This window comes from Ovis aries, chromosome 21 (genome assembly GCF_016772045.2).
Source record: "Ovis aries strain OAR_USU_Benz2616 breed Rambouillet chromosome 21, ARS-UI_Ramb_v3.0, whole genome shotgun sequence".
Taxonomy (NCBI): domain Eukaryota; kingdom Metazoa; phylum Chordata; class Mammalia; order Artiodactyla; family Bovidae; genus Ovis; species Ovis aries.
The window spans coordinates 36,336,694-36,441,975 of record NC_056074.1 but is presented as its reverse complement, the minus strand read 5'-3'; the positions used below and the strand labels follow the sequence as shown (position 1 = coordinate 36,441,975).

General features: G+C 50.2%; 5 protein-coding genes and 1 long non-coding RNA gene across 32 annotated transcripts; 3 read left to right on the top strand and 3 right to left on the bottom strand.

Annotated features, from left to right (window-relative positions):
• Positions 1-9,961: 9,961 nt before the first annotated feature.
• Positions 9,962-15,919, bottom strand: TMEM138 (transmembrane protein 138). Of its 5 annotated transcripts, none has more exons than XM_012101975.4 (5): positions 15,888-15,919; positions 13,895-14,148; positions 12,490-12,661; positions 10,841-10,916; positions 9,962-10,568 (listed from the first exon to the last, which is right to left on the bottom strand). In XM_012101975.4, the coding sequence occupies exons 2-5, from the start codon at positions 14,020-14,022 to the stop codon at positions 10,456-10,458; spliced, it is 489 nt and encodes a 162-aa protein (XP_011957365.1). In that variant the 5' UTR covers positions 14,023-14,148; positions 15,888-15,919; the 3' UTR covers positions 9,962-10,455. The 5 variants fall into 5 exon arrangements, with proteins under 5 accessions (XP_011957365.1, XP_042094130.1, XP_014958616.1 ...); XM_042238196.1 differs by having other exon boundaries at positions 15,330-15,911; XM_015103130.4 differs by having other exon boundaries at positions 9,962-10,916.
• A 28-nt stretch (positions 15,920-15,947) lies between these two features.
• On the top strand, positions 15,948-25,800 carry LOC101106637 (lysosomal membrane ascorbate-dependent ferrireductase CYB561A3). 13 transcript variants are annotated; one of them, XM_060404017.1, is made up of 8 exons: positions 16,451-16,609; positions 16,756-17,099; positions 17,825-17,955; positions 18,872-18,977; positions 19,981-20,179; positions 21,938-22,146; positions 22,753-22,907; positions 23,626-25,800. In XM_060404017.1, the coding sequence occupies exons 5-8, from the start codon at positions 19,996-19,998 to the stop codon at positions 23,882-23,884; spliced, it is 807 nt and encodes a 268-aa protein (XP_060260000.1). In that variant the 5' UTR covers positions 16,451-16,609; positions 16,756-17,099; positions 17,825-17,955; positions 18,872-18,977; positions 19,981-19,995; the 3' UTR covers positions 23,885-25,800. The 13 variants fall into 13 exon arrangements, with proteins under 13 accessions (XP_060260005.1, XP_060260006.1, XP_060259997.1 ...); XM_060404020.1 differs by having other exon boundaries at positions 16,756-17,955; positions 18,305-18,977; positions 23,626-23,782; positions 24,842-25,800; XM_060404021.1 differs by having other exon boundaries at positions 16,756-17,955; positions 18,305-18,977; positions 23,626-23,782; positions 24,387-25,800.
• Positions 25,801-27,231: 1,431 nt separating this feature from the next.
• On the bottom strand, positions 27,232-38,937 carry TKFC (triokinase and FMN cyclase). Of its 3 annotated transcripts, none has more exons than XM_027959919.3 (18): positions 38,634-38,937; positions 37,370-37,485; positions 35,272-35,461; positions 34,209-34,319; positions 33,953-34,134; positions 32,590-32,668; positions 32,220-32,309; positions 31,576-31,610; positions 31,415-31,499; positions 31,239-31,328; positions 30,486-30,602; positions 30,044-30,163; positions 29,745-29,882; positions 28,698-28,804; positions 28,491-28,594; positions 28,341-28,374; positions 28,145-28,234; positions 27,232-27,776 (listed from the first exon to the last, which is right to left on the bottom strand). In XM_027959919.3, exons 2-18 carry the CDS (start codon positions 37,370-37,372, stop codon positions 27,615-27,617), a joined length of 1,737 nt encoding a protein of 578 aa, XP_027815720.1. In that variant the 5' UTR covers positions 37,373-37,485; positions 38,634-38,937; the 3' UTR covers positions 27,232-27,614. The 3 variants fall into 3 exon arrangements, with proteins under 3 accessions (XP_027815720.1, XP_027815719.1, XP_042094127.1); XM_027959918.3 differs by having other exon boundaries at positions 38,846-38,937; XM_042238193.2 differs by lacking the exon at positions 35,272-35,461.
• A 138-nt stretch (positions 38,938-39,075) lies between these two features.
• On the top strand, positions 39,076-65,688 carry DDB1 (damage specific DNA binding protein 1). Of its 2 annotated transcripts, XM_004019581.6 has the most exons (27): positions 39,076-39,264; positions 40,466-40,614; positions 41,669-41,785; positions 42,130-42,351; positions 44,414-44,528; positions 45,439-45,536; positions 46,233-46,391; positions 46,994-47,077; positions 47,647-47,763; positions 48,364-48,466; positions 51,023-51,098; positions 51,187-51,295; positions 53,969-54,147; positions 54,244-54,407; positions 54,513-54,620; positions 54,777-54,984; positions 55,760-55,855; positions 55,961-56,072; positions 57,032-57,155; positions 57,471-57,635; positions 58,342-58,436; positions 61,724-61,894; positions 62,194-62,303; positions 62,560-62,729; positions 62,896-62,998; positions 64,182-64,305; positions 64,899-65,688. In XM_004019581.6, exons 1-27 carry the CDS (start codon positions 39,204-39,206, stop codon positions 64,980-64,982), a joined length of 3,423 nt encoding a protein of 1,140 aa, XP_004019630.1. In that variant the 5' UTR covers positions 39,076-39,203; the 3' UTR covers positions 64,983-65,688. The 2 variants fall into 2 exon arrangements, with proteins under 2 accessions (XP_004019630.1, XP_060259994.1); XM_060404011.1 differs by having other exon boundaries at positions 64,182-65,688.
• Positions 63,472-69,426, bottom strand: LOC132658347 (uncharacterized). The gene is made up of 2 exons (XR_009597831.1): positions 69,310-69,426; positions 63,472-67,119 (listed from the first exon to the last, which is right to left on the bottom strand). It is a non-coding gene; the product is annotated as an uncharacterized LOC132658347 (long non-coding RNA).
• On the top strand, positions 65,437-100,232 carry VWCE (von Willebrand factor C and EGF domains). Of its 8 annotated transcripts, XM_042238189.2 has the most exons (21): positions 65,437-65,831; positions 68,439-68,545; positions 72,638-72,732; positions 72,855-72,944; positions 73,290-73,418; positions 75,691-75,807; positions 77,757-77,873; positions 78,748-78,876; positions 80,093-80,535; positions 80,618-80,735; positions 82,141-82,223; positions 83,687-83,774; positions 85,524-85,609; positions 86,799-86,916; positions 87,791-87,876; positions 89,610-89,706; positions 91,168-91,250; positions 92,614-92,746; positions 92,830-92,912; positions 93,290-93,380; positions 99,210-100,232. In XM_042238189.2, the coding sequence occupies exons 3-21, from the start codon at positions 72,708-72,710 to the stop codon at positions 99,827-99,829; spliced, it is 2,736 nt and encodes a 911-aa protein (XP_042094123.1). In that variant the 5' UTR covers positions 65,437-65,831; positions 68,439-68,545; positions 72,638-72,707; the 3' UTR covers positions 99,830-100,232. The 8 variants fall into 8 exon arrangements, with proteins under 8 accessions (XP_042094123.1, XP_060259995.1, XP_027815391.2 ...); XM_060404012.1 differs by lacking the exons at positions 65,437-65,831; positions 68,439-68,545 and adding an exon at positions 69,580-69,920 and having other exon boundaries at positions 80,618-80,711; positions 87,791-87,856; positions 89,614-89,706; positions 92,656-92,746; XM_027959590.2 differs by lacking the exons at positions 65,437-65,831; positions 68,439-68,545 and adding an exon at positions 69,580-69,920 and having other exon boundaries at positions 80,618-80,711; positions 92,656-92,746.
• The last annotated feature ends 5,050 nt before the right edge of the window (positions 100,233-105,282 follow it).

The following is a 105,282-nucleotide window of genomic DNA, read 5'->3' as shown; positions in this document are numbered from 1 at the left end:
TCTATGGCATGTAGGATCTTAGCTCCCCAACTGGGGATCAAACCTGCATTGCAACGTGGATTCTTAACCACTGAACCACTAAGGAAGTTCCCATGATATGGATTTTAAATCTTGTGTTTTCATTATGATGTAGTTTAAAGTACTCTTAATTTCTCTTATGGTTTTTTCTTTGTGCTGTGCTATATGTATTTATACATGTCCAACCCTTTGTAACCCCATGGGCTGTAGCCCGCCAGGCTCCTCTGTCCATGGAGATTCTCCAGGCCAGAATACTGAAGTGGATTGCCATGATCCTCCGGGGGATCTTCCCAACCCAGGGATCGTACCCAGGTCTCCCTCATTGCAGGCAGATTCTCTACCGTCCAAGCCACCAGGGAAGCCCGGTTTCTTCTCTGATCCATGATGATTTACAAGTATAATGTTTAACTTGTAAATATTTAGTGGTTTCCCAGTGTGGCAGTTATCAACATATTGGTCCTCAGCTTCAGACAAATACTTCAGTACCTGTTCTGCAGTCATGGACTAGACTGAAAGCATGTCTCCCTGTCAGTGAGCACCATCTTAGGCTCTGTCAGTAGAGGGCACTGGATGGACACTGCAGGAAGAAAGGGGCTTTGCTTCCTGGTTCCAGCCTGCGATGTTTTGGTTTTTCTTGCTCCTGCTGCACAGTCAGAGGTGCATATGCACGAGGACATCCAGCTGTGCTCTGCCCCAGCTGTGTGCCTGCAGGGGGTTGGGAGCTCACTGGTCTCTTAGCCCCGGCCCAGGCCTGGTGATTTTCACCTTGCCTCTGCCTCACACCTGCAGCAGCATCCTGATCCCCTGTGTCCCCCTGCCCACCAGCCTTGACTTCCTGCACCCCAGAGGGTTGTTTCCTAGGGCTCTTCCCATGTGGACCCCACACCCTCCAGACTGCCCCTGCAGGAGTGCCTCAATTCTTCTGCACACCCACTCACCAGCCTTGGCTCATTTCATAAAAGTGAAGGTTCCTCGGGTCCTCCCAACAGAGACATGATGTGCCCCTCATGGCATCCTACACAACATTGCATCTGATCAAGAAACTCATTTCACAGCAAAGGAAGTGTGGCAATGGGCTTATGCCTCTGGAAATAACTGGTCTTAACCACACATACTTCGTCGCCTGGAAGAAGGTGGTGTAATTGAAAAGTAGAATGGTTCACGGTAGACTCAGTTATAGTATCAGTAGGGAGACAATATACTGAAAGGATGGGGGTTCTAATTCACAGAATGGAGTATGTCTTTGAATCGGAGACCATTATACGGTACTGTTGTTCCCCTAGCCAGCACACATGGGTCCAGAATTCAATGGGTAGGAATGGGAATGACTTCTCCCACTATTACACCTAATAAACCACCCCCAGAGATTTTTGCCTTTTACACTGAAAAATTTGAGCCTGCTGATTTGGAGATCTTAGTTCTCAAGTGAGTTGTGTTCCACAAGGAGACAGAACAATGTATTACTGAACTGGAAAATGATATTGCCCCCTGGTCAATCTGGGCTCCTTATGCCACTAAATCAAAGAACAAAAAGAAGGGGGGGCATCCAACCTACTGGCTAGAATGATTGATCCTGAGTCTCAAGGGAAAATTGGGTTGCAGCTACACAAGGGAGATAAGAAAGACTATGTCTGGAACCCAGAGGATGCTCTGGGGCACCTATTAATACACCCATGCCCCCCCCCAAAGTAGAACTCAGATCCTTTAGGAATGAGGATTTGGGTTACTCTAACAGTAAAGAGTTCCAGAAAAACATCTATTTCTGCTTTATTGACTATGCCAAAGCCTTTGACTGTGTGGATCACAATCAACTGTGGAAAATTCTGAGAGATGGGAATACCAGACCACCTGACCTGCCTCTTGAGAAATCTGTATGCAGGTCAGGAAGCAACAGTTAGAACTGGACACGGAACAACAGATTGGTTCCAAATTGGAAAAGGAATATGTCAAGGCTGTATATTGTCACCCTGCTTATTTAACTTCTATGCAGAGTACATCATGAGAAACGCTGGACTGGAAGAAGCACAAGCTGGAATCAAGATTGCCAGGAGGAATATCAATAACCTCAGATATGCAGATGACACCACCCTTATGGCAGAAAGTGAAGAGGAACTAAAAAGCCTCTTGATGAAAGTGAAAAAGAGGAGAGTGAAAAAGTTGGCTTAAAGCTCAACATTCAGAAAACGAAGATCATGGCATCTGGTCCCATCACTTCATGGGAAATAGACGGGGAAACAGTGGAATCAGTGTCAGACTTTATTTTTGGGGGCTCCAAAATCACTGCAGATGGTGACTGCAGCCATAAAATTAAAAGACGCTTACTCCTTGGAAGGAAAGTTATGACCAACCTAGATAGCATATTGAAAAGCAGAGACATTACTTTGCCAACAAAGGTCCATCTAGTCAAGGCTATGGTTTTTCTAGTGGTCATGTATGGATGTGAGATTTGGACTGTGAAGAAAGCTGAGTGCCAAAGAATTGATGCTTTTGAACTGCGGTGTTGGAGAAGGCTCTTGAGAGTCCCTTGGACTGCAAGGAGATCCAACCAGTCCATCCTAAAGGAGATCAGTCCTGGGTGTTCATTGGAAGGACTGATGCTGAAGCTGACTGATGCTGAAGCTGAAGCTCCAATACTTTGGCCACCTCATGTGAAGAGTTGACTCATTGGAAAAGACCCTGATGCTGGGAGGGATTGAGGGCAGGAGGAGAAGGGGATGACAGAGGATGAGATGGCTGGATGGCATCACCGACTCGATGGACATGAATCTGGGTGAACTCCGGGAGTTGGTGATGGACAGGGAGGCCTGGCATGCTGTGATTCATGGGGTCGCAGAGTCGGACACGACTGAGCGACTGAACTGAACTGAACAGTAAAGAAGGCTTCCCTGGTGGCTCAGTGGTAGAGAATCTACCTGCAATGCAGGAGACATGGGTTCAACCCCTGGTCCAGGAAGATCTCCTGGAGAAGGGAATGACAACCCACTCCAGTATTCTTGCCTGAGAAATCCCATGGACAGAGGAGCCTGGTGGGCTATGATCCATGGGTCACAAAAGAGTCGGACACAACTTAGTGACTGAACAACAACAGGTAAAGAACCCAGAGCAGCAGCAGCAGCTCGAGCTGAGGGAAAGGGAATTATCAACATAGGAACTGAAGAAGGAAACCATGGTTATCAACTACAACTTTGTGACGAGTTATAAAAGTGACCAATTACAAAAACGAGAGCTCTGGTAGTTTTTTGTGTTTCTTTGCTCCTTGCATGCCTGTGTTTTGGGGGCTTCCCTGGTGGCTCAGTGGCAAAGAATCCACCTGCAGTGCAGGAGCTGCAGGAGACACAGGTTCAATCCCTGGGTTGGGAAGATTCCTGGAGGAGGGCATGGCAACCCACTCAGGTATTCTTGCCTGGAGAATCCCATGGACAGAGAAGCCTGGTAGGCTACAGTCCATAGGGTCAAAAAGAATCGCACACGACTGCAGCGACTTGACACGCATGCATGTGTTTATTTGTATATACTGACCATTTTCTCTTTACCTATCTATTGACTATTTGTTGGAGGTCAACTTCATAATTTAATCTTTATGTAATAGAATATTTAGTGAGGGCATGACAAATTTGTGGAGTAATTAATATAGTTAGCTATGGATACAGTGACTGTTGGGACTGTATGTCTTCTCATTTTAGGGGAAGAGTGAGAACATCACTTAAAAAAAATACTTTTATCTATTTGACTGCATTGGGTCTTGGTTGTGACATGCAGGTTAGATGAGGCTGCAAAATCTTATTTGTGGGGTAACCCTAATCCTCACCCTAGTTCCCTGACCAGAAATCAAACCCAGGCCTCTTGCATTGGGTTCAGTGTACTACGAGGGATGTCCCAAGAATGTCGCTTTTAAGAATAGATATATGTTGTCAGTAGGAATGCAACATGGAAGTTCAAATAAGTGTAGAATGGTGCATGAAAGCTGAGTAGCTGAAAAGACGGACATGAGCTCTGCATTCACCTTCAGAACCTGTCCTGTGGTTCCAGACTGGACTCGGCATTTCTCCCTTTCAGTGAGCACAATGGTAAGCCCTGTCTGTAGAGGGTGCTGGAGGGATATTGAAGGAAGGAAAGGGCTTGTCTTCCTAGCTCCCATAAGCTCTGGTTTGTTTTTCCTGCTCCTGCACTGTGGTCTCAGCGGTGCACGTGTGTGAGGACAGCTAGGATATCAGATGGTCCTCTCCAACCACATACCAAGAGCGGGCATTCCCTCAGCAACCTCACGAACCTGGTCCATGCCTGGTGACCACTTTGCTGTGGCCCTCCTGTCGAGGATACCGCATGCTCCAGGCCTTGGCACACATGGCAGTTCCCTAACTCTGTGCACTTGCCCCCTCAGCCTTGTTTATCTCTGCCCTGGATCACCTTGCCCCAAGCCCTCAGGCACAGACAGTGTGTATCCACAGCGGCACCCAACTCCACATGTCTGCTCATGAACCTTGGCTCTTCTCCCCAGAGGGTGATTCCTGTGCCCCTCCATGCCCGGCATGGACATCATGCACTGCAGGCCTTGCGCACCTGGGGCATTCTGTGTGCACCTGCCCAACAGCCTTGGCTCATCTGTACCCTAGAGGGTTGTTTCTTGCCTGGCTACTGTGAACCAGCTCTGCCTTGACCAACCAGTGAACTTGTTCACCACCCAGTGGGCTGCCGTGAGGTCTAAACCCCAGATTTGGGGGTGGGGGACCCTACAAAGTTTGTCCTCAGCCCTCAGGTACCCTTTTAGAAATCTCTTTACATTTTTATAGGGCTTTCCAGGTGGGTCAGTGGTAAAAAAAAAATCTGCCCGCCAGCGCAGGAGACACAGGAGATGCAGGTTCGATCCCTGGATCGGGGAGATCCGCTAGAGGAGGAAATGGCTACCCAGGTCTCCCACATGGCTCAGATGGTAACGCATTTGCCTACAACACAGAAGACCCAGGTTGGATCCCTGGGTTGGGAAGATCCCTGGAGAAGGAAATGGCAGCCCACTCCAGTACTATTCCTTGGAAAATCCCACGGACGGAGGAGCCTGGCAGGCTACAGTCCATGGGGTCACAAAGAGCTGGACACGACTGAGCGACTCCACTTTCTTTCCACTGTCTCCTATAATTTAAGGATTATATTAAACCTGCCATGTTTAAATTACTAGGTGGTTTCTGTCTTCTGATTGGACTTAGATTGGACCACCTAGTTATCTAATTGTTACTGATTTCTAACTCAATTCCATCATTGTCAAAAAAACATGCTCTTTCTCCTTATAAATGTACTGATTATTGTTTTATGGTTCAGCATGTGGCTTGCACTGGTCATTACTCTGCGTACATGGAAAATACTACATTTTTTATTCATATGTATTATAAATAATAAGAAAAACATTTTAAAATAGTCTTTATATTTACTCAGATACTATTTCTGATGTACTCCATCCCTTTCAGAGGATCTGAATTTCCATCTGTTATCATTCCCCTTCAAGCCAAATAACTCCTTTAGCATTTCTTTATAGTGCAGGATTGCTGGCAACAAATTCTCTCAGTTTTATATCTGAAGTATAGTTTTGGTAAATTTAGATTTCTGAGTTGACCTCTTTTTCTTGCAGCACTTTAGAGATGGTGTTACACACTCTGCTGGCCTCTGATTTCTGGTGAGTAGCCAGTTGCTAATTGTTGTTCTTCTGTATGTGGTTTGTTTTTCTCTTGCTGCTTTCAAGATTTACTCTTCATCTTTAGCTTTTGACTATGATGTTCCTAGATGTGGCCTTTCTGTGTTAATTAAGGTGGCTTTGTGGAGTATCTAAAATCTGTACATTTTATCAAATCTGGGAAAATTTTGGCTATTTTTTTTTTCTGCTTTCTTCCTTCTCTTTTCCTTCTAAGATTCTAATCATACATTTGTCAGGCTGTTTGACATTATCTAACTGGCCTGGGAGACTTTTAAAAAACCTCTTTTTGTTTCTGTTCTGCAGCATGGGGAGTTTCTATCGGTTTACCTTCTATTTCATTGACCAGTTCTGTAATCTTTTTTGCTGTTAAATCTATTCATTTGATTAAAAATGTTTCAGTTGTTGTAATTTTTATTTCCAGAGTTTCTATTTTTCAAAAGTCATTTGTTTCTTTGCTGAGGTTGCCTTTTTATTCACTGAGAACATAATTTCACTGCTGCTTTATTATCCTTGTCTGTTAACTCCAGTATCTGGGTCACCTCAGTATTGGTGTCAGTTTTGAACGTTAAATTGTGGAGGCTCTGGTTTGTATTATTTGTCTCCAAAGAGTGATGGTTCTTTTATCAGGCAGTTAGCGTGGGTGAATTGTTGTTGTTGTTGTTTAGTTCTTAAGTCCTTTCTGGCTCTTTTTTGACCCCAAGGCTTGTAGCCCTCCAGGCTCTTCTATCTGTGGGATTTCCCAGGCAAGAATACTAGAGTGGGTTGCCATTTCCTTCTCCAAGGGATCTTCCTGACCCAGGGACTGAACCTGGGTCTCCTGCATTGGCAGGCAGATTCTTTACCACTGAGTCACCTGGGAAGTCCATTTTGGGTGGATACACAGTGCAGATCACACTATGGGGCCATAGCTCCAATCTCAGCTTAGATTTTCTGTCTTTAGCTGAGTCGCTTGAATCTGAACAACACATTTGTGGTCCAGAGCTGGGGCAGAAATGTGGGCAGACAGAACTTGGTGATTGCTGCCTCTTCCCTTCTGAGGCTCCATCTTTTCCTCCAGTGGCTTCAGTTGCCCCGGCTCAGTACTGTGATTGTCCACCAGCATAACATACCTACTGCTTTGTCAGCTGCCAAGTTACAAGCAGCAAAAATAGGAAACTTTCTGTGCACAATTTCCTCCTGAGTGTGAACTCCCCATCAAACTGTCTCCCTTCATTCCCTAGTAGTCTTTAAGTAGCTGTTTTTCATATCATGTTCAGGTTTTACAGTTATTTGTTGGAGGGGTCATTCTCAAGCATAGTACTCAGTCATTGTTAGACATCTTTGGGTGTAGTCTAAATATTTAATCCATTTCTTCCATATTTTCCTCTATTTCTTGAACGTATCAGTTTAAACTTTTCAATCTTCTAAACAATATTTGGCTCACCTGTTTCTATTTTCTACTTTTGCTCTGGTTTTAAATAATATGGTCTTATCTCTTGACTTGCTAGTAATTCTTACTGGATTTAGAAATTGTATATAAAAAAAAATTATAGCACCTCTAGATGTTTTTTCTTCCAGTCTTTTCTGTGTTACACCAAGAAAATGGGGGCTTATCACCTTAATCCACTCAGAGACCACATGGTTTGAGGTTGCGCTGGGATTTTGATAAGCCTCAGTCTGCCTGTTTCACCTTGTTCCCATAAGGAGCCCTCCTGAGCTTTGAACTGAAAGACCTATGTGTTCACCATCCCTGCCCCATCGTGGGTCCTGAATTCTAATCATCAGCACCATTAGCCTGCCAAAAATTTGATTATGCTTTTCAGAAGTTTGAGGTTTAGCTTTTTATAGCTTCTGGCCCTATACGGCTTCAGTGTTTGGTAAGTATCTTAGAGAAGAAATGTGTTACGTCTTTAAGGCTCTTTCAGTCCCCGGTTTTGTTCTTCCAGTGTTATGAGAGCACTAAGCTCCTCTGGCTTCTCTGGTCCCCTCTGCCTGGGCAATGCTTGGATTTTCAGCCTCTTGCTCAAACCCAGAGTCAGCAAATGCTCCCAGGGGCAAGTCTGCTGCAAACTGTCAGCTCTCGTCCCTGATTCTACTTCAGAATTTTAGGCCCTTTCATCATCTTTCCTTCAGCAATTCTCTAAGATCTTTTTAGATAACTTTCATATTTTGTCTGGTCTTTCTAGTTCTCTAATAGAGCACTGGTCAGCTAGAAGCAACTCCATCCTATTAAAAGTCAGCACTTTTAAAAGTGTTTATTTTCTTCCTTTGATCTTTGAAAACTAACTGCCCCAAGCAATCAATTTACATCACATCTTAAAAATATATTCCTACTGCTAAGTCAAAAAGAAAAACCAAACTATCTTATGGCATAGTCCCCATAATCACAACTGTATATAAAACATAAATACACAGCATCAAAGGTATGATATTATTTCTGGGGTAGGATGTAGCCATTTTTTTTTCTTTTGTAAAAATGTTTCTGAAATATTACACTGTCTGTAAGAAATTATGCAAGTAAATGTAGATTGTCAAGGAGGGGAGGGAGAAGGAACTCAGTGACTGAGATACAGAAGTGGGAAGACTAATTGCACAAATATAACTTCAATTTTGTATCACATGAATGCATTAACTATCAAGATAAAAGAAACAAAGGAAGAAAGAGGGAGGGAGGGAGGGAGGGAGGGAGGGAGGTGGGAAGGAAGGGAGGAAGAAAGGAAGGCACACACACACACACACACACACACACACACACACACACACACACACATATACACACACCCAAGAGACTCCTGGGACTACAAAGTGCCATTTATATTGGGAGTGAGGACAACAAACATTTGATTGTACTTACTAGCTGCAGAGATTGCAGAGAACAATCCAGCCCTGATTCATTTGGGGACACAAAAAATCTCCTATCTATCAGGGACTGTGATGAGCAAAGGGGATAATAGTCTTGTAAGAGCTTTTATGAAAAGATTCAAAATTGTGCTATTTTCATTTTTTGTACAGACGAAGGTACAGTACACATAGATGGTGGTTTTGTTAGGACTTTTTCGATCACGTCTCCCAATTATAGGGGATGAGATCTTAGGTATTTTCTTAGAACTCTGTAACATTCTTTTAAAACATCTGATAAATCTTGACAGCACAGCTGATTAACTACAGCCTGTCTTTCCCGAGGACTTCATTGTAGGCTTCTAAACTAGGGGTCAGACTATACCATGGCCTGAGAGCACATCTAGCCCATTTTGTATGACCCTCAAGTTAAGATTAGATTTACATTTTCATGTGGTTGAAACAAAATCTAAATATTTCTGACATGGGTCATTCATCTGAGTTTCATCTCTGGCTGCTTTTGTGCTTTGATGTCAAAGTTGAGTAATTGCAACAGAGGCCACATGGCCCTCAAGATCTAAAATATTTACTATCTGACCTTTAACAGGAAAAGTTTGCCAACTCCCGGGCCAAAGTACTTCTGAATAATGAGTTTCATGGGGCAGCTTTCTGGTGGGGAGGACTGACCGCACCCATGTCTTTTGCCAAGAAACCTCCTAGCGCTTTCCCATTCCGACACTGGGCTCAGTCACATGATTTGCTTTGACCAATGGGAATTGAAGAGACACAGTAGAGGCTTAAACTGGGGTTGCCCCCTATAGCTTGATTTCCTGCTTCTCTGCCACTGTCTAGTCAACCGACCCAGGCAAGCCTGCTGGACAATAAGTCATGTGAAGCAGAGTCATTCTAGCAGGGGTCAGCCTAGGTTAGCCAGAAGTCAGTGATCTCAAGATAATGACAGCTGGATGGCTGACCCACAGCTGACCACAAACACGTGTGTGAGCCCAGCAGAAACCACCCAAACCCAGTCAGATGAGCTGAGCCCCAACACTCAAGAGCCATGCCACCCAAGTGTAGTGGTGGGGCTGTTACACGCAACTATTCCAGCAATAGAAAACTGATACTACGGGCACACGAATGTTTAAAATTTCTTTTGCCAAAAGAGGCTAGGCAACATTTCACTCTCCTGAGGACGGTTCTGGGCTCTGACAGGCGGAAAGACTGAATAAAACATGGCAGTCTGAAACTCCAGAGATGGGGGTGGGGCATCAGATCACATCTTTTCTGCAAAAATATCTTGTACTCACAATGCGATTCAAGGAATACCCATATCTGCTCTGTGGCTCAATTTGCCCACTGGACCAAGCAGACGCTAAGGCTAGGCTAGGCTAGGACTTGGCATTCCTCTTAACCACAGAGGTACTGAGCAAGGCAGAGACGTCATCATTTATGGAAAAGAATTTATTTCCTATTTATACAATGTAAAAAAAAAGTACCTTGGGTATAAAATCTAAATGTCTGAGGTGTGCTCAGTCAGGAGCCCAGAAGCGTCACTCTTTGCGTCCTTCAATCATCAGTGTGCAGTGCAAAAAGAGCCGGGGCTGGGAGCTCCTCCTGTACTAGGGTCGGTGGAAAGTTCCCTTGGGAAAAAGCCACGAAGCCCTTGGTGAAGAAGTGGGGCAGAGAGCGGGAAGGAAAGGGGGCAGGGCTGCAGCAGGAGGCTGGGAAGGGATGATGTTCAGGAGTCTGCACTGGGGACACTTTAATGTGCTAGAGGGAGGCTCCGCCTCTTCACCTGCTGCACACTGACTGGCTGGGGCCTGTCCTCAGAATGTCAAGCTACTTCCTAGCACACAGGGCCGACCGCCGCCTCTGCAGAGCCCCCAGTGTGACTTCTGTCAAGAAGGAAAGGCGTTCATCGATGTGACAGAAAACGGTCACCTTTGAACTTGCATGAACTTCTTGCGCAGCCATAAAGAGTCCTGGTAGAAGCGAGGGTCGCCTAGCCTCACAGCTGTCCGTTTGTAAAAGTAACAGTACAACACTGCCGCTGTGGAGAATAAACAGGAAAGAAGAGTCAGGGATGCACCCGAGTGTTTGTTTCAGGGGAAGAACATGACCAGATGAGGCTGAGGGGCCCTGTCTCACGATTTCCCAGTGACTCCCAGAAAGGGCAGAGGGCAGTGGTCTCTCCTGGTCTTGGCATGGCTGTTCCACTCATCTCACGCCGGCTGTGATGGGCTGGGAAGTCAGGATCAAGGCCCTCGCTGCCAGAGCCACAGGTGGGGCCAAAGTGAGGCCTGAGGTTGCTGTGGTTCTTACCTAGCCTCTGGAATACAAACAATGTTTGAAGTCCATCTGTCCAGACAAAGCGGTTGGAGTTTTTCCAGCGTAAGTTCTGAAGGAGACAAGAGTAGACAGAGAAAAGTGAATGGCCAGATGAGGCCCTGACATCTCCAGCCTGGTGAGCTGCAGAGATGCTGCTTGATTTAGTATCAGGCTAATCTCACCCCCTTCTTTCTTTCCACAAGCCAAAGGAGTGTTTCTCAAACAAGCTTCAGCAAGTCCCCTTGTGTTTTGCTGTAGAGGAAGTAATTCTTTTAACCCTGAGGGAGTAAGTTTGAACTAAGCCATTTATTTCCTTTCATCCCATTGCCTTAGCCAATGAGAAATGATACACATTATCTCAGGAGTTCAGCATGGTCACTGTCTTGCCTTGGAAATCTGAGGCTTGGTTCCTGTCAGATAAAGGCTTGGTGCTCTCAGAGTTTAATCAGATTAGCAGCTTCACAGTACAAAGCCAGGACTATTTTGGCTCTAGGAACCTGAGCAGAGACAATCCTCTCTGGGAAGCACCTTGAGACTTTGGCACTGTGCTGCTTCTCCCCTGTGAGTTCTTGTTCTCTCTGTGGAATCACAGGGGCAATCTAACGGGAGGTTTAGTCTGAGAAGGTGCCTTTAGTAAAGAAATGCCTAGAGAACCCTGAGGTTTTAACGTGTTCCATTAAATGAGTACCAAGAAACACATGAGATACCCACAGAGAAGAATTTGTGGAGAAGAAATCTGAAGGAATTCCCTGGTGGCCCAGTGGTTAGGACTCCGCACGTCCAATGCAGGGAGAACGGGTTTGATCACTGGTCGGGGAACTAAGAGCCCATAAGTCGCTGTTGCTGTTATGTCGCTTCAGTCATGTCCGACTCTGCGACCCCATAGATGGCTGCCCACCAGGCTCCCCCGTCTCTGGGATTCTCCAGGCAAGAACACTGGAGTGGGTTGCCATTTCCTTCTCCAATGCATGAAAGTGAAAAGTGAAAGTGAAGTTGCTCAGTCATGTCCGACTCTTTGCGACCCCATGGATGGCTGCCTACCAGGCTCCTCCACCGTGGGATTTTCCAGGCAAGAGTGCTGGAGTGGGTTGCCACTGCCTTCTCCTATTAAGTCACTAGGTACAGCAAAAAAAAAAAAAAAAGAAAAAAAGAAAAAAAAAAAGAAATCTGAAACCACGAAAACTGGATCTGCTTCAAGGCCTATGTTAGAACCAGAGGGAGGCATCTCGGAGGCTCGTTCTCCTAATGTAAGTGATAGGGACACAGCAGAAGGCTCGTGGCACTCCCGCCTGGCTCTTTCCCATGGGACACTGATGCCTAAGAATACCCTGTATCAACACGCACCTGCCCAAACAGCTAATGATGGAACAGATTCAATTTCCTGTTTTAACCTGCAGGTCTTCTGGGGCAAAAAGAATCAAACGTTCCACAAGTGCCCCTCAACTCCTGGATAAGGGTGTTCTTCAACACATAAGGTTGAGAAAAAGTACCTTATGAAATTCTCATGTGTCGAGCTCCAGGCTGGACCACATTCATTTCACCTGTTCCTTATAAAGGATTCTGTGAGATAAACATCCAGAGCTGCTGGGTTCCCACAGATAAGACATTTCAAGTCTTTTAAGGACTCAGAGCCTCCCTCTTACCATGACCCAGACATGAAAAGAGATGCTCAGGGCGAAGTACACAGCTGTCAGGATGATGGTCCCTTTGAACTTATGGAAGAGGAGGTTGACCAGGCCAGCCTGGAAGACGAAGGTGTTGAAGAACATGAGGAAAATGATGATGATGTTGAAGAGGACTGCGATATCCTGGATGCTGCAAACATGGAAAACAAAAGGACAGCCAAATGGAGGCCTGTGGAGCATCCACGAGTCGGCCCTGAATCCTAAGGGACACCATGAGGTCTTTCCTTGCCTCTGAACCCCGCCCCGCAGAGGTAGTGTGGGTTTTGGACCCCAAATGACATGAAATTAAAACTACCTGCTACCTGTTGGTCCCATCAGTTGAGTGGCAGTCTATGGACAAGACTTTCCTGCTGACACTCCCAACTCAACAAGCCTCTGAGGCACCTGTGAGAAGCAGCTAGTTTCCTCCTTGTATCCATAAAATGCCAGCCCTGTCAAATAACCTGGTGCCTAGTGCCATTCAAGTGTTGGTTCAAATGTCCCCTCTTCAGAAACTTTTCTTTCACGCCACTACTTTCTTCTCCCCATTCCACATACTTTATATCTACTGTATAACATTTATTACTATTTGAAGTTATTAAAATATTTGTCTCTCTCCACTAGAATGGAAATTCCATCAAACAGAACCTGTCAGGTCCACCACTGCAAATATGGCACTGTCTGGTAGGCTGATGAACATTTGCTGAGTGAAGACAGGGTCTAAAATTGTGGTTTTCTGTTTAGAACTTGACTCATGGAGACTAAAAATCACTGTGGACGAAAAATGACAACAGCCTCCATCCTCTGGGGTGCATATATGTTATCAATATGATTATTCTGGAAACTTCCTGGTGGTTCAGTGGTTATGACTCTGCCTTCCAATGCAGGGGATGCAGGTTTAATCCTGGTCAGGGAACTAAGATCCCACATGCCACAGGGCAACTAGAGAGCCTGTGCTGCAACGAAAACCCAGAACAGCTCCCCCGCCAAAAAAGATTATTTTTACTCAGGGCCAGGGCAGTGAAGGCGCCAAGTCCTAACCCCTGGACCGCCAGGAAGTCCCTGATAACCCCTTTATCTGACATTTTGCAACCCTGTTTCATGGCACTGTAAGACACTTTCTACTCACAGATGCAGATAATGACAGTGTCAACAATCTGACCCTCTTTTTCTATGTGCACTGCTTCCCGTGTCCCAAACCCTTGTTAGAAGTATATCAAAGCGGAAGTATCAAAATAGTGTATCCTGTGACATGTCTATGGACCATGGAGTACCCAAGACAAACTGCAATTTTATTTTCCCTGATATTTCTCTATTAATAACTTTAAAATGCTAAATCATGCTTTTCTGAAATGACTGGGTTGAGCTGCGCAGTCCCACTCACATGAAGAGCACCAGCTGTATGACTGGAGCTGCTCGGAGAAGCTCAGAGAAGGAATTGACAAAGAGGTCATAGGACAGCAGCAGGAACTGCAGGGAGAGCACCAGGCTATAGTTACTGGTCTGAAGCATCTTCCTTCTGCTCTCTTGCGTCCCCAAGGGCACATTCCACAGTTCCTCAGAAAACAACTACTGGTCCTCCCCCAGGCACTGAGTTCTTCAGAATGGCAGCTGCTTCCCTTGCTCTAAGACAAGGGTCTGTTGAAGCCAAAAAGAAGAAAAGAGAGGTTAGAAATTCAACAGTACAATAAATATTTACGTAGGACCTACTATGTGCCAGGCACCATTCTAGGTGCTTGTGATACATCGATGACAAAACCAACAACAAAAAATGCCAACTAGTCATTCCTTCCAGGGACCCTCACCCTCAAACCTGTCTCCATACCCGAAACCCTCTAAATGTAGAGCTCTTTCTAACCAGTTCTGAGTCCAAAGGAATCTAGGAAAAATACACAAATACACTATATGTCTGGTCATATAGTGATAATAATTCTAATTGCAGAAGCAAATCTTTGTATATCACTTATAGTTCTAGGCAGAACATTATTTAAATCTCTCCATTACCCTTGAGGTGGAAGACACACTATTACTCTCTCCATTTTATAGAGGGGACAATTAAAGCTCAGGGAGGTAAAATAATTTGTCCAACGTTATATTGCTAGTAATTGGCAGGGCTAGCATTCAGATCTAGGCAGTCTGGGTCTGGAGTCTGAGCACTTAACTACTGCTCAAAGCTGCCTCCTACAAAACTGACAGGTTTACATGCAACTAGGCAGGAAAGGGCTTCCCAGGTGGTTCAGTGGTAAAGAATCCACCTGCCAATGCAGGAGACATGGGTTTGATCCCTGGGTTGGGAAGATCCCCTGGAGGAGGAAATGGCAACCCACTCCAGTATTCTTGCCTGGAAAATTCAGTGGACAGAAAAGCCTCGTGGCTGCAGATCATGGGGTCACAAAGAGTCAGACACAACTAAGCATGCACACAGGCAGGAAAAACATTGGCAGAGAAGTGGTTAATGGTGTAGGAAGAAAAAGCTGAGAGGAAATAGTGCTCTTCTAACGTTAAAGATTATGGTAGCGACACAATGGCACCAGGTAAGAGGGGCTGGGCCTTTATTTTCATTTATTCCAAGACAAAGAAGCTGCTCTGGGGTTGTCCTATGACCCTCTCCAGCTGGATCAAATCCATAAGCAAATTTCAAAATGTTTTGAAGTGTTACAGAATGATTAAATCAACATCTGTAAAATGTTACTTTACAAACTCTGCATATTTACTTCCTTATTTAATCCTATATCCATTTTAAGAACTAGCTGTTGTTATGCTTATAGCCCCACTTTACACAGAGCCTCTGAGAAGTCGCAGAACCTCGTCCACCTCACCTAATGAAGTCCCACTGAGGATGTACACTGTGGTTTTCTCTGAGCCGAGTTTCTTTATTCATCAAATAACATTGATAGTATCACCTATGTACCCGCACTTGTCAACCAGGATAAATTCCTTTAGTCCTCGAGAAACTACTCTGCAAGATGGGAAAGAATTATCCGCATTCTGCAGGCAAGGACAGTGTCAGAGTTCAAGCCGTTCCTCCAGGATTCACAACTAGGTGTGATACGAAAGCCCATGCTCTTAACCGCTACTTCACAGGCCGCCACAGAAGGCTGTTGTGAGGCTCCGTTAAACAGAACCGCTCACCGCCATCTCTAAGGGAAGGATGACCATCACCTCGGGTTAGCGTAGCGGTGATTTCTCAAGGTAACGAAGCAATTCGGTCTTCTCACCGCTATCTGCCGCGTTCCCTCGGTAGAGCAGAGCAATTTTCCCCACCCGTCCCAACCCACTTTTAAATGGGACTGCCTTAGCGAAAAACCAAAACCAAAGCAATTAACAACGAAATTCCGACTTCTGGCCTCTTCACACACTCCTCAACAAGGACTCACCTCAGAGGTCCAACGTCGGTTGTCATGGGGATACCACTCTGGCTTCCGGAAACCGGCTTTAAGTTCCGGAAGTAGATGGCGGACGCGGGCTCAGCTTGCGCCGTGCTACACGCTTGTCCTAGGCTTTCTCACCCCGCTGTATGGCCGACTCGGCCGCCATGTTTGGGCCCCCGCTTTTCTGGGCTCGCGTCTCTCCGGGCCTTCCCAGCGTCGCCGCGGCCTGTTCCAGGGTTCCTAAATCCGGCCAAGGCCTCCCGTTCACCCCGCGCGCCGCCTTGCGGAGGGCCAGCCTCTGGCCAGAGGCTTCGCCTTGGCCCGAACATTTCCGCTTCAACGGAATCGTGGGGCTGAGGGCGAGGACAGGGCCGACCCGTGACGGCGTTCCTGGTCCCCGGTACCTCGGGGTGAGGGAAGAAACGCCCGCCGAAGAACTGGAGTTGGGGGTCAGCGCCTTGGAGCCCGAGAGCTGGGGACCCCGAGATCCGGGACTTCATTTCCCAGGTGGCCACGCGCGCGACCGGAAGTATGCGAGCCTATAAGAGGACAATACCCCCCCCCCCCCCAGCTTTTCGGCTCAAGTGCAGCGGTGCGTGGTGGTCGAGATTGTTGCTGAGAGTCTCTCTGCATCTTTCAGGAGCCAAGGGAGCAGCGGCTCTGGCGCGGGTTGGCAAGAGACGGGTCTCGGAGACCCCAGTCCCCTTGCGTCTCACTGTGGTTCGGGGGTGAGAAAGAGCCCGGGCTGGGAGTTCAGGGATCTGGGTTCGAGTGCTAGCTTCGCTACTATCTCGTTTCGCGCCGTCACGACCCCTGTCTCTAAGTTTTCTCTCCTAGGAAATGGACACCATTCTCCGTGCCCTTCCTTCCACAGGTGGTGGTTGTAAAGCACGAAAACTTTTCGGAAGTCGCAGTCAGCAGGCGGAGCCTACCTTTTCACCCAAGGTTCAGTTGAGTTCAGTCGCTCAGTCGTGTCCGACTCTGCGACCCCATGAACCGCAGCACGCCAAGCCTCCCTGTCCATCACCAGCTCCCGGAGTTTACTCAGACTTCATTGAGTCGGTGATGCCAAGGTTAGCTGGGACCAAGGTGGTCCCGGCGGCTGGCGAGTCAAGGATCAGTCTCTGGACACTTCGGTCAGACCAGAGCACCGTGCAAAGGGCGTTCCTGTAATCCCTCTGGCGCTCAGGAGGACCTTGTTTACCTATCTCCTGCCTGGTATTTAAGGCCTCTCACTCCTAAGTCCCTGACTTTAAGGAAGCTCCGTTTGGAAGTGAGGCGTCCTTGGAGCTGAGGGGGAGTCAACCTGGAGTCTTTTTACCAGCTCTGCCACTCACCTTGGCCGAGTCATTTTCATAGTTTGGGCCCCAGTATTTTTAATCTGTAAGGTAAAAGTTTAGGATTTGAGCTCTAACGCTGGGTCTCAAGATTCCTAAAGCCCTCCACCATTCATCTGAAAAGTGGGAGCAGCCAACAGCCTTGCTGTGCCTTGATCTATTTGCACTTCTAAGTGCATGTGAAAAAGTTTGGAATCGAGGGTTTCCCTAAGACTAGGGCTGAGTAGGATATACCCATTTCTGCCCCAGGGCTTGATCTGTTTTAGTGCAGCTTGGGAGAATCCTTTTTGCTTAGGGATTGAGAGTGTATTAGGTTGGGAGAGTACAACTCCTTAGATCAGGGTCAACAAACATGACCCACAGGCCAAATCTGGCTGGCCTGAATGGGTTTTACATTTTTCAGTGATTGAAAAGAAAAGGATATTTTGTGACGAAATGATACAAAAACTGAAATTTCAGTGTCCATAGTTTTTTGAACACAGCCCATACGTTTGTGAAAGTATTGTTTATGACTACTTTTGCAGTATATCAAGAGTTGATAGCACAGTTATGACAAACCATATGGCCCGCAAAGTCTAAGATATTTACTATTCTCACACTTTATAGGACTTTGTGGACTTTTGTCTTCGAATGTGGCTCTACAAGTGTGGGCAGACTAGGAGCCTGCACACATCCTGAAATCTTAGCACATACTACTCTCTTGGAATAAATGAGAGGATATTCTTAGCATTTGGATGGTAATTTTCACTGCGTTCTTTTTCTCTCCTTTTGCTCTCCATTTCAAGCAGAGGGAGGGCTCGTCTGTGTACTCTGAGCAGTAAAACATTGCAGCCGGTCTGTCAGGAAAGTGTCCCCACTGTCTATTCCAAGTCTGTCCCAGAGCAGTAATCCAGAATCTCTTCTAGGGGGGTGGGTATGGTCCCTTTTGGACATTTTCTTTTTTCCTCTTACAAAGGGAAACAAATTTAAAAGTAGATACTAGCCAGTGGATGGAGCCTGCTGATGGGGAGCCTCTTTGTGCTGACACCTCCCTGGAGAGGAGGTGATTGAACATCTGGTGACCTGAAACTTCCACTGCTCTTACAGGAACGAAGGGGACACCTCAGGCTGGCGAGCAAATTGCTGAGTTCAGCAGCTGAGTCCAAAAGCTTCCGGGAAGCAAGTGGAATGATTTTCTCCCTCTAACCTCCTGAAAGCTTATATTCCCCCCCCCCCCCCGCCCCAGCACTCAAATCTTGCTTTCTCAGAGACTTCTGCCACCTTGGATCCCTTTGTGAGAGCTCCACACCTGTTTCTGATTAGGTGGATACTTGGCATCGAGAGAGCTGGCACGACATGGAATCGGGACCACCGAGAGGCTTGGGCAGCCATAGGGGCCATGGGCTTCAGGGTTTCGTTGGTAGTTAGGATGAAATGCTGTAATACTACTAAGAAAATTTTAATAATTTACAATGTCCTTACATATTTTCTCACTTGATCCTCTGGCAACCTGTGATCAAGTGAAAAACATGGGGTTTTGGAATGGAAATAATCCCTCACAGGATTGTCAAGAGGAGAACATGGGATCAATCATGTGTCTTAAGGTTCTGGTGTGATGTCTGTTCATAGCTGCCTTTCAGTAAGTTACATCCTGTTGCCATGGTTTTCTTTCAGATGAGAAGACAGTCCTTCAGATGTTAAGTGATTTGCTCAAGGAGCCTCAGAGCCTAAGAATTGGAGTCCAGGCCACTACTCTGTCAGCTTGTCACTGGGTATAAAGGTGAGGGTCAAATGTTTTATTTCGTTGGGAGTTCTTGGCGATTTTAGGGGCCTCTTCTCGTGTTAGCTGGTTCCAGTTGAGGAACCTCAAGTTCCAGAAGTCATGTGTCACCTACTTGGCCTGACTCGTTGGGGACGGTGTGCCTGCCTTGAGAGCTGTTTTCATGCTGAAAGCAGGGGCATCCTGTGGCTTTGCAGACTGCCTGCCAACCCTCACGCCCACTTGCCTGGCTTTTAAGAGCAGCTGCTTAGGGGGCTAGGCATTCACCATGCCTGGAACCAGAGTTGGTTTCTGAGTTATCAGGTATACGTGGAAACCTCAAAATAAACTCTTTGCTTTCTAGATCATGAGTTCTTGCTTCCTCTTTTCTCCTCTGGACTTTCCCTAGAGAAGAGAAAGCAGAAGTTGCAGGTCTGGGACCAGCTGCAGGCTTTTAAGATGTGGAGTATGGGGACTGGAGCAAAGACCCTATCTTATCTTCCCATGGGTAGAGGTCACTGTCTGGGGAAGAACTCTGAAGTGGGATCCTATAACACTTTTCTCCCAGGTGGCCTGATTAATAGTGTGGAGACTGTGAATTTTGCCTCCTTATGTTAGAACGGAAGGCTTGGGGTTATCTAGCCTGGATTTTGATTTCTGCCCTTTCTTTTTGTGAGGAGTGGAAGTATAATTCTTTATCTCTGGTCCTGTGAGGGGAGGACCCATCCTAGGGCTCTGGACTTAGCATCTGGCCACCGCAGAGGAGGCCTCTCTCCAGGGCCAGCCCTGGGGCTGAGCTGGCTGCACTGTACACCACCAAATGGTGGGGCGGCGCCTCACTCTCACTCATTGTTCATAACCAGAGATGGGGTCCAGCCTGCCGTCAAGGCTTCATGGGACAGTGCCCAGGCTGATGGCAGGGGAACCACCCTTCCGGCCAAGAGCAAGGTCAATGTTACCTCCTCTAGCTGGCGCGTGGGGTGCCCCCGAGCCAGCAGGGGTGTGTGATTCCCCCTTCCTCTAGGGCTGCCTGGTCAGAATGGCTGTGGGATGGTTTTACCTGTCTGTCCTGGCACTGTGCTCCCTGGGCTCGATATGCATCCTCTCCACCATCTACTGGATGCGGTACTGGCACGGTGGCTTTGCCTGGGATGGCAGCATCCTCATGTTCAACTGGCACCCGGTGCTCATGGTGACAAGCATGGTGGTGCTCTACAGTGCTGGTGAGTACGGGTAGGCAGTGGACACGTGGTGTGGCCCAGGCCCGTGCGGGGCAGCGTCACAGTGATCATTTTGAAATGTACAGAAGTATCAAATCACTGTGTAATGTAACAGGAAGTAACATAGTGCTGTGTAGGTCAATTATATTTCAAAAACAAACAAGCTCATAGTAAGAGTAAAAAAGATCAGATTTGTGGAGTGAGGGGTCCAGAGAAGGCGATGACACCCCACTCCAGTACCCTTGCCTGGAAAATCCCATGGATGGAGGATCCTGGTAGGAGGAGGCTGGTAGGCTGCGGTCCATGGGGTCTCGAAGAGTTGGACACGACTGAGCAACTTCACTTTCACTTTTCATTTCATGCATTGGAGAAGGAAATGGCAACTCACTCCAGTGTTCTTGCTTGGAGAATCCCAGGGACGGGGGAGCCTGGTGGGCAGCCGTTTATGGGGTGGCACAGAGTCGGACACAGCTGAAGCGACTTAGTAGCAGCAGCAGCAGAGGTGAGGGGTGGAGGGGAAGGGGAATTGAACAAAGGTTGTCAAAAGGCACAGACTTCCAGTTTTAAGATAAATAAGTATTAGGGATATAATGTACATGATCAATATGGTTTTTAATACTGCTGTGTGTTAAATATGAAAGTTCAGATAGTAAATCCACAGAGTTGTCATCACAAGAAAAAATTTTTTTCTATTTAATTCTGAATCTGTATGAGAAGATGGGGGTTCACTAAACTTACTGTGGTCATCATTTCATGATGTGTGTGAGCAAACCGTGAGGTGGGCTCCATTGTCTCCATTTTACAGATGAGGAAACTGAGATTTAGAAAGAAGATGCCAGATAGCTGAGAGGTGGAGCTGGGATTTGGACCTTGGTTATCTAACCTTAAAACTTGCGTCCTTGACAGCTCACTTCAGTTGTGAGAGTTCTTCCAGTTAGATGAAATAATGAATGTGACACTGCTTTCAACCTGTATATAAAAATGCATACACGTGGCATATACCACCAATTCAGTTCAGTCGCTCAGTCGTGTCCGACTCTTTGTGACCCCAGGGACTGCAGCATGCCAGGCTTCCCTGTCCAGACCACCAGGGAATTTCCTAAATTGAAGTATTGTTGTTGTTTAGCCACTAACTTATGGACTGTAGCCTGCCCTTCTCTTCTGTCCATGAGATTTCCCAGGCAAGAGTACTGGAGCGGGTTGCCATTTCCTTCTCCATGGGATCATCCTGACCCAGGGATCAGACCACGTCTCCTGCATTGGTGGGAGGATTCTTTACCGCTAAGCCACCTGGGAAGTCCAAAAAATTGAAGTATAGGTGATTTACAATGTTGGGTTAGTTTCCAATATACACTGATTCAGTTTTATATTCAGTGTATATATATATATTATACACACACACATATATTCTTTTCCATGGTAGTTTATTACAAGACAGTGAATATAGTTCCCTGTGTTACACACTAGGATCTTACTATTTATCTGTTTTATATGTAGTAATTTGTATCTGCTAATCCCAAACTCCTGGTTTATCCCTGCCCCCGCTCCTCCCCTTTATCATGGTCCCTTCTCCCCCTTCATGGCTGATGGCTGCACTAGAAGTGATGCCAGGATGGAAGATGCTGCAGAGTTGATACTGGTGTCCTAAAACTTCCTCCTCCCTGTTGGGAAGCTGTTTGGGATCACGGCAGGCTGATTCCCCTGATGCTTGGGTGAGCACGAGGGGAAGAGGCCGAGCCCTGAGACTGCTCTCTCCGACAGCATCGCTGGTCTACCGCCTGCCCCAGTCATGGGTAGGGCCCAGGCTGCCCTGGAAATCTGGCCACGCAGCCATGCACCTGCTGGCCTTCCTCCTGACTGTGCTGGGGCTGCACGCAGTCTTTGAATTTCACAACCATGCAAAGATCCCCCATCTCTACTCCCTACACAGCTGGCTGGGCATCACCACCATCTTCCTCTTCGCCTGCCAGGTGGGTACTCTCTGTCCTCCTTGGGTTCCCACTGGCTGCCCACTCCGGCTGGGGCTTCCCTGGCATCAGCACCAAGTCTTCCTTCTGCTCAGTGCCTGGAGATGGTGTGCCAGGGCGCATGCTGTAGCATCGGCAGTGGGAGGGGCTCTGGGAGGCTGGTGGTTCTCCCATTCACCCTGTTCCACTCTCACCCCTCACACCACCCACTGTGGTCCTGGAGCGCTCTGAGCTAACTCGATCCCAGGACGTACCAGGCTGAATCTAAGTCACCTTTTCCACTCCCCTTTTCTGTGAACCGAAAGCAATTCGAGCAGTAGTATCCACATCCTGATTGTAGCCGTGTACGAGTTGGAGTTTTGTGAGCCAGGATAGGAAGGAAGCAGAGACAAACAAGGAGGGCTGGGTTTGCGGGAGGGGGAGGCTTTTCATGTAGGTGACATTCCTGTTTGTGTCAGACCACAGGGAGGAGGCTGCAGTGCCTGGCAGGAGGGTTGAGCTGCGAGAGGTGGGCCAGAGTTCATTGACGAGCAGGGGTGCTAATGGGTGGTGTGACCCGGTGTGCCTTTGGTGACACGCAGTACAGTCAGGTATTTCCTGTGTCCACAGTGGTTCCTGGGCTTCTCGGTCTTCCTGCTGCCCTGGGCATCCATGTGGCTGCGCAGCCTCCTGAAACCCATCCACGTCTTCTTTGGAGCCTCCATTCTCTCTCTCGCCATTGCGTCTGTTGTTTCTGGCATTAACGAGAAGCTTTTCTTCAGTCTGTGAGTGTGGGGGGTGCGTGGGACCCCCAACTGTAAGGTGAGGGGCAGGAACAGGGTCTTCAAAAGATGGGTCATAGGACCCGTCTGAGGGAGGGAAGCCTTTGGGGTTGAGCTCGTTCCTGATCTGAAAGGTAATGGACTCATCTTTCCTTAGGCGGAGATTGGTAAACTGGTCACCAAATACTTACCCACTATCAAAGTGATTCAGAATCTACTCTGTGGCAGAAACTATTCTAAACGTCTCAAATTTAATCCTCCAAGTGCCCTACAGCGTTGGTAATGTCACTGCCACGTATAAATTAGGGAACAGAGGCACAGAGAGGTTTAGCAATGTGCCAGTAAGTGGCAGAGCTGAGTTAGAGGACTAGAGTTCGTACACCTAACCACTACTGTTCTCCATTTGGGGAGGCAGTGGGGCTGCAGTGAGGAGCAGACAAGATTTGAGGTCAGACCTGGGTATAGATTTTGGCTGTGCCATTTCCTAGTTGTGTAACTCGGGACGAGTTCATGTCATGTCTGGGAGCTTCAGCTTCCTCAAGGGTAGATAGCATTCTGCAGACACTAGTCACGGCAGAGACTTAGAAAGTATGTTAATATTCCAGGTTGCAGCGGGCCCTGGGAAGTCTTTCTCATCCTCTGTTAGTGGCATTGGGTCCTGCATTGGGCAAAAACAGGTAGAAAAGTTCCTCAAGGGCCTGCATTGTTTTGTCATCCTCAGGAAAAATGGCACCAAGTCATACTCCAACTTGCCCAGTGAGGCTGTCTTTGCCAACTGCGCTGGGATGCTGGTGGTGGTCTTTGGGCTGCTGGTGCTCTATATCCTACTGGCTTCATCTTGGAAACGCCCAGAGCCAGGGATGCAGGCCGAGAGAGAGGTATGGGGTCTTGGTCTCCTGTTTCAGGTTGGGGTAGGGCCGGGTCTAGGGAGGGGTCACCCAGTAAAGGCTTGGGCTTTGCCAGGAAGACCAGCCCAGTAACATGGTGAGAAACCAAGTCGCTTGAAGGCGGGGTTCTGCTGGCTGGCGGGGAGCACCAGAGTGAACCCAGCACTTCCTGTCGTGGCAAGTGCAGCTGCTCCTAGAGGCCTGTCTGCTGGGGGAGCAGGGGGTTCCTCCCCTCCCCAGATGGCTGTGGTCTCACGGGCAAGTGTGGCCTTACCTTCCCCAAGGAAGGGCTGTAGTGTGAGGAGGAGGTGTGCTGATTCCTGCTTCTCCAGCTTCAGAGCTCATCTAGTGGGATGGGAGCTTTCCTCGTGGGGGTGTGGTGACCGGTTGGGGCTTGGGGCATTTTTTGCCTGTTTTCGGCCATGTAGGCACCTGAGGGATGGGGTGTGTCGGTTGAGGGACTCTGGGGCTTCCTTGAACAGTGTGGTGGGTGGACTTGGGGCTCACCCTGCAGGTTGGGGTCTGTCTGAGCAGCTCAGGCCTGGCGGGACTCCTATAGGCCACGGGCCATTTTGACACCTGCTTGTCTTTCCAGGCTCTGTTGCGTGGCGGGGAGTGAAGCAGGAAGGGGCTCCCAGGAGCAGTCGGTGTGCAGTCTAAACTCCTCCCTGAAGCTCTGCTCTCGCTGGTTGCGGGCCCCAGGCTCCCCTTGCCTCTGGGTGGGCCTGCTCCCCCACAGCCTGCCCATGTGCTTTCCTTGAGGGCTTTGGCTTCTCTGCCCCTTCTTGGCATTGACTTCTCAGGTCATCCGTTTACCCCTGGCCTTCTTGCCCTGGCTGCTCATTCTGTTGCTGCTTGTATGAAGTCAAGTTCGCTTCCCCTCATACCCCTAAGGATGTGGTAGGGAATCCTGAGGACTCAGATAAGCTGGGAATTGAGTGCCATCCACATTGTGAAGAGTGGGGGAGCCAGGGCTTCCGTTGGCTTTCCCCCGAAGTTTAGGCTGCCGCCCCGGCCAGGCTGCATCTGTTCTTGTAACCTCCCATCCAGCCCACCAGGACACGAGGCTGGGTGGGAACGCCAGAGGTGATGCTGGAAGGAGCGCGGGGACTGGCAGAGCCGCTTCTGCAGAAGAGAAGCTGAGGGCCGGCTGCTTGCTACTCGTTTCCTGTCGCTGCCTTCTGTGTCTACGTGTTCTACGTGCCCTGCTAGCTGCTGCTGCGACTGGGGCCTGGATCCTGGCTCTTCCCTGTGACTGACATGCCCGTCACTGCTGCACAGCCCTGCGTAACCTGCTCTTCTGAGAAGAGCCTGTCCAGCTGTCCCTCGGAGTAGCAGACCTCTTCCCTTTCCCTTACTGGGTCCAAGCTCGCCTGCCTGTCCCCAGGTGGGATCAACCTTGTGCTCACCAGGGCCCTTGCCCAGCCATCTTCATTCTGCTGCTCACCGTCAAACGTGCCAACGTTGCAGTGCACTGAACCCAGCAGACGCGGCGGTGCGCTGTACCCAGCAGAGCCCTGGGAGCCATGGCCACCCCCGGGGCAGCCCTTGCTGAGCCTCCAGGTGCCTCAGTTGCCCCCCCACCCCTCCCCCGTGGCTGCTTGCCTAGCAGACAAGTCTCTGGTGTGACGCAAGTGTGAGGTGTTGCTTTTCTCCCAGTGAGAGACTGGGGTGGCAGGGCTTGCTCCTAAGTTTTGGCACTGCCCTCTGCACACAGGCCCTGCCAGGTCCCAGGCTCCATGCTGCTGTGCTTAGGTGACAAGCGGCAGGACACCTGGTGTCTTGACTTCTGGCAGGAGGCAACAAGGCTGACTGTCTGCCCCACCCCACGTGGCCAGATGCTGGCAAGAGGGCTGTGACTGAACTTCCCAAGCGCCTGAGACCCTCCAAAGGCACTGGGATGCCCGCCTGGCACTCTGGTCACAAGACCAGTTCCCCCTTTTCTCCACGTGGGTAGGCATTTGACTTAAGAGGCTTGACTTTCATTAAATGTGTTTTTAAGAATCAAAGGCTTCTGTGCTGAAATGACACTGTGACGTGAGCTTGGGCCATTTGCAGAAGCCATGGGCTAGTTCTGACCCTCAGACTTGGGGAGGGACAAACCCAAAGGCACCAAAGGTCCACATGACTCTTTTCCTGCAATTGCACGTGATTCTGGGATCCTGAACTTGTCCTTAAAAGTAAACAGCCTTTGAGGATTTGGTTATCTTACCAGGAAGGAGCTGTTTCCTCTTTCATTTTCTGGAACACAAGACTCAGAGAGGCTTAAATGATTTGCCTGAGGTCACCCAGCGAGGCAGTGGCAGAGTTGGGATCCACAGGCCAGGTGTCTGAGGCCAGAGTTTCCTTCCCAGCTGCTGGGCATGTGTACCTGTGCCCACCGATCACTGTGCCTATGACCGGCGACCCGTGGTGTGTCTGATGGGTGGGGGACCCTGGGCAGAGAAGGGGAAGCCAAGGTGTTGAAGCCTGCAAGTCGTTTGGGCAAAATAAGTGGTCCCAGTGTGACGAGCTGGGACCACCTAGTGGTGGAGCAGAGGACTTGGAAGGAGCTGGATGCAGACATGGGATGCTAGCAACCCCCAGTGAGCATCTGGATGGTCTCTGGCCCTTTATCTTCGCTGGTTCCTTTGAATCCTCTGTGTGCCTATGGGGCTTCCTGGTGGTTCAGCAGAAAGAATCCGCCTGCAGTTCAGGAGACGCAGGTTCGATCACTGGGTTGGGGAGATACTCCTGGAGGAGAGCATGGCAACCCACTCCAGTATTGCTGACTGGAAAATCCCATGGACAGAGGAGCCTGGTGGGCTATAGTCCGTGGGGTTGCAAGAGGTTGGACACGAAGTGACTCAGCACACGTGCCTATGAGGTGGGTACCAGTCTTGGTTTTAGATTCTAAGAGGCTAAATAGGCCTGAGTTTATGTGTAGCTAGTTTGAAACAGGACCAGGATTCAAGGTCATGTCAGTGTCTAAAGTAAGTCACACCAATGGCTTTAACTGTGCCCCCGTGCCAAGCAGGGGTCAGGGGTGCGCTGTGTGTCTCCACCAGGCACCATGCTGATCCCACAGGCCCTCCTGCTGCCCCCCCTGGGGCTGTCTGTGATGGCTCTGGAGACATGGGGCCAACCTAACCATGGTTTCTATTCTGCTGATCCTTAAAAGAGTCTGGTGATTTGTTTTCCTTTTGGTGACACACCTGCCCATTTGATTTCTGAAGAATCTGTGAGTTCTTTTAGTCTAGAGCTGAGAAAAGCACACCCGTCTGGGGTGGTGTGTGCACCGGAAGGACAGACTGCGGGTCCCAGTGGAGCTGGCCCACCTGCACAGAACCTGCCTTCGGGCCTCAGGTGGGAGGAGATGGGGGCTGAGCTCTGAGCCTCAGGGCATCAGTGGGCCCACTTGTTCACACACTTGGATGAAGGTCCTTCAGAGGAAGCACAGCTTTTCTGCTTCAGTGTGGTTTATTGGCTGGCTTTTCCACACTGGCTCAGTTCGTGTGCAGAAGACCTTTCACGGGGAGTCTCAAAACCAAATTAGCATCACCAGTTAAAGGCTGTGTTGCCACCCAGGGAAAAGCCTTATTAAAGCTCAGAACTGACTGGAGGCAGAGCCCGGTGACCCTAGGACTGAAGAGGGAGAATGCATTGACACCCACTCTGGGCCTGCAGGTGCTGCAGTGGAAGATCTGTAGGCTGGCTGAGGAGATCCTGTTGAATGCAGAAGACAGGTCTTGAGAGCCAGAGGGAGGGGAGGACGGCAGAAGGCAGAAGTGACAGTGGCTGCTGGGGAAAGCAGTGAGAGAGGCCCTGAGGTCCATGGAGGCCTTCACACACCCTGACTCTGCAAGACCTCCAAGATGGCACGCAGAATGGCCGCGGCTGCCACCGCCCCGGGGTCTGGCTGATCCAGGCGCGCGGAGCTGATGTAACTGGCTCTTCCAGCTCCAGCTTCCATGTTCTTGGTGGCCTCGGCTGCGGCTTCTGCACTCTGAGGGATGGGGGTGTGGGAGCAGGTTCAAAGAGGAGCCATCAGGCTTCCTTCCTGCCATGGACCCTGGGGTCCCAGCTTTGCTAGGACCCTCTGCACAGTCACCAGGGTGGAGAGGTCACTGCCCACCCACCACTAGCAGGGACAAGGGGACACCATTTGCTGAGGGCCTGCTATGTACCAGACATATTGCTGGGACCCTATGTATCTCTCTAGTCCCCAGCCACCCTCTGAGATAGGTATTCTCCATTTTCAGAGGAGGAAAGCGAAGTACAGAAAGGATATGAACTTGTTCAAGGTTGCACGGAGATGGGAGCCTGGTGGTTCTGAGTCTGTCTCCCTGGGTGGTTGGGCCCAGTCTCACTCACCTTGACAGCCTTGGTCAGAATCTGGAGCAGATTGGCCCCTGGGCTCCTCCAGGCTTGGAGCTCCTGTCCTGCTGCCCACAGAGAATCCAGCTGGACAGGGGGAGGGAAGAGAGGGGCTGAGGCTAGGCCCTGACACTATGACTGGCATTCAGGGCTTCTACGCTCAAAAGGGGGAAGGCCTGGGCCAGATACACACCATAGTCCTATCACCTGGGGCAGCCTTTCCGTACCTGGCAGGGAAGAGAACTAGTGAGGCTCACCACAGGCTATCGCCACTCTGGGGGTGGGTGACATCAACCACCACCCCCAGCCCACTCCCGGTCTGGGGCGCTGGGCCCTGGCTCACTTCTGCATGGCTGCCAGGCCAGCATCCATGGCAGCAGACCAGGCTGGGAGGTCAGTCTTGGCCTTGAGTGGCTGGGCCGCTGCAGTCAGGAACAGGCCGTAGAGCTGGGGAGGACCAGGATGCTGAGCACGGTGTTGGCCTGGCGCCTTGGCCAACACAGAACCCCTCTGTGTCAGCCTTCCGCCCCTGGGGGCTGTTGGCACTCACCGCCCCTGAGGAGCCTCCCATCTTCTCCAGTAGCAGGAAGGACAATTTGGACAGTAGCTGGGCAGGGCTGGCTGGGGGTGGGCCCTCCTTTAGCCACCCCTGAATAGCTGTAGGCAGATAGAGATGGCAAGGAATTCAGAGACCTTCCCTCCTGTCTGCCTGGACCTCAACCAAGTACCCAGGGCTCACTGCCAGGCAGGAGGAATGGGCGCTAGGAGAGGCTGAGGGAAGCAACATGAAGAGACTCCCCGGGCCCCTCTCTGTCCTGCTGCATCTGGAGAGGGGCGGGGACAGGTCACCGATGGCGACCTTGGTGGTCACTAAGCAGGCGATGATGCTTCCTCGCTTTCCTCTTTTTTTGTCTTTTACTGATTTACCTTGTTAATGGTCTTTCTTTCCTACCAGAACATAAGCCACAAGGGCAGTGATTTTAATGTTTTTCCAGCTATTGTATCCATAGAGTTGAGGGCAGCACCTGACCCATGGTGAGCACTAAGTATATTTTTCTTGATTGAACAAGATAATCGCTGGATAATTCAGAACTTTTGCCTCGTCTGGGTAAGCTGAGAAAGAGTAAGGGCATGAGTTTCCCTTTAGGATAATCTAAAGTTATTATTTGGGCTTCCCTTGTGGTTGGCTCAGCTAGTAAAGAATCCACCTGCAGTGTTGGAGACCTCAGTTCAATCTCTGGGAAAGGGAAAGCCTACCCACTGCAGTATTCTGGACTGGAGAATTCCATGGACTATATAGTCCATAGGGTCGCAAAGAGTCAGACATGACTGAGTGACTTTCAAAGTTATTATTTACTGTGAAGATTTTATTCTGTGACAACTTTCCTACATTTGCAGTGCTAGAAGTATCTCTTTATGAAAACAGGTGAAAAGCACGCTAAGTTTGTGACGACCTCTTTTGGCAAAATAATAGTTGCCAGCCCCATGTGAGTACTCCAAATGCTTTTGAAATCATTCTGACTCATGAAATGCTGCCATCTCCACATGAGTGTGCCGTACCACCCGTCTCCTGCCCCAGGGGGGTCCTGGCACCAACCTCTGGCTGCACGGCTGTGGGTGGAGCCACAGTCCCCATCACCGGCAGCGCGGTCCAGGGCGTTCAGATGCTCCTCCAGGCCCAGGAGGGTAGTGCACACCTGCTCCAGCACAAGTACCGTCTGCTTCGAGGCTGCACCTGCAAAGGGAGGACAGCAGGAGAGAGGCTCTTCTCACAGCTGAATGTGACCAGAGTGCAGGTGCAGGCGCCAGGGCTCCTGCACGCCCCACTGCACACACTGCAGCCGTTAGGCCTCAGGCCGAATGCCTGGGCCACCTCCCCAAGAACATGGCCCCTACCTGCTGCAGCAGCGGAGTCAGGGGCTGCCAGGGGCTCCGTGGGGGCGGCCCGGCTCCGCTTCCGCCCAGTCACCCAGACCTTGGCCACGTTGGGCCAGGCCGAGGCAGTGGTTTCAGCATCTGGGGACAGCAGGATGACTCTTCTTAGAGACGGGTCGGCTGGCCGGGGATCAAGTAGGGCCTGGACTCCCCACCTGGTGGCCTGGTTCCCTCCACCGCAGTAAGTGGTAATGAGTGCTGACTGTGTACATGGGAAATGAGGGCCCCTGGGGGAGGAGCCTAATTCCAACTCCTCCAGAGTCAAGTGAGAGTTGGGGAAGGCTGGGGAAGCCAGAAAGGGCCTCTCCACAGGGTCCTAACTGTCATGGTCAGCCCTGATGGAGTTGGCTCCTTCCAGCTCCAGGGAGCCCTGGTTTGACTGACCCCAGCTTTCAGGTCTCACCTATCAGTTTCAGGAGGGGCTCATCCACCAGCAGGAGGGTGAGAGAAATGCCAGGCATCTCCAGAGCTGACATGAAGGTGCCCACTAGGGCACGGGCGATCTTCACCCCACGGCCCTCTGCAGTACCAGAGCATGAGAGTGTGAGGAAGGGAAGTGCTTCTGGGCAGTTTCCCCCAGAGCATCAGAGAAAGAAACAGAGTAAGAGAAAAACAAGGACTTTGGGAGCTGGGGCCCTGAGGTCAGCAGGGAGCCGGTCAGATTTCCTCAAGGCTTCCTTTAAAGATACCCTGAATGATCATATACCCTGGAGGCGTCCCTTCTATGCGGGCAGATGAGTAACGACAGGTCTCAGTTACTGGGTTCTTCTTACCAGGTTCCATGTCCTTGCTAAGTGTGTTAAATCTCATATGGCTACCCACTCCAGTATTCTTGCCTGGGAAACCCCATGGACAGAGGAGGCCATGAGGTTGCAAAAATGTCGGACAAACTGAGCGACTAAACAACAATCCTCATGACAACCCTTTAAGGCAGCTACTATTACCACCCTCTTTTTACAGACCAGGCAACAGGCTCAAGACTCCTGGCAAGTAGGTGGCAGACGGCCATCTAAGTCGGGCTCTTCTGATTGCACAGCCTGTGCTCTGGACCATCACTGCAAGGCTCCATCTCAGGTGCCTTTCTTACATCCAGCTTCAAAGGGCGGGCAGGAGGAAGCTCGGGGGTCAGGAGGTCCGATTCCAGTGTGGGGCTCACCCAGAGAGCGGACGGCGGCGTCAGCTATGATGCCCAGTTCCAGAAATGACAGGCCACCCAGGTTGTTGACCATCAGCACTACTGAGGAGCCTGTGGGTGGACACGACACCCAGGTGACTCTGGGCCCCATTTCCAGGGGGGAGGCAAGGTAGGCAGACAGTGTGACAGTCCCTCACCGGGCTGCACAGGCACGTGGGACGCGTTGGAGGAGCTCGTCATGTGGTCCAGCATGAGCGCCACGATCTCGTCGGCAGGCGCCATCTGTCACGGGGAGCCGGGAGTGAGCTGTGTCGGGGGCCCTGGTCTCGGGCTAGCCTGTGCTGGGGAGGCCACCTACCTTTATCCGGCGCACGCCAGCCTCCCCATGGATCCCTGTGGACAGACACAAGCACTGCTGACCCGCTTGGAGCCTGGGGATTTGCGCAGCTTATTCTGCTCCAGCATTTTCTAAGTGGTCCACACTAGGCTAGGCATGTGTATCTGGGGAGTGTGGGGTTGGGGGACATAAAATAGTGAAACGTACACAGTCTCTGCTCTCTGCGAGCTACGGCTTGGTGGTGCAGAGAGCCAGAGTTTTACTTAACTTCCAACTAGGGAAGTAGCCTAACTAGAGGCAGTCAGAGTCCACATGAGGCCTCTGCCCGTAACTCTGGAAGCACAGGGGAGGAAGAGGGGAAGTTCTGTAGCTGCGGTGGCCCCAGAACTGCCCTTGAAAGAAGGGCTGCATCTTGGCAGGGTCGTGGGTACCAGAGAATGGTGGGAACACGGGCAAGGAGGTGCACGGGACACGAAGCCCTGGGTGCGGAGGGCAATGGCTGGTAGAAATCAGGCAGGTTGGGCCAGAGCGGCCTCATGGGCCCAATTAAAAAACCTCAGAGCCCCTAGGCAACGGCTCCATGTGAGCACACAGGACCCAGTAGATGGCTCCCAGGGTAGAAAATGCTGGAAAAACCCAGGGAGCCCAAGGGGTCACAAGCTTACCCAGGCCCAGCTCCACCTCATCAGCTGAGAGCTCAAAAGTGGGTTTGGAACCAGGCACGCTGCAGGAGGACAAGCTCACTCCCAGGGTTCCTACGAGAAATGAGCTATGAAGGGGATGACTGCTCTGCTCCTTGCGTCAGGCGTCAGCTGGGCAACAGCAAGCTCGGAAGTCTCTTCACTGATACAGGCTGCCGGTCTCTTCATCTCAGTGATGGAAGAGAAGCCCTGCTCACGCATCCAAAGCTGCTGTTCCCAGGAAACCCTCCCATAGCCCCTGGGAGGCCTCCTGTGCTGCTTCGGGGAACCTGCTCCTGGTCCAAGGTGGGCCTCGACCTCCCCTGCCCTTCCCGAGCCCTGAGCTGGCACTCACCCATGGCCTTGGCGACCACGCTCACCCGATCTGTGATCTCCTCCAGTCCCACACCTGCCTCGGCCAGAGCACCCGCCACCTGTGCCCGCAGAGACAGGCCCCCAGTGGGGAAGGGGTCACTGTACCACTTGCAGGCAGAAGACAGGCTGGGGCTGAGCTTCTAGCTGGAAACAGGGAACCTCTTCATCTTGCCGCATCAACCTGGCCCGCCGTATTCAGGGCAACTGCCAGGACTCTTAAGAATCCCAGAGCCAGAGGAACTTTACAAATGGAGAAATGGACCCAGAGAGGGGAGGTGGCTTGTCCAATGTCACACAGCCAGTTGGTGGCCAGTTTCCCAACTCTTGGTCCAGAGTCCTTTCTCCATGACATATGTATTGTGGCTCACTTTGGCCACCCACCCACTTCTTGCCAAGCATCTAGTATGTGCTGAAAAGGGGAAAAGGTGTCTAAATCATAGTCCCTACCTTGGAGGAACTTGGTCTGGGGAGGGGTTGGAGAAACAGACAGCACAGACTGAACGTTTCATGTGAGGTGATGAATCTGATGATGGAGTTCACGGTAGTGGTTATGGGAACGCTGAAGGCAGGGGGTCCTAGCCTGCTTGGCGTGGTGAGAGGGCAAGCCTTCCAGAAGGATAGACAGCAGGTGCGGGTCTCTACAGAATAGCAGGAGTTAGCCAGGCTAAAGGGGGGTTGGACAGTGGAAGGATTTTCAAGGCCAAAGATTCAGCATCAGCAAAGCCCCAAAGGTGAGCCACAGCCCAGTAGTACAGGGCACCGGTGTTCATGGAGGATGAGGAGACCATAGGAACAATGGGAGAGGAGCTTGAAAGCCAGGTAGGAGGGGCAAGAGCGTGGTGGGCACCTGACCGGAAAGCCTGTGCTGACCCTAGGAACCCTGGGTATGCTTTCTGTAGCTGAACAGCCTGGTCAGAGACACACTGTTAAGAGACACCTCTGGGGTGGTATGGGGAAGAGATTGGGGCAGGGGCGGGAAGGAAGCAGGCAGGGGAGCCAGGTGAGAAGGCAGCGGCAGCCACCTGGGTGCAAGCAGGCAAGACCAAAGCAAGGCTAAGACAGGAAGGGCAGGGCTTGGAGGAGGAGGTATGTTTGGAGGCCCTGGGGAGTAGGGCCACAGGATGAGATGATGGAAGGTCGGGTAGGGGGAGGGCAAGGAAGGGGCTGGGAGGATGAAAGCCTGTACCTGGGCTGAGCTAGTTATGGGGATGGGGGTGCCTTCCTGGATCAGGGAGCACGGGGGAAGCAGTGGCTTCCTGGGGGGCGGGACAGATGACTGGAAAGGTCTGGCGCTGGGTGCAGCCTGGAAACCAAGGGCTAGGGTCCCAGGAGGGGACCCTCACCTTGTGTATGAGCACTGTGCCACAGAGCCCACGCCGGCCTGCCTTCTTCAGGACGGTGAAGGCACTGTCGTCCCCGACGACCACCATCTCCACAGGGATGCCCTCCGCCTGGGCCTGCTCCCGGGCCAGGCCAAAGTTGAGCCGGTCCCCGGTGTAGTTCTTCACGATAAGGAGGGTCCCCACTGCGGGAACAGCCAGCAGGGCCCCATCAGAGCCTGCCCTCCCCACAGCAGCCCCTCCTACAGGCCAGGCTTACCTGTGCCCGCCTGGGCCACGGCCCTGATAGCCGCCAGGATGCTGCCCACTGCCGGGGAGGTGAACACAGCTCCTGCAATGACCCCCGTCAGCATCCCCTTCCCTATGAAACCTGTGATGGAGAGAGGTGGGGAGAGGATGCTGGGTGGGGACCTGTGCCTGCAGGCCCTGGGGCTCAGGGCTTCATGCCCTGGTGAGCCCTACTGTGTGCCTCCTGCAGAAGAGCACCTGGGTCACGCTCCACAGATCTTTCATCTCCTTGGAGAGGTCTTCCCCAGCCTCCCAACTGAACAGTCACTCACTCCATCCCTAGCTATTCACTGCTCCTTTATCCTGCTCTCCTGCCCTCCCTACCTCACTTACAAGCTCTGAAATGATCTCTTTCATTTGTGTGTTTACCTGGTTTCTGTCTCCCCAGAGGAGAACAGAAGCTCCATGAGGGCAGGTACCTCGTTTGTCTGGGTCACTTTTGCGCCCCTGGTGGCCAGGCAGTGCCAAGCACAGGTGCTCAGGAATGTTTGAATGGATGGATGAATTCGCCAGAGAGGCAGGAAAGATACAGAGGATACAAAAGCCTGGTCCCTATTCCTCCTCATCCCCCACCCCCATCCCTGAGCTCTCAGTGAAAGTCCACATGCCTGGCACTAAACAGGAAACAATCCAGGACAGTCCACTTTGAATGTGAAAATTCAGGCTGGGAATTCAGAAGAGGGATACTGCTCTAGGCTGGAAGAGTCAGGAAGGCTTCGTGGAGGAGGAGACGGCAGGTCAGCTGGGCCTGGCAGGCAGGGAGGATTTGTGAAATCACTGACACTCAGAGCTGGAAAGGCCTGAGAGATCATTTGGCCCAACCTTGTGCTTTTACAGACGTAGAGACTGAGGCACAGCGAGGCCAGGCCCGGCTCCAGATCACAGCTCACGGGAGCGGGGAGCCAGAGCCAACACCAGGCTTCCAACTCTCAGCCAGGCTCCATCCTGAACCTCCTAATGGCACCAAAGATCTCCCAGCAGCCCCCGTCCACTCTGCCCAGTGCCCACCCCCTATCTCTGCTCAGGGTGCTCACCAGCATGGGCAGGCTCATGGCCAGAGCCCCCACCCGACAGTAGGGCCACGCGGCCCTTGAGACTGTCCAGATCAGAACGGAGAGCCACGCGGTGGCCCTGCAGGAGCTGTAGGCTGGGGTTGCAGGCCACCAGGCCGGCAAGAGCGTCGTCGGCACAGCCTGCCACTGAGTTCACTAGCTTCTTGGAGGTCTGTGGGAGAGAAGCAGGAGGAGGTTCTGGGTGTAGCTGGCAGGGACAACCCCCTGTCCTGCCCAGCCACACTGCTGTGACTAACACCCCTAGCCCATACCTGCCCAGGAACTCCAGGGAACAGTGGTTCCTTGAATTAGGCATCATTTTATGTGGTGGATGTTTCTATGACTTCATAATTTGTGACATTTTCTTCAGTGCCTAACCTGTGGCTTGAATTTATCCTGAAGAACGGCTTTGATACAGAGAAAATGGGGGGACTGGAGTCCTCAGTACACAAAAATAACTGGGGCTCAACAGCCTTTTGTCAAAGGAGGAGAAGCCCCAGGTTGGGGCTCCTGTCCCGGGGTGGGGGCCAGACAGGTCCCACACCCATCTGCTTCCTCAGCAAAACAGGGATTTAATGAACTACAGGGTATGCCCCCTATACAGTAAAAACTGAATAAAAGGGAGCTAGTCCCTTCTACTGCCAGCTCTGAAAAGCTGGAGCTGGCTGAAAGAGCTCCATGTGGCTCATGCCTTTGTCCCAAACAGTGAAACTGGTGCCCAATTAGGATCAGAGAGGGCCGGGCTGCCAGCGCCCCCTGGTGGCCTGAGGGCAGCCTGCAGCTGAGCCTTCTCCAAGTCCTGCGGAACTTGGTTCTTTCACGCAAACTCTGGCCTTTTCTGGGTCGGGGGTGGGCCAGGGCAGTGAGCCAGACCTCATTCTAGATCTGATTCTAAGCGTTTTCAAGCACATCTCATTCAACCTTCCAACAACCCTATGGAGTAAAATTAGCCCAGTGAGGAAACAGGCAGAATTATATGACTTTGCCCAAGGTCACAAAGCCAGCAAGTGTCCAGGTCAGCCTGGCTTCAAAGCTAGTTCCATTTTGGCTTTATCATGCTGCTTTCCCCAGGGGCTGAAGGGAGGCTGAGAGTGGCAGACGTTCTGCCCGAGTGAAGGCATGGGCTTGTGGCTCCCAGAGCCTGCCAGGGACTAGAATATGTGCAATGAAGTTGAGAGTGGGTCTGAATTCCAAGCCCAACCTCCAACGCCACCACCCTCTGAGAATGGATCCCCTTGCCATCCCTGACAGTCCGCCCTGCCTGGGATTTGCAACCATTCCCAAACCAGAGCCAGTGGAGAGGTCAGGGGCCAGTGCCATCTGTGGCTCCCAGTGGCCTGAGGGGATGGAAGAAGAAAGGAAAGTTGCCTCCCACAGGCAAATGTGGGACCCCTGGATCCTGGTCTGTTTAACACCCCATCGACTAATCTGCAGATGAAGAAAAAGGCTCAGAGAGGTCGTGTTTCGGTAAAATGTCACACAGCTGGTTAGTAGTAGGCTGAAACTTGAACCCAGGTCTGCCCAGGCATGAGTTTGAGCACAATCCGTGACACAGTGAAGGGCAGGGAAGCCTGGTGTGTTGCAGTTTGTGGGGTCACAAAGAGTTGGACACAACTAAGAGATTTCACAACAACTGCCCAGGGCTGTTCTGCTTCAGATCAGTCCTAGAATGAGGTTGGGGCATGCCGAGGGGCATATTGAGCCTCCTGCACTGTAGATCCCACAAGCCCACACACGCCCAAGGCTCAGGAAGACACAACAGGTCCTTCCTTTGGACTCCTGTGTCTGGTAGTGTCTGTTACAGAGTAGGTAGCTGTTAATGTTCTAAACGCATGACCCAGACCAGGGCCATGTGGGCCTTGGAGGGACTCAGAGGCTGCAGCCACAGACGGGGCTGGGCCTAGCTGGGAAATGAAGGGAAGTCAGGCCTTGAGACAGAGGATAACTCTCTCTGTTAAGCTCAGGAGGCAGCAACATCTCTTGGTCAGGGAGTGAGGAACTGCAACATGCCCAGGGCTGACACACCTACTGCCCCAAGCCCACAATGCCCTTCCTCTGCCCTGGCCCTCATGGGACTCACCATGATGGGGAGGCTCTGAAGGAAGTTTGCCTCACACGGTCTCACTGAGCTTCTGGCAGATGGGCAATCCCGTGGGTGCAATCAGGTCTGAGCACAGTGAAGATGGCAAGCAGAATCTGCAAGAGGTGGGTACAACATGAACTGCTGAAGACACTTGCAGCCTACTGGCACAGTCATGCTTCCAGCACCCTGGTAATTAGGGAGCTTCCCTAGACTTTGATCTAAGTCCAAACTCTAGAATGTGAGCTGGGGATGGAGAAGAGTTTGGGGCTGACCAAGGTTCACATTCTGCACCTGGCTGCCAGAACGCTGATAGATCCATGCTGGACACACGTCTGCCTTATGCTCAGGAGTGGTGCCCACCTTATCACCAAGGGGCAAAGTTACCCACAGAGTAACTTCATCTATTACATAGGCACACAGGCAGTGAATATGTTCCTAAAGATCTTCACAGACTTGCTCTTGTCAGTGCTGGCACCTCACCAGGAAGGAGATGGCTGAGTCTGTGGCTCTATCTTCCTCCTGGGAAACCGACCCAGCAAGCTCTGTGATGTGTCCAAGGCCATTCCAACAACAGCCAGGATTCAAACCTATGTTTAGCTTCTCTACAAATCCTGTGTTCTTTCCACTGATAAATTCAGTGCCTCCAAAGTCAAGGCTGAAAGTCCTGGGTGTGGGAAATCACATATGTAAATCACAAAGACCTTTTAGCTCCTTTTGGTTCAGCCAGGTTCAGAGGTGTCTTGAGCTCAAGGCACCTTTCTGCAATGGAAAGAATCCCCACCCGCCTCAGCACCTAGCTCTGCCTCTGATTTCCTAGGGGATTCTGGGTAAACCAATTTGCCTGAGCCTTAGCTTCCTCATTTGTAAAATGGGGGCAGCTTCCTCTACAGCCTTCTGGCAGGTGCTCCAAGCCACGTGGTTCTCCTTCTACTCCTTGCAGAGCCTGTCTGATGTGGAGTGGCTTGCAAGCTGCAGGGCCAACTGACTGCTTTCCTGGGTCACTAAGGTTCTCACCAGGGAAATTCTGGTTTCGTGTTTGAGGTCTGAGTTTGCACAGACCATGGGGGCACTAACTCTGCTGGAGAAGTGGTCTGCTGGGACCTTGAAACACAAAGTTTCAAACACAAACAAGTTCAAAGGAGAGAAGGGACAGTCTAAGTGCCTCCCCCAGACGCCCGCCAGGTGAGATGGAGTGACTGGTCATTCTAGGATCAGGCAGGGCTGGGTTTAGAGATACTGGGAAGGCTAGGGAGGTACGAACCTCGGTTCTAGTCTGGGAGGTGCACAAATTGATGTCACCTTCCTCCCCTCTCTGGGCCTCTGCAGTATCTTCTGGTTCCAAAATAGGGAACAGCCCCGAGGGCTTCTGGAGCTAAGAAGGGGATGTGGACCGGGTCTGGGGAAGGGCGAGGGGAGCGGACTACGGATGAGGTCTGCGGGTCAGCTCCGGGGAAGAAAGAGGAGTCGGCGAACCTCTGCGACCCGCTCTCGTCCGGGTCAGCCTTTCCAGTAACCGCCACCGGTACCGAAAGACTCGCGACGGGGCGCCCTCATCCGGGTACTCCAAGCTCCGGCGGTAGAGAATGGGCGGGGCCTCAGGGGGCGGGGCCTTCCTTGGTTGGCCGCCTCTGGCGCCTTGAGTCCTCCAAGAGGCCAGGTGAGGCCGTCCCGTGATGCCCCGCGCCCCGGTCGCTCTGGCCTGCAACGTGTCTCTGGGGCGGAGACAGCGGCAGTGGAGTTCGCCGCGCGGGTGGGGGATCCCAGTCTTCTCGCTCGTGTCTATCTCTCTATCGTTGCGCTTGAGTCCCAGTGGGCTGCCCCAGGCCTCGACATGTCGTACAACTACGTGGTAACGGCACAGAAGCCCACCGCCGTGAACGGCTGCGTGACCGGTGAGGCTGCCAGGGCAGGAGACCCCTGCGAGGGAGGGAGCTGGGGGCAACCGAGGCCTAGGGAAGCCCGCGGCCCCCGGGTGGCCACCAAGCCCGCGGCCAGGACCGGGCCCGGGGAATGAAAGGCGCTGGCTGCGGAAGGACCTCCCGCAGTCCCCGACTTCAAAGAAGCTGTCTAAACACACTCCTTTTAGGGGAGTAAGCGCCTTTAGGGGAGCAAAGCTGCTTTTGAGGGTCCACTTTCGTTCTCGGAGGTCACTTGGCCTCGAGGACAGGGACGGGCCCAGTGGGACAGAGAGTGGGGTATGAGTTGATTGTGCGGTGTTGCTTGAGCCGCGAGATTGGCCTCGCGAAAGGGCGGTGGTGATGGCGATTTGGGGGCACGAATTTTCAAGTGGGAGAGCCTGGGAGGTGCAGGGATGTGAAGAGTGTCCGCACTTAGGCGAAAGAGAGGAGTCCGCTTTGCCTGAGGCTGTTGTTTACAAGAAGAAGCTTCTGGGGAAGAGGGTTTAGAATGGCCCAGCCCAGTGCTGGGCTTGCCTTGTTTGTTTGTGCAAGAATTGTTAAGGACACAGATGTCCAGAACCCCGGAATAATCATCTCGAACCAAATTTTCAGCAATAGGAAGCTCTCAAGCTTGTATTTTTATATAAATTCTAGTCATGATTCCAAAAGAAAACTACTGTTTGGAGAGTTGGAGACGGTGAAGGAGTGTGGAGGGGGTTGTGGTAGATTGCAGGGAGGGCAGGCGGGACAAACAAAGCAATATTTTAAGGTGAAGCTCTGAGAATTCTCTTTGTTTGATCTGGTCTGTTTGGTAAAGGTTTTGCGAAAATCCAACTAAGGAACTGACAAGAGAGGAACACTTTCCCCAGCATCTCTTGTTAATTAGAGGATGAGTCGGCCACTGCAATGGGAAAAGTGAAATTCGAGGGCACAGAGCCATCTGAAGGGTTTTCACAGTCATTGTCAGTTGAAGGACATGCTGCTCTTAGGCCCAGGCTAGTTTTTTTTAGTCTGATGAAGAAAGTAGCTTTCTTGAACGTATGGAGTGAGACTCTTTGAGGATTTGTTGAGAAGGGAAAGAATGGAGGGAGCCAGAGAAATATGTGAAGTAAATGAGAATTCAGGAGGTTTTAGGTAGAAGTGATAGGATTACTTAGTGCTTTGGCTTCAAAAATTAGAGGATCTGTTCTTGCAGGACACTTTACTTCAGCGGAAGACTTGAACCTGTTGATTGCCAAAAATACGAGATTAGAGATCTATGTGGTCACTGCTGAGGGGCTTCGGCCCGTCAAAGAGGTGGGCATGTATGGGAAGATTGCTGTCATGGAGCTTTTCAGGCCCAAGGTAAGTGCTCTGGGTTGGTTGGGCCCAGCAACAAGGGGAGAACTATTGGTTGTAGTTGAGTTTATGTTGTTTTATATCATTGCTCGTTTAGGATGGGTGCAATAAGGCCTAGGAGAGAAACTTTTCTCTTTTTGAATGGCAGATTTCAGTTTATATTCTTATTTAATAAGTTTCAAGAGATAAAAGGAGAAATTCACTGCGGAAAAAATTTATTTTATCAAGTTGACTTCTTTAGGAGAGGATATGAAAGCAGTTTGAAATGTGGGTCACCATCCTGTGGGCCATCATAGTGATTCAGGGAGTAGGCTCTGGAGTTAGGGCAGTTCACTTTATTCCTTATTAAATCTAACTTTGGGTGTCACCTAACCTGTCAGAGCCTTATTTCTGCATCTGCAAGATGGGGATAACAGTATCCAGTCTTCTGGGTTATTGTGAAGATGAATAGCACTTAGCACATAATGAGCATTCACTGTCGCCAGTTACCATCGAATTATTATCATTATTATAACCCAGCTGCTTTCTTCAAAATAGCCACCATGTTGCTTCATTATGTGTTTATTGAATCTGATAAGAAAGCAGTGGGTTCAAAATTTAAATTCTAACCCTTTGAACAAAAACTCACTTTGTGGGGTCTGTATTAATAAGTAAGAAAGACTTGGTAGATGCATTTGAGTTTCCCTTGTTCACAGTTTTTTTCTTTTTTCCAAGTACTTGGGAGGGATTAGAGGAGGCGTTACAGTCATCTTTCAGAATTTGAATGGAATAACTGAGATTAGCTGACATGGAACTAGATGAATACATTGTTTGTAGAGCAGAGATACAGAATCTTGAAAGTGGACTAAATGTTGACCAGCTTCAGTTTTGACCTTTTGTACACACCCTTAGGGTGTGTAAACTCATGTTGTTTATTAACATACATGCTCACCGTGGAGGTTTTTCAGGGAGAAAAGAAAATTCTTGAAGAATTTCATATGCTTAGGGAATGATGAAAGTCTAGATAGGTATTCCTGTTTTCAAAAGAAATCTATTTTGATAGTATGATGTTGGTTTCCAGGGGGAGAGCAAGGACCTACTGTTTATCCTGACAGCTAAGTACAATGCCTGCATCTTGGAGTATAAGCAGAGTGGCGAGAGCATTGACATCATAACTCGAGCTCATGGCAATGTGCAGGTGAGGTGGCTGCTGCAGGCTGATGAGAGTTTTCCAGGTAGGGTTGTCATGATTTGGTGAAGGAAATTGAAGTGCTGGGGCAGCTCTCTCTGTGTGGTTAGAGAAACAAGGAGAAAACACTTTTATTACTCAGAATCCAAGGGATAAGGTAGGTAATAATACTTCATTGAGATTCGGTGTATTGCAAAAAAGCCCACACTGACATTTGGGCTGCTTGGCATGTCAAAAAGATGGCACTCGTTTTGCTACCAATCCTGCTAAAGTCGTCCTGGGAAGGTGGTACCCCGTGTTCTCCGTTATCCTAGGTGTTGAGGTTCTTCCCTAACCCCAGTTTTATTTCTCAGGACCGAATTGGCCGCCCCTCAGAGACGGGCATTATTGGCATCATTGACCCCGAGTGCCGAATGATTGGCCTGCGACTCTATGATGGCCTGTTCAAGGTTATTCCACTAGACCGGGACAATAAAGAGCTCAAGGCCTTTAACATCCGCCTGGAGGAGTTGCACGTTATCGACGTCAAGTTCTTATATGGTTGCCAAGCACCTACCATCTGCTTTGTCTACCAGGTACTGGAGCAGGAGGAGAGGGAGCAGCAGTGTGGTTTGGCACAGTGGCAGGTTCATTTTTGTTCATCAGAATGTCTGGATTTCATGGTAGAATGGGCAGAAGTGTTTAATGTATTTGTCCTGAAATGTTTTGAATGATGCAATTAGTATGTGTTAGGTTTTGGTTGCACCTTGAGAACAGTAGTACTTATTGTGGAGGCAGGAAACAGTCAGGGGCTTGTAGCAGGCTTTAATCCTGAGATTACACTCTGGTTGTGCGCCTCGGAGATTGTGTAGGGTGACCCAGTTTATACTTTGTCACTTACTGGCATGCTAGGGGATTATTAAAATTTAGCTGTAGAGAAATGATCTGGAAATCGCCCTTACATGCAGTGAGAAAATGTCTTGGGGATGCTTTATGTGTCTTCCAAGAAGAAGTACACTTTGATCAGCATGCAACTTTCTGGTGACTGCTGGATCTTGACTTCTATTTTAGTCCGTGCCTAAAACTTTTGTAGAGCTGATCCTGGGCAGCTGTTCTCTGGGCCAGATCTCTTGAGGGGGTGGGGGTGGGGGCAGGGTGGCGGAGCACCAGACTAACATGCTTGTATCTTGGTAAAATCTCAGCCTTTTAACAAAGGGCCATACAGCATGAGGTTATTTCAGTAGGCATGTGCTTGAATAAATGTTGGAAGGAAGCTTAGTCCCAGTCTTAAGAACTGTGTGTGGGCATGTAAACACTTTGAAAGCTGTGTTAAGTATTGGAAATACTGATGTATTTTTGTATATTTCTTAATGTCACCTGAGCACTACAGCTTTGATCCTGGTTGGTATATAGTTCATTTGAATAGGTTGAAACCAGCTTTGGAGATTTTGTCTAATCTTGTTTATAACACATTAAATATCAGAGCTGAAATAAAAACTTAGGATTTCTCTCCCTTCTTCAGTTTTGTAAATATCCAGTCATTAAGACATTGATGTTGGTTATTCAGGACTGACTCTGGGCAGGCTCAGGGCTGCCAGTTGTGAATGAGCTTCATTTCCATATGTGGGAAATGGAGACCCAAATCCAAACCCCATCTTGAACATATGGTGGCGTTGAGTCTTACTCCTTTTCATTGCTGGGAAAATCCTCATCAGCTATAAATTATTTTTTTCTCCTGTTTTGTGCTCAAAAGTTAGCTTGAAAACTGCCACTTGAGGGAGTTCCCTGGTGGTCCAGTGGTTAGGGTTTAGCACTTTGACTGTCGTGGCCTGGGTTCAGTCCCTTGTCTGGGAACTGAGATCCTTCAAGCCCCGCGGCGTGGCCAAAATAAAAAGATAACAGAAAAAGGAAAATACCATGTGAAAGGTAGTCATGCACAGTGCGGTCAGGAGCTATAGCCGTGATTGAGATGTGGTCCCTGCCTTGAAACACACTGTCGGATTCCTCCCATAACTTCCCAGAGCCTGCGCCGGCCTTTGATGCGGCCGCTCTCCCCTGGCCCCAGGCCAGCTCCTTTAGTCTCTGAAAGGTGACTTCGATGGTTCCAGGTCTGAAGTGAGTCACGGCTCAGAAAAAGGAGGGGACGGTGGTGTTGGTGACGTAGGGTCGGAAGCTGCGACCAGCGTTAGAGGGGCTGCTTGCTCTGTTTTCTGCTGCCGCCCTGTCAGTCTGCGTCTGAGAGTGTGTCAAACAAAGTTTTAAAATTTGTAAATGCATTTCACTTCTCAATGTGTTTGTTTTTCCTCTTTAGCTATTTTGTAAGTTCCTTGAAGGTAAGGAATAGAGGAGATACACACACACAAATACACACACATGTACGTATATGCACATTATATTTCTCTAGTGGTTAGTACAGTGTGACATGTTCATTTTTCTACTTTTTAAATCTCTTTGTTGGTTTCATTGTTAGAAACAGTTGGCCTCAGTTGCAGTCTCCCCAGACTGTCCCAAGCCCAGCTGGTGGCTGTCAGCATGCTCATGGATAAGGATGGGGAGGCCGGTGTGACAGGAGCGTCCAGTGCTGTCCCTTTCAGGACCCTTGTCCAGCCCAGGGTTCACCCTTCCAAGGGACTAATGATTCTACCTTTCCCCACCTAGGACCCTCAGGGGCGGCATGTAAAAACCTATGAGGTGTCTCTCCGAGAGAAGGAGTTCAATAAGGGCCCTTGGAAACAGGAAAACGTAGAAGCTGAAGCTTCCATGGTGATTGCAGGTTTGTTGGGGGATGTAGGAAATAGGCCCTGCCCCAGTTCTCTGTTGTTCCTTCCCCACCTTCTCTGCCCCTTTATTTCCGTGCTCCAGTGCTGTTGAGCACACGCATTGTTCACCCCTCCCTTATGTCTCCTCTCTGTAAATGTGCTTCTCTTTGCTTTTTGCATTTCCATCTTCAAGATTGTCTTGTTTTTCACTCTTTCCCCTCAAAGTATAGTTTTCCTTTCTTTGCAGTGGTGGGTTTAACTAAAACAATGAGATTGATTTGCCAAGTGGCACATGGAAAATAGTCTCATTTTATTGTTGGCAAACATTTTTAAAATCCAGAAGAGGCAGTAATGCTTATCTTATCTGGTTCCTTTTTTTCCCAGATGAGGAAACAGGGCCGAGGGACTTGCCTGTGCCTGTACCTCACTGGCAAAGCCTGGGCTGAAGTCCAGGTCTCTTTACTGTTTATCCTATATCCTTCCTCAACATTGTTGTGTGTTTTACCCGGTAGAGAAATTTTAAAAGTCTTAAGTGCAGATTGGTTCTTCTGTATGGTAACCCTGATAATGGGGCAAGTTCAGCTAACGAACAAGGGGAAAAGTAAAAACTTTTGGATCAGACGTTTAGAAGAGAAAGGGGCAGAATGCATATGGAAGAACACTGGGAAGACTCCCCACCCTTCAGGCCATGTGAACTTCAAAAGAGTGGCAGTAGAAATATTTATCAGGAGTACAGAGTGGGCAGCTTACAATTTCTAAGACAGGAATCTCAGAAAAAGGTTATCGTGTTCCCTGGACTTTGATGTCTAAAATAATGATTATCTTCCAGTTCGCCTCAGAGATAACTGGCTCAGTGCCTAAGTTGCCTCAGGGTTTGGCAGATTCTGGGTGCTCAGCGTTCTAATGCTGCCCTCTCTCCTGCAGTCCCTGAGCCCTTCGGAGGTGCCATCATCATTGGACAGGAGTCCATCACGTATCACAATGGTGACAAATACCTGGCAATTGCCCCTCCCATCATTAAGGTGAGCAGCATTCCTTTCCTTTTTTTCCTTCTGTTTGTCTCTCCCTCCTTCCCCCCTCATTGGTCAGAAGGGGATTCATAACTGTCACGTCATTCACTGTGTATATGAGACTGTGTCGGTCACTGGGAGTACAGAGAGATTGGCTTGGTTTTGCTAACAAAGAGCTTGCTTGCTAACTAAGGGAGAGAGAATAAAGTTCAGATTATCCTTTCTATTCACTGGTGTAATCTGAAGAAAGGAGAAATTCGGGTAATTTTACTGAATGTTAAAGTCTTCAGAGCACAAAGCATGTAAAATAATAAAGTGAAAAATACATATAGACTTAAAACATTAGTCATAAAAATATTCACCTTAAAATATTGAATCATAAAAATGAAGCCTTACATGCTTTTTTATCTTTTGAGGCTAAATAACAAAATCTGTGATAGCGTAGTCCAGGGAATACTTACAGCTGTTTCCTCTTCTATATATTTGTTTTCCAGTAGAATAATATGTGAGTAAACAGTTAAGTATATTGAGCTCCTTAGAACATTGTCCTCAAAAATCAAACGTCCCCATTTTTGGTCACCTATGTGACTTGAGTGGATTCCTTGCTCATGAAGTGACTGGATTTGGTAAATGGAATGGTCTGCTAGAGTTTACTGTCTGGTGTGGAAGATGCTTTATATCTAATGACTGTGTCTTCCCTCTTGGCAGCAAAGCACAATTGTGTGTCACAATCGAGTGGACCCCAATGGCTCTCGCTATCTGCTGGGAGACATGGAAGGACGGCTCTTCATGCTGCTTTTGGAGAAGGAGGAACAGATGGATGGCACCGTCACCCTCAAGGATCTCCGTGTGGAACTCCTTGGGGAGGTGGGCCTTGTCCCGACTCTTTTACATTCTGCTAGGTGCCTGGTGACCCCAGATATGTGGTCCCAAACTGCAGCTGGGAATTACATGAGTTGACACCGAATAACAAATGCTCAGTCCTGCTGTGGGAGTTAGTTTTGGAATGAGTAGATTCTAGAGAATCTCACAAGCAGTGGGCTGCTAGCTCAAGGATTAAAAAGAGAAACAGAAAGATACACTACAGAATTAAAGGTTAATCTAGGGCTGATACTCATTTATGGGAGGACATTCCAAAATCGCACTGTTAAGAGCAACTCAGTGAATTTTAGAGGTCTCTAGCTATTTGGAGCTGTTGGGATTAAAATGGTCGTTTAGATCAGACACCTGCAAGACAAATTACATATGTTTCTGACTATAGGGATGCGATAAAGGAAGAGTCACACACTTCAGGGATTTAGAAACGTTCATTGAGTGTTACCTGGGGATTTGAAATGGAGACTTATTTTGGGGACCATGGCTGCAGTTGTTGTTTCTCTAGGCACAGGTCTGAGAGATGGCATAGGATGGTGTCTGGATCCCTTGTGAAGTACTTTCTGGTGTCTTTCATGCTACTGATTTTCTTTTAGACCTCTATTGCCGAGTGCTTGACGTACCTTGACAATGGTGTTGTGTTTGTCGGTTCTCGCCTTGGTGATTCCCAGCTTGTGAAGGTGAGAAGGCATTTTCTTCTTTCTGGCTTCTATTTTGCAGTCTTCACTGCTTTTTCATCAAGTTTTCCCCCTGTGTTTGGTGCCACTCAGAGTTTCTTCAGTTCATCCATATCCCTATTATACACCATTTTGCTTGATTGATGTAGCATCCTACCTTGATGAGCTTTTTGTCCTAAATGTTCATTCAGCAGTGTGTTAGGTTTTGTGGATACAATGGTGAACAAGACCCAGCTTCTGCCTTCAAATAGATCATAGTCTAATATACTTTATCCCCTCTAGAATATGAGAATTTGAGCCGTCTCTGTAGAAAATGCATGCAAACATTTTACATTAATTTCCAAACTATTCCTCTGAAATCCATCCATGGGATGCCAGATTAGAAATTCCTGGCTGGTTAGTGGGTCACCTGTAGGATACCCATGTCCCTTAGTCAGCATTTCCCTTCTGGAAGCATCCAGTAGGGCACAGGAAAGGCAGACCTAGTAGGGCTGAGTTTCTTTTGGATGATAACTATCTCTCTAGGGTGCATCTGGAGTGTTCTAAGACTAAAGTTGTTCTTTCTTTTTCAGCTCAATGTTGACAGCAATGAACAAGGCTCCTACGTAGTGGCCATGGAAACCTTTACCAATTTAGGACCCATTGTGGACATGTGTGTTGTGGACCTGGAGAGGCAGGGGCAGGGACAGGTAAGGGGTCATCCTGGAAAGGGATAGTTGGTATGGCCACTCAAACTGTGTCCTGGGTCTGCTTAGCTTGAATGGGGAATGTGCACTGCAGATAAGTTTTGAGAGCCTCACTCACTAATTCCAAAAATGCAAGAATTACTGCCATTTATTGAGTGCCTATCTTGGTCTGCCAGGCACTTTACATACATTATCTCTGATCACCCCAGCACCCTTTTAGATATGGATTCTTGGCTATTTCAGAAGTGAGGAAACTTAAGGCTGTGAAGGATTAAACAACTTGTCCAATGTCATGTAACTACTAAAGGGCAAGTGTGTCTGCCCCCAGATCCTGTGTACTTTCTAGTAAACTAGGATCCTAGGAAGGAAACAAGTTTGCTGGGAGCAGTGGTAGGACCCTTTTGCTTCTTGGACTAGGGTGCCCTATTTGCTTGATAAATTTGAGACACTTTGGAGGTTACCTTCTGCTAATTCTGCATCCTCAAACCTAGCTCCCCAGCAGGGGATGCTTGGATTTAGGTACACCTTGTTTACTTTTTGAGCATCAGTCTAGTTGCCCCATCTCTGGAGGGGGTTATTTAGAAACCTTTTCTCTACTTGCAGCTGGTCACTTGCTCTGGGGCATTCAAGGAAGGTTCCTTGCGAATCATCCGGAACGGAATTGGAATCCACGAGCATGCCAGCATTGACTTGCCAGGCATCAAAGGTAGCCTTTTGGTGGACATAGGATGCAGATCTTATTTGAGTGACTTTGGCCTCATTACATGTCATGAAGACGCTTGGGAGCTAGAGGAATGCAAATCAAATGAAGAGAAAAAGAAAGTTTTAATGCCAGATAAGCGGTGGAAGTTTAAATGTATTTAAAGGTTTCAAAGTAAACTTAGAAAAAAAAGATATTGACCAAAATTGGATAATGGATTAGAGGAATGGGCAATTTAGTGGAAAATTTAATGTTGTTTATATAAGGGAACTGATAGAATCCCTAAAGAAAGAGGAGACTGAGAATGTCATAGAACGAGGTACATATCAAAGGTAACTTCTAGAACAGAAGTACAAATCTTCCTAAATTCCAGGAGAACTCTAATGATCAAAAAGATCAAAGACAGACTACATAGCGAAAGACTTTTTTAGTATACAAACAGTAGACATAACCTAAAATAATATGATAGAACTCAATGTCAAACATCTATATGAGTAACTGATAGATATCTACTATCAGTAAATGTAAACAGGCTGAAATCACCTATTATAAGAAGTGGATGATCAGATTGGCTCATAAGGCAAAAATTAATTCAAAGTAGTATATACAACACAACTTAAAAAAATAATTTAGAATATAAAAAATAAGATGAGAACAGATTTAAAAAAGATATATGAATTAGGAAGAGATCATAAAACTACAAAAGTCAAGAGAATTAATTGAATAGCTAGAGACAGTAAGAACTCATTAAGGTAGGATATAAAATTAATGTACTGAAATCAATAGCTTTCATGTAAAAACACAGTCAGTTAGAAGGTGTAGTAGAGGGAAAGAGGCAATTTACAATAGCAATAAAAAGATAAAATACCATGGAATAAGTTTTAACAAGAATCGTGCAAAATTTATTTAACGAAAACTTTGAAATACTCTTAAAGGATTGAAAGGATAGATTGATCAAATAAAAAAGACATGGTAAGGTCTTATAAATTAATATTATAAAGCTTTTTCTCTCTTTGATATTTATATTAAAATATATTTCAATAAAAAATATCAAGTTTTTTTTTTTCTTTGACCTGGACAAGTCAAAGTCCAAATGTGAAGCAGAAGATACAAGGAAAGATAGGAAAAACTTAAAAAAGAACAATGAGGTGGGTCTAGTCCTACCAGATATTAAAAGGACTGTTAAACCTTAAAAATTAAAAGTGTGGTTTTGGTGCACAAATAGGCAGGAGTCCCATGAGCAAACTCAAATGTCCAGAAATAGACACAATTGTATATGGGGCTTTAGTGTAGGATAGGGGCGGTATCTCAACTCAGTAAGCTAAGGATGATTCTTTTGAATGAACAGTATTGGGATAACTAGAGTCATTTGAGAAAAGATAAGTTTGGGTCCACACTGCACAATGTGTAGAATCTAAATAGATCAAAGACTTAATGCGAAAAAATGAAGCCATGCAAAAGCTAGAAGAAAAAGTTGGTGATTTCCTTTCTAATTTTGCAGTGGGGAAAGTCTTTCAAATTCTGAGTCAAAAGTACAGAAGCCAAAAGGAGACTGATAAATTCAACAACATAAACATAAAATACTCTGCTTGGCAGAAACAAAACACTATAAGCTAAGTTAGAAGAAATGGTAAATTAGATGAAAACATTTGTAGTTCATCTTATACACAAAGGCCTAATCTGTCTAATTGATAAAAAATTTCTAGAAAGACCACCAAACTTCCTGCCCCCAAATTGACAGAGTACATGAATGGACAGATACCAAGCCTAACTTATAATAAGTGCAAATCAAAACAAAATAGTGATACTATTCTTTACCAGATGCCAAAATCCAAATTTGACAATGTCTGTGTTGGTGAGGCTGTGAGGAATGGGCATGCTCATTGGCAGTGTCTTATGGCATGCCCATAAACTTTCATATGTATAAGATGACATAAAGACAAGATTATTCATTGTGGTATTGTATATAATGGCAGAATACTGAAAAAGCATCCATCAGTGGGAACTTGCTAGTAAACTAGTACATCCATAAAATTAAATACTGTGCAGAGATCAAAAATAAGGAACTGTTTGGTTCTGATAAGGACTCAGACATATATTAGATGAAAAAAAATGTGTAGACACTTTGTGAGAGGCTACTGTGTTGGTTTGCAATACAGCATTTATCTATTGAATTGGAGGGATAAATTATTGTTTACTTATTTGGGGGCTAGTAGAGGTATAGAAGTGAGACTTCTGTATTAAATATTTAAAAAATAAATTTTGACTTTGAGTTGTAGAAATGAATTACCCCATCCAAAATCAATATAATCTCACCCCTGTACCTCTCCTTCCAACCTAGCCCCCAAATGAAAAGTTTTGAAATATTAAGCTCAAACAGTTTAAAAAATACCAGACTTCCTCAGTTTCTTGAAGCCAGGGAGGAACGGAGTGGGTATTTCATCTTAGGACTGACTCCGAGTTTCTTGCTCTTTCTGTGGGGTTAGGCTGCTCCTTCCTTAGACCATGTGGAGCCCAGTGTTGGTCCGTGCTGTGCCTCTTAATCTTTGATCTGTGTTCCAGGCCTGTGGCCGCTGAGGTCTGATCCCAACCGGGAGACCGATGATACTTTGGTGCTCTCTTTTGTGGGCCAGACAAGGTAAGACGAGTCAGCTCCAAGCATCCATGTAAAGATTGCAAGGTGGGGCAGCTGGTCCGGCTAACCCCAGCCTTCCCTTCTGCTGCAGAGTTCTCATGTTAAATGGAGAGGAAGTGGAAGAAACCGAACTGATGGGTTTTGTGGACGATCAGCAGACTTTCTTCTGTGGCAACGTGGCTCATCAACAACTTATCCAGGTAGTAACTGAGGAAAGAGCAGGCCCCATTTATGCATCAGTTTGACCTGGAGTGTAGTACAGAACACCATTGGATTTTAAAAGTCAATTTTTATGGCTCTAAAAGTAATGTAAAAAGGCCTGGAAAAAAATTGAAATTACCTAGAGAATCCCAAGGACAGGGGAGCCTGGTGGGCTGCCATCTATGGGGTCGCACAGAGTCAGACATGACTGAAGTGACTTGGCAGTGGCAGCAGCAATCACCCATTACTGAGAGCAATGTAACTTTTTTTTTAACTTTGGAGTTACTCCTTTTAGTTTTAATTTTCTTTTGCAAATGTATGTACAGTCGGCCCTTTTTATCTGTGGGTTTTGCATACATGGACTCAACCAATCACAATGAGAAGTATCTGGGGTGGGAATTCCCTGGCGGTCCAGTGGCTAGGACTCGATACTTGGACTTCAATTCCTGGTCAGCGGACTGAGATCCTGCAAGCCACTCAGTGCAGCCAAAAAAATAAAAAATTGGGGGAAAAAAGCATCAGAAAGTTCAAAAAGCAAAACTTGAATTTGCTTTGCACCAGCCATTGTTTACATATCATTTACATCGTATTCACAGTTATTTACACAGTATTTACATTGTATATTGTATTGTAGCTTCCCTTGTAGCTCAGTCAGTAAAGAATCTGCCTGCAGTGCAGGAGACCTGGATTCGATCCCTGGGTTGGGAAGAGCCCCTGGAGAAGGAAATGGCAACCCACTCCAGTATCCTTGCCTGGAAAATCTCATGGACAGAAGGGCCTGGTGGGCTGCAGTCCGTGGGGTCACAAAGACTCGGGCACGACTGAGCAACTAACACTACATTGTATTAGGTATTATAGATAATCTAGAGATGATTTAAAGGGCACTTACGGATGTGAGTAGATTATAAGCAAATACTGTTCCATTTTATATGGGGACTTGAACATCTATGCATTTGATATTGACTGGAGATTCTGGAACCAGTCCCCTGCAGGCACTGAGGGATGGCTGTATGTTGTACTTATTTACATTTATAACATATTACATTTATGTTGAATTTATTTACATTTTCTATTATGGATGGGATCATTGTGTACACACACACACACACACACACACACACACACACACACACACACACACACACACACACACACACACACACACACACACACTTGGGGGGACAGGGCGATATTGTTTTAGCACTAATTATATCCTGTCATCTGAGACACATTTTCCCACTCATTTTAATAGTAATATATACTTATTTGGAAAATACTGAGAAGCGCAAAGAAGAAAAAGATTAGTCATATGCTACCATCCCTATGTGACTTTTGATAGCACTTCCAGTATACTACTTATAACTAGAGTTCTAACTCTGTTCAGATACTTATTTTAAATTTTTCTGTGATAATGAGGATCATACAGCCCTTAGTATTTGTTAGCCATGAGAGCCTGATTTCTGTGCACCTCTCAGGACCTGGCGGGCTTAAGTTGGGAGTGACCGTGATGCTCTTGGTTTTTGCACACCCTCCTCACCTCGGGAGCTGCTCTCCACACTGAGCAGAGGCAGTATTTGCCTGTCGTGGCTGTAGCACTTGAGGGCCTAAGGATTACTGAACTGTCTCCATCGTTTTATTCTCTTGGTCTTCCTTTTAGCCAACAGGCAGTGGTGGGTTTAGTTAAAAACCAGAGGGAAGGTCTGTCACTTTGTTGAACAAGTGTGGGAAGTGCCCAGATACTGACTCAGTGCTTTGTCAGTGTTTTCTAACTGGGACCTGAATTCTGGCCCCAGCTCACATATCTTGTTATTCAAGGACATTCCTCTTTTTTTTTTTTTTTTTTTACTTTTCAAAATTACGCTGCTGCACGGGTTTTGTAATTTGCTGGACCAGACCCTTCAAAAGCTGATTTCCTATTTTATGCCAGCTTACTTATTACTAATGATGGGCTTCTTTACCAAATGGAAAGACTAATAACTCTAGGAAGTATTATGTAATCCCATTGTAGTTCATTAGTATCAGTAATAGCATGTGGTATTTTTCTGCATCTCCCATAGTGTTTATAATTCTAAAGGTCTTTCTTTAAGTAGAAACTCAATTTTGATAAATAAGATATATTGATATTTACTGAAGAATTTTATGTGATTTTAATGGTTCATGCATAGTAAAGAACTTGGATATTTTAGATTCTTTTGGCCGTGCTACACAACTTGCAGGATGTTAGTTCCTTGACCAGGGATTGAATGTGCGCCCTCGGCAGTGAAAATGCAGACTCCTAACCACTGGACCACCAGGGAATTCCCAGAAATTGGATATTTTAGAGATCTGATTTTGGGGTTGAGAAAAACAGGGTCCTACTCCATTGATACCTTTCCATAGGGCGCCATTTGTGATACCCAAGCCTTAATCAGAGTGAAACAGGACATGCCTTCTCTTTTTCGGGCTGTAGGTATATGAGCTGTAAGCTGCTTGAAGCCAGTCTTCTTCAAGGCTTCAGTTTAAAATGACATCTTCATGTAATCAGTCATTGCGGAACTTGGAAAAATCTATCTATATAGCAGAGGAGGACTTCATACCTTATTCTTAGGGTTCCATGAGGGCAGCATTTACCACCTTCTCACCTCTGTGCAGATCCCTGCAGGGGCTTGGAGACATGGCTCTTTTTTCTCTAGATCACTTCAGCATCTGTGAGGCTGGTCTCTCAAGAGCCCAAAGCACTCGTCAGTGAGTGGAAGGAGCCTCAGGGCAAGAATATCAGCGTGGCCTCCTGCAACAGCAGCCAGGTAGTAGTCGCCGTGGGGAGGGCCCTCTACTACCTGCAGATCCACCCTCAGGAGCTCCGGCAGATCAGGTGTGTGTTTCTGTCTCTGCTCTTTCTGCCTCCCCTCTTCTCTGGGACTTCTTTGATCCCTGGAGTCCTTTCTCTGCCATATTCTTTTCTGTTTAGCCACACAGAGATGGAACACGAAGTGGCCTGCTTGGACATTACCCCTCTAGGAGACAGCAATGGAATGTCCCCTCTTTGTGCCATCGGCCTCTGGACAGACATCTCAGCCCGAATTGCGAAGCTGCCCTCTTTTGAGCTACTGCACAAAGAGATGCTGGGTGGAGGTGTGTTTCTTTTTTTGGTGGGGAGGAGGGTGTTTCTTTTAAAGGCCTGAGTTAGGGTCGGAATCAGGATTTGGAACAAGAGCTCAATGTACGTCTTTCTCACAGAGATCATTCCCCGTTCCATCCTGATGACCACCTTTGAGAGCAGCCACTACCTCCTCTGTGCCTTGGGAGACGGAGCACTCTTCTACTTTGGGCTCAACATCGAGACAGGTGAGACTAGCGCGTCAGGTGAGGGGCGCTTTGGAGAATCCAGGGTGTTGGAGTTGGCCGAGTGCTTAGCTTCAGGGTGCAGCTTTCGAGCCTTCGCAGTCCAGCTGTCTGTCCTGTTTTGTTTCTGTTTTTCTCCTGACGCTGTTCTTTCTGTAGGCCTGTTGAGCGACCGTAAGAAGGTGACTCTGGGCACCCAGCCCACGGTATTGAGAACTTTCCGTTCTCTTTCAACCACCAACGTCTTTGCTTGCTCCGACCGCCCTACTGTCATCTACAGCAGCAACCACAAATTGGTCTTCTCCAATGTCAACCTCAAGGAAGTGAACTACATGTGTCCCCTCAATTCAGATGGCTATCCTGACAGGTGAGCCTCTTTTTCTTTCTTCAGTGAGAGCCAGGAGGGAAGGCATCATGACCCTGCCCCTCCAGCCTTTCTGCAGTGACAAAGCCTGGCTGAGATGGGATGTGTAGAACAGAGATTTGCAGACCTGCAGTAGAAATACCTCGTAAGCCTTTTAAACGTGCTGAATGGTTTTTGAATCTTTCTTAGAGTTTGCTTCGGTAGATCTAGGGTTGGGCCCCAGATCTGAATCTGTATTTTTAGAAAACCTCTTAGGCAATTCAAGTGATTGGCCAAGTTTCAGAGTCCCTGTGGCAGAGATTCATTATGCGTTCCCCTGGAACAGGGATTCTCAAAGTGGCTCTCTCACTGCAGCCGTGGCACTACATGGGAACTCTCTTTTAGAAATGTACATTCTCACGCCTCGCCCATGGACCCACCAAATCAAGCTCTAGGGGCAGGGCCAGCAGTCTTAGCTTCACAAGCCCCCCAGGTCGTTTTGATGCCAGCGTGGTTTGATAGTTCGAGAATCACTGTTCTATATCCAAATGCTACACGTTAGTGTTAAACAGATAGCTGTAAAAATCTCAGCCTAGGCCTAACCAGACCAATTAAATAAAATCTTGAGAGGTGGGGCTGATCTCCAGGTGTGTTTTAACAGAGCGCTGTAGTTGAGAATCACTGCCCTGTAGTAAACTAGTGTAATTCTGCCTGGTTTTTCTTCCTCTTATGGAGTTGCCTCATAGAATCCTTTTCTTCCTTGGGTGTACTCAGTCTAAACCCAGAACCTTCTTTCCAGCCTGGCACTGGCCAACAACAGCACCCTCACGATTGGCACCATCGATGAGATCCAGAAGTTGCACATTCGGACGGTTCCCCTGTATGAATCTCCCAGGTGAGGGGCAGGGCAGGGGAGCTGCGGGGGAGGGGGCCCTGGGGTGGGCGTGCAGCGCTTCAGCCTTTTCCTGAGGGGCCCTGTTGTCCCATGCTTGTTCTGTAGGAAGATCTGCTATCAAGAGGTGTCCCAGTGCTTCGGGGTCCTTTCCAGCCGCATCGAAGTCCAGGACACGAGTGGGGGCACAACTGCTCTGAGGCCCAGCGCCAGCACCCAGGTGAGGGCAGTGGGCGAAGGACAGTGGTGTGAGAGCAGCGGCAGAGTGTTCGGAAAGGGTCGGATAGTGGATACTTTAGACTTTGCAGGTCACAGTCACGGCTGCTTGCCTCGGCCCTTACAAAGGTGTCTGTAGACAACAGGTGGGCGTAGCTGGACTCCAGTAAAATCTTAAAAAAATAGGCAGGGAGCTGGATTTGGCTGCCTCAGCAGAGGCTTGAGAAGAGCTTTGAATAAGTGTGGCTTCAGTGATTTTGCTACTTGGTGCCCTTGCCTGATGAATAATTCCTCTCCTCTCATGATCGTTTTGGGCACTTTGTGTTGGGTCTGGGTAGCAGCGTCATGCCGTAGGTAAGAGCGTGGGACTTGGAGTCTGACAAAACTGGCTGCAGGGTTGTGGCTCTCTGTGTCACCTTGGGCAGCTTCAGTTTTATCATCTGCGAAATGATAATGAACCGTCTAGAGCCTCACATCACAGACCCGGTGGAGATGTTAGCTGGTCGTTTTATTCCATGTATTCTTTGCCTTTCTTGCTTGCAGACATCCATGGTCTTACTTCTTCCCTTAATCCAGAGTAGGTCTTTATGTATTCGTTTTTATTCGCAGTGGTTTCCTGCCATTCCCATTGAGAGAGGTGGAAGCCTGTCACTTTATTAGGTCGCCTGGGTTTCTTGTTAGCTTTCTTGATTGACTTAGCATCACTGTTTTAGTGCTCTTAAATGCCCTTAGATTCTGGCGGTGTTTTGGACTGCTGTGTCAATCCATATGGAGTTTGGATCCTTAGCCTCAGTCGCTGTGTCCTCTCTGAAGCCCTTTGCACTTGGGCTCTCTGCAGGCGGCCAGCCTCAAGTTTTTCTCGTTCAAACTCTGCCTCTGTTCTCTGATCCTGTCTGATGCTCACACTGCTGTCCCAGCACCCGTTCTTTTGAGAGGGGTGATGTGTGTTCTCTCTGTTCCCAGGCCCTGTCCAGCAGCGTCAGCTCCAGCAAGCTGTTCTCCAGCAGCACAGCCCCTCACGAGACCTCCTTTGGAGAAGAGGTGGAGGTGCATAACCTCCTTATCATTGACCAGCACACCTTTGAAGGTGCAAATGAGCTCTTTCTATCATGTGTACCTACGTCCTCCCTAAGCTAGGCTCTTCTGGGCTCTGCTGTATTCCAGAATTTGATAGACGCTGGCAGACTATCCCAGGAGGAGAAAGGGTGGGGCCTCAGAGTTGGCTGTGAGTTCAGAGTACTGGGCCTCCTCATGTCAGAATAGGCTGGCGAGGAGATAGGAATAGCAGGAGGCAGATGCCTTCTGTACTGTGCTCCAAGCTGAGCTGTGGACCTCAGAGAAGTGCAGAAGCACACGTGCGTGGGGTCGTCAGTCAGTCACCTCTCTGCTGTTCTTCTTCTAGTGCTTCATGCCCACCAGTTTCTGCAGAATGAGTATGCCCTCAGCCTGGTCTCCTGCAAGCTGGGCAAAGACCCCAACACGTACTTCATTGTGGGCACGGCCATGGTGTACCCAGAAGAGGCAGAGCCCAAGCAGGGTCGTATTGTGGTCTTTCAGTATTCAGATGGTAAGTGGACACAGTCTCTGGCTTTTGAGAAATTTAAAAACTGGGAAAGGAAGCAGACACTTTAGGTTTCAGCCTTAGTTATGCAGAAGAACGTGGGCTAATTGCAGTGACACAAGATTCAGGATGTTTCTCTCTTACGCTCTTGATGGTCTGAATGAGTTTTGGAGTATGTGAGCAGCGGCACAAATAAAATCTGCCCTTTTTTTCTTCCTTTTTCACTCTTTGAAAGGAAGAGAAAGGGAGGGGTGACCAGAATGAGAGTTAGGATTTCTGGTAGGACTCTGTGGAGTGTCCTCCACTCGGCTGCTCAGCCTCTTAGGCCCTCTTCCCAGCGTCAGCACTTGGTGCTCGTTTCTGCATCTTCTCATCTCCCTACCCATGATGGCTCTGAAGACTAGCTGTCAGCCCCCAAACCTCAGGTTAGATGGCTGAGGTAGAGTCTGGTCTCCATCCTGAGGGGAGATCTGGAGTCCCAGGTGGGAGGCAGAACCTGAGCGCTGTCCGGAATCGCTGCATGTTATGTGGGGGCCCACACTTCTAGAGGTAGTTAACCCCAGTATATATGGATTCTATATTCTCTGCTTTGAAATGAGGGGTTTGGAGGGGCAGGAATTAGAGCTGGGGGTGGGGGGATGGGAAGTACACGATTCTTCAGATTAAAGTGTGGGCTCATGAAGGAGACTGAAGGGTATCTTTTTTCTCCCAGGAAAACTACAGACTGTGGCTGAAAAGGAGGTGAAGGGGGCCGTGTACTCCATGGTAGAGTTTAACGGGAAGCTGTTAGCCAGCATCAACAGCACGGTGAGCCCTCCCTCTGGCCTCAGCCTCAGGCCTCCGTCCACAGAGCCTGGGTCCCGTGCATTTTCTCCCTCTGGCCTCGGCCTCAGGTCTCACACCTCCGTCCATAGAGCCTGGGTCCCGGGCATTTTCTCCCTCTGGCCTCGACCTCAGGCCTCACACCTCCGTCCACAGAGCCTGGGTCCCGTGCATTTTCTCCCTCTGGCCTCGGCCTCAGCCTCACACCTCTGTCCAGAGAGCCTGGGTCCCGTGCATTTTCTGAACTGCGTGTGTGTCCTGATTTTAAGGGTAGCAGAGTAGCGAGCACGGAGGATGGCCCTGGGAATATGGGGAGCTGGGGTTGGACCAGACACCAGGTTTGGTTCTGTGAAGCCCTGTACATATTGTTCTGTGGGAATTGAGAAGAGGGTAAGAACTGTGGTCCCTGCACTCAGAATGTGTCATGGCCTGAGAATATTTCATCTGTGTGGGACAGAATGGGCCAAACTGCATTCATCCTGAGTAAACCCCTGAAATACTAGGCCTGTGAAATTCTCCACTTTTCTTCTGGCATGACTTTACCTCCTCCCTTCCCAAAAAAACACAAAAATTATACACTATACACGGTCAAACAAATTTGGGACTTGCTGTATCCTGTGTCTTCCGCTTAGAAGCTTCTCAGTGCATTGTAGCATATGAAAGATTCTGAGAAGATCAAGAGTAGAAAAGCATTGCTTAAATACTTCTTTTTTTTTTCCCAAAGAAAGAGCAGCTTTATTTATTTTTTGGCTGTGCTTTGCGGCACGTGGGACCTTAATTCCTAGACCAGGTATCTAACCTGCACCCTCTGCAGTGAAAGCACAGAGCCTTAACCACTAGACCAGCAGGGACGTCCCCTTAAGTACTTTAACTTGACGTTCATTCAAGAAGTACTAACTGAGCACTTGAAGTATGCTAAGCACTATTTTGGTAGTTGGGATGTAGCAGTAGATGAACTAGACAAAGAGCTAGCCTCCTGGGGCCTGTGAGCAAATAGAATATATATGTGTATGTACGATGAGAAGTACCTTGTGAAAAATAAAAACAGGACAAGAAGCTGACAGGGTACCAGCGCGAGCAGGGAGGTGGCGCTGTTTTGTCATATGCTCAGGAGGGTTCGCACAGTGGCTTTTGGGCAAATGTCTAAGGGAAAGGAGGGAGCCAGCCATGCATTGATCTGGAAGAAGACAAGTGACAGGAGTCCATGGCCGGCCTGCACCCAGTGTGGGAAGGCAGTGCTGAGTGCTGGGTGCTGGGAGATAAGTCGGAGAGGCAGCCGGGAGGTAGCAGCGTGCGGAACCAGATAGGCTGTGTGCTTTGGGTTTGTAAGGACTTCGGGTTTTACTCCGAGGGGATGGGAACCTCCAGAGGGTTTGAGCAAATGCATGACATGACTGTAATTTTTTTATATAAGTATGTATTATATATATATATATCTATATATAAATATAAATATATAAAAGATGCTGGTTTACTTATTAGGCCGTGTCCAGTCTTAATTGTGGCACACGGGGTTTTTGTTGTAGGCGCGGGCTTTCTAGTTGTGGCGTGGGGGTTTCGTTGCCCTACAGCATGTGGGATCTCAGTTCCCCAACCAGGGATTGAACTTATGTCCCCTGCATTGGAAGGTGGATTCTTTTCCTTTTTAAATTTATTTATTTTTAATTGAAGGATAATTGCTTTACAATATTGTTTTGGTTTCTGCTATATGGAAAGTGGGTTCTTAACCACTGGACCGCCAGCGAAGTCCCTGCAGTTACATTTTGAAAAGCTCACTGCACATCTCGGAGAGGGTGGTAGAAGACCAGGGGTAGGAGCAGTGAGGTCAGCTCAGAGGCTCTGGTGATGACCCAGAGAGCAGTGGACGGTGCTGGGAGCATGTGCTGACCGAGGAGCTGAAGGGTAGTCGGATTCCACAGATGTTAGTATTGAGGGCTTGAAGATGAGTCGTGAGAAGGGAATAAAGGGTCAAGAGTTTTGGCCTGAGTAGCAGAGATGGTGTGGCTCTGTACTGATGGAGGAAGATTGTGAGTGGGGCAGGTTTGGAGAGTAAGGGAAAACTGTATCTTTGCTCACAACATTTCTGACACCATGTGTGAGGAGTTTTTGTCCCTATGACAATCAGTTTTCCAACTGGCGGTCCTGTAATTTACTTGAATTCTGATTTTAGCTGCCCAGAGTTGGAGTCAGCTGTCATAGGTTCAAGGGCTCGGTCCCACAAGACTGTCTTTATGCAAACCCCAGCCCAAGTAGTGTTCCTCACACTTCTGTCTGACTTGCTCCTAAGTTAGGGGTTCCCACAATTAGGTTTCATGATTTGCTAGAAGGGCTCATGAGACTCAGAATGTTTACTTGCATTTGCCGCTTCTTCACCCCACTCTTGGGAGTCTGGAAGCCCAGTCCAACTCGACTCATCCTAATCTGTGGTGTTCTGGGCTCACTTGACCCAGAACAGGAGGTGTGGTTAGCCATTGTGATTATTACGAGTGAGCCTTGGAGTGCACACCTGTGGAGCTAGGGTTCTTTGGACGCATCTTGAGAAATCATGGCTTAATATATTCTTCCCAGGAGTGTCTGTATGTGCAGAGGTTTGGGTGGGGCTGCCTAGACCCTGAAGGATCTGCTGGGACTGGGCCGTTCCGAGTATCTGTTCATCTGTCTTGATCGTAAAGCATCTTGTTTCTTTTGGAGATATGGTTATAACTGAAGAAACACTGCAGTGAAGAGAAAAGGGGTATTTCTTCCCCTCTGGGTAGAGGGGTGGCCAGAGACTCCAGTTCTTTAGAGTAAGTTTCTGTTGGACTTTTCTGTTCTATTTTCTTTGCTCATTGGATGTACATCAAAAGGTGCCAGGGATGTATGTGTTTTGAGAAGGGTTCAGAAAGGGCAGTTTGGTGGGAGGTGATCTTCTTTCTGATCAGGAAATTGGAAATGGATCTTCTCTTTCTAGAGATATTTCTGTAGACAGTTACCAGACTTAAGTCACAAAACCGTCTCTTGTCATTTCTATAGTGTTACTTGCGTTACTATTTACTTAGTATTTTTCTTTATCCTGACTTTTTTTTAATATAAAGGAAGACTTTGTAGTATTGTTTCATGTGCTCACTCTGTTTTCATCTTTCATGAATATATGATAATTACAAACGCTCATGCAAGTTCCTCAGCAAACCATTTCACCCCCCCACACTGCACTTGGGTAAGTGGTGCAGCAGATGGAAGGCCCCTGGGGCTGAGAGAAACGCGCTGCCCACCCCCACACCCCGCCCCCCCAGGTGCGGCTTTATGAGTGGACGACGGAGAAGGAGCTGCGCACCGAGTGCAACCACTACAACAACATCATGGCGCTCTACCTGAAGACCAAGGGCGACTTCATCCTGGTGGGTGACCTGATGCGCTCGGTGCTGCTGCTGGCCTACAAGCCCATGGAGGGCAACTTCGAAGAGGTAGGGGGGTGTGGGCAGTTGGCTTGCTTAAGCTGGCGGTCAGGGGTGATGAAGCCCAGGGTGGGCAGAAACCTCATCCCTGGAGCACAAATTGTGCATCTGTTCAGTCTTCTAAAGACCCCCAACTTGAACTCTGAGTAGGCCCTGTTTCAGGATGGTGTTGGCCAGGCAAAGGGGAGACTCTCTCTAGAGGGGTGGTTGTTAAACACAGGCAGGGCAGGCACTTGGCCAGGTCCCAGCACTGGCTTGCATGCAAACTGCTGATTGTAATTCCCCTGTTGTATTTTGTCTTTTTTAAGATTGCTCGAGACTTTAACCCCAACTGGATGAGTGCTGTGGAAATCTTGGATGATGACAATTTCCTGGGGGCTGAAAATGCCTTTAACTTGTTTGTGTGTCAGAAGGATAGGTGAGTGGCCAGCTGTGGGAGTGGCCTGTGGTAGGTGAGGACACAGGGCCCCCACAGGCTCGCATGCGCCTCTTCACAGGGGTAGATGGTATCTGTGAGAGAATCAGGCTGCAGAGATGGATGAGCCTCTTCAGGCCGGCTCCTCTGTGGACTGGGTGGGCCCACCAGGGAGTCTGTCCTTCACTGCACGCGGTCCTTGGGGCCCCGTCTGGGGGGACAGGAGGCCTGGGTTGTGAATGTCTTGCACCCCTTGCAGCGCTGCCACTACGGACGAGGAGCGGCAACACCTCCAGGAGGTTGGGCTCTTCCACTTGGGCGAGTTTGTCAACGTCTTTTGCCACGGCTCTCTGGTTATGCAGAACCTGGGCGAGACTTCCACGCCCACGCAGGGCTCGGTGCTCTTTGGCACGGTCAATGGCATGATTGGTAAGGGTGGCCCCATGCAGCCCTCCTTCCCAGGGCCAGGGGAGAGCAGGGTTTTGAGAGTCCGTGGCCGGCTCGTCCGTCCTCCTCCCTGGGCTCCCCTTGGCAGGCAGTGCTCGCTGTGGGCTCTGGAGTGCCCTGTAGCTTTCGATTCCCTTTGCTTCCTTAGGCCTGGTGACTTCATTGTCAGAGAGCTGGTACAACCTCTTGTTGGACATGCAGAATCGACTCAATAAAGTCATCAAAAGTGTGGGCAAGATTGAGCACTCCTTATATCCTTCCCAGAGGTGCCCCCTTACTCAAAAACATGGCCTGGCCCAGGCAGAGTGCACATTACCGTGAGCAGCCTCTGGAAGTTTGTCCCTCTAGAAAATGTCTTGACTAGATTCCAATGGGGAGCAGGCTACGTAAAAACTTCTCATGGAAAATTTCAAGCACACGATATTGGAGAGAATCGTATGAGTATAATGAACCCCCATGCACTTATCTCCCAGTTTTATTGGTTCATCTTGAAAATGTATGTTGATGTTCATGCACTGTGTCTGCTTCTGACCTTCTGGCTTTGCATGTCAGACCTAAGTTTAGATCACAACTTAGAACATCCTTTCAGAGATCTTGTTTGGGGCAGTGGTGTTTGAGGACCCTTGCTAGAGAGGCTAAATGGAAAAGGAGGGGAAAAGCAAAGAAGCTGTAGATTCCAGAAGCCCAAGGGTCAGCCCCCTGGGCAATGAGGATCCAAGTACTATTGGAAGTTTGTTTATTATGGGAGAGGGACGAGGAGCCCTCGGGCTCTGGAGGGGATTCTGCTGAAAAGTCTGTTGTAAGGCAGGATGAACCAGCTCTCGCGGAGGAGGGAGGAGGTAGGCTGACTTGTTGGTGTTTTGCTAACCCGCAGGACTTTAGGCACATCTCTTGTTTCACTGAGCCTCAGTTTATTAATCTGTGAAGGCCAGGCTTAAAAAGTGGTTCTTCCTAGGCAAGCATCCAGTTTGCGTGGAGCACTTGTTAAAAAAAAAAATCTCTACATGTCCATGCTCTGAACTAAGAGTCATGTGTATTCTGTTTTTAAAATTATAATTTTTTAATTGTTTTTGGTCTTGCTGTGTGGCTTGCAGCATCTTAGTTCCCTGACCAGGGATTAAACAAACTCATGCCCTTGGCATTGAAAGCCCAGACTCTTAACCACTTGGCTGCAGGGGAAATCCCTGTAATTTTTAAAATGTTATTTTGACAATTATTCCAGTTGAGAGGATCATTGGATTAGGTAACGGTTTATAGGTCTTTGAATTGCAAAACTGTCCAAACAGCTGTGATATTTAGTTGAACCTGTTGTTTTCTGTTCTCCTCCTGATAATTGCTTCAGACTGTGGTCTTGTGCACAGAGGTAGGGATGACTTCGGAGAGGGTATTTATTATTTCCCAGTGATCAGCACATTCTTTAACTCACCTGTCCACTTGGAGATCCTTTCATACTGAACGAAAGACAGAACCAGCCACCGGCTTCATCGATGGTGACTTGATTGAGAGTTTCCTGGATATCAGCCGGCCCAAGATGCAGGAAGTTGTGGCAAACCTACAGGTGAGCTGTGCCACTGTGCAGGGTGCAGCCCTGGGGCCAGTGACTCAAGTCCATTGCAGGGCCAGGCACACCAGGAGGCCTCCCCTCCCTTGGTTCCCAAGTGCCAAGAGCTCTTTTTAAAGTTTTCTTCTACCCACATGGAAAGGTAGTGTCCAAGGGCAAGGAGATAAGGCTGAGGCTTGTGGGTTCCCCCACCAGGCACCAAGCACTGTAACTTTAGCAACGAGGGCACCTTCGGGCATGTCTGGGATCCCTGGCACATCCTTAGGAAAGGGGCAGGGACAGGATCCTGCAGAGAAGAGGAGTTTCCATGGTGCTGGAGTTTGGGGTATTGCCCACTGGAGGTGGTGCCTCTGGCAAACAGCCGGATGGAGGTGGATGTATATATTGGTTGGCAGCCTCTGGGCAGCTTTGCTGTCAGCAGACCATGCTCACCTGGACCCCCAAGGAGAAGCACGGGCTTCTGGTGATGAGTCCTCGCTCCTGCCACGGCAGTGTGGCGCAGGGTACCGTTGTGGGCGTCCCCTTCCCCAGGGAGGGAGAGCCTGCTCTCAGCCCTCACGGCCTCCCCTCCTCCCCTTTCCTCGTTGCAGTATGACGACGGCAGCGGGATGAAGCGAGAGGCCACTGCGGATGACCTGATCAAGGTGGTGGAGGAGTTAACTCGGATCCATTAGCCAAGGGCAGGGATCCCTTCCCAGACCCTCTCTGAAGGCTTTGCCCTCCTGCTCTCCTCCTCCCTGCCACTGTCTCTCGGCCATGGGAAGCCTGTCCCTAAGCCCCAGAAGCCACAGCCTACCTGAGTGGAAATGGGGATTTCGTAGAACGAAAACCAGTTCACTGGAGACCTGGGCAAGGGCTGATGGTGAAATATTTTCTCCCTGGATTTTTACCAGTCTCACATGATTCCAGCCATCACCTTGGGCCACCAAGCCTGGATTGGTGCAGCCAATTGTCCTCCTTCCAGGGAGCAGTTTTGCAGCTCTTTGGCTGAAAGGAAGCTCTGTGTGTGTGTGTGTGTGTGTGTGTGTGTGTGTGTGTGTGTGTCTCCCACACTCATGCATTGTCCTCACTATCTTTTTATTTAGGTTTGGGGTTGGGGAGGGTTGTGGCTAGGGGGGAGGTGGGGTGGGAGGGGTTCGTTGTCTTTGAGGTGAGAGCTTCCTTCGCTTTCTTCTGTTGCCTCTGAGGGCTTTGGGTCTGGAGGGCTGACCACCAGGCCATGGGCTGCCTGAGGGTAAGACCTGCAGATGGTGGATGATTTCCAAGCCACAGCCTTTTTGTCTCTGGGGAACTGCCTTCTTCAGAGGAAAGGAGGTGGGGGGCCGTGAATTGGTGGTTAGTTTCTGAGTTTTACCAAATAAAGTAGAGTCTAAGAAGAAAGATTCATTTGTTTCTGCTCTTCTTTTCCTGCTTGGCTCTCCAGCATCCCAGACGCTCTGTGCTCAGGGTACTGCAAGCGCCATTCTGTCCTTCACAGCCATTGCAGTGGCCCCTTGTCCTGGCTGCTGGAACATTCCTTTCAGGTAGAGAAGTGTCCTCTGTACCTCTCCTTTGTCATATGATTGCTGTTGGTGGGATCCCAGGGATGAAGGGAGTCAGGTTTCTGAAATTCAGCTGTCTTGGGTTGTCTTTGACTCCAGTCATCCTTCTATTCCCAGTGGCCTCTGTTAGTAATGCTGCTTGGGCTGCCTCTCCTGACGTCATTTTACAGCCAGCTGTATGTGCAGCATTCAGCCAGCTAGCCCCCTAGGCACTGCTCCTCACACTCCTCCCAGCTTCCTGTTGCCACATGCCCTTTGGATTCAGATTTTATTTCCTCTGGTTTCATTGAGTAAACCTTTGGTGCCTTAGGTTTGAAAATACAGGAGTAGGGCACATTTGGGGTTCACCCTTCTATTCAGCAAACAGAGCTGGTCTTCTTTCAGCTCAGTGGGTCAGAGTGTCCAGGCCCACGTTTCCACCAGTGATCCAGTGGGAATAAAGGCTGCTCTGTCCCAGCAGTGGAGCGAGGTTGATCCCAGGCATATTGGCTGGCTCCTTTAAGACCAGCCTTTGATACAGTGTCAGGAAAATTGTGGTTTCAAGTTCAAACTGTGGTTTGGGGGAGATTCTAGCTTAAAAGGAAAAGAGCAAGGAAGCATCTCTGCTTTGGGGGTCTTTGGGATTAAGTTTCCTTCCCTGGAGGCATTCCTTGAGTTTCATTACTGTTCTTTTACCCTTACTCTCCTGGGGTTTCTGAGGGTGGAGGATAAGGGTCTTAAGGGAAAAAATAATCATCTCTCAAAAACCACAGTTTGAACTTGAAACTCAACACTGTGATTTGAATTCTTCAAGTCATGGTTTGAATTGAAAAGGCCTGCCCCCATGCCAGAGACCAGCTTTAATGAGGCAGGCAAGCAAAGGCCTCCAGATTGTGATTATTTAAAAAATTTAATCCTAGATGGGAGAAAAACAGAATGTGGCAGGGTTATTATTCTGGTGCTTCTCAGTGGTTTGACCTGCAGCTGCGGAGACCTGCCATGTTCAGGAGAAGGTTACTACCGGTGGCTTCAGTCTTCACTTTGGAAACCAGAGTGCATGCAGCTTTTTGTTTCCTACAATCTTGGGTATATTCACTCTGGATTGAATTCCAGCAATCCTTTAGAAACTGACATCCTGCTGCCACACTCCCACATCCCCTCTTAAAACCATTAATCACCTCTCCCGGGGTGAAAGGTTGCCTTTGGAGCTTTGCTGCAGCCAGCTGGAATGGCTCCTCTCCATGTAGGCGCTGATGAGCTCGCCTCACTCCCGGCCTCTGCACGAACGGACCTTTGGGAGAATAATAGAAACACTGACTCATCACATGACCATTTGGAAGGGTCACAAGCCAGAGGCCTCCTTTCTACAGCCAACAACAACTTGAATCCTCCACCCTCGGTGGAGGGTCCCTTTTGTTACTGAGCAGCCACAAGCCACAGAACCGGGGAGGAAATATTGAGGAACCATATGGGCCCAAACTCGTCCTTGAGGATGAATGATTTTAAGTGACCAGCTCTCCGGGTCCAAAGTTTGAGAAGCCTCGAGGTCACACAAACCAAAACACAAAACAAACAGAAAATAGTGAAAACCAAACTGAAGAGGTGAACTTGGTATGACGAGCAAGGTGAATGCCATAAGGTCAAAGAAACAGGAAATGAAAGAAATGTCAGGGGCTATTTAGAAAGTCGTTTCTTTCAAAATTCACCGGTAGGGATTTACAGATTTAAATATCCTGGGCTTCTCCTGTCGAGGGTAGGTAAGGATTTCCTTTATACACAAAGTTATATCTCGGTCATTGCGGCTGCCCACTGACCCAAGTCTGCCAGACTTACAGGGTGAGACGGAGGGGCTGGAACTCCATTAAGTAGTCACGTTCAGAAAGGAGGTAGCTGAGGTGTGCTGGAGCATGGGAGAAGATGGCATGAAGGGTGACAGGTGTGTAAAGAAAAAATTGTCCTGTGCAAATGTGTTGAGAATCTGTGTGTAGCTTCTAGATCCAGGAACACAGAGCACCTGTTTGACACTGATGGTGGTCTAGATAGGAAAGATAAGGACGGTGGTGTGATAGATTTTGCAGGCTCGAATGAAGGAAGAGTTTTCTGTTTATCCCTATTTAATAATTCAGGGCTATGGGATTCCCCTGGTGGTCCAGTGGCTAAGACTCCATATCCCCAAAGTAGGGAGCCCAGGTTCCATCCCTGATCAGGGAACTAGATCCCATACTCCACAACTAGGACACAGCGCAGCCAAATAAATATTTTTTTAAGAATATCAGGGCTAGATTTCTGACTATGTGCCCACTGACAGTGAGCATCGAAGCACTTTGTGAGTGGTAGTGAGGGATGCAGTCTGAACGGCAGAGGGGAAAGTGCACCTTTGATGTTTAACATAAAGGAAAGATGCCCTAAGACTCTGAGGGTCCTCAGGACTCAGAATGGACATAAATATGGAAGTAGCATTCATTTCCAATACAGAGTATTTTGGCAACCTATTAGCTGAAAACGTGTTGCTTAGATGGGTCAAACTAACAGGATGAGCTTATTTAGTCACTAAGTCATGTCCAACTCTTCTCGACTCCATGGACTCTAGCCTGGCTCCTCTGTCCACAGGATTTCCCAGGTAGAAATACTGGACCGGGTTGCCATTTCCTTCTCCAGCAGGGTGAGGTAACCACCCTGAATTGAACATCTGCAAAAACTCAGCCACACAGGTTCAGGTAAGGAGATCAGCTTAGCAGTTTGTGTTCAATAACAACAAAAAGACAACAACAAAAAGACATGACAACAAAGAGCACCAGAGGCTTCCCTTTACTGTAAATCTTATGTAAGGAACTGACAGCTTCATTGGGTTGTCGAAAAGGCCAAGTAATATCAGGCTGTGTTAATAGAAGTATGGCATCTGGAAGGGAGGGGCAAGAATCCAGACCACTGTTGGTACCGTGTTCATTTGTGGCCACCAATGTTAAGGACCTTAGTGACAGGCTGAGGTTGCCAGTGGAAGGGCTACTGCACAGGCAGAACCAAAGGCACGGGAGTTATTTAGCTGGGAAGGAAAAACACTTCCCAACAAATGAGAGTTACTCAAATTGGATTGGGCTGCCCTCTGGTAGGTAGTGAGACCTTCATCCCCGCAAGTGTTTAAGTAAAAGCTAGACCCATTGGGTCTGGGTGGTGAGGGGAGGTTCCTGCCCAAAGCTGAAGGTAGAATTTAGTCAGTCTTTCAGCTTCCTCCCAGCCGGATGATTCTGACTTAGGTCCACCACCTGCTCACCACCCTTCTGCCTACCATCTCTCGACTGGCCTGGGGCAGCTGCTGAAGGGGACAAGGGGAGTCTGTGGGTTCAAGAGCCGCTAGAGCCCCCAGTCAGGGAGCAAGGGAGCCCACTGACCGGCGCACCCAGGGAGGGTTAGGGTGCAAACCTGCTGGTAGGCTGGGGGCTAGCCTAGAAGTGCCCAGCAGCGAAAGGGCCCAGCATCCCACCTTCTCGTACAACACAGGTATCTCGGGCTCCATAGCGACCAGCAATTCCTGGGGCGCGCAGCCTCCAGCCTTGTTGCCGGAGTCTCTTTCCTCCCTGGGCCTCCGTCTCACGCCCACAGCCCTTCGCAGGAAGCCGACTCCCAAACCCGGGCAGGGGGTGTGGGCCGAGGACGAAACCCCGCCCCCAGGGGTCCCTGATCTTTGCCCCCGCCCCGGGCTCCGCGCCTCCCCTGGAGGCCACCGGCGGGCCGGCGGGCGCCGCTGCCTTTTGTGTGTTTCGTTTCGAGGTGCGACAGACCCCCAGCCGTTCGCCGCGTCCCCTCGCGGCCCCCGGCGCCTCCTCTCGGCGTCCCCAGCCCCCCTGCTCGGCTCCGCGTGCCAGCTCGGGGCTCGCTGGTTCGCTCCCCGCGGCGCCAGGAGGAGGGGCGAGGGCCCGCAGCCCCCTCCCCCGCGCGCGGCGCCGGAGCCCAGCCGAGCCGGGGGGACCCGCCGCCGCCGGTCATGTGGGCCGGACTGCTCCTCCGGGCCGCCTGCGTCGCGCTCCTGCTGCCGGGCACCCCGGCCCGCGGCTACACCGGGAGGAAGACGCCGGGGCACTTCGGGGCCGAGAGGTAATTGCCCCGCACCCCTCCTCTGCGCCTTCGCCGGAGCGCTACCGGCGCGGAGCCCCGAGGCGCGGAGGGGCGTCCCGGAGCCGCGGGTCCGGGCACCCGCCCGGGGCACTGTCGGCGCGGGCGAGCCTGGGAGGTCGGGACAAAGGGACAGCAGCTTGTGGTCCGGGCGGGTGGTCGTCCTGCGCCCTTGACCGGGGCTATCCTGACTGGGATCTGGCGGGGGGACCGGAGACCCTGACGCTAGGTGAGCCCTTCTGAGTACCGTGGAGCGCGGATCCCTGGCCAGGGGGCCGGGGACATACCAGCTAGTCTTAGGACTGGCGCGCTTTTCGCTCCCAAACGTACCCGTGGCTCTGCCTAGGCAGTGCCTGGCCTGCCCCGCGGCGCTGGCCGCTCCGCGACGGGGGGCTTTGCCTGCGTCCAGGCTCCCTGCCCGCCGTGGACCTTGGAACCGCCCGGGTCTCTCTAGGTTATGTTTCGGTTTCTGCCAGTGTGTGCACGCGGGCGGGGGTGGGGTGTTTGTCCCTTTGCTCTTTCCCGATTGATGTCTCCCTCCCCTCGTGTCTCCTCCTGGGAGGGCCGGGTCGCCGCGGGCGGAGCGCGTGTGTGCGTGATGCTCAAAGCGAGGGAACACGGTGTCAGCGGGCGGCCTGGCCCGCGGCCACGGCCTCGAGGGCGGGGGGCGCGCAGGGGGGCGGCCCCGCCAGGCTCGCAACTCGCACGTGTGTTCCGCAGCCACCGCCAGTTCCTGCTCAGATCCGCCCCGCTCCGCCGGCGTGTCAGAGCCCTGCTGCCTGCCACCTGTGTCCCCGTCACCGCCCGCCCTCGGCCCCTTGGGGCGCTCTTTCCCTGCCCACCTGAGGATGAGGCTCCAGTGGCCTCCCGGGCATCCTTCCATCCGCCGCTCTGGTGGCCCCCCTGTCCCTTTGAGAGCCCCATCTGAGGAGCCTCTTTCTCAGGCTGCTGCCTAATCGCTCCCGCGAGGGCAGCGGGTGAGACATCCCTGCCGCACCCCCCACCCCCTTCCAGGGCCCCTTCTGTGCGATGACTTCAGAGAGGGAAAAAGCTTTTGGAGGCTCCAGGGACAGTTTTCTGCAGACGTTTCTGTTTTACCCTGTGCCCAGAGTTTCCCTTTCCAGAATACTTGTCACTTTTGACACTGATTATTCTCCAGAAGACCAGACTGACTGTCTTTCCATCCATGTCCCCAGTGCCTGCTGCGCATCATGGATGCTCTGTAGACTGCCTATTGCTGTTGTTTAGTCCCTAAGTCGCGTCCAGCTCTTTGGGGTCCCAAAGGCCCCAGAGGAACCGTCCAGGCTCCTCTGTCCATGGGATTTTCCAGGCAAGAATACTGGAGTGGGGTGCCATTTCCTTCTCCAGGGAGTCTTCCCGACCCAGGGATCGAGCCCGCGTCTCCTGTCCTGGCAGGTGGATTCTTTCTCCCCAAGCCACCAGGGAAGCCCGTAGACTGCCCGACTGGCAGGATATTCCCATCAGTCTTCAGTCTCAGGCAAAACACTGTTGGGGGAGATTTCTTGTCCCTATTCTGTTGGACTAGGATTCCAAGTTCAAACTAGGCTGGGCTTCATCATCCTCTGCCCAGCCCAGAACCAGTTCTTGTCATCATCTCTGACCCCTTCCAGGCCCATGCACATGCCGCTCCTGCCTGGAACATTCCTCCACTCTCACCGGCTGCCCCCATTCTCTCTCCAGCCTCAATTGAGGAAACCACTCCTGTGCTCCCTGGGCCTCCCTAGCCTGTAACATTATGGCACTTGTTGTTATACATGGGTCCTTGTCTGCCCCTTGAAGGTGGAGAAAATGGCTTGTTCATGGCTGGACTGCCTCGCCTCACCCAGCCTTGGGTACACTGGGTTCCCCTTCACTCCCTTGGGCAGCTCACCGGCGCCCTCTCCCCCTTCCCAGAGATGTCACCCGAGGAATGACATTTCACCATCTCCCCTCTCTTCTTTTGTTATCCCTTCTCAACCTTGCCCTCAACTGCCATTGATTAAGCACCTACTATGTGCCAGATGCTGCCCTTGGTGTGGAGTTGAGCAAGAAGATGAAGCCCCTGTCCTCAGGGTATGGTAGGGGAGCCGGGGAGTGAGTACGTCAATAAACTAGGGAGTATTGGGTTGGCAAAAATGTTTAAGATGTTATGGAACAAACTTTTTGTCCAACCCAATAATTCACTGTCACAGGAAGTAAGTGTTATGAAGCAGAATAAAGTGAGGTAAGGGTGCACAAGTAGGGCCCCTCTGAGAAGGTGACTTGAGCAGAGAGACTTTTACAGGAAAGGGGGTGCTCTGTGTGTGTGTTTGGGGAAGAACCCTCCTGATAGGGGAAACTCCAAGTGCAAAGGCCCTGAGGCTGTCGTCCCTGGGGTTCTTCATCCATTGCAGTCTTCCCTTCTCAGCTCTGGGGGCCCACCTTGCTCTTAGAGCAAGTGTCCACATGACAGGCATATACAGGCAGCTAGTGTCTGTTCTCTTACAACTTTGTCTTTGTCCTGCCTCCAGGAGGGACAGACCATCTGGGTCATTTTTCTTTGGAAACTTCTCATTGTCCATTGGGGGTGGAGGTGGGGGTTTCCAGAAGTGTTGGTTGAGTGACTTACTGACTGGCTGGGAGGCTTTCACTGCCCAGGAGATGAATCCTCCCCCGACCCCCAGGACAGAACATGGAAGGTACTCTCTCCTCTCTTGCAGACGCCGGCTGGGCCCCCACGTCTGCCTCTCGGGATTCGGGAGTGGCTGCTGCCCTGGCTGGGCGCCCTCCATGGGCAGTGGGCACTGCACCCTTCGTAAGTGCCTGTCCCTGTGCCCCAAACGTCCTCCACAGCAGGGTGCGCCTTCCCTGGGCTGGCCTGAGGGGCAGGCTGGAGGGCTCCAGCCCCGACTCCCTCCCCTGTGTTTCTCCTCTCAGCCCTCTGCTCCTTTGGCTGTGGGAGTGGCATCTGCATCGCTCCCAATGTCTGCTCCTGCCAGGACGGAGAGCAAGGGCCCACCTGCCCAGGTAACTGGGGGCGCGGGCCCTGGCTGATGGGAAGAGCTCTGTTTACACTGAGACTGTGCCGGGCACTGGGCAGTTGTGCCCTAGCGCATCATTTTCAAACAACCCTATGAGGTAGGCATTCTCATTCCCATTTTATAGATGAGAAAACTGAGGTGCAGAAGCTAGTGGCTCGCCCAAGGTTACATGGCCAGTAAGTGGCAGAGCTGCATTTAAACTCAGTCCTGTTTGCTTCCAGGGCCCCCTTCCCTACAGAATTTAGGAGAAACCGGGTCGGGGGGAGCGGTGGAGGGGGGGCGGCTGGGACTGCTGCATGGTGCATGCTCACAGGTGTGGTAATTGTTTCAGAAGCCCATGGACCCTGCGGGGAATACGGCTGTGATCTCACCTGTAACCACGGCGGCTGTCAGGAGGTGGCCCGAGTGTGCCCCGTGGGGTTCTCCATGACCGAGACAGCGGTTGGCATCAGGTGTACTGGTGAGAGGCCTGGGAGCAGCAGGGAGAGGCAGGTGGGAAGGGGTCTCCTCCCTGTCGTCCGAGGCCAGTCTCCTGGGATATGCTGGAGTGAAGCCGAGCTGGGAGCAGCTCTGAAGTCTGCAAGTGGGCACGTGGGCAGCTGAACACAAGGAATCTGCCCCTTTGGCTATTCCACAAATACCTATCAAACGTGTCTTAGGGACCAGGAACTGACCTGTGGTTGGGGTTATGCGGGCGGTCTCTGCTCATATGTTGCTTCAAGATATAGTGCAGGGAGGTGAGTAAGGACAGTGACAGTCCCACCTAATGGGACCATTACTGGAGGAGTGCACAGTGCCGGGCCCACAGGGGCACAGGGAACTGGGGCTGGAGGTGGGCTGGACCGGAAAAGACTCCCTCAAGAATGTGACATTTGAACGATGAGGCAGGATAAACTCAATAGTTATTTTGTAAAAGTATTATTTGTTCATGATTCAAAAAATTTCCTATAGGCCAAGTCTGTTACCTTCCCCATAGATGCTACTGTGACCAGCTTCTTACTTGTCTTTCCAGAGAGCTTGCAAGCCACCCCCACCCTGACCCTTGTGCCTTTCTAACATTTTGTGAAAATAAACATTTCTTCCCCTGAATATAAAAATAAAAAATAACTTACTTTGGAACATTTGGAAAGTAAAAGAAGGGTATAAAGGTGAAAATAAACACGTCCCAGAAGTTCCTACCCAGAGATATTTGTTACTAAAATGAAGTTATTTTCTTTTCCTGCCCTCGTCCCCTGGGTCTGTATGTGTACTTGTGTGTGTGGGACTGTGTGCCAGGCATGCCTCTCTGTCTGTTTTATAAAATTGGGATCATACCTTATCTATCACTTTCGTTCGTTGTTTTTCTCACTTTCTTCTGTGAGCAGGAAATATTAGTAGTCCTTACAACATCACTTTTAATGGCTGCAGATGTGGCTTCTGTAATCTAAGTACCTACTTCTGTGCTCTCCATCCTTAGCTTGTCTGCAATGTTTGGCTGCTATGAGTAATGCTGCAGTAAAATGGCTTCTAGTCGGCCTCTCTGATTATTTCCAGAAGGAAGACTATTGGGTCAAAGGTCCCATGAAGGGGTTTTGGTGCTTATTCCTCCCCCACCCCCTTTCCCGCCTTTTTCGGAAGGTTGAAATACTTTCCAGACACATTTCTCCTTGCAGAGGCAAACTGGACTAAGGAAAAGCCAGAGGCCAATGTCAAAGCAAGTGCAGGGCAGGGGAGTCACTGGGGTGGGATAGGGTGAGTCAGGGGGGATGTCTTAGAGGAAGTGGGCATAGTCCCAAAGTTGCCTGCTGTGGGAAGAGCAAGAAAGGAGAATGGAGGGGACCAGTAGGCATGGGGACCAGGGGTGGAAGGGAGACTCAGGTGCGCAGAGTAGATTGGAGTGGGAGGAGCTGACCTCGTAGGTCTGATGCTTTGAAGCTGGTGTTGGGGCGGGGGCGGGGGAGGGGGCGGTGGTTCTGTCTCTCAGCCCCCTCCCCTGCCAGGCTTGAACTTCCCTAAAGCACTATTGGCTCCCCCTGGACAGAAGCCTGGGGGCTCCTTTGTGCCCCACAACTGAACCTTAACCCACCACCTCTCCAACTCAGCCTCCCACCAGACTGTCCCCCCCCCTTCCCCGACTCCTCCACTTTGTTCCCAGTGCTCCCTGGAAGCTCCACTCGACAGCTCCCTTCTTGATGCCACCTGGTCCTCTCAGCGCATGTCTCCTCCATCACACACCTGCTGTGCCGGGCGGCCCCTGGTGGGGCACATACATAACCCCTGCCCCACACTGGCCTCTCGTGGGTGTGCGTCATGACTCCTGTGTTCTCAGGCTTCAACCGTCTGGAGAGCCAGCACTGTGTCTTAGTCACATTTGTGTCCTCGACAGATCCCTTCCAGGTCCACTGCATGCCAGCGGTGCTCCACAAGAACTGAAGGGAATTTAATCAACCTTCCTGCCCATTCCCCTGGCCTTTTTGGGGTTGCCTTGCAGGTGGAACTGTTGGAAATGGTTCTGTTTCAACCAGTCTCTCCCGTCATCTGTTCTATGTGGGTCAGAAGAGGCCTGGCCCCATGGCCTCTTCTTTCTTGGACTGGGGGCCCCTAAAACCAGAAGATTTACCTAGTGTCTTTCTTCCTGGGGTGGCAGTGGGGCATGCCTCATGTGGGCTCAGGGTCCTTGTGGGATGCAGTCTCTCCCCACAAACAAAGCATGTTCAGAGTGAGCTATGCAAGAGTGTTTCCTCTCTCCCCAGACATTGATGAATGTTTAAGCTCCTCTTGCGAGGGCCACTGCGTGAACACGGAAGGCGGGTTCGTGTGCGAGTGTGGGCCGGGCATGCAGCTGTCTGCGGACCGCCACAGCTGCCAAGGTGAGCGGCTCTGGGAGGGGTAGTGAGGCTGTATGCTGTCGCCACAGCTTTTAGGCTCTGATGTGGACCTCGAGCCCCTGCCAGGCCCAGCCTGTGCTCTCCAGGCATGACTGCATGTCACCTTCACCACGGTCCTCTAAGCGAGATGCTGCTCTCTCTGTTTTTTTTTTTTTTTTTTTGCCTGCATCTCTTGGCATGTGGGACTTTAGTTCCCTGAGCAGGGAACGCAAAGTCTTAACCACTGGACTGACAGGGAAGTTCCAGGAGATGGTGCTCTCATCCTCACTTTATGGATGAGGCTTGCCCAAGCAATTCCGACAGCAGGAGGAGGGGGAGTCAGGTTGCATGTCTGACACTAAGGCCTTTGCTCTGGACCACGACTCAGTAGAAACTGCTGCTGCCATTGTTGCAGGGTTGGGGGTAGGGGAGGGAGAGGCAGGGGGAAGGGCCAGGGGCAGGCGGAGCAGGCTAAGCAGAGCGAGGAGGCCACTGAGACGAGGGAGGGCTGAGGGGACAGGGCTGTGACACATGGGGGTATGTCATGTGCAAGGCCATGCTGTGATAGAGTCACCACCTGCCCCTGTGCTGGGCCAGGCTCTGGAGACACACAGCCAGTAGAAAGCATCCTGCCCTCCAGTGCCCCGCCTGATGGAAGGGGAAGAACAGTGAGGTTCTTCAGTGAGGTCCTCATGGCTCTTCTTCTAAGGGCACTAATCCCATCACGAGGGCCCCACCCTCAAGACCTCATCTACCTCCCAAAGACCCCACCTCCTAATACCATCACATTGAGGGTTAGGGCTTCCATACATGAATTTGGAGAGAATGCAGTTGAATAGCACTTGGTCGTCAATCTGATGAGTGCCCTGCCTGCCTCTCCCCAGTACATGAACAGACACACATGTGCCCTTATAGAGACAGAAGGATAAGAGACACAGGGAGTTAATAGTTATTCAAATCCTGTGTTCCAGGCACCACATTAAGTACTTAACACACATTTTCTCATTTCATCCTCAGAATTGTCCTATGGAGTTGGTACTGTTTTATTTCCATTTTCCTGGTAGAAATAGTGAGGTTGAAAGAAATTAATTTGGTCAAGATCATATTAGAGTTGAGATCTGAACCCAGTCATTCCTCCATCAGCTTTTTCCCCCTCAACAGTCCATCTTAAAGATATTTCCACATCAGGGTCAACAGATTTGCTTTATTCTTGTCAACTGCTGCCTAGTGCTCTGCAGTGCAAATATCTCATAGTTTACTAACTCTTCTCTTATTGATGAATATACAGATTATTTTCAGTTTTTTCCTAATTTCAAACAAAATTGAAGGGGTGGCTTGGGGAGACTTTGACAGAGGAGGTGGTATAGAAGCTGGGTTTTGAGGTATGAGTAGGAGTTTTCCAGCCAGACAAGATGAGAAAACATTCTAAGCAGATAGGAGAACATGTGTAAAGGAGGAGGGCCACAAGAGCATGGTGCATTTGGAAAATGGCCAGAATTTAGGCCAAAGTAAAGGTGAGGGGGAAGGAGGGAGCTTGGAAAGGCAGCCCTGGGCTTGTGAGCTATGGTGTAGCATTAGTACTTGTGGGAGCCTTGGAGAGATTTTAAGCAGAAAGTAGCTTGATCAGAGGCACTCTTTGTCAGAACTTCCTGGAGGCTGTGTAGAGGGTAGCTTGGGAGGAGCACAGGGGGAGGCAGAGAGACACACAACACTGTTGTTATCCTCCAGACCACAGACAAAGGTGCCCTGGGCTAGGATATGGCAGTGAGGATGGAGAGAAGTGGGCTGGTCCACGGAGAACTTAGGAGTTGATAGACTGGATGTGGGTTTTGAGAAGGAGAGGGGTTAAGAGTCTGGTAGGAGATGGTGATGAGAGAGGTAGTTAGAGAGGACTGTATGTTTCCAAAACCCCACAGGGAAATGAGCTCCAGCCATGTCCTGTTCCCTTCCAGACACTGATGAATGCCTTGGGACCCCCTGCCAGCAGAGATGTAAAAACAGCATTGGCAGCTACAGGTGTTCCTGTAGAACTGGCTTCCATCTCCATGGCAACCGGCACTCCTGTGTAGGTAAGGGCAGGGACCCTGTTGTCTTCATATTTAGGTTGCCAATCAGGAAGACTGACAGGGTGAGCCCAGGGACAGGGAAAGGTCAACAGTCTGGACCTCCTTGGTTCCCTGGAGCCTGCAATCGCTTGAGCCTTTGCTCAGAGCCTGCCTTGCCCTGGGGTTGGCGTGGCTCCTGATGGAAGACCCTGTCTTGGACTTTTCCTGGCCATATGCCACTTTCATCCTGTTATGTTCCTCTTCCACCCTCTCCCAGATACACCCCAAGGATTCCTCTCTGCTCACCCATTTTCTTGGCTGCCTTTGCTCCCCTTGGTAAATAAAGCACGTTATGTCTTGGTTCCTCTGGTTTAGAAGGAGACCCCTGTTTTCTCAGCCCATTAGTAGAAATTTCCAGAAAGGGATTGGCATGTTTGGCTTGAGCTTGGCTCATGGGTTGAAGGTGGGGTCCCATGGGCCTGAAGAAAGACCTTGTTCTAGCAGAGTTGGGTGTTTGTCCTGAAGCCTGCCCTGAGCAGTGCAGTGATTTTTTTGAGACTCTTTTTTCAGGAGGGCCCACAGCACCCGATGCCCAGCACTGGGATGGTGGAGGGTTTGGAGCCGAGATTCCCAATGGGGGCCCATCCCCACCAGCCAGCACTTAATTGCTGCTGCACAGTGCTGGAGTGTGAGTCACTGGTGCATCCATTAAATGCCTACTGGATGTACAGACCTTCCAAGGGGACCAGCACTAGACTTCAGCCCCATTCCCAGACATCTGAGTCACGTCATCGCCCTGGGGCAGGGAGACTTCCCTGGTCTTTTGGGCTAAGAAGTGGAGGAAGGATAGCTTGGTAGCCCCGACAAGGCAGCCGTCGGTAGCGAGGCTCTCCCTCAGATGTAAACGAGTGTCGGAGGCCCCTGGAGAGGAGAGTCTGTCACCATTCCTGCCACAACACCGTGGGCAGCTTCCTGTGCACCTGCCGACCTGGCTTCCGGCTCCGGGCTGACCGAGTGTCCTGTGAAGGTGAGCGCCTGGCCCCGCCCCCGGCTCTAGGCCCCGCCCCCAGCCTCTGTCTGCTCTCGCTGAGCGCAGGAGACGCGGTGCCTCTTCCTTCCGCAGGAACTTTTTTTCAGTTCATCTTTGTTATTTCCACCACCGACCTTTCATCTTCTCTGTCTCTTTCCCCTTTACCCATCCTTCTTTTATTTTCCTTTCACTGTTTCCCCAGCCCTACTGTTCTCCCCCAAATAGTAAAGGGAAAAAAACCCACCAAAAAACAATCAATGATAGAGAAGCCTTTGATGTAGGAGTCCCAGTAACCTGGGCTCCGCGGGACACTTCGGACAGTGTGGGATCAGTTCTCTGCCATGCTTTAACAGCGTGCCTGTAAACGTCTGTGTAATATCGTGTCAATATCCAAGGCGTTCTGTCTAGTCTCGGGGCCAGTTTTCCATGGTGTGACTGCCCGTGTTGGTCTGAGCTTGGCCACCCAGGTTCCCCTTCCCTGCCCAGCCTGTTTTCTCCCGGGAGCACTCTGATTTGTGATTCTCCCTTTTTCCTCTTACCTTTGCCCCGCATTTGCCTCCTCTCTCTCATGGTGGTCGGATCTCTCTTTCAGATTGTTGGGCAGTCCATCTGCAGGGAAAATGTGCACTTTCCTAAGCATGTATGTGAGTGTGTGTGTGTGTGTGTGTGTGTGTGTGTGTGTGTGTGTGTTGGAGGAGGCAACATCTTGTAAGCTGGCCTGTCTAGGGTGGGACCAGAGAGGACCCTGGGCTCTTCCTTCTCCTGAGCCTCAGCATCTCCTCGTGGGAAGCCCCATCTGGGTAGGGGAGCAGGGGAGACACTGCCGACTTGTCGGGACACAGAAGTAGGGAAGGGTCATTCCCGGGATGGATCCCTGAGGGCTTCAGGGATCCTGAGTCTCCTCTGTGGCCAGCGAGGAGGGGAAGGGAGAAGACTCTGATTTTGCAGTGGCCGAAGCTTCTGACTGCCAGCATCACCAACTCATAACTTCAGTCTGCTTGTTTGGTACTTCTTCATCAATCTTCTTTCCTGATCGTCACTGCAGCCCCATAAGTCTGAGGTTGAACTGGTGGCGTTAGACCTGTCCTGCTGATGAAGAAACTGACCCAGAGATGTTCAGCGCCGTGTGATGGTGGCCCCGAGTCCACGCCCCGCGAATCGCGCCTCTTGCCCCTGCTGCCTCCTTCCAGACCCTTCTGTGTTTCTGTTTCAGCTTTCCCCAAAGCTGTGCTGGCCCCGTCTGCCATCCTGCAGCCTCTACAGCGCCCTCCTAAGATGCTCCTGCTGCTTCCAGAGGCAGGCCGGCCCGCCCTCTCCCCCGGGCACAGCCCTCCTTCTGGGGCTCCAGGGTCCCCGACTGGAGTCAGGAGCACACGACCACCACCTCCCTCTCCTGCACTGTCCACGTTCTCCCCTTCCGCCCCAACGCCGCTGCTGTCCACCCTGGTGGCCACCCCCGTGCCGCATCCCTCTCTGCTGGGAACCCTCAGACCTCCCGCACAACTCCAGGAGAAGACGGCGGTGACCCCTCCCTTGCCCAGGGGCCCGGAGACCACACGGCTGGCACCAGGACCCTCTGCCTGTTGGCACCTAGGGGCCACGTATGAGTCAGGGAGTCGCTGGACAGAGCCTGGCTGTTCCCAGTGCTGGTGTGAGGTGGGTGTGAGAGGTCCTTGGGGTTTCCCTGGCCCGGTGTCTGGGGCCTCGTGGTGGCTGGAACTTCCGTTTCTGCTTCTAGGATGGGGAGGTGACCTGTGAAAAGGTGACGTGTGAAGCTGCTTGCTCCCACCCGATTCCCTCCAGAGATGGAGGGTGCTGCCCATCGTGTACAGGTGGGAGCTGGTCCAGGGAAGGCTGTGAGTTTCCTGCAAGGTCCTGCCTCTTCCTTTTTCCTGCCTTTCTGCAACTGAAAGACAGTTATCTAACTTTGATATCACCTGAAGGGTGATCCCTGGGCCTAGCCCCGAGAGCTTCTGATTTAGCAGGTATAGGATAAGTCCTGGGAATTTGCATGTCTCACAAGTTCCCAGGTGAAGCTAATGCTATTGGTCCAAGGACCACACTTTGAGAACCACTGGTATCTGTGTTCCCAAGGGGAAGGTTTCATCTTAAGGACATCCTTTTTTAAGCTTTATTCATTCATTCACCAGGTTTCTCCATATCCAGTTTGCAGTCCCCTCCCCTGTCCCAGTCCCCCTCCTAACTGCAGGAAGAGTAATTGTTCATAAATTGTATCACTTTCCTGATTCCCTCCCACTATCTGCTGACAATTTTTAAAATTTGCTTTCATTGCTGTTAGGATAAAGACGTCAAATCTTAACAAGTCCTTCAGCAGAGTGCTTTAAAACTCACCCTGCTCAGGAATTGCGGGCTTCCCAGGTGGCTTGAGTGGTAAAAGAATCTGCCTGCAATGGGGGAGACCTGGGTTCTATCCCTGGGTCAGGAAGAGCCCCTGGAGAAGGGAATGGCTACCCACTCTGGTATTCTTGCCTGGAGAATTCCATGTACAAAGAAGCCTGGCGGGCTGCAGTCCATGGGGTCGCAAAGAGTCAGACACGACTGAGCAAATGAGCACACACACATGCACGTGAATCGCTGGGGATCTTGTTAAAATGCAGATTCTCATTCAGAAGCTGTAGAGAGGGGCCTGAGCTGCTACATTTCTGAGAAGCTCCTGGTGATAAGATACTGATGCTGCTGCACTTTGAGCAGCAGTGAAATGAAAATGCAACTCACTGATTTTCTTAACGATGATTGTTATCTTTTACTGTTGTCTCTACTGTGTACTAAGCCCTAAATGTCAGTTGCTGTCTACATTACATCTGAGGTTGTGGCTCCTTCCAGGTTCCCTGCGGGGCATGTGGTGGTGTTTCCATTTAACAAAAAAGACAACCGAGTCCCAGAGAGGTTAAGTGACACATCCAAGTCCAAGGCCACTCAGGTGGCAGGCCAGGTTTGGAACCTGGGGCTGTATGGCTGCCTTTCTTGCTTTATGGGAATAAAGGGCCATACTTTCAACACAGTTCTGGGCTTATCAGACATGAATAGGACTTTCCCAGGGCACTGTAAGTGGGTGTTTCCTGTGGTTTTCCAGGGGTCTTAGGACCCCACAATTCTAAGTACCTAGATCTGGCCACTGCTGAGGCATCAAAGCCAGTGAGAGAAGGTTCTGGGTACGTTATGCCTGAAAAAGGAATGAGACCTCCAGCTTCCTCTCCTTTGAAGAGGTTTGATGTCTCCACTCCTGTTTGTCTTTCAAAGGCTGTTTTCACAGTGGCGTCGTCCGGGCTGAAGGGGACGTTTTTTCACCTCCTAACCAAAACTGCACCGTCTGTGTCTGTCTGGTGAGCATCCCAAGGTTCCTGAAGCCTCTTGGGTGTTTTCTTAACCTTTGGGGGCTCTAGAGGAAGAGGGAAAGACGGAATGTTAAAGGTGAGCTAGTTGAATGGAGGGAGAGCTCTTAGGCTGTGGATTTGGGTTGGAACTTGTCACAGTTAAAAGCGTGGGGGATGGGAAGGCAGTAGTCTGTGGGGTCAGGGAGGCTTCTGCTGAGCAGAAAAGAGCCAACAGGCAAACAGGGTCCATCTGTCTGGGAAGGGAAGGGGAGGGTACTCCTTCGGAAACTTCCTACCAGGGAGGCTGTTTTTCTCTCCAGGCAAAATATTTGCCAGCACAATAAAGGTGTCCACATGAGGAGGGAGAAGGCCCGTTACAGACTCAGCTCGTTAGTGTTTTGCAAGAGGCAAGTGCACTCCTCCAAGAATAGTTATTAAGCTCCTACTGTGTGCCAGATGCAATCAGGTGCTGTCCTGAAGACTGGCTCATGAGCACCCCGTGCGCACAAGTCTGGGGACTTGGTACTTTCCATCTAGTTCCTCCCCTGAGGCTCCTGGCAGCTCTTCAGGGTTGGCTTTACTGTCCCCATTCGACAGATGCAAAGACTGACGCTGGCAGGTGGCAGAACTGGAATCTGAGCCAAGGTCTGTCTGCGTCCAAGCCTAGGCTCTGCCCACCAATCCTCACTGCCTCTGGTAGTCTTTCAAAGTGGCCCCAGCCTGGCAGGGTTGATGGAGCTGCAATGTAAAATGGGGGAGGGTGGCACGTAGACCGCTACCACCACCCTTACTGAGCCCTTCCCACGTGCCACGCTCTTGTAGTGACCAACTACTTCTGTGCCTGATCGCATCTCACGCGATCCTCAACAACACTGGAGACAGAGGCTCAGAGAGGTGATATGCTCTGCCCAGAGTAGGAGGAGCAGACCCTGGGCCTCAGGTCTGGCTGACTCCAAAACTGGGGACCTTTTTTCGGTCTTAGCTTCAGTTTTTGAAAATTGAATTTTAATTTTCTGGCCAGTATCAGTGACTTGGTTCAAAACTCAGATGCACAGGAACGTGGAGTAACCTCTTCCTCACTGCCTAGCATCCTTCCAAGAGCTTCCGAATGCTATATAGGAGGGAATGGCATGGGGGCAGTGCCATGGGAGGGGAAAGTGCCATGGGGGACAGTACCCTGGGGGTCTAGGCTCGTCCATTTTCGTGAGGAAGGCAGCATGCTCTGCTTTCTGTTATGCCCCTCGTCTTGGAAAGTGGGATATTGGAAACCAGTACCATAATAAACCCTGCTACTGGGTCCCTGCCTGCATCCCTTGTGTCCATGGTGGCATTTAAAGGTCTCGGATGGCTTCCTTTAGGAGACTTTCGTGTGGGAGAGGAGTCCTGTGGGTGGTGTGAAATAGGGAGTGAGCTGGTTCTGATGGGCTTGACGGTCCATCCTCCTCTTTCCATGCCACCTCTCACCTCCCCAGGCTGGAAACGTGTCCTGCATCTCCCCTGAGTGTCCCCCCGACCCCTGCCAGGCCTCCCCGAAGTCAGACTGCTGTACTTGCATCCCAGGTAAGGGACTCTGCAGGATGAGGACAGCAGCGTAGGTGAGGGTGGAGGGGTGTACTTTGAGTATGTTTTTTTTTGAGGGGGAGTGAGCACAGAGGATGAGATGGTTAGATGGCATCACTAACTCTATAGACATGAGTTTGAGTAAGCTCCAGGAGTCGGTGATGGACAGGGAAGCCTGGTGTGCTGCAGTCCACAGGGTCACAAAGAGTCAGACACGACTGAGCTACTGAACTGAACTGAACTACTGAGCGCAGGAGAGAGCAAGGACTTTGATTTCTGCTCTGGAAACTCAGATTAAGTGAAGCATTTTAGGGTGCTTTTTTTTTTTCTTTTTTGCGTCACCACCTGGCATGAGGGATCTTAATTCCCCAGCCAGGGACCAGGGATCGAACCTGTGCCCTGTGCATTGGAAAGTGAAGTCTTAATCAGGGAAAGTATAGTCCCTCGGACCACCAGGGAAGTCTCAAAGTGCCAGTTTTAATTGATCACCTACTGTGTACACAGCAGTTTGGATGCTAGGTTGGGCTCAGAGCCTGGCCTGCCCCCAGACAGGGGTGGTGCGTTCAACACTGACAGGAAGGGGTTTGGGTCCACCCTTGGCATGGCTCTGCCCTGACGCTGGGAGGGGGTCTCCCTTGCCCCACTCATGAGTTGCTTCTTTGTTAAAATGGGCTTCTCTTTCCTGAAATGACGTCATGGCTGTCACTGCTGGCTCTGGGCTGCTGCTGTGTGGGGTGCCTGCCAGCCCTTGATCTCATTAATCCCTGTGGTGCAGCCTTGAGGGAGTACTATTCATAGCTCCATTTTATGGATGAGGAAACTGAGGTTCGGAGAGGTCATCACTGCCCAAAAGCACATGCCAGTTAGTAAAGGAGCAGAGCTTGCTGTCAAGTTTACCTGACTTCAGAGCTAGTGTTCTTATTAAATACTGCTTTTCCTCTTAACTTTTGAATGTTATTTTTAGTTAAAACATTTTTTGAATAGGCAATATGCTCCCTTTGAGGTAGGAACTGTTAACCCCATTCTACAGATGAGAAAACTGAGGCTTAGGAGAACTTTAGTATTTTGCCCTTAGCGAGTTGAGAAGCTAGGTTTTGAACCCAGTGCTCTCTGACTGAACCCAGGTGGAGCCTGGGCCAGTTTTTAAGGTTGTTTTTTTTTACCAGCAGGGGTGAGGGATGTTCAGATAAGAGGTTTTTACTGAATCCTCCCCAACCCTATCCAGGGAATGATGGCATTCCCAGACCTGGCTGCAGGTGTCTGGGGCCCTCTTTTTTCATTTCTTCTTTTCTCTTACTCTTTTAAATTTTTTAAAAATGTGGATCATTTTTAAAGTCTTTATTGGATTTGTTACAGTATTGTATCTGTTTTATGGTTTTGGTTTCTTGGCATAAGGCATGTGGAATCTTAGTTTCCCAACCAAGCATTGGACCTGCACCCTCTGTGTTGGAATATGAAGTCTCAACCACTGGACTGCCAGGGAAGTCCCACTTACTCTTTAGTTATTCAGGGCTTCCCTGTCTTCTTGGTTAAGGACCTTATTTTGTGTGTGCTTCATTCTCCATCAGTTTTTAAGCATCGATCTAATTTTATTTATAGTTGAGGGTTTGGAGGGTAGCAGTGGTTGGGCTCTTGGGTTTGGGCAAGCCGTGGAGTATTGTAGGGGTGCATTTTCTTTCCAGAGACCCCCTTACCTGTTTCTTTAGCTGCCCAAAGACCTTAAGCTGTCTCTTCCTTTTTCCTCCACAGTGAGATGCTATTTCCATGGCCGGTGGTATGCAGACGGGGCCGTGTTCAGTGGGGGTGGTGATGAGTGTACCACCTGTGTCTGCCAGGTAGGCGGCTGAGTTGGTGGGTGACGGGCAGGGGCACAGGACTTTCCCAGGAGCCCTTGACTGGGAGAAGAGGAGACATTGGACAGCAAAAGGGAAACCGAGTCAGGAAAGAGACTAAAGGGACCTTAGCATTCCCCAAGGCCTTCCCGCAGTCTTCTTGAAGGTTGTCCTTCAGCGTTGTTATTATAGAGCACCTACTGTGCACCTGGGACAGTGCTGAGTCCTGGGGCCACAGCTGAGCACAGGGCAGCTTCGGGCCCCTTCATCAGGAGGCCCACAGCTAGGCGGGCAGTGATGTGCCTGGCAGAGGGCACAGTGTGAGCAGAAGGCAGGAGGCGGGAGAGAGTATGGCATAGTCTGAGGCCTGGTGGTGTCCATTCTGGCTGGAGACCAGATGGCGAGAGGAACTGGAGATGCAGCCGAGGCAGGGATCCTGTTTGGCTGGGTTCCAAGAAGCAGGGCTTGGGGTGGGCCTCTTGTGTAAGTGGTTTTCTGGCGGTGGTGCTCTCAGGGGGAATTGGCCAGGGAAGCAGGCCAGGTGGTGAAGGGGCCACATGGAGACGGGGTCTCGGGCTGATCCCATGGGGAGCTCTGGAGTGGGAGGACACCAAGGAAGTGGGTGTGTCCAGAGGCCAGGGAGCTGGGCTCTTACACCCCCAGCATCAGGTGGTTGTATATAGTCCCTTGCTTCCCAGGGAGTGTGGGGGGAAGGAACGCGGAGGACACTGTTCCCATCGGCCAAGGGCAGTGCCAGGGGACCGACAGGGTCTGTATGTGGGGGTGACAGCCTCTGCTTCAGACTCAGTCAGGAAAGGCTTTGCCTGCCAGGCAGAGGGTTTGGACTTTGCAGAGGTGTCGGGTTTTAAGTGATGGAGGGGTGCCATCAGATTGGTGCGTGAGAAGGTTCTGTGGCTGCATGTAAGAGTGGGTTGGAGTCGGAGCAGAAAGCTGTTGGAGAAGCGAGGGGAAGAGATGCTGGAGGCTGCAGCTGGGGCAGCCTGGGACCCTGCAGCCACACAGTCGACATGTTCCAGGGACCCTCTCCCAGCCTGACCCCCAGCCCCCAGGGAAGGACTCACCCTTCCTTCCTGTCTTGCCCCCTGGAGATCTGTCGCTTTCAGGGCAGGAGATGGCAGCCCGCTGGCCTTCTCTTGCCCCTCCCTGGTTCATGCCTTTGGTTCTCTTCCAGAACGGGGAGGTGGAATGTTCCTTCACACCATGTCCGGAACTGGACTGCCCCCGCGAGGAGTGGTGGCTGGGCCCTGGGCAGTGCTGCTATGCCTGCAGGGAACCCGTGCCCATGACAGGTGAGGGCCACCCAGCCTGCATCCCAGGCCGCACCCAGCACCAGGCCTGGAAGCGGAGAGGGAGGAGGCTGAGCTTCACCCGCTGAGACTCGTGTGTGTGTATGTACTCTGTAAGCATGTGTGTGTGTGTCAGTGAGTGTGTATGTTTGTGTGTTTCAAGTTTGTATATGAGTAGCACCTGTGTGTGAGTTTGTGTACATGTTGTCTGTGAGGGCTGTCTGTGTGTTTCATTGAGTATAATTGCTTTACAATGCTGTGCTACTTTCTGCTGTACGATGAAGTCAATCAGCTATATGTATACATATATCCCCTTCCCTCTTGGACCTCCCTCCCACCGCACCCCCTGTTCCACCCCTCTGGGACATCACAGAGCACCGAGCTGAGCTCCCTGTGTTGTGCAGAAGGTGCCCCCGGGGTATCTGTTTTGCACATGGCAGTATGCACACACATATATGTCAGTCCCAGCTTGCCCCACCCTCCCCTCTCACCCCGTGCCCACATGTCCACTCTCCATGCCTGCCCTGGAAATCGGTTCATCTGTACCATTTCTCTGTCTGTGTGTTTCTGTCGTGTTTCTGTTGTACCCATATGAGCGTGTCTCTGTGTGTGAATGGGTGTGTTCATGGATATGTATGGACGTGTACATTTGTGTGTGTGTGCCCGTGTATACCAGGTGCATGCTGTGAGGGAAGAAATTGCCTAACACGGGGAGCCAGGCCGCAGCTGCTGGGGCAGGTGGCTGCATGGACACAGTGCGAGTGAGCGGAGTCATCTGTCTGTCCTCACCGGGCGGTGCTGTGGGTCCCTCGGGCAGCAAGACCGCCCCTTGGCACTTCTGCCCACTCGTCCTTTCTCCCCTGCTGCCCCCCGCCAGGCTGCTCTCTCGATGACAACGGGGTTGAGTTTCCGGTTGGACAGATCTGGTCTCCCGGTGATCCCTGTGAGTTATGCATCTGCCAGGTGAATGACAACCTGCGCGCCTTCAGCTGCTTTCCCCGCCTCCCCGTCCCGGCCAGCGCAGCTGCCCCTGCAGAAGGCGGCCCCGTCAGGCCCCGTCCCCGTCTCCCTTCTGTGCTGTCGGCTCCTGTTTTTGTAGAAGAGCTGGGATCCAGGTTATTTTGTCCTCCGTAGATTTTCAGGACGACAGAGCTTGGCAGTCTGTCTGTCGTAAGAGTGGAATGTGACCCATGGTGCATGTGAGGGGACCCGCTGGCCTAAGGAGTCAGAACTAGGATTTGTGGGAGCAGGTTTTTCCTGGACAGGATTAACAAAGGGAGGCAGGCAGCATGAGGCCCAGTAGCTCAGGCCTTTCCTGTGCAACTGTGATGCTTCCTTCATTAACATCAATCCTACGACCTCACCTCTTCAGAAATGGAGAAGGTGAGGGTGTGTGAGTTTGAGAGTCAAATCAACAGAAATGCAAGCACAGCTGCTGACCAGCGCAATCGTTTTAGCCCCTGTTTGAGTATAGGTTGGCTTTCCTTTCTACTTTAAAAAATATTTTAAAAATGTTTTTGTCTGCACCATCTGGCATCCGGGCTCTTAGTTCCTGACCGGGGATCGAACCCATGCCCCCTGTAGAGGAAGTGACAAGTCTTAACCACTGGACCTCCAGGGAAGTCCCCAGTTTCCTCTCTACTTTGAAAGAATTTTTAGTCCCTTTGAATTTTATTTTTTAAAATGAGGTCCCTGCACTGGCTGTGGGCTTCCCAGGTGGTGCTTGTGGTAAAGAACCTGCCTGCCAGTGCAGGAGACATAAAGGACACTGGTTTGATTCCTAGGTTGGGAAGATCCCCTGGAGGAGGGAATGGCAACCCACTCCAGTATTCTTGCCTGGAGAATCCCATTGACAGAGGGAGCCTGGCGGGCTACAGTCTATAGGGTTACAAAGAGTTGGACACGACTGAAGCGACTCAGCATGCACGCACGCACTGACTGTGTCATTGGTATCGCTGGGGGGTTTGGTAGAACCTTGGTTCTAGCTGCCCAGGCCTTGGACTCAGCATCTGCATTTTAGTCCCTGGGTGACTTGGGTGCACACCAGCTCGTGAGAACCACGGCCTTCACATCCCCTTGATGCGCCATTTGTTAAAAGGCCTTAGACTCTTACAAAATTTGGAAACGCTTCGTTGGAATTAGAGTGGGGAGGAAAGTTGCCTCCGCTGCCTTTTTTCTCCTTCAGGACTGGTCTAGGGCACTCATATTACAAGAAAATCGCACAAAACTGCAGCTTCTTTTGAAAGAAAAGAAACTGTGTGCGGTGCTTTCATCTTCTGAAAGACATTCCCAGCGGAAGAGCTTTCTATAAAAATGGGATTTTATTGTACTCCATAGGTTTGGGGTGAGCCAGGGTTTCAGGGAAATGCTGAGAGAAGAATTTGGGTGGGGTCGTGGCACAGCCTTGGCTGTTGGGGGAAAGGATGGGAAGCTGAGGAGACCAGAACCCCAGCTCTGACCTTCCCCCTCTGGGGTATGGGAAGGCTTTCTGGAAGGCTCAAGCCCCCTTTCCCAAGTAGCTGGTTCTCTTTGGGGAACCCTGCCACCTCCTAGCTGCATTGCGATGCCCCTTAGGCCAGGTCCTGGCCAATTCGCAGCACTGCCCTTTCTTTTGGGGGGCTGGCAGGGTGGAGTAGGGTGGGGAGGTGGGGACTGGTGGGCAAGTGGGGTCTTGGTGAAGTTATTCCTTCCTCCAGGCAGATGGCTCAGTGAGCTGCAAGAGGACAGACTGTGTGGACTCCTGCCCTCACCCGATTCGAATCCCCGGACAGTGCTGCCCAGACTGTTCGGCAGGTAATGTTCTGTCTTGGGGTGGGGGGGCAGCATAGAACCCCTGGCCCCCACATCCGGGCTCACCCTGCCCCAGGCTTCTCTGTGCAGAGCACCACCCCTGCTTCATCTCTGCTCGTCCTTGCAACAAATCCATGGGGCAACCCCATTTTAGGGATGAGGAAACTGGGGCTCAGGGACGGAAAATGGTTTGCCCAAAGGAAGCTCCATCTGGGTGCTGGAAGCAGATATGAAAATGTGCAGAGCTTGCAGCCTAGGTGGGGTGATAAGCGAACATCCCTGTGAAACAGTTGGAGAACAGGGAGAGGAAATTAAAGCGATCTTTCATATTTTAATAGTAATTTTCACCTTTTCCATTATTTCACAAGTAACATTTTGTTATAAAACATTTAGAAAATACATACAGCAAAGGAAAAAATTAAAAAGCAGCCATTACCACTTTTAACTTTATGGTTTTGTCTTTCCAGTCTCTTTTCATGATATAACATCAATATCTATGTATCTCTATAATGTATCTGTAACATACATTTATATATCTATCATGTCATAAATATATAGCATATCATAAATATATATTACATATTTTTTCTTTTTTCTTCTTTTTTTTTTTACTGTGCCACACAGCTTGTGAAATCTTCAACCAGTGATTGAACCGGTACCCTTGATAGTGAAAACACAGCGTCCTAGCCACTGAACTGCCAGGGAATTTCCTATATAATTTTTCTTATAAAATGTTTCTCTACTATCCCATCACTTGCTTTTTTATACTTACTTGTGTGTGATAAAGGGGCTTCCCTAGTGGTTCAGATGGTAAAGAATCTGCCTGCAGTGCAGGAGACCCAGGCTCAATTCCTGGGTTGGGAAAGATCCCCTGAAGAAGGGCATGGCAACCCACTCCAGTGTTCTTGCCTGGAGAATCCCGTGGACAGAAGGGCCTGGTGGGCTACAGCCCACGGAGTCACAGAGAGTCGGACACGACTGAGTGACTGACATGGGATAAATATCAAGGTGGCCACCCTCGGGCGGGGCCTCTGCAGGCTTCGGGAAGCAGAGAGGGGAGCTGTGGGGGACCCTCCTGGAGGGTGGGATTTGGGGTTTGGCTGAGTGCAGAGGAGCAGACAGGCTGTGGCACACAGGTTGGTTGAGTCCCCGAGTCCTTCATCCTGATCCTGCCTGGTGAGGGGTGGGAGGAATGGCCCCCTTGCCCAGGTGAGAACCCTGAAGTGAAGACACTATGATCCCTTTGCTGAATCCAGTGAGAAAAAAGTCAGCAACCGATCCAGGAGTGTGTTCTGTCCCTTCCCCCCTCCCCTGGGCAAGTGCCTGCAGAGCCCGCTGACCTGACCTTTGCTGCCTGGATAGACCTTGGACTTTGGCCCAGGCGAAGGCGGGCCACCGCACCCCCTCCCCCCGCACCTCCTCCCCCTGCCCTGGCCAGCCCTCACCATGTGCTCTCTCTGGCAGGCTGCACCTACACAGGCAGAATCTTCTACAACAACCAGACCTTCCCATCTGTGCTGGACCCGTGCCTGAGCTGCATCTGCCTGGTACGACCACCCTGACCCTGTCCCCGTCTGTAGAAGCTCCCCAGGAATTGCCACCAGCTCTTGAACTCTGGAGGCAAACATCCAGAGACTTCCAAGAAAACTTCTGGGTCGCTTCTGGGTCATGGTGAAAGGCGGCTCCCTCCAGCCCTGCCTGGGGTGAATCTTCACCCAAGGCCAGAGAAATACTTTTACCCCTGCCCAGCAAACGTCCTCTGCTTCTGGGTGACCAGGGAGGGTCTGGGGGGCCCCTAAGGTATAAAATGTGGCCCAAGGTTCTCCATGAGAGTGAAGGTGAGGAATGAAAGCCCAGGACTCTGCATGGAATCTTTAACATACTCACGTTTCTTAGCCCCTGCAATGTGCCTGTCCCTGAGCTCAACACAACCTCAGTTAATCCCCAGGGAGGCCTATGAGGTGGGGAGCATCGCCGTCCCCAGCTGATGGGTGGGAAAACCAGTCACAGAGAGACAGTCATTTGCTCAAGACTCCATAAGTAGTCAAGTGAGGTGCTGGGAATCGATCCTAGCAACCTGAATCTCTTTCAGAAAGCACATGTTTACCCTAAGCCATATCACCAAGGCCATATCTCAGTCTACGTGACAGGAGTATCGTTTGGTATTTGGAAAATGGAAAAAATAAGCCCTTATTGCTTGTCATGCTGCATATGTTTCATGCTGATGAGCCTTCTTTGTTGATGGTGGTCTGCTGAAAAAAGATTGAGACACTTGGGGTGAACATCCCTGGCCTCTGGGTGACCGTGTTCATCCATAGTTGTTTATGTTGGGGAGCTTTGACTTCTGGGTCCTTTCTCCTAAACTGAAATGATTAGTTACTTGATCTTTGGTTGCGCTGGGTCTTTGCTGCTGCCCGTGGGCTTTCTCTAGTTGCGCTGAGCAGGGGCTCCTCTTGTTGCAGCGCGGGGACTTCTCACTGCGGTGGCTTCTCTTGTTGCAGAGCACGGGCTCTAGGCGCACAGGCTTCGGTAGTTGCAGCCCACGGGCTCAGTAGTTGCGGTGCATGAGCTTAGTTGCTCCAAGGCGTGAGAATTCTTCCAGGATTAGGGATTGAGCCCGTGCACCCTGCACTGTCAGGCAGATTTTATCCACTGAGCCCCCAGGGAAGTCCTTCCTAAGTTCTGGGTGCTCAGCTTCCCTGGGCCGTTCATGACTCGTTCAACAGGTACCTGTTGACAGATGAGCTCTCAGGGCAAGGCCGGGCCTTTGGCCTCTGGGGGCTTGCGTTCTAGCAGGAAGACAGGCTCCTATTCAGTCTGTCCCCTCACCATGGACCCCTAGCCTGACCCTGGTGGCTCCAATGGGCACTCAGTGGCTGTGTGGTCTGTCATTCCCGAGTGTCCCTTCAGCCCTCAGAACGAAAGGCCTTGCGAGTTTTCTGTGTCCTGCAGCTGGGCTCCGTGGCCTGCTCGCCCGTGGACTGCCCCATCACCTGCTCCTACCCTTTCCACCCTGATGGGGAGTGCTGTCCAGTGTGCCAAGGTGAGTGGGACCAGCCGCCCCCCTTCCAGGGCTCCCGGGTGGGCCTTGGCTCTCACGGCCCTTGTCTCTGCTGCCCCCTACAGACTGCAACTACGAGGGGAGGAAGGTGGGGAACGGCCAGGTCTTCACCTTGGACGATGAACCCTGTACCCAATGCGTATGCCAGGTGAGCTGGCCCTGGGGACCCCGGAGCTGCCCGGCTGGGGGCTGCTTCCAGCCTTTAGTCCCTTTGTCAAACCTGGAGCCTCTTAGCCAGTGTACGCCCATCTTCTGCCCGCCGTTTTGCAGCTTTAATTACCTGTGGGAATACCTTTGGGTTTGATGGTATCCTCTGCCTGCGTAGTTTCCTTAAGGTGGCCCCGCCGGGCCCGGCTTCACCTGTTGTTCAGGTGAGGACCAGGCCCTGCAGCTTCTGCCCGAGATCCTTCTGTGGGTCCAGCTGCTGGTGTAAGAGTTCCTCGAGGGTGCTGCTCTGGGCAGGTGAGATGCTCTGGGTGGACCAGATGCTCTGGGCTTCTCACCTGTCTCCTTCTGTTTCCCCAGCTGGGAGAGGTTACCTGCGAGAAGGTGTCCTGCCAGCAGGCCTGCTCGGACCGCACCACGCCCCGCAGGGACTGCTGCTCCTCCTGTCCAGGTAGGCGGGCCTCTGTGACCTGGAGTCTCACCACTGTCTTTTTCCCACTCTGCTCTTCTCAGAAACACAGAACTTGTACCAGGCTGGATGCGACAAACCCAGGCTCAGAGAGGGAACGTGGCCCACCTGAGGTCACACAGTTGGCTCGTGCTGCGCCCGGGCCCACGCCTGGGCTCGCTGACCCGTGTGCTGAGCTGCGTTGGTGCTTTTTATTCTACACTGTGCCATGCTGTTAGACGAGTCTATTTACTGCTCCTTTTTCTTCATTTCCTCCTTTCTGAGTCTCTTCCCCTGCTTTCTATTTTTTTTCTTTCTTTTTTTCTTTGTGCTTTTTCTTTTTTTCCCTCTGTTTTCTAAATCCTTTCTCTAAAAATTAGAATTTAGGAACTAAATCAATTTTGCAGAAGAATAATTGTTAATATGTATTGAGTACCCTTTATTTATCAGGGAACATCATATATTATTATTTTTTAGTTAATGTATAATTGACACAACACCTGATATTTTTGTTTCAGGTGTACGACATAATGATTTGATATTTTGTATATTGTGGAAAGATCACCAGAGCAAGTCTAGTGAATATCTCCCTTACACACAGCTACAATGTTTTTCTTGTGATGAGAACTTCTAAAGTCTAATCTCTTAGCAACTTTGAAATATATTTCAATACAGTATTATTATCTGTAGTTATATTGTACAGTACCTCACCATGACTTATTTATTTCATAACTGAAAATTTGCAACTTCTGATCGCCTTCACCCATTGTGCCCATCCCTCACTGCCTATCACTGTCAACGACTGATCTGTTTTCTGTATCAGTGAGCTCAGCTTTTAAAAAATGATTCCATATATAAGGGAAATTATATGATATTTATCTTTCTCTGATATATTCATTTAGCATAATACTTTCTAGATCCATCCACACTGTTGCAAATAGTAAGATTTCATTCTTTTCTGTTGTTAATATTCCATTATATATATAAATATAAGTATATATATGTATTAATATAAGTATATATATAAATATATATATATATATAAATATATATATAGACCCTGATGCTGGGAAAGACTGAAGGCAGGAGGAGAAGGGGATGAAAGAGAATGAGATGGTTGGATGACATTACCGAACTGATGGACGTGAGTTTCAGCAAACTCAGGAGATGGTGAAGGACAGGGAAGCCTGGCATGCTACAGTTCATGGGGTTGCAGAGTTGGACACAACTGAGCAACTGAACTGAACTGATATAGATATATATGCACATACCACATACTTATCCATCTTTATCCATTGATGGATACTTAGGTTGTTCCCATGTCTTGGCTATTGAAATAATACTGCAACAAATCTGGGGGTGCATATATCTTTTTGAATTAGAGTTTTCATTTTCTTTGGATATATACCTGGGCATAGCAGCTAAAGAATGCACCTGCAATGCAGGAGATCTGGGTTCGATCCCTGGGTTGGGAAGATCCCCTGGAGGAGGGCGTGACAACCCACTACAGTATTTTTGCCTGGAGAATCCCCATGGACAGAGGAGCCTGGCGGGCTGCAGTCCACAGGGTTGCACAGAGTCAGACACGGCTAAGCGACTCAGCATGCACGCATACCCGGGTATGGGACTGCTGGGTCTTGTGGTAGTTCTAGTTTTCGGTTTTTGAGAAACCTCCATACTGTTTAACGCAATGGCTATGCCGGTTTCTGTACCAGTTTACATTCCCACCAATAGTGCATGAGGGTTCCCTTTTCTCCACATCCTCACCAGTGCTTCTTATTGCTTGTCTTTGTGACAGTAGCCATTCTAACAGGTGTGAGGTAGCATCTCATTGTGGTTTTGATTTGCATTTCACCAAAAATTAGTTATGTTGATTATCTTTTCATGTACGTGCTGGCCATCTGTCTGTTTTCATATGTGTTTTTTCATCCCCTGTTCACAGCAAGTCTTTGTGATAGGTACTCTTGTGTGTGCTAAGTCGCTTTAGTTGTATCTGACTCTTTGCAACCCTATGGATTGTAGCCTGCCAGGCTCCTCTGTCCATGGGATTCTCCAGGTACGAATACTGGGTGGGTTGCCATGCCCTCCTCCAGGGCTTCTTCCCAACCCAGAGATCGAACCCGTGTCTTTCATCTCTGGCATTGGTAGATGGGTTCTTTACCACTAGCCACTTGGGAAGGCCCATAGGCACTCTTAGCATCCCCATTTTCCAGGTGAGGAAACTGAGGCGCAGAGAGATGAAGTGAGGTGCTCAGGGTCACACAGCTGGTTGGCAGTAGAGCCGGGGTTTGAGCCCAGAGTCAATGCTTTTTGCTACTCTGCTGCGTTAACTCCTGGACATTATTAGGAACTCTATGTCATGAGTGTTCATCCATGTAGATCTTTTTGCAGAAGTATAAATGAGACATGGACATCCTACTGTAACACGTGCCTGTGTGCATGCTAAGTTGCTTCTTTTCAACTCTATGAACTGTAGCCTGCCAGGCTCCTCTGTCCATGGGATTCTCCAGTCAAGAATACTGGGTAGGTTGCCACGCTTTCCTTCAGAGGATTGTCCTGATCCAGGGATTGAACTCACATCTCTTATGTCTCCTGCATTGACAGACGAGTTTTTTTACCGCTAGGAGCCACCACACAGTTTCAAAGAATTCATGTAGCCCGCAGTTGGCCATTTAAAAAGTTCCTGAATGTTGTGGCTTGCTTACCCCTTGCGGCTTTGGTTGACATTTAGGTGGTTTTCTTCTTCTTCTTCTTTTTCTGCCCATAATGGACCTACTGTGAAACATCTTTGGTCAGACACTATTTTTTCACAAATTTTGTGAGTTGTGTTCAGACCCTGTGGTTAATAGGTGGCGTAACTGCGTCACAGGGTGTCAGGAGTTGTTTGGTGATTCCCACGGCATGACAGCATGTTACCAGATGGGGTTCTGGAGAAAGAGGAAGCTTACAGAGATGGATATAACTGGTTCCCCATTTACCCACCAACTCTACACTGTGTGTTTTGAATTTAATTTTTCCAGTTTAGCGTGTCTGTAGAGTACCTCACATGTGGCTATTTTGCACTTTTTTAAACTTCCAGGAGGACAGTGAATTTTTCCATGGATTTGTGGCCTGAAGTTCCTCTTGTATAAAAGACCTCTTTAACTCCTTTGACCTTTTGAAGAGGACATTCTGTATTTAGAGCAGCTCTTCAGATCTGTGGATGAGCAGCTGGTGTCAGGACTGGAGGGATTGGAAACATTCTGATCCTGTACAGTCATTAAGTTGGGAACTGTTGAGTAATTGTAGATTCCACTTTAACCAGCACAAACCACTCTGCAAGCTGATGGCTATTATTCCCCCAATTTCTAGAGACTAATCATTAGCTAAAGTGCCAGGCAGTATACGGAGCGTTTTATGTGTATCGTTTCATTTAAATACCCCAAGAATGTTTCATGCATTTTGTAGTTCAGTCACTGTCGTGTCTGACTCTTTGCACACCAGGCTTCCCTGTCCTTCACTGTCTCCCAGAGTTTGCTCAGACTCATGTCCATTGAGTCAGTGATGCCATCCAACCATCTCATCCTCTGTCCCCCCCTTGTCCTCCTCCCTTCCATCTTTCCCAGCATCAGGGTCTTTTCCTATGAGTTTGCTCTTTGCATCAGGTGGCCAAAGTATTGGCGTATTCAGCATCAGTCCTTCCAATGAATATTCAGGGTTGATTTCCTTTAGGATTGACTGGTTTGATCTCCTTGCTGTCCAAGAGTTTTCTTGGACGCTCAAGAGTTTTCTTGGTTTGATCTCCTTGCTGTCCAAGAGTTTTCTTGGACGCTCAAGAGTTTTCTCCAGCACCACAGTTCAATTCTTTGGTGCTCAACCTTCTTTATGGTCCAACTCTGACATCCATACATGACTACTGGAAAAACCATAGCTTTGACTAAACGGAACTTTGTCAACAAAGTTCATGTATGGGTGCTTTTACTATCTCCATTTTGTAGATAGGGAGGTGGAGACTCAGAGAAGTTCAGTTTCTGTCTTTTAAAAAAAAACTATTTATTATTTATTTATTTATTTTTGGCCATGCCACCAGGATTTCTTTGGTAGCTCAGACAGTAGGGAGTTTGCCTGCAATGCGGGAGACCTGGCTTCCATCCCTGGTTGGGAAGATCCACTGGAGAAGTAAATGGCAACCCACTCCAGTATTCTTGCCTGGAAAATCCCATGGATGGAGGAGCCTGGCAGGCTACAGTTCATGGGGTTGCAAAGAGTCAGACACGGCTGAGCGACTTTACCTTCTTTGCTTTACTTTATTTCTTTACCCGGCCTGTAGGGTCTTAGTTCCCCAACCAGGGATCAAACCTGGGCCCCCAGCAGCAAAATTGTCAAGTCCTAATCACTGGATTGCCAGGGAATTCCCAAGTTTCTGTCTTTAAGGCCATGCTCTAGGTGATGGTGTCCTCAGACTCAGGGCCAGGTCTCTGATTCCTCACTCCCTGCTCAGTCCCATTCTGCTCTGTAGCCCCCTGATGGGGAATCAGGACCAAAGAGGTGAGATGCAGAGCCCACCCACCTCCTTCTCCTTCACCTGTCTCAGCTGCAGTCACCTCTTCCTAATGAGATATATTTTTAAGGAGAAACTGCTTTTTATTGAAATACAAGGTGAATTTTTTCCTTTTGATAATTAAAAAAACCACAGCTTACTTGAGATTTAATACATACACCATGCAGGTAACACACTGAAAGTACACAACTCAGTGGTTTTTGGTAGAGTTGTGTGATTGTCCTTCTGATGGCTTATATATATATGTATACGTATATATGTATTTACTTAATTGAGGTATAGTTGATTAGGGCTTCCCTGGTGGCTCAGATGGTAAAGAATCTGCCCTGCAGTACAGGAAATCCGGGTTCGATCCCTGAAAGGGAGATCCCCTGGAGAAAGGAATGACTTCCCACTCTTGTTTTGCCTGAAGAATCCCATGGACAGAGGAGCCTGGTGGGCTGTAGTCCATGGGGTCGCAGAGAGTTGATCACAACTGAGCAACCAACACGTCATAGTTGATGTACAAATTTCAGGTGTACAACATGGTGATTCACAATTGTTAAAGGTTATCTCTCGATGATTTTTAACATTTAATCGTCCCAGTTTCTAATCTGTTTGCCAGCCTCTGTCTCCTCCCTTGATCATACCTTTCCCAGTAGTTTTTTTTCCTTCCACCATGGATTAAGTCCTTATGATATGCTGGACTCCAGGTTGAGACTTAAAAAATGACTATTTTTCAGTAGACTTTTTTTTTAGAGCATTCTTAGATTCAAAGCAAAATCAAGCAGACGGTTACAGAGAGCTTCCCATGTACCTACCTCCTGCCCTCCCCCAGGCACAGAGCCACCGCACCCTCCATGGTCAACACCCCCTACCAGATGGTGCCCTTGCTACAACTGATGAACTCACTCTGACCCACATTTGTCACCTGAAGCCCACAGTTTACGTCCGGGTTTAGGTGAGCCCTCTCCGGCTCCATTCCATTCAGTCCTCACTGTGTAGCTTCTATGATCATCACTGTTATTATGAAGCCCATTTTACAGATGAGGAAATGGAGGTTCAGGGAGTTAAATGCCTTACACAAGGTCACACAGCCAGTGCCTTTGGGGCACTGCCTCTCTCTGTTCATGGTTCCTCTTGGGTCTTCCCTTCCTGGAGGCAGGAGCTGGCAAGTCCCCTTCCCCGCTGGGCCCCCAGCTGTGCAAGGACCCTCAGAGGACACATACTAGGCATCGTCCCGGGGCAGCTCATGCCAGACCTGCCTCAGGGAGAACCACTGTGCATCTTCTCACCCCCGCCCCTCTCTCTAGAGTCCCTGGAGGAGAGCCGGGTACTGTCCCCTCGTGGAGACGTGGAGCTCAGCAAAGCAGCCCGGAGCCCCCGTGGAGACCCCGAGGCCCCCATCAACTGCAGCTCCTGCCCAGGGCCCCCAGCGGTGGCTCCTCAGAGGCCAGCGCTCCAGCTCCTCCAGCTCCTCTTGAGAATGAACCTGTCTAACACCCAGACTTTACCCGTGAGCCCCTCAGGAGCCCAGGCCTCACCCTCACCGTCTTCGAGGCCAGGGGGGCCCGGGGCCTCCCAGCCTCCTCAGCCTTCATCGGGGCCTCTGATCCCTCCAGGAGCCTCCTCTCTACCTCCAGCCTCTCCCAGGGCTCCCGGACCCCCACCTTTGACTCCAGCGTTCCCGTCCTCCGCCTCCGGGGCCCAGTCAGCGTCCAGAAGGCCTTCTCTGCCTGCCGCTGTCCCTCGTGGAGCCTCAGCCCTTTCCACAACAGGCCCCGGCGCTTCAGAGACCCCCGTCACTGTCCTCAGGCCTCGCAGGTCCTCTCCAGCCACCTCCAGACTCTCTGCAGCCCTCGTGGCCACAGCCAGCCCCAGCCCCCGGCAGCCCACCCTGGGGACCTCACAGGAGGAGGAGTCCACGGTGTAAGCAGGCCTCCGTTTCAGGGTCATGCCCGGGGCATGCAGGACAGAGAAGACTCTGCCAGCGGCCCTGGGGGTTTGCAGGGCCACTCTGGGGACCAACGAAGCTGCTGATCCTGCAGGACTCCTGGCATGGCTGGAAAATCCTCAGGGCCTGATGTAGCCTTGTTCACAGGAAGCATTTGGGATGTGTTGTGAGAATCCAGCAACGTGTTCTCCATGGTCAGCATCCTGCCTGGACCACAGCCCGCCTATCTTTTGAGAAAGGTTAGGGCAGCTGACTCCCTGCCCCAGAGGAGGAGGAAGGTCCGAAGGGCCTGGGATTCCACTGGGATTCCACTGGGATTGTGCTACCAGCTGCCACATGTCCTCACCTGGGGTCTCCTGATTAAAATCTGTCTGGTCTCCCACAGGCTGCCCTGCTCATTCACTTCTCGCCTTTGGAAAGGGAGAAGTCACTGCCTCGTCACTGCCAAGCCCATGGGGGATGAACTAGCGCCCACTTCAACCCCCAGCTTGGGAGGAAAGCCTGCATGGGTCTGGGGCTGGATTGGGAGGGGTCTTAGGTGAGCGCCTGGTGACCTTTGATTCTGGGGGACATCTAAAGTGAGAAGGGGGAAAGACAGATGGAGAGGGCTTTGCAGGGTGGGTTCTCTGGGAGGGAGCCTCTGAGATGGAGTAGGAGGCGGATGGAGCCTTAGGGCCCATGCTCAGCTTTAATATCTCTGGGGGCGAGGGAGGGAAGCAGGAGGCTGAGGGGGTGGGGCTGGGCAGTGCCAAGGTCTCAGCCAACCCTCTGTGGAGCTCTGAGGCTGAGATGGCCCTCAGAGTCATCCTGAGTTGGAGCAAGGGCATAGAGCTTCGTGCTTCCATGTTGACTGGTAATTCTATCTGAGCTGCTCCCAGAAAGGGGCGTCAGCCAGGGCAGTTCTCTGTGAGGGCTGGTGGCCCAGAGCTGCCACCCAGCAACCTTCTTTCTGACTGAGGGAGTAAATGTGTCTGTCCTGAAGGGGGCATCTGGGTGGTGCAGCCCAGTTTCCATGACAGAAAGAGGACGGTGCTGTCATTGATGGGGAGAGGTGAGGTGGGGGTGGAAGACAGAGAACTATGCTGTCACCAAGTCACCAACTTGCTACCCCTGAAAGCCAAGAAGGCTGCACGATCACCTGCAGCCCCTGGTGCACGGACCCCACTTGTACTGGCCCAGGCCACCCTCCCCTTGGCTCTTCTCTGCCCTGCTGTTCACCATGTATCCCAGGAGGGGGATCCCCGGTGGTTATTGACTGCAAAGGCCACCTGGGGGCATCCAGCCCAGATGTTGGTGTAGTTGTTTAGTCGCCATATTGTGTCTCTTCTGTGGCCCCATGGACTGTAGCCTGCCAGGCTCCTCTGTCTATGGGATTTACCAGGCAAGAATGCTGGAGAAGGGAGTAATTTCCTTCTCCAGGGGGCCTTCCCTACCCAGGAATTGAACCTGTGTCTCCTCTATTGCAGGCGGCTTCTTTACTGTCTGAGCCCCCAGGGAAGCCCTCATGTTAGTGTACAGGGAAGTCGCTCAGTCGTGCCTGACTCTTTGCTACCCCATGGACTGTAGCCCACCAGGCTCCTCTGTCCATGGGATTTTCCAGGCAAGAATACTGGAATGGGTTGCCATTTCCTTCTCCAGGGGATCTTCCCAACCCAGGGATCGAACCCAGGTCTCCCGCATTGCAGGCAGATGCTTTAACCTCTGCACCGCCAGGGAAGCCCTATGTTAGTGTAAGGAGGGGTCCTAATCCAAGCAGGGTGGCAGGAATAATGAATTTGGAATTAGGAGCCTGAAAACCAAAGACTGTAGAGATGCAAAGGACTTAGAGACCATCAAGTGCAGTGAGACCCAAAATGTGTGGTATAATGAGGCCTGGGGTAGCATGAAACCCAGGTTTGAGCCCTACGCTCTGACTCGCCATGGGACCAGAGGTCTTAGTTCCCTCATCTGTATAATGGGATTATGGCAGTGCTTCCTCCTGGAGTTGAGATGGTTGCATGCGACGCAGACTCCACTGGTCTCTGTGCTTTGTGGTGGTGACCTTGTGCAGCCTGCCAAGCTTCACAGCGCTGCCTGGGATCTGATTTCAGGATGAGAGTATGGAACACTGGCTGCCCCTCCTCAGACAAGCCAGCTGTCAACATGGTAGAGGCTCAAAGTCAGTGCCAGTTTTCTCCTCATTATCCCTGTATTCAACAGAGGATGCGATTCAAGTTTTAGTACTAGTCCTCCCTGTCCAGAACACTTAAGTATAATAAATGGTATTCATTTTGAACATTAAAAAAAAAAAGCTGGGGGATAGGGGAGTGGGAGGACAGCTGTGAACACTTGCTCCAAGTTGGTCTAAATATAAAGACATGCTTATTTGAGACTCCCCCATCCCCTACTTACAGCTGAGACCACAGAGGCCCAGAAAGGTCAGGAGAGTGTCCTAAGGTTGCACAGACTAGGAAGGCTGAGCTGGGAGGAGGGCCCAGGCTTCTAACTCCCAGTCTGGGCTTTTTTCCTTCGCGTGGCATTTTGTTGGCTTCTTCCGTTGGAGTTGCAGAGAGGCAGTTGATGGCTGCAGTTTATGCAAGGGTGCTGTGATCTCTTGTCTTAGTTGGAGCTCTGTGAGAGCAGACCCAGAGAGAGAGACTGGGTGAGAATCACCGCCCTGGAGGGGATCCCAGGGAGCATGATGGGGATGAGGGGGAGGAGGAGAGAAGGGAAGACAGCCAGTCAGCTTTTGTTAAAGAGTGGGTCACTGCTGTGGGCCAATGGCACCCTGTCCTGTGGACCCTCTGGGAGGCCATGTGGCACACGCTTCAGAATTGTCCCCCAAAGCCCTGAGGATGTCACTCTTGTCCCTGTCTTGCTCTTGGACTGTCTGCTCCCCAGTGAGTCTGGCTGTCCCCACCCAAGGACCATGCCTGCCTCCTGTCTGCTTGCTCTGGGCCTAAGAAGGCCTGGCGGGGTTGGGGGGGGGGCACCGGAGGGGGAAGGGAAGGGAGAAATGCAGGAGCTGCCGGCAGAGCACTCCAGCCATCCCCCAGCTGGGCCAGGGCTCTTACCGCCCACACTGCGGTCACCGCAGTCCCTTCTCAGGACCCCCAAGGTTGGAGGCTCGTGGTCTCCCCACCCCTGGTGGGCAGGCAGTGCCAATTGAGACATGTGGGAGGTCTTGGGGGGACTTGGTAAGAGCATGCTCTGCCGGCAATGAGCCCAGTATGATGCCCCTTGCCCAGGGCTGGCATCAGGAAAACCACTTTCAAGATCCCAAATAGGCACAGAGTGCTTTTTTTTTTTTGGTCACACTGCTTGGCTTGTGGGATCTTAGCCTCCTGAGCAAAGATTGAACTGGTCCATGGCAGTGAAAGTGCGGAGTCCTAACCGCTGGACTGCCAGAGAAGTTCCTGGCACAGAGTGCTTTTCACCAACAGATGAACTGGTCTGAGTTCTCAGCAGCCTGCGCTCCAGTAAGCGGGGGTGGGGAGCACTTGTTCTTGGTAAGTTCACCCTGCACTCTCTCTCCTAGGAGTCCATCTGTCAGGTTCTGAGAAGCAGTAGAGGACAGGGAGGGTGGGCTGGAGCCTGTTCCCTCTGAGTCAGTTTTATTGGACCCAGGGAATTCCTGAAGGGCCAAATGATCAGACGTGGTTCAAGAGACTTGCTTTTGGGGTTTATTAGTATTCTTGCCTGGAGAATCCCAGGGACAGAGGAGCCTAATGGGCTGCCGTCTATGGGGTCGCACAGAGTCGGACACGACTGAAGCAACTTAGCAGCAGCAGCAGCAGCAGCAGCAGATAAACACGCTTGAGGACAAACCATGGTAGGTTTCGAATTGGGACAAACTCTGAGGTTTAAAAGTACCTTTCATTAACTTATTTTCAATGTGTAGTAACCCACATCATTAGAAATAAAGATCTGTAAAATTGTATGCGGGACTTCCTTGGTGGCTCAGATGGTAAAGAATCTGCCTGCAGTGTGGGAGACCCAGGTTGGATCCCTGGGTCAGGAAGATCCCCTGGAGGAGGGCATGGCAACCCAATCCAGTATTCTTCCCTGGAGAGTAGTGAGGCATCTCCCCTCACCATATCCACCAAACACCCCCTCCCATGCCACCCCTGTTGTGGTTTCTGGTTCTTGGGCACCATTTCTCTGTTTAAATATGTGCAAGCAAATCTTATGCTCTTTATAATCCAAAGATAGAATTGTCTGGGCTCCGTTATCACCTGTTGTTCAGCTTGTGTGTGTTTTTCTCACCTAACAATCTCTTCTTGAGATCTTTCCATCCCATCCTTAGCTCACATCTTCAATCCTTTGCTTTTTACAGCTGCACAGCAGCTCACAGCAGCACACAGCAGACTTTTAACTGTCTCCTGGGGTGGACTTTGGGTCGGTTCAAATCTTGCCTTTACAAAAGATGCTACAAAGAATAACCCTGGCCTTACATCATTTTGCATGTGTGCAAGTCTGTCTTTAAGATGAATTCCCAGAAGTGAAGTTGTTGGGCCAAAAGGTATATGCCTGTCTGATTTTGATGGATAGTGCCAAATGGCATTCCTTAGGGGTTGTACCAGTGATGTTTCCACCAGTGGTGGGCAGGTATCTGAGTCTGGGAGGGTCCAAGTTCCCCAGATCAGAGCAGAGACTTATGAGATGAAAATAACATTCCTGGGGAATTCCCTGGAGGTTCAGTGGTTAGGACTTGGTGCTTTCACTGCCATGGGCCTGGGTTTGATCGAACCCATGTCAGGACCTAAGATCCCGCAAGACACATGGTGCGGCAAAAAAAAAAAAAAAAAAAAAAAAAAAAAAATCAAAACACTCCTGGACAAGTATGAGTGGGAAGGATGGATTGAGCTAAGTTTAGACCCCCGAGGCTCTCAGGAAGTGGGGAAAGATGGATGGGAAAGAGGCCTGAGACCATAGAAACGGAATGTGAATCCATCTTATCTCATGGAGGGATGTCAGATCAGACAAATTAGCTCGGGGTTTTCTAGTTTGAATGATCTAACGGGGAGCCTTTTTAGACTCTGTGTGGATCCAGGAGTCCCAGGGTGAGGGAGCGGAAGAGGGGCTGGGAAGGAGTGGCTGAGCTGCAGCTGCTGGGCTGAGTAGGGAGAACTCAGCGGAAGAAGTTGGGAGGTTGGGGCCAGGAACAGGAGAACAGGAAGGGTCTGGGGAGACCTGGCTGTATCCCTGGAGCCTAGAATACTGCCTGGGGCATGGGAGGAGGTCAGGAAATAGCAGAAACACGAACAGAGCAAAGAGCCAGGACACGGTGAAATTCACCCCCAGAAACCTGAGAATACACCTGTTTGTCCCAGGACCAAATATGACTAGGACAGACTGTCAGCGGGAGTGGGAATGGACCCATCTGTGGTCTTAACCATAGCCTCTCTCAAATTGGATCCACTCTCTCATCTTATCCTAGTTATTTCCTTTTA

What these genes read in the sequence shown, in the direction of transcription:
- TMEM138 (XM_015103130.4), bottom strand. Translation starts at nt 14,022, where the DNA reads ATGCTTCAGACCAGTAACTATAGCCTGGTGCTCTCCCTGCAGTTCCTG. An exon ending in ATACAGCTGGTGCTCTTCAT is followed by an intron (nt 12,662 to 13,894) that starts GTGAGTGGGACT and finishes CCATGTTTGCAG; the next exon opens with CATCCAGGATATCGCAGTCC. An exon ending in CTTTTCATGTCTGGGTCATG is followed by an intron (nt 10,917 to 12,489) that starts GTAAGAGGGAGG and finishes TGTCTCCTTCAG; the next exon opens with AACTTACGCTGGAAAAACTC.
- LOC101106637 (XM_060404014.1), top strand. Translation starts at nt 19,996, where the DNA reads ATGGCTGTGGGATGGTTTTACCTGTCTGTCCTGGCACTGTGCTCCCTG. An exon ending in GGTGGTGCTCTACAGTGCTG is followed by an intron (nt 20,180 to 21,937) that starts GTGAGTACGGGT and finishes TCTCTCCGACAG; the next exon opens with CATCGCTGGTCTACCGCCTG. An exon ending in TCTTCCTCTTCGCCTGCCAG is followed by an intron (nt 22,147 to 22,752) that starts GTGGGTACTCTC and finishes CTGTGTCCACAG; the next exon opens with TGGTTCCTGGGCTTCTCGGT.
- TKFC (XM_027959919.3), bottom strand. An exon ending in CTGGCGTGCGCCGGATAAAG is followed by an intron (nt 31,500 to 31,575) that starts GTAGGTGGCCTC and finishes TCCCCGTGACAG; the next exon opens with ATGGCGCCTGCCGACGAGAT. An exon ending in CCACAGCCGTGCAGCCAGAG is followed by an intron (nt 28,805 to 29,744) that starts GTTGGTGCCAGG and finishes ATCTGCCTACAG; the next exon opens with CTATTCAGGGGTGGCTAAAG.
- DDB1 (XM_060404011.1), top strand. Translation starts at nt 39,204, where the DNA reads ATGTCGTACAACTACGTGGTAACGGCACAGAAGCCCACCGCCGTGAAC. An exon ending in GTGTGGAACTCCTTGGGGAG is followed by an intron (nt 46,392 to 46,993) that starts GTGGGCCTTGTC and finishes ATTTTCTTTTAG; the next exon opens with ACCTCTATTGCCGAGTGCTT. An exon ending in GGCAAGATTGAGCACTCCTT is followed by an intron (nt 62,999 to 64,181) that starts ATATCCTTCCCA and finishes TCACCTGTCCAC; the next exon opens with TTGGAGATCCTTTCATACTG.
- VWCE (XM_042238186.1), top strand. Translation starts at nt 69,811, where the DNA reads ATGTGGGCCGGACTGCTCCTCCGGGCCGCCTGCGTCGCGCTCCTGCTG. An exon ending in GGGCACTTCGGGGCCGAGAG is followed by an intron (nt 69,921 to 72,637) that starts GTAATTGCCCCG and finishes CCTCTCTTGCAG; the next exon opens with ACGCCGGCTGGGCCCCCACG. An exon ending in CTGCCCAGACTGTTCGGCAG is followed by an intron (nt 89,707 to 91,167) that starts GTAATGTTCTGT and finishes TCTCTCTGGCAG; the next exon opens with GCTGCACCTACACAGGCAGA.